The 144,179-nt window shown below is 39.0% G+C and overlaps 3 protein-coding genes across 7 annotated transcripts in view; 1 reads left to right on the top strand and 2 right to left on the bottom strand.

Moving 5' to 3' along the window:
* The first annotated feature begins 25,429 nt into the window (after positions 1-25,429).
* On the top strand, positions 25,430-93,032 carry CSTF3 (cleavage stimulation factor subunit 3). The gene is made up of 21 exons (XM_047747410.1): positions 25,430-25,626; positions 40,092-40,193; positions 40,316-40,411; positions 74,744-74,776; positions 75,167-75,264; positions 76,980-77,046; positions 77,129-77,163; positions 77,255-77,381; positions 78,529-78,606; positions 79,370-79,532; positions 81,968-82,077; positions 82,446-82,562; positions 82,820-82,894; positions 85,054-85,197; positions 85,546-85,648; positions 87,405-87,474; positions 88,886-89,081; positions 90,745-90,898; positions 91,571-91,665; positions 91,810-91,870; positions 92,297-93,032. The coding sequence occupies exons 1-21, from the start codon at positions 25,600-25,602 to the stop codon at positions 92,497-92,499; spliced, it is 2,154 nt and encodes a 717-aa protein (XP_047603366.1). The 5' UTR covers positions 25,430-25,599; the 3' UTR covers positions 92,500-93,032.
* Positions 93,033-95,902: 2,870 nt separating this feature from the next.
* TCP11L1 (t-complex 11 like 1) lies at positions 95,903-133,558 on the bottom strand. Of its 5 annotated transcripts, XM_047747415.1 has the most exons (11): positions 133,421-133,550; positions 131,549-131,645; positions 130,197-130,384; positions 119,836-119,968; positions 118,432-118,552; positions 117,137-117,357; positions 111,757-111,893; positions 108,906-109,102; positions 105,287-105,468; positions 103,514-103,686; positions 95,903-100,160 (listed from the first exon to the last, which is right to left on the bottom strand). In XM_047747415.1, exons 3-11 carry the CDS (start codon positions 130,357-130,359, stop codon positions 99,958-99,960), a joined length of 1,530 nt encoding a protein of 509 aa, XP_047603371.1. In that variant the 5' UTR covers positions 130,360-130,384; positions 131,549-131,645; positions 133,421-133,550; the 3' UTR covers positions 95,903-99,957. The 5 variants fall into 5 exon arrangements, with proteins under 5 accessions (XP_047603371.1, XP_047603367.1, XP_047603370.1 ...); XM_047747411.1 differs by lacking the exon at positions 131,549-131,645 and having other exon boundaries at positions 133,421-133,558; XM_047747414.1 differs by lacking the exons at positions 131,549-131,645; positions 133,421-133,550 and adding an exon at positions 132,728-132,897.
* Positions 133,559-138,970: 5,412 nt separating this feature from the next.
* The window catches only part of DEPDC7 (DEP domain containing 7), a 17,064-nt gene continuing 11,855 nt past the window's right edge, over positions 138,971-144,179 (bottom strand). The window contains exons 3-9 of the mRNA XM_047693470.1: positions 143,780-143,907; positions 142,756-142,945; positions 141,194-141,405; positions 140,312-140,454; positions 139,792-139,917; positions 139,600-139,678; positions 138,971-139,294 (exon numbers count right to left, since the gene is read on the bottom strand). Of these exons, the coding sequence (XP_047549426.1) occupies positions 139,101-139,294; positions 139,600-139,678; positions 139,792-139,917; positions 140,312-140,454; positions 141,194-141,405; positions 142,756-142,945; positions 143,780-143,907 (1,072 nt within the window). The 3' untranslated portion in view covers positions 138,971-139,100. The remainder of the gene's footprint in view (positions 139,295-139,599; positions 139,679-139,791; positions 139,918-140,311; positions 140,455-141,193; positions 141,406-142,755; positions 142,946-143,779; positions 143,908-144,179) is intronic.

Here is a 144,179-nt window from a genome sequence, read left to right as displayed (position 1 = left end):
AAATCTTTTTAATTTTGATGAAGTCCAATGCATCAATATTTTCCTCTATGGATTAAATATGCTTTGGGCATCGTACCTAAAAGTTCTTTGCCTGATCCAAAGCAAAAGAAATTCTCCTTTGTTTTTTTCAAAAAGTTTTATAGTTTTATTTAGAAGTCTGTGACCCATTCTGAGTTAATTTTGTGTAAGGTGTAAGGTATAGGTTGAAATTTAGTTTTCTGCACACAGAAGTCCAATTGTTCTAATACCATGTGCCGAAAAGTCTATCCTTTCTCCATCGATTTACCTTTGGTCAAAAATTGTATGAATTTATTTCTGGACCCTGTTTTGTTCCATTTGTTAGTATCAGACTGTCTTAATAAGTCTTAAAAATAGGTACTGTAAGACTTTCACCTTTGTTTTTCTTTTTCCATATAAATTTCAGAATTATCTCATCAATATCCTAAAAAATCTACTTATATTTTGATTATAATTGTCTTGAAACTATAGATCAATTTGGGGGTAGTTGACAGCTTCATACTTAATATGTCTAACACTGTCAGTGAGCTTTCTGCTATCACTCCCATAGTTGCGTTTTCGTTCTTTCTCTATTTTTTTTTTTAAATTTGACAGAAAGAGCACAAGCAGGGGGAGCAGCAGGCAGAGGGAGAAGCAGGTTCCCTGCTGAGCAAGGAGCCCAATGTGGAACTTGATTCCACGACCCTGGGATCATGACCTGAGCCAAAGGCGGATGCTTAACTAACTGTGCCACTCAGGTGCCCTAAGGGATTTCTTTTTAAGATTTTACTTTATTGGAGAAAATGTATTGGTATTGGTATTTCATGAACTCATACTTAATTCATGATCGAGTATCTTACTAAAAAACCCCACACTTTGGCTTGTTGTTGAGTGATACTACAGCAATCGTTATTAACCCAATTTTCACACAACTGAAGTTCAACAATAGTGTAAGAGATATGGCTTGTCCTTTCTGATATGCAGATAGGACTGAATTACTTTACCAATACTTACATGACTAAGGTAGCCAAAGGAGAGATAATCACCACCTTTTTTTTTTCTGCTACTATTGATTGCTGTGTTTCAAACAAGTGATTTTTTTTCCCATAGGGTATGAGTGGTTTTTTTTTTTTACCTTATTTATTATTTATTTCTTTAAATTAATCTCTATACTCAACATGGGGCTTGAATTCATGACCCCAAACTCACAACCCCGAGAGCAAGAGTCATGTGCTCTACCTACTGAGCCAGACAGGTGCCCCTCAAACAAATGATTATGGTGTAAAACTAGAATGTTCTGATTTTTAATCTTTTAAAACCCTTTGTTTTCCTCATCTTATTAAGACTCGATTGGCAATGAAAGCAAAAATAAACAAAGGGGACCACATCAAACTAAAAAGCTTTTACCCAGCAATGGAAACCATCAGCAAATTGAAAAGGCACCCTACAGAATGAGAAAAGATATTTGAAAATGATATATCTGATAAGGGGTTAATATCCAAAATATATAAAGAACTCATACAACTCAATGGCCAAAAACAAACCATCTGATTTTAAAATGGGCAAAATAGATAAACAAAATAAAATGGGGAGAGGATCCGAACAGACATTTTTCCAAAAAAGGCATACAGATGGCCAATAGGTACATGAAAAGGTGTCAAACATCACTCATTATTAGGAAAATACAAATCAAAACCACAATATTATCACCTCACAATTGTTAAAATGGTTATTATCAAAAAGACAAGGGGCGCCTGGATGGCCCAGTGGGTTAAAGCCTCTGCCTTCAGCTTAGGTCATGATCTCAGGGCCCTGGGATCGTGCTTCCTCCTCTCTCTCTCTCTGCCTGCATCTCTGCCTACTTGTGATCTCTGTCTGTCAAATAAATAAATAAATAAAATCTTTAAAAAAAAAGAGACAAGAAATAATAAGTTTTGGCAAGGATGTGGAGAAAAGGGAAGCTTTGTACATTATCGGTGGAAATGTCAATTAGTATAGCTACACTATGGAAAACAGTATGGAGGGTCCAAAAAGATAAAAAAAATGGAACTACCATATGATCCAGCAATTCCACTTCTTTATTTGAAGCAAACAAAAACACTAATTTGAAAAGATATCTGCAACCCCATGTACATTGTGGCATTATTTACAATAGCCAAGACATGAAAACAACCTAAGTGTCCAATGATGGATGAATAGATAAAGAAGATGTGATATATGTAAATATAAAAAAATAGAATATATAAATGTATATATGTAAATGTAATATATAAATGTTTTATATAAATATGTTATAGTATATAAATATGGCTAAATTTTATACATATATAAAATATATTATATATAACATATATTATGTATAATACAAAATATAAAATATATAACACAAAATATAGATTATATAATATATATATGTATATTATTTACTTATAAAATTCAGCCATAAAAAAGAAGGAAATCCCACCATTTGTGACAACATGAATGGACCGTGATGGCATATACTAAATGAAATAAGTCAGACACAGAGAGACAAATGCCATATCTCAAGGGTTAGAAGTACAAACATCCAATTATAAAATTTAAAAAGTAATGCTCTATCTGTACATTGACACACAATGAAACACACTTGGGAAATCCCATCATATTAAAATGGGATTGTACACTGTTGGTGGGAATGTAAATCGGTACAGTCACTATGGAAAAGAGTATGGAGGTTCCAAAAAAATTAGAAGTGGAACTACCATATGATGCAACAATTCCACTTCTGGGTATTGTGCAGAATTATATATATATATATATGTATATATATACATATATATATATAAAATATTTATATTTATAGTTTATATATAAATATATAGAAACATTTATATCTTTTGTTGTGCAGAATCCATTGTTCATCTAGATCATTTAGGAATTGTTTGTGCATATATAGGCAGTGCCTTTCTATACAACTACTAAGTGTCTGGATGAAAATGATTAACTATTAATCTATTGTCAGTTGGAAAGAATTTTAAACTATTTCTTCAGTTACAGTGGTGGAGTTGCACGAATTATTTTATTCTCTTAACAGGCCCCCTTTTGGACCAAGAAGAGACATTGTCAAGCAGTTGGCTAGGGCTATGGGCACATGCTATGATTAAGGGCACTAGGAAAGACAAATGAACCACATTGGGATTAAAACCATGATCTCATGGACAAGGAGTTCCAACTAACCAGCACAGAGATAATAAATATATACTTCTTGGAACTTTGCTCTTTTTCACAAGTGTTTTCTCTGTAGTCACTGAAGTATGGAGACATTTTATTCTCTCTAAACTTCCAGCAGAACTCTCCGTGCCAGGGATAGCACATTCCATCCTTCTGTGTACTATTACCAGTAAACAATGAAATGACCATCATAGAGTTGAAAGTATGTGTTGCCTCATAAAAGGAATTTAGAAGAGTCCTTGGATGAAAGGCAGAGTATAGTGGTAGTATTGTATTATTGTGCAGAATATTATTTCACCAAAGATTATGAGGCATACATATTTTACTGAGAGTCTTTTGTGGGCCAAATTCATGTCCTGAAAACATGACATTTTAGATAACGTAAATTTATGGAGATTGTGGATTTTTCTCCCAGATAATGAATACATCTTTTATACAATTTTCAGGATTGAGGATAATAATGAAACTATGGAAGTTCTAAAATATTCTTTACTTTTATGCAATATCAAATTGTTTTCAGAGTTGGTAAAATCTCTTTTTAAAAATTATTTCCATTTCAAATGAATTGTTTCGTGAACAAGCTCCCATAAAAGGTGAGGAAACTGAATAAGAAGGGGAAACAGGGGGCCCCTGGGTGGCTCAGTTTGTTGAGTGGCTACCTTCGGCTCAGGTCATGATCCTGGAGTCCCAGGATTGAGTCCTCAGGGCTCCCTGCTCGGCAGGGAGTCTGCTTCTCCCTCTGACCCTTCTCATGTTCTTTCTCTCAAGTAAATAAATAAAATCTTTAACTGGAAAAAAAGGGGTGGGGGACAGGACACGAATAGATAATTTCCCAAAATGTGGTTGGGTCACACTCTAGGTTACAAAGAACAGAAGTTCGTTCAGTCTTAAGGGAAAAGGGTACTGTAAGGGTGTGTATGGTTTAAAATTATAAGTCATTTCATAACCTTGACAGTTCAAGGACTGGTTACACCAGAGTCCACATGGTCTTTCTTTCTCTCCTGGTGTCTCTCTTCGTCCTCCAACCTTTCAAGTAGGCTGCCTGTGATTGGATTACTTAATTCCTCAGTGGAGAGTCTATCTACAGGGTAGATTCTGACTTAGGTGCCCATCCCTGACAAAAGTGTTCAGCTTCTCTTAAAAGGCAATTGGAGGGGTGCCTGGGTGGCTCAGTTCCTTGAGTGTTTTCTTCTGTTCAGGTCATGATCCCTGGGGTGGGGGTGGGCAGGGAGGATTCCAGGGTCCTCCCACTGCCTGCCTTCTCCCTGGTTGTGCTTTCCCTCTCGGTCAAATGAATAAATAAAATCTTTTTTTAAAAAAGGCATTAGAGAGTGGGCGCCTGGGTGGCTCAGTGGGTTAAGCCTCTGCCTTCGGCTCAGGTCATGATCTCAGGGTTCTGGGATCGAGTCCCACATCGGGCTCTCTGCTTGGCAGGGAGCCTGTTTCCTCCTCTCTCTTTCTGCCTGCCTCTCTGCCTACTTGTGATCTCGCTCTGTCAAATAAATAAAATCTTTAAAAAAAAGGCATTAGAGAGAGTATGAAGTCTATGCCATATTAGTTAGTATCAGCCCCCACTTTTTTCTTGAAGATTTTTATTTTTAAGTAATCTCTACACCCATCGTGGGACTAGAACCCACAACCCCAAGATCAAGAGTCTCAGGTTCTACCCACTGAGCCAGCCAGGAGCTCTTTGACCCCACATTTTTTTTTTTTTTAAGATTTTGTTTATTTATTTGACAGACAGAGATCACAAGTAGGCAGAGAGGCAGGCAGACAGAGAGAAAGGGAAGCAGGCTCCCTGCTGTGCAGAGAGCCCAATGTGGGGCTCAATCCCAGGACCCTGAGATCATGACCTGAGCCGAAGGCAGAGGCTTTCACCCACGAGCCACCCAGGCACCCTGACCCCACATTTTTAAAAAACAGAAAAATAGCCTTTCACAGAAATCAAAACTGTATATATCAAATGTTTTCTACAATGGGAAAAATGTGTGCATATGATTAAATACAAAAAGGGACAATGTGAAATAAAAACTGTTTTTCAAAGTGGGGAGATTATAATTGGTTTTTTCCCCCCTTCTCGGTTTTTCCAACATTGTAGTTCTAGTTCTTGACTAACTTAGGAAAGTTTTTTCAATATTTAGAACAATGAATATAATTTAACAATGCTCAGATGGTTTTTAACTGATTATCTTTCTCTCTTTTTTTCTTTTCCTTTTCAAATCACTTTAAATGCCAACACTAGAGTCAGACTAAATTTAGGAAATGTGTAAGAGCTGTGTTTAATTAACAATTCAAGATGAGTCAATAGTATTTCCTGTCTTTTTCATCATGTACATAGAGAATTCATTACCTGGAAGTATTATTGATACTTTAAAAAATAAAATCTCAGGGGCGCCTGGGTGGCTCAGTGGGTTAAGCCTCTGCCTTCGGCTCAGGTCATGATCTCAGGAGCCTGGGATCGAGCCCCACATCAGGCTCTCTGCTCAGCAGGGAGCCTGCTTCCCCTTCTCTCTCTGCCTGCCTCTCTGCCTGCTTGTGATCTCTCTCTGTCAAATAAATGAATAAAATCTTAAAAAAAAAAAAAATAAAATAAAATCTCTTATATTTGTGCCCTTCTCACACAAACCTTTAAACTCTTTGTCCGGGGTGCCTGGGTGGCTCAGTGGGTTAAGCCGCTGCCTTTGGCTCAGGTCATGATCTCAGGGTCCTGGGATCGAATCCCACATCGGGCTCTCTGCTTAGCGGGGAGCCTGTTTCCCTGTCTCTGCCTACTTGTGATCTCTCTGTCAAATAAATAAATAAAGTCTTTAAAAAAACAAAAAACAAAACTATTTGCCCGTCCCTCTGCCTAGCTGTGGTCATGCTCCTTTTTTTATAAAATACATCAAAACCTCAAAAGCAGACTGAAACATTAGAAAAACAAAGCTGTGGGTGTGAGGAGGTAGAGTGCGCTTAATATATTTAGAGCAAGTAGTTGAACTGTATCAGGTATAACAAACACTTTTAGGACAATTTTGACTGACGAGAGTTTAAAATTTGTAGTAATGACAGAAATCTCTAAAGAATTTTTTTTTAAGATTTTATTTATTTATTTGACAGAGAGAGAGAAAGAGAGACAGGAAGAGAGGGAACACAAGCAGGGAGAGTGGTAGACAGAGAAGCTGGCTTCCTACTGAGCAGGGAGCCCAGTGTGGGGCTCAATGTGGAGGCTCGATACCAGGACTCAGGATCATGACCTGAGCCGAAGGCAGATGTCTAATGAGCCACCCAGGCGCCCCTCTAAAGAATTTTTTAAAACCCGATTACTTGGCTAAAAGAGCTTTTGCTTTGTTATCAGTGCTTAATTGATTTTTTCAGATCCCAAAGGACCAATATTAACTTTCATACCCAACAGATACATTTCTAAGTGTTTAGGATGATGGATCAAGTGGAATATATATTTACCAAAGAGTCTAATTACAATGTCTGCTCAGCAATTTAAGAATTGCCATTTATGTTCCTGATAAAATTCCAAAGTAAGTTATAAGAAATTAGTTCCATAATTGTATGGTAAGTATACTTGGCCTGCATTCTAGAATTTTGATTAATATTTCTAACTGATTTGCAATAAGAAAGTAACATTCTTACCAAGTAAGTTTAATCAAGTGGAAATTGTATTTGTCTGCCACCTGGGGGATTCATGGAAACACTGCAAGTGGAAAAATTCATAGTAGTAAAATATGACAATATATGTTTTAATAACATTTGTCTTATGAATGATCTTGGCTGATATGTGTTATGTTTACATATATAAATAATGTATAATATATATATACAACGTAGATACACATATGTATACATGTATATATACATGTATACATATGTGTATCTATCTATATATATACACACCAAATGTTTTATATATATATTTGATATATATACCAAATGTTGTATATGTGTGTATGTGTGTGTATATACACATGCATACATATATATTTAAACACACATATATACACGTACATATATGTAATTTTGGCCAATGAGGCAAAATCGAGATTGAATATATATGTATTTTGGATGTAAAGTGATGAAATGTTTCCAAAAGAAAAGAGTAATATGCTTTGTCAAATATTGCTGGTAGATCAAATAAGACTGATCACAGATTTAGGTAATTGGGAGTTCAGAGGTGACCAGAAAAAGCTGTTTCGGGATGTTTTATGATTTTTATTGTTATCATGAGTATATTTTATCATTTATAATATTTTTCTAATCCATTACTGATGGAGTATAGGGAACTCTTAATTTCTGTAAATTGATCTTCTATTTGACCACCTTACTGGATTTTGTTGTTATTTTTAATACTTTATCAATTGACTTACTTGTATTTTCTAGGTAGAAAAATCATACTGTTTGAAAATATTGACAGATCTGTCTCACTTTTCAACATTCATACTTCATTTGGCATTAACTGGGACCTCCAGTGCAGCCTTAAGCAGAAGTGAAAGTGACCATTGCTGTAATTTAAAATGATCTGTTATAGATTTCTGGGAAATAATCTTTATCAAATAGGGAAGTTTCCTTCTGTTCCTAGTTTTTAGAGATTCCCTTTTCTTTTTTCTTTTCTCTCTCTTTTTTTTTCCACTTAAAAAAAGATTTTATTATTTATTTGTCAGAGAGGGGGAGAGAGAGAGACAAGCAAGGGGGGCAGCAGACAGGGAGAAGCAGGCTCCCCACTGAGCAGAGAGCCTGATGCAGGACTCTATCCCAAGACCCTGGGATCATGATCTGAAAGGAAGGCAGACGCTTAACTGACTGAGCCACCCAGACGCCCCCCTTTTCTAACTGCTTTATGAACATCACAATATATAATTAGCATCTTGCCATAAAATAAGGTAAATCTCGGGGCACCTGGGTGGCTCAGTGGGTTGAAGCCTCTGCCTTCTGTTCGGGTCATGGTCTCAGGGTCCTGGAATCAAGCCCCTCATCGGGCTCTCTGCTCAGTGGGGAGCCTGCTTCCTCCTGTCTTTGCATTTAGTTAGAAGCTGGTCATAGTGGGCCCACAAGAGACATGTAACACAGAAAGGATGACAACAATGGTACATGGAGAACATGCAAGTTTAGGAAGCAGGTGCATCTTCCTATTAACTTCAGGGAAAACATCAGGATTCAAGGCATAAGGCAAAACACAACATGTCGGTCACAGTGAGGAGGGTCAGTGCTAACTGCCTGCAGACTATGACTGAACTACTTTTCCGTCAGCTTTTCCATCAGTTGTCTCACCTCCTCCCCAAACCTTTCCATATTCTCTTCTCTCATCCTTGCCGGCGACTTTCCAAGTCTCTGAATCATGTCCCACCTAAACTACAGGATGGGTTGCCTACTCGGAACTGCCTACAATTAACTCTAGGCACACACTATTTACCAGCCTCCCAAGGGAGGGCCAAGGACTCTCCTTTATTAGCAACTTGCTCCTGTTCATCCTTTTTTCCATTTTCCTGGCTGGCAGTTTCCATGTTGATATATTTCTACGGCTTGTTCATCTTTAGATGCCATTGCTCCCACACCTATCCTTGCAGAGTCCCGCTTGGAATTCTGGCTAAGAGTGTTTAGCGGTGACACTTAGCCCCACATACCTGCTCCCCTCCCTCTCTCCTCCTACTCTTTGGAGCCATCCCTGGCCCCCACACCTTCTGAGACTTCCCTGTTCTTAAATCCTTAATGGTTGTGGAATTTTATCAAATACTTTTTAATAAATATCAAATAATTTTCTTTTTGGTGATTTTGAAAATATAGTCATTAACAGATTACCTAATGTTAATCTATCCTTATGCCCATATCTAACTATCCTGCATTTGTATTTTCTTTTAAGCTCAGTGCTGTTTTCAACTTGCTAATTTGGACTTCTGATTCTTCCAGTTTTGTTCATGAATAAAATTGGCTTTAGAATTTGTTAGGAAGGGCCAAGCTTGCACAATCTGAGTATCAGAATTATTTTCAGCTCTAAAATGTTGTTAGGAGCCAATGAAAAGAATGAACTAAATAAATTCTAAAAAAATGTTGAATAGGAGAGAGTCTAAGATAGTGGAAGAGTAGGAGACCTTAATTTTGTCTGGTTCCAGGGACTCTGCTAGATAGCTATCAAGCCATTCTGAACACCAGCAAACTCAACCAGAGATCGAAGAAAAGCATAGCTGCAGCTCTATGAACAGAAAAGCGACCACTTTCTGTAAGGTAGGAGGTGCAGAGAAGTGAATCCAAGGCAATATTTGGGAAGATAGGCTGTGCGGGGAGGGATCCTCTGTCAGCCAGCTCCCACCAAGTGACAGAGCATCAGAGCACAAAATCAGAACTTTTAGAAGTCTGCTCCGGTGAGGGATATCCCAAACTGAAAGCTGCTCAGGTGGCAAAGTGGGGAAGAATCTTAGGTGGGCTGTGTGGTCTCAGGACCCTTGGGGTCACAGGAAGACTGGGGATGCCTGAGCTGGCAGAGCTCCCAGGTATTGGAGCAGGGAAGCTGGCTGCAAAGAGTGAGCCAGAGGAGTGGGCTGTCAGCTCGGGGTGCCATAAACCATGATCCCCAGCACCACCCAGGGACCCAACAAGTTGCAGATCTGGGGCGACTCCTCTTCCTCCCCCAGGAGGAGTGGCAGGGGAGCACACCACAGGAGTCTGCTGGGTTTGGAGACTTCAGAGGGGGCCATGTGCCAGAGATAGAAAGGCTTGGTCACAGGCCCAGTGAGCACACAGTGCAGCCAAAGACTGGCTGGAGACTGGCCAGAGACAAGGGAGACAGGACCGATTGACTGTTTTTCTCTGAAGGCACACTGAGGAGTGGTGCCCTGCTCTCTAGTCTCTGGGGCCAGAGATTGGGAGGCCGCCATTTCCATTCTCATCCACTAGAGTTGTGTGGAGAGCCTTCAGGGACCAAAAGCTACAGAGAGCAAACCTGAGCAGATTACTTAGCCAGGCCCCTGGCAAGGGTGATGCAATTCCGCCTTAGGCAAAGACATTTGAGAATCAAGGCAACAGGACCCTCCCCCAGAAGACCAACAAGAACATCCAGCCAAGGCTAAGTTTACTGATCAATAAGAACTACAAAACTCCAGCGCTAGGAGAATACAGCACATAGAATTCATGGCTTTCTTCCCCGTGATTCTTTAATCTTTCAACTTTAACTTTTAAAACTTTCTTTATTTTTTAAAAATTTTTCTTCTTTCCTTTCTTGACCAATTTCTTATCTTATCAATTTCTTTTTTAGAATCTTGAATTTTAATTTCTTTAATTTTCATTTTTACAGTCATATTCTATCCCTTCATTGTATTTATTTTTATATATACATGAATTTTTCTTTCTTTAAAATTTTGGCATACAGTTTCTTCCAACAGTTCAAAATGCACCCCAAATCTAGTATATGGCTCTGTTCTATTCACTCGCCTGGTCCCATTCATCCCTCCCCAACCCCCCAGTTTCATGTCTCTTCTGATTTGTTTAGTGTATGTTTCTCGGGGGTTGTTGTTATCCTTTTAGTATTTTGTTCTCTTGTTCACCTATTCTTCTCTGGAAAGAATGACAAGATGGAAAAACTTACCTCAAAAAAGAGGACAGGAGGCAGTACTGACTGCCAGGGACCTGATCAATATGGACGTTAGTAAGGTGTCAGAAATAGAGTTCAGAATAATAATTATAAAGATACTAGCTGAGCTTGAAAAAAGCATAGAAGACACTAGAGAATCCCTTTCTGGAGAAATAAAAGAACTAAACTCTAACCAAGTCAAAATTGAAAAGACTACTAATGAGCTGCAATAAAAAATGGAGGCTCTAACTGCCAGGATAAATGAAGCAGAAGAGAGAATTAGTGATTAAGAAGACCAAATGATAGAGAAAGAAGCTGAGAAAAAGAGAGATAAACAACTACTGGATCACAAGGGGAGAATCTGAGAGATAAGTGATACCATAAAATGAAACAATATTAGAATAATTGGGATCCCAGAGTAAGAAGAAAAGAGGTTGGGGGCAGAAGGTATATTGGAGCAAATTATAATGGAGAACTCCCTAATTTGGGGAAAGAAACAGACATCAAAATCCAGGAAGCACAGAGAACCCCCCTCAAAATCCATAAAAATAGGTCAATACCCAGACATCTAATAGTAAAACTTAACAAATCTCAGAGACAAAGAGAAAATTCTGAAAGCAGTTCAAGATAAGAGGTCTGTAACCTACAATGGTAGAAACATTAGATCATCAGCAGACCTATCCACAGAGACCTGGCAGGCAAGAAAGGACTGGAATGATATAGTCAAGGTACTAAATTAGAAGAATATGCAGCCAGGAATACTTTACCCAGCGAGGCTGTCATTGAAAATAGAAGGCAGGATAAAAAGCTTCCAGGACAAACAGAAACTAAAAGAATTTGTGATCACCAAACCAGCCTAAGAAGCAATATTCAAACAGGTCCCTAAGCAAAGGGAAAGCCCCAAAGTAACTAGACCAGAAAGGAACAGAGACAATATACAGTAACAGTAACCTTACAGGCAATACAATGGCCCTAAATTCATATATTTCAGTAGTTACCCTGAATGTAAATGGGCTAAATGTCCCAATTAAAAGACACAGGGTATAAGATCAGATAAAAAAAAAAAAAAAAGCAGGACCCATCGATATGCTGTCTGCAAGAGACTCATTTTAGACCTAAAGACACCTCCAGATTTAAAATTAGGGGGTGGAAAACAATTTACCATGCTAATGGACATCAAAAGAAAGTTGGGTGGCAATCTTTATATCACATAAATTAGATTTTAAGCCAAAGACAATAATAAGAGATGAGGAAGGACATTATATCATACTTAAAGAGTCTATCCAACAAGAAGATCTAACAACTGTAAATATTTATGCTCCTAACATGAGAACAGCCAATTAATAACAAAATCAAAGAAATGCATTGGCAATAATACAATAATAGTAGGGGACTTTAACACCCACCTCACTGCAATGGACAGATCATCTGAACAAAAGATCAACAAGGAAATAAGGGCTTTGAATGACACACTGGGCCAGATGGACAGCACAGATATATTTAGAACATTCCATCCCAAAACAAGAATACACATTCTTCTCAAGTGTACATGGGACATTCTCCAGAATAGATCACATCCTGAGTCACAAATCAGGTCTCAACTGGTACCAAAAGATTGGGCTCATTCCCTGCATATTTTTAGACCACTGTGCTTTGATACTGGAACTCAGTCATAAGAAGAAAGTTGAGGGGCGCCTGAGTGGCTCAGTGGGTTAAGCCGCTGCCTTCGGCTCAGGTCATGATCTCAGGGTCCTGGGATCGAGTCCCGCATCGGGCTCTCTGCTCAGCAAGAAGCCTGCTTCCCTCTCTCTCTCTGCCTGCCTCTCCGTCTACTTGTGATCTCTCTCTGTCAAATAAATAAATAAAATCTTTAAAAAAAAAATAAGAAGAAAGTTGAAAGAACTCAAATACATGGAGGCTAAAGAGCATCCTACTAAAGAATGAATGGGTCAACCAGGAAATTAAGGAAGGATTTAAAAAGTTTATGGAAACAAATGAAAACGAAAACACAACTGTTCAAAATCCTTGGGATGTAGCAAAGATGGTCCTAAGAGGGAAGTATATAGCACTCCAAGTCTTTCTCAAGAAATAAGAAAGGTCTCAAATACACAACCTAACCCTACACCTAAAGGAGCTGGAGAAAGAACAGCAAAGAAAGCCTAAACCCAGCTGGAGAAGAGAGATAATAAAGATTAGGGCAGAAATCAATGAAATAGAAACCAAAACATTAGAACAGATCAATGAAACTAGGAGTTTGTTCTTTGAAAGAATTAATAAGATTGATAAACCCCTGGCCAGACTTATCAAAAAGAAAAGAGAAAGGACCCACATAAATAAAATCATGAATGAAAGAGGAGAGATCACAACCAATATCAAAGAAATACAATTATAAGAACATATTATGAGCAACTATAAGCCAACAAATTAGACAATCTGGAAGAAATGGATGCATTCTTAGAGACGTATAAACTACCAAAACTGAACCAGAAAGAAATAGAAAACCTGAATAGGACTTAACTAGCAAGGAAATTGAAGCAGTCATCAAAGATCTCCCAACAAACAAGGGCCCAGGGCCAGATGGCTTTCCAGGGGAATTCTACCAAACATTTAAAGAAGAAATAATACTTATTCTGAAACTCTTCCAAAAAATAGAAATGGAAAGAAAACTACCAAACTCTTTTTATGAGGCCAGCATTACCTTGATCCCAAAACCAGAAAAAGATGCCACCAAAAAGGAGAATTACAGCCCGATATCCCTGATGAACATGGATGCAAAAGTTCTCACCAAAATACTAGTCAATAAGATCTAACAGTACATTAAAAGGGTTATTCACCACGACCAAGTGGGATTTATTCCTGGACTGCAAGGTTGGTTAAACATCTGCAAATCAATCAATTTGATACAATACATTAATAAAAGAAAGGACAAGAACCATGTGATACTCTCAATAGATGCTGAAAAAGCATTTGACAAAGTACAGCATCTCCTTTCTTGATCAAAACTCTTCATAATGTAAGCATAAAGGGTACTTACCTCAATACCATCAAAGCCATCTATGAAAAACCCACAGCAAGTATCATTCTCAATGGGAAAAAACTGAGAGATTTCCCCTAAGGTCAGGAACACGGCAGGATGTCCACTATCACCACTGTTGTTCAACATAATACTAGAAGTCCTACCCTCAGCAATCAGACAACAAAAAGAAATAAAAGGCATCTGAATCGGCAAAGAAGTCAAGCTCTCATCTTTGCTGATATGATTTATGGGGAAAACCCAAAAGACTCCACTCCAAAACTGCTAGAACTCATGCAGGGATTCAGTAAAATAGGATAAAACAGGATATAAAAACCAGTGCACAGAAATAAGTTGCCTTTCTGAACACCAACAATGAAACAGAAGAAAGGGAAATTAAAGAGTTGATCCTATTTACAAATGCACCCGAAACCATAAGATACCTAGGAATAAACCTAACGAAAGAGGCAAAGGATCTGTACTCAGAAACTATAGAACTCTTATGAAAGAAATTGAGGAAGATGCAAAGAGATGGAAAAACATTCCATGCTAATGGATTGGAAGAATATTGTTAAAATGTCTATGCTACCTAGAGCAATCTACACATTCAATGTAATCCCTATCAAAATATCATCAACTTTTTTCACAGAACCAGAACAAATAATCCTAAAATTTGTATGGAACCAAGGAAGACCCTGAAGGTACTATGTCTTGCTATATGGGAGTGTGTAGAACTTTCGAGAGTGTAGAACTTTCGAGATATCCACAAGATTAAAATATATCATAATAATATTTGTCAGCTGTCACTCTCATTCTCTCATGTGTACAGGAGAATTTTCCAGAGGCTTCATGGCATGGGAACATATTGGATACAGAAGAAATATAAGAATCCAGCTGTTTCTTTTTTTTTTTTTTTAATTTATTTATTTGACAGAGAGATCACAGGTAGGCAGAGAGGCAGGCAGAGAGAGAGGAGGAAGCAGGCTCCCTGCCGAGCAGAGAGCCCGATGCAGGGCTTGATCCCAGGACTCTGAGATCATGACCTGAGCCGAAGGCAGCGGCTTAACCCACTGAGCCACCCAGGTGCCCCAATCCAGCTGTTTCTATTAGACCAGATATTAAAGAGATTTGTAAAATGCCACTGTTCTAATTGTTTTTTGTTTGAGGAAATACAGTTGCTTTGTATAAACATATGTTATATATGTTAACTTGCAATATTACCATTATTTTAAATTTATTTAATAAATAAATATTTTAACATTTTCTCAGTTTTAATTTCTGTATAGTTCCCAACAATGTTTTTGAGTTTACAATGATCTGAATAGGCATTTTCCACAAAGAAGACATCCAGATGCTAACAGACAAATAAAAAGATGTTCAACATCACTCAGCATCCAGGAAATACAATTCAAAACCACGATGAGATACCACCTCACACCTGTCAGAATGGCTAATATTAACAACACAAGAAACAACAGATGTTGGCAAGGATGCAGAGAAAGGGGAACTCTCTGGCACTATTGGTGGGAATGCAAACTGGTGTGGCCACTCTGGAGTACAGTTTGGAGGTTCCTCAAAAAGTTAAAAATAGAGCTACCTTATGATCCAGCAATTGCACTATTAGGTATTTACCCAAAGGTTACAAAAGTGAGGTTTGAAGGGGTACATGCACCCTGATATTTGTAGCAGCATTATCAACAATAGTCAAACCATGAAGAGACCTCAACTGTCCATTGACTAATGAGACAGATGAATGGCTAAAGATGTAGTGTATGTATACATGATGGAATGTTACTTCTCCACCAACAGAAATGAAATCTTGCCATTTGTAAAGTCATGGATAGAACAGAGTGTATTACACCAAGTGAATTAAGTCAGTCAGAGAAAGACAAATACCATAAGATCTTGCTCATATGTGGAATTTAAGAAAACAGATCAACATATGGGAAGCAGGAAAAGGAAAAAAGGAGAGAGGGAAACAACCATTAAAAGAGTCTTAATGATAGACAACAAACTGAGGGTTGATGGAGGGAGGTAGAGGGGGAGATGGGCTAGATGTGTGATGAGTATTAAAGAGCACACTTGTGATGAGCTCTGGATGTTGTATGTAAGTGATGAACCACCGAATTCCACTTCAGAAACCAATATTACACTGTATGTCAACTAAAATTTAAATTAAAAGAGTTTATAATGATCTTGAGACCAAAAAGTCTGAGGACCTCTGCTATAAAGAAACCTTAGACTTCCTTCATTAATGTGATTGATGGTAGCAATATTGTTATTAATATTTGGAAATGTTCTCCTTATCTTTCTCAAAGATTTTAGTTCCTGTCTTTGTGGTTTCTCCCATCAGCACTACTTTTCATTCTTGTTAATTTCAGTTTACACAGTAGACAAACTGTCCAACACCCACATTGTTCAATTTCTTGATTTCACCTCCACTGGTCTTGTCCTTCAACCTACCTCATCTGCTCTCTTCTATGGTCATAACCTTGATTTTGTCACTATCAGTAAGTACAGATCCTCTGTGATGTCATTTTTCTACATTCCATTCTCTAATCTCTCCCTCCTATCTTTCCAGCTTATTCCTTCTAGAGATCTTTAATGCCACCATAGGTCCTCAAATCTTTGGTGTCCTCATTTCTCCTCCTTACCCAGTTTCAACTCCATCGTCAGTCATTACAAGTACTCCCATACAGTTTGACTCATGTTTCTCCCTTTTGTTTCTTTATGTTCATTTGACAAAACCACACCTCTGATTAAATGCAGCTGTCTTCCCCTAACCTACATATGTATTTGATTTGTGTGGCTGAACTGTGGCTGGAGCAAAACACAAAAGCTGGCTGGTCCATTTTAAATTCTTGACCAGACAGCTTAGATTTGCCCTATAGGTTGCCAGGCAATCTTACTATATGGCCCTAGTCAAGCCACCCTCACTCCTCCCATGTTACCTTTTCATGCCTTCTCCTTTCTTCTGAACCTCCAAATCCTCACTTCTAAAACCTATTCTCAGCTGGTGATCATGCTTCCTACTTCACCAGAAAATGGAAGTAATTGCAAGGGAACTTCCCAAGACTCTCACCAACACACCTAACCATGTCTCAACAACCGCACTCACATACTCAACTTTTCCATCTGTTGAGTTATTTATGCTTCTTCTATCTCAAGACAGTCCTTCCATGCACAGTATTCAAATTCCCTTCACCTCTCTTACCCCCACAACGCTCCCTTTTATCTCTTAGGTTTACTTGCTACTGTATCAGTCCCACCACTATACAATTTTGCTGTTAACTCTCCCACTATAACAAAAGATAAATATTACTCTTGGTATAAACTTCCAGTTATAAGATAAACAGCAGGGAAGTAATGTACAGCATGGCAACTACAGTTAACAATACTATATTGTATATTTGAAAGTTGCTAAGAGCAAATTTTAAAAGTTCTCATTGCAAGAAAAAAATTTGTAATTTTGTGTGTTGATGGATGTTAACTAGGCTTATCGTGGTAATCATTTCACAATATAATACACGTAGCCATCATTATGTCATATGTCTAAAACTAATAGAATGTAATATGTGAATTATATCTCAGTATATTTTTTAAAAAAGAAGCATCTGAAAGAAATATCCTTTTGGAGGGGCTTTAAAAGAAGGGGAAGTGGTTACTAATGGAATGGCAGTGAGGATAAAGAAAATGAAGTGGATAGAAGTAGTCTCTCGTGGGGAGGCAGCCTGATGAGACAGCTGACAGAAATTGACTTTTTAAAAAATTCTTATGGGTTCTTTTCTTCACAAGGCAGATTGTACAAACAAAGCAAGATACAGAGCATGGACCCTTTTCCCCCCAGTAAATTCTGTCTACTTACTAAAAGCTATCCATAGTAAACAAACAAAACAAAGGAAAATTTCTTTCTCGACTGATTGTTCTAGTAGCTACTGTTCTCCCTTCCCTTTCCTTGCTTTATTTTGCAGGAAAATCCCTTCAAAGGCTGCTCAATGATTCTTCTCTTCTGTCTTTCTTAACCTACTTCATCAGGTACTTGCCCCCATAACTCTTTCAAAACTGTTGTGGCCAAGGTCATCAATAATCTCTATATTGCTAAGTCCAGTGGAGAATTCCCAATCTTCATTTTACTTGACTTAGCACCTGGTTCATGGTTGACTACTTCCTTTTTTTTTTTTTTTTTAAGATTTTATTTATTTGACAGACAGAGATTACAAGCAGGCAGAGAGGCAGGCAGAGAGAGAGGAAGGGAAGCAGGCTCCCTGCAGAGCAGAGAGCCTGATGCGGAGCTCAATCCCAGGACCCTGGGATCTGACCCAGCTGAAGTCAGAGGCTTTAACCCTCTGAGCCACCCAGGTGTCCCTTTAACCTGCTTTCTAAGTAGGCTCAGTAAATAAGGGAAAACTCTTCATAAGAATGCTAGTAAATATGTAAAACTAATCATATAATTAGAAAATGATAATAAATAACCTTAAATTAGCAAGTCATAAATTATCAGTTAGTGTAAGAACCATGAGGTGAATAATTGATGAAGAACCTGACATGTATGTGGTTCCAAAGAATTACTTTCTAGTTGTAAGAAGACTGTGATAGAATCAGACTGTCTCCACCTAATCCAGTATAAAGGTTTATGTTATTTAACAGATTTAACCACACCTGCAACGGGAAACTCATGGGATAACTTCATGAGGAAGCAAGGACACAAATGCATAGGTGGAACATGCATTCTAGAAGACAACTAACTGAGGCATCTGGGTGGATGAGTCAGTTGAGCATCCAGCTCTTGGTTTCAGCTCAGATCATGACCTCAGTGTCCTGGGATTGAGCCTGGCATTGAGCTCCATGCTCAGTGGGAAGTCTACTTGAGGATTCTCTCTCTCTCTCCCTTGCTCACAATTGCGCATGCTCTCTTTTAAATAAATAAATAAATCTTAAAAAAAAAAAAAAGACAACTAACTGGCTTAGTCTCTTCAACAAATCAGTATTGTGATAAAAGGAACTGCCCTGGGGCGCCTGGGTGGCTCAGTGGGTTAAGCCGCTGCCTTCGGCTCAGGTCATGATCTCAGGGTCCTGGGATCGAGTCCCGCATCGGGCTCTCTGCTCGGCAGGGAGCCTGCTTCCCTCTCTCTCTCTCTGCCTGCCTCTCTGTCTACTTGTGATCTCTCTCTGTCAAATAAATAAATAAAATCTTTAAAAAAATAAAAAAATAAAAGGAACTGCCCTAAACTAAGAGATATAAGAAACAGAAAAACTATACATAACGTGTTGTCCTAAATAGGCTCTTGTTTTAGGTAAACCAAATGTGAAGAAGGTTTTGGGACAATTAGAAAATCTGAATATGTACTAGATATTAGATGACATCAAGGAATTATTAATTTAATTAGATGTGGTAGTACTATGTTGGCTAGATAGGAAAATTTCCTTAATTTTTGAAAGATGCAAAACAGAGCATTGAGGGTAAAATATCATATCGCCACTAATTTATTTAAGACTACTCCTTCATTAAAAATTACTTTTTGAAAATGGAATTTGTATCTGGGACAAGATAAGATTGGACTCATGCTGCCTAATGTACACCAGAATAAACTCCAAATGGATCATAAATCCAAATGTAGGGTTGCCAATTAAGATACAGAGTTGCCTACATTTGCTCCTTGGTACAGACTTTACAAAAAATTGTTGTTTATATGAAATTCAAATTTAACTGATTGTGCTGTATTTTTATTTGCCAATTCTAGCAACATATCTCAGTGGAAAGAATAAAATCATAGGAATATTATAACCATGAATGAATTTATTACCTGGGAATGGAGAAAGCCCTTCTATCTTAGTCCCCAAATCCAGGACAACAGGATTGATGAATTCCAATACATAACAATTAAACTGATTTTTTTGCATAACAAAAAAAACAAAAACCAACAAACAAAAACCCCCACCCAACCTCCTGTCACCCCACCAAAAAAAATCCTTAAAAGTACAATTAAAAGAAAAACAAGAAATGAAGATGAAATATTTGCAACCTATATAACACTCAAAGAGTGAACCTCTATAACATAGAGAGCACTTATTTGTTTTTTTAAAGATTTTCTTTTTTTTTTAAGTTTTTTTTTTTTGTTAAGATTTTATTTATTTATTTGTCAGAGAGAGAAGAGCGAAAGTGAGCACAGGCAGACAGAGTGGCAGGCAGAGGCAGAGGGAGAAGCAGTCTCCCTGCCAAGCAAGGAGCCTGATGTGGGACTCGATCCCAGGATACCAGGATCATGACCAGAGCTGAAGGCAGCTGCTTAACCAACTGAGCCACCCAGGTGCCCCCAGAGAGCACTTTAAAAAACCAAGACAATGAAGACCAAAAATATAGAGAAAAAAGGGAAAAACATGAACAGACAGTTCTGAGTAAGAGGAAATGACCCTCACACATATGAAAAGATTATAGTCTCACTTGTTAAGAAAAAAAAAAAAAAGGAATGCGAATAAAACTGTACTGAGTAGCACTTCTTACTGATCAGATTGGCTAAAGTCCAAATTTGCAACACACTGTTGAAGGAGCTATGGGAGAAATAATACAGGGACCTGGGGAGTGCAAAATGGCACAATTCCCGTGGAAGGGAGTTTGGTAAGATCTAATAAAATTAGATGTCTATTTATACCCTTTGACTTAGCAATCTCGTTTTAGGAATGTACCCCCTAAGATACATATCCAGAAATATTAAAAAAAAAAAAAAAACATATGCACAAGATTATTTGCTGAAGCATTATTTGTAGAGCAAAAGAATGGGAACAACACAGATTTCTATCAATAAGGTTGGGTAAAGTTTATGGTAATCCACACAATGGAGTACTATTCAAATGTTAAATAAACAAAAAAGAATGATGAAAATCTTTACTGGTAAAGTAGGGAGTGAGCTCCACAACACACTAAGTAAAAAAAAGCAAGTGTATACTTGGAGACCTTTTGTGTAAGAAAAAAGGCAAAATATATACCTGCTTATGTTTGCAATAAGAAACACTGGAAACTAATAAAAATGATTATCTATAGAGAATGGGAATGGGATTGGGTGGGTAGAGGGTCTAGAGACTGAAGTGAAACTCCTCTGAAAATAACTCTTTACATAGTTTTGATTCTTGAACCATGTGATGGGGTTTTTATACTTAAAAATAAAATTACAGATAGAAAGATCAAACATTAAAATTGAAACCAAATGAAACAGTTGAACCTAACTGTATGTCAAATTGCTCACAAAAACTCAGAGAGACAAGAATTATTTCAAGTGACTTTTGTACTAGGCACCTTTGACTGAACATTCTTAATATGACATAATGTAAGGACAAAAAGAATTTTAAAGAAGACTTAAACATCACTCAGAAAATGTATTGATATTGACATTTTAGTATTTGTATTTTAAACTAGAAACTTAATTTTTTGTTTTTTAGTGATCAACAATTTTATATATTACTCAGTGCTCATCAAGATAAGTATACTCTTAATCCCCTTCACCTATTTCATCCATCCCGCCACCCACCTCCCCTCTTGTAACCATGTGTTTGTTCTCTATAATTAAGAGTTGATTCGTTTTCTTTCCTAAATTCCACATATAAGTGAAATCATATGGTATTTGTTTTTCTCTACTGATTTATTTTGCTTAGCATTATGCTCTCTAGATCCATCCATGTTGTTGCAAATGGCCAGGTTTTTGTTCTTTTTTATGGTTGAATACTATTCCATTGTGTGTGTGTGTGTGTGTGTGTGTGTGTGTGTGTACCACATCTTCTTTATCCATTCATCTATTGATGAACACTTCAGCTGCTTCCATAATTTGGCCATTGTAAATAATACTGCAATAAACATGAGGGTGTATATATCCTTTAGAATTAGTGTTTTCATAAATACCCAATAGTGGAATTACTAGATCATATCATAATTCTATTTTGAAATTTTTGAGGACCCTCCATACCATTTTCACAGGTGACTAGTTCAGTTTGCATTTCTACCAACAGTGCCTGAGGGTTCCTTTTTCTTTACATCCTTAACAACACTTGTTGTTTCCTGTGTTCTTGATTTTAGCCATTCTGACAGGTCTGAGGTGATATCTCATTGCAATTTTGATTTCATTTCCTTGATGATAAGGGATGTTGAGCATCTTTTTGTGTGTCTGTTGGACATCTCTGTCTTCTTTGGAGAATTGCCTGTTCATGTCTTCTGCCCATTTTTAAATTGGATTATTTGGTTTTTTGGTGTTGAGTTATATAAGTTCTGTATATATTTTGGATACTAACCCTTTATCAGGAGGTTGTCTTTTAGTTTTATTGATAGTTTCCTTTGCTGTGCAGAAGCTTTTTATTTTGATGTAATCTAAAAACTTTTTAATATATTTTGTAAGGACCAAGAATAAGAGAAATGAGATATAAATGTAGAATCAACACAGAAAAATTAAATTTGAATTGGAAATCAATAAATGAACTCATAATTTAAAAAATACATTTACTATCTCTGAACTCTGAAAAGGCCTAGAAACAATGGCACCCAGGAGCAAAGAACATCTATGGCCCACATTTTGTTTCTATTACCATTTCCAAAATAAAGGAACCAATGTACCTTGGAAAAATAACTGAGTCTAGGTCTGTGACAGGGAGGGTACAATTCTGTAACACGGAAGTGAGTCTAAGATATTTTGTGCCAGTAAGCCAGGAAGTTTTCCAAAACTAATGGCAACATGTCAAAAAGACATGGGATCCAGTTACCCAGTATAAAGGGACTAGTACTGGTGCCAAAAGAATAATGATTACAATTGATTGAAATAACTTAAGTTTTAAAAAACTCATAAATCCACAATAATACTCAAAGAGAAAAATCCAGAAAAAAAATTCATTTTCTACTACTTGAAGGAGGTATTAAATCAAAACCTTTGCTTTGAAAATTTGTCATTAAAGGGAAAATATTAAGCAATTACCCAATTTTTACATATTAATGAGGAAGAGTTCTTTTTCACAGAACTTTCTATTAATGTAGAAGGAATAATAGAATAAAAAAATTTTATTTAATCACCAAGTATTTCACTATTAATTCAAGAAAGATTTATTAGTAGATGACCAAACCATGGTGAAAATTTGTTGGGGAACAGGAAATTAGCAGGTACCAACACCTTACTCTGCAATTCCCTGCTCCTTAACTACAAAGGGTGAAATGTACCTAAAGGAGACAACTGATAGTCACCACCTAAATAAGTGATCAAACTTAGCACCAAATTAGTAGTTTGATGTATCTCCTGACATAATACAAAATGAAGTACATAGCTATACCTGTGACGTAGTCTTGACAAAAAAAAAAATTTTAAGATTTTCTTTATTTATTAGAAAGAGAGCACAGAGGAGAGTGAGAAGGAGAAGCAGACTCCCTGCTGAGCAGGGAGCCTGATATGGGACTTGAGGTGGGGCTGGATCCCAGAACGCCTAGATCATGGGGCTGGATCCCAGGACCCTGAGATCATGACCAGAGCCAAAGCAGCCACTTAACTGACTTACCCACCCATGTGCCCCTTCTTGCCAGAATGTTTAACCTGAATCTTATCATTCCTTTAGGGCATACTTTGGGATATATCCAGAATATGGGACATTCCTAGAGAAAACCAGTCAGGTCTCATAAAAAGCTCAAAAATAAAGAGATGAGAAGACTATTTCTAGGATAAAAGCAACTGAAGAAATATAACTACTAAATGCAATGCTTGAAACTTTATTGGATCCTGATTTGTAAAAAAAAAAAAAAAAAACCCTCCAAAAAGACATTTTTGGGATACTTGGGAAAATTTGGCTATAAACTGAATAGTAAATAATGTTAGGAAATAATTATTAATTTTCTTAGGTGTGATAATGATATTGTAGTTAAGAACGAGAATGTCTGGGGCGCCTGGGTGGCTCAGTGGGTTAAGCCTCTGCCTTTGGCTCAGGTCATGATCTCAGGGTCCTGGGATCGAGCCCCACATCGGGCTCTCTGCTCAGCAGGGAGCCTGCTTCCTCCCCTCTCTCTGCCTGCCTCTCTGCCTACTTGTGGTCTCTGTCAAATAAATAAATAAAATCTTAAAAAAAAAAAAAGGAGAATGTCTCAATCTCAGAAAACATAAACTGACTTATTTTTGGATGAAGTGTCATGATATTTGTATTTGCTTTCAAATTATTTTGCAAAAAGCGTACTATACACGTAAATACATACACATAAAGCAAACGTCAAAATGTTAGTCACTGGATCAAGGTGTTGGGGATATAGGCATTCATCGGATTATTCTTTGAACTTTTATCTCTTTGAAGTTTTTCATAAAAATATTAGGAAAAAAAAGCATTTGAGTCCAACTTTGAAGAATAGAACATAAATGCTATTCTTTTGTGTGTTTGTGAATATTATTCTTAAAGATGTATTCTTGCAGTAATCAATCATAGACAAACTCAGAAAACAGATAAAAAGGAAAATTATGTGACACCCAATCTGGAGATAACTGCTTTTCATCTTTAAATATTTTAAGGTAGTGTGTGTGTGTGTGTGTGTGTGTGTGTGTGTGTGTCTCCTATATAATGTGTACTCTTTTTGCATTCTTTTCCAGGTAACAATATCATGGATTATCTGTAATATATTTAATGTCCTCTATTGTTGGGAGGTGCAAAAACTATTTACATCTTTTGTGTTAACATACATCTATTATTCTTCATGTGTCTGATTACTTGGAAGGGTAAGAATTCAGGCTGTGGAAAGGGTGGTAGAAATACATAAGCAGAAGCAAGGAGACAGAAAAGAATAAGGTATGGGAAAAGTTTAGGTTTACTTTGGCATGTAGGCCACTATCCGAGAGGAGAATGAAAGCAGACACAGTATGACGAACTTTCACTGGAAACTAGTTTGAGAAGAGACCTGTTCTCACTTAATCTTGGGCTATGCCACACACGCTCTGAGCGCTTTTACGTGCACACCTTCTTTAAATTGCGGGTACTACTGTTATTCCTATATATTGGCAAAGAAACTGCAGCACGGGCAAAGTTAAATTGCCCACGGTTACCGATCAAGTGAGAGACGTAGCGAGGATTCGAACGAATGGAGTCTGGCTTCAGAGTCTGACTGCCTTTACCTCCACTTTGCATACGAAGAATCATGGTGAGATGCTGAGCTTAAAACCCAGGATTTACAGACGTTAAAACCTTAGACACAATAGGAGGTAGTGGCAGTACATATTAATATGAGCTCGATCTGTCCCTCTTATCCCTAAGAAGCATAGAAAGCATTAGCTTATACCATAGAAAACCTCGATATATTCCCTATCCCCAAAATATAAAAGGCATTTAAACTTAGCATTGTCCTAAGACGGCCAGTTTGCCTGAACTAAACTGATTGGCAGTCAGGCTTCAACAGCAAAAAACCAGGTTCCACAGCTTGATAATTAAACTCCAAAAGGCGCGCGAGCCTCCAGGCTAAACAGTTTCCCGCCTCCCAGCCGGTTAGAGCCAGCTCAGCAACAGCTCCCCTAGTCCAGGGTCGTGACGTCAGCACAGGCTTTGGGCCCGCTTCTGGATTCTCTCTGCATCTGCGCGGCCGAGTAACTGGCGAGTTGCGAGCTTAGCTCCGCCCACTGCCCCGGAAGTTAATGCAGAAGCCACACCTCTCTCCTCATCCGGCTGGGGCGCAGCCATTTTAATTCATATCTGAGTGGGCGGTGGCGTTTCGTGTTGGCGGTCTGGCTCCGCTGGGCAGGGGGTAACTTTACTGGTTTGGGGTGGTTTTTAGTTTAATTTCTCTTTTCTAGCTTCGCATCGCGGGCCAGTTCTCCCTTTCTAGTCAACTGAGGCCATGTCAGGAGACGGCGCCCCGGAGCAGGTGAGGAAAGAGAGTGGTGGGGCCTCGTGGCGACCTCTTCTCTTCTAGTCTGTGTTCGTCCGAGTACTCCAGCCATGTTCGCCTGAGGAAGGAATCGGGGTCTAATGGACCCGGGGAACCGGGTATAGGACAACGTGGGAATGGGGAACAAGGGCTGACTGAGATCTGAAGTTATTTTTTGGCTTCTCTGCCGTAGGCGTTAATACGAACAAATATTTAACCTAGACAATAACCAGGAAGCTGCTTCGTCCTGTTTAGTTAGGCTCGTGGGACTGCTCCTGTGAGATACCTTCCTTTGATACCATTTTGATACTGGGGTAGTTAGGAATTGATTACTTTAACGTGTAGTCGCTGTTTTCGAAAAACTTGACAGTGTTTCCTCTGCCACCTCTCCGATATACCACGAAATAGGTTACCACTTTGAGAAATAATCGGAGATGAAACTCATTTGGAGAAATAGTCTCTTGCCAGTGCGAATGAAGAAGGAAGCAGTGTAGAAGAGCATGGTTTTGCCGAGATTCAGGAATTGGGTGGCTTGCTTCTGCTTCCTTCTTTTTCTCTTTATTCTGTACGCAGTTCATTTTCGTTTTTAAAGCGACACAAATATTGCAGAATTTGATAAATCGGAAATGAGAAATTGGTTTTGGCCACTGTAAATAAAAGCGTCTGCTTTAGTACTGGGTGTAAGTGACTTATAAATACTGTAAAAATCCTATATTTAGTAAAGTGATTTGTTTCTTTTGCACTTTGTTCAGAATTTGGGTAAATACTACCTTTTAGTTTGAAAGAGGAAACTGATACCTTATGAGAGATGTCATTCCATTTGTTTTTTCGATTTAAGTCCTGCTATGTTTAGGTAAATAGTTTTTAAAATGGAGGCTAGCTAGACCTGCAGAGCCTCAATTTCCTGAAATTTCCCGTTGCTGTGGTAACGAACTACACTTAGGTTTTTGTTTTTTAAATTCCCAGCTTAGAAGGTAGAGGCTGTTTTGGAGGTTGACAGAGATGAGGCAAAGTTGGAGTTCCTCTTGAATGGTCTGGGTGGCTGTAAATGTCATTATGTCGCGAAGGCTTGCTAAATTAAATTTTGTGTTTGCTTGTTGACTGATTTCAGTACTGAAATCCCGTTTACATTTTACATGCTGTCACAATGCCCAAAAATGCAAAGTCTCAAGTCTCAAAATTATTTTATCAAATCTGTTTATGTATACCTACCGTTTTTCTGAGATGGGCTCATATTTTGTCACTTGAAAGCTGAGGAGTAGTGATGTCCTAAGATTTTATTGAAAGTTTCCAGAACTTGTTAATTCTTAAATTTATCTAAAATTATAAAGACACTGAAATGTCATGACCTTGAATATTTCAGAACTGTGGTGGTTTAAATGGGAGAGATGGTGGTGAAAATTTACAGGAAGAGAAATTAACCTAAAAGTTTTATCGTGCAAAGTTTAGTACATAGAGAAAAGTTGGAAGTGCAATGAATGCTAGCAATACAGTTCTTCACCTAGCATCAGCAGTTGTTAACCGTTTTTCCCGTCTCTGCTTACATACTTACTTGAAAGTAAGTTGACACATATTTCAGCCCCTTAAATTTCATCATTCTTTTATATAAGGACATTGATGCAGTTATATAACCATACCGTTTTCTCACCTAAGAAAATTAATAGTAATAATGTATCATTTCTGGATCCCAGTTTCTGTTCACATTTCCCCAGTTATCCCCAAAATAGGATTCATTGGATTTTCTTTCTTTTTTCTTTATTTTCTTTTGCTTTATTAGAATCTAATTTGGGTTTACATGCATCATTTTGTTGTATCTCTTGAACAGTCCTCCCACCCCCCTTTTTTCCCGGGGATATTGTTTTGTCTGAAGAATCCTGGACAGTTCTCTAGTAAAAATTTCTCATTTTCTGAGTTGATTTGATTTTTGTGTGTGTGGTATCATTTAACTTGTCCCTTTATCTTTTGTTATTTCCTGAAAACTTTGTGGTTGCTTAGGTCTAAACTGATAGCTCTGATAATATTTGGCTTAAATATTTTTGGGTAGAATGGTGTAATGTTACATCAAAAGGCACTTCATGCCAAGTGGTTAGGTTGTTCCACTATTAGTGATGGTTAAGTTTGATTATTTGGGTAGGATGATGACTCTGGGTTTCTTTATTGTGAAGGATTATGATTTTGTGTTCCTCAATAACCTTTTAACTAGTTATTTGTCAATTAATAATTCTTGAATAAATCAGTTATTACATTGGAGTTGGTGAATGGTGGTGTTCTAATTCTACTCGGTCTTTCTGACTGGCTCGTATTTTTCTGTAAAGAATTTTTTTCTTTCTCTTTTTTAAAAGATTTTATTTATTTTGGATAGAGAGGATTATTTTTCCTTTGGCAATTAGTATTCTGTAGGTTGATGATGTGTTCCTCAATAACCTTTTAACTAACTGGTGACTGTTTAGAGGAAAGAGCACCTAAAATGAGCTGAAATGATAGACAAAAAGAAACTAAATACAACTGAAGAATCATTTAAAAAAAAATCAAAGCCACTCTGAATGGGGTGTTCGCTTTGGAAAGATGACAAAGGATGTTATGGACAAAATATGGCAAGATAGTTGTAGATTTCTTTTAGCCTCATAACATTGAAGCTCAAAAAAAAAATTGGGTTGAACAAACCTGCTGGTATCTTTGTTATTCAAAAATATAGATGGTCATTACTTTCTTGGTACCGAATCTATATATTTGTGCCCTCTGAAACGGGGAAATGATTGTAAACAAGCAGGATGGCTTGCTAAGATTTATTGTAGTCTTTTTTTTTTTTTTTTTTTTTAACCTCTTGTGAGGAAGTTCCATTTTTGCATAGAGAGCTATTTAATTTACCTTGGCATTTTTCATTAGTATTTTTTATTACTGTTTTTGTCAGTTTGGTGATGACAAAACTATGTGCTTGTAGGTTCCTCTCTACTCCCTAATGAAAACACATCTGGTTCGTGTGTGGAATTATGGCTATATTTCTGTTTTGTGTGTGTGTCTCTGGATATATTATCTGTATATACATACACACATACGTTAGTGCTTGGTTCAGCTTTTGATCGTGTTCTTTTTTAGCTCCATTTTACCTTGTGCAGTACCCCTACAGCATTTAGCTGTTGTCTGGAGTTCCTCCACTGGGTTTGCACAGTGAGTTGAAAGGACTGCCTAATTTATTCATCCTTGCATCTAGGAATCTAGGAAATTCTGTTTTGATACTTAAAGGTGTTCAGTAACTTAATGGATGAATTTTGCATTTAGGCTGTATGAGATACATTAGAAATTCCCATAGAATTTAATTTTGGGAAGACAGGTGCATAAATAAGAAAAAAATAATTTGGGCATAAGAGTGGGGTTTTTTTTTTTTTAAGTTTTGTTAGATAAGAAGAGGGAGAATAGTGTGTTCAGCCAGGCCAATTTATATGAACCTTTAAATCCCTAAAATTGTTTCTGCAGTCATCTTTTAGAAATAAGACTTCATTTTTAAAACAACTTATAACCGACCTAGGATTAGGAAGGCCTATATTGTAAACAAAATGATCCTCACTTTGGAAAATTTGCATAACCTGAAGAAGCATAATTACCAGTAGTTCTTAATGAGGGGAACTTGGGGCCATAAATCATTGTTGTCTTTTGGTGAAAGATAAGTTTGGGATAGTGTGGAAAATAATGAAAAATGTTCCCTGCTATACACTTAAGTAAGATGAAAGATGAACGCATACAGTGTTGAAACAAAAAACCTGGTTTAAGGTTTTGTTGGGTAACCGTTACTACTTACTAGCAGTTAAAAGACAATGGTATTATCAAAACAGGTTTTTAAAAAATATTTTATTTATTTGAGAAAGAGAGTGCGTAAGAGAGAGCATGAGAGGGGAGAAGGTCAGAGGGAGAAGCAGACTCCCTGCGGAGCTGGGAGCTGGATATGGGACACGATCCCAGGATCCCATGACTTGAGCCGAAGGCAGTCGCTTAACTGACTGAGCCACCCAAGTGCCTATCAAAAACAGTTTTAAACGCAAAGTGGAGGGGTCCTTGGGTGGCTCAGTTGGTTAAGTGTCTGCCTTCAGCTCAGTTCACGATCTCCAGGTCCTGGAATCGAGCACCATGTTAGGCTCCCAGCTTGATGAGGAGTCTGCTTCTCCCTCTGCCTTTCCCCGTGCTTGTGCTGCCTCTCTCTTTCTCTCTCAAATGAATAAATAAAATCTTTTTTTTTTTTTTTTTAAGATTTTATTTATTTACTTGACAGATCACAAGTAGGCAGAGAGGCGAGGAGGAAGCAGGCTCCCGCAGAGCAGAGAACCTGATGTGGAGCTTGATCCCAGGACCCTGGGATCATGACCTGAGCCGAAGGCTTTAAACCACTGAGCCACCCAGGGTCCCCTGAATAAATAAAATCTTTAAAAAAAAAAAAAAAAAAACCAAAGTGGATTGGGTGGGGGTGTTAAGGGAGAGGGCCAGATATATATATATTAGATGATGTATTATTTGGGCCCAATTAGTTTTATCAATTTTTAACAATCTTTCTGTAATAGCCTTTCCTACTTTTCCTCCTCCTGTTGTGATACTCGGTATAACAGTTTGGGGCAGCCAAAATTGAGTTCATCTTTTTTGTTAATATTTCAACCATGTAGAATACTCTAGTTGGCAATAGTTGTTCCTAAGAGAGACTGATCTGTGTTTATGCAAGCATTGGTTTTCCTTGGAAGTACAGTAGAAAGGTGCTGTGTTAAGAGAGATGGCATTCCTTCAGCATTAAGAATGTAGGAATTTCAGGAAAACAGCTTACATCCCAGATAGACTTTCCAGAATTGCAAAATCTGTGTTGAGGTCTTTGTACCTATTAAGTGGATAATTCCCCAAAACCCTTCATAATTGTAAGCTTTTCTGCCATTGTCTCTAAATCTTTTCTCTGTAGATAAAGACCTGCCTGTGAATTTGAGTCTTTTGGTTTTGTTTTGCTGGGCAGTTGGTAATGGAGTGAGAATTGATGTAAATATGGATTTGAGTTAGCAGATTTTTAGATTAATGGATAGTTTATAATCAGTAAATACTGAATAAAGCCGGAGGACAAAACTGTGTCCTAACTGATGATTTGCTAATGTTTTATTTAGTTTATTTAGTGAATTAATATCTTGGCTACTTTTGGTCTAAAGCCATTTTTTGAATTCTAAAGATTCAGATTTTTATTTGTAGTTGCAGCTGTTTGTTTCCTAGGGAATTAATAAGCAGATTTAATAAGCACATATGATAAGTATTATTATTTGGGCCAATAATCTTTAGCGTGTTTTTTCTTGAGTCTTGAATTGTTTACATGTTTAGTAGATTTTTAGTCTCTGGAAGGGCTGAAGGGATGGTATGCAGAATACATAATCAGATTCATTTACCCAAAAAAAAAAAAAAAAATCTGGTAGAGTTCTGTTGCACTGGTAAAGGAACACACATAGGACTAAACTGGCATTCAGTCCTGATGTCACCGGTCACGTAAACTGCTTTATTCTCTAGGCATACAAATCGTCTCCGTTACTACTTGCAGATAATCTTGCAAAGTGCCACTCTCGTCTATTTTTAATTTTGAATAAAGGTTAACTACCAAGGGAGACTAAAGACTTCACATAGATAGTGTAATTTATGCAGCTTTATTAATGTTTTAGGGAAAACATGGAATGACTTAGGTCTGATGCTACTTTATTTTTAAAGAAACAACTTTTGGAAAATGTATGTAGAGAACAGATTAGTTAGTGTTTGTCCAAATGGAGTCTGTGGGCCCATTGTATCATAATCACTTAAGTGGTTTTTATACAACTATATGTGCGTACATCTTAATTTCAGACTTATTATGACAGATTCTGTAGGTGAGACTTGAGAATCTTCATTTGAAACAAGTACCATGGGTGATTTTTATGTAAAATGTGCAAACCACATAGAGGTTGAAGATATCTGAACCTTAAAAGTTGTTTTTGAATACATTCTTTATAAAATAAGTGGAGGAATAACTGCAGATTATTTGAGGATGGTTAGGCTTTTGATAGTATTTTGTGGTTTTCCTCCCTGTAGTATATTTAGTCAGTCATTACCCTTAATAGTGGGAAATAGTCATTACAAAACCATGTTAGAGACTCATCCTCTAGTTCTGTTCACCCTGGTCAAGAACTATTTATATAGGTTTAAATCTTTTAATTTACCATCTTCTCTATACTTTTGTTTATCCTTTGGATTAAATTTTCACTGATCTTTAATTTAGGTATGACCTCTAGCATCACACCCTCCCCATTTACCACAAAAATAGCTATATTTGGAGGAAAACTACCTTTTTTCTTTTCTGTGAAAGTTGCACTTCCCTGGTGGAGATGGGAAAAATAAATTTGATTATTTTATTCTTTCAATCATTAATCATTTTTGTCATTTTCCCCCCCTCGCACCTGAGTTAACTCACCCCCTAATATTAGTTAAGCTGCCATACAGAAACTGGTATGCAGTTTCAGTAAAGTTTAACTTAGAGTTTTTCGGAGGCTACATGAGCTATCCACAATTATATGAAAAGGCTATTAAAAGTGCTTTTCTGGGCGCCTGGGTGGCTCAGTGGGTTAAAGCCTCTGCCTTCGGCTCAGGTCATGATCCCAGGATCTTGGGATCGAGCCCCACATCGGGCTCTCTGCTCAGCAGGGAGTCTGCTTCCTCCTCTCTCTGTCTGCCTCTCTGCCTACTTGTGATCTTTGTCAAATAAATAAATAAAATCTTTTTAAAAAAAATAAATAAAAGGGCTTTTCCTTTTCCATCTACATACATAGTCATATACTTCATAACCCTAGTTACATAGTCATATTTCATCCGAAACAATATACTGCAGTAGATTAAAAACCGAAGCAGATAATATCTTCTATTCAGCCAGACATTTAAGTGTCACAAAAACATAAAACTGCCGCTGTGTTCACTAATTATTTTTTTGCTTTGGAAAATATTTTTAAATAAAGTTATTTTTAAATGAACTAAAATTTTTTTCTCAAATTTACTGTCTCATATGATAATATTAATAGATACAGCCACATTTTAAAAAATTTTTGTTCGGTTCTTCAGTTTTTAAGACTGTAGAGTGATTCTTTTACAAAAAGTTTGAGAACCATTGAAATTGTGTGTAGTGTATGTGAGGCCCTTGTCAAATTCTGTTTTCTCTGGGCTGGCTTCACGTAACAAACAAAAGATTAATCAAAGAAAGTGAAAAAACCCACCTAATGGGAGGAACTTTTTTTTTTTTTTTTTTTTTAAACTTATTTGACGACAGAGAGAGATCACAAGTAGGCAGAGAGGCAGGTAGAGGGTGGGGGGAACAGGCTCCCTGCTGAGTAGAGAGCCAGAAGCGGGGTTCTATCCCAGGACCTTGAGACCACGACCTGAGCCACTGAGGCGCCCCTGGGAGAAACTTTTTATAAATCTGGTGACAAGGGACTTGTATCTGTAATACAAAAGACTCTTGCAATTCAGCAATGAAAAGATAACCCAATTAAAAATGGGCAAAGAATCTGAAAAGACATTTCTCCAAAGACAAATGGCCTATAAGAACATCAAAAAAATGCTGAACTTCATTAACGATCAGAGAAATGTAAATCAAAACCATTTTATACCCAGTAGGATGATCAGAATCATCAAAAGACAAGTGTTGGTGAAGATCTGAAGAAATTGGAACCCTCTTAACACTGTTGCTCAGAATGTAAAATGGTTCAGTCACTTTGGGAAACAGTCTGGCAGTTCCTCAGTGTTAAAAATAGAATTACCGGGGCGCCTGGGTGGCTCAGTGGGTTAAGGCCTCTGCCTTCAGCTCAGGTCATGATCCCGGGGTCCTGGGATTGAGCCCCTTATCGGGCTCAGCAGGGAACCTCCTTCCCCCTTTCTCTGTCTCTGCCTGCCTCTCTGCCTACTTGTGATCTCTGTCAAATAAATAAAATCTTAAAAAAAAAAAAACTGGGAAACAATCCAAACGACCATCAGTAGTTAAATAAAATGTAGGATTTGTGGGATTATCCGTATAGTGGAATTTTTCTTGACATTAGAGAGGAAAATACTGATACATGATGAAACACAAACCTTGGAAACACGCAAAATAATAAAAGCTAGAAACAATAACATATTGTACGATACCATTTACATGGAATACCTGCACATCTATGGAGACTGAAAGTAGTTTGGTGGTTGCCTAGGGCTAGGGCCTTGGGAAAGGTAATGGCTGTTAGGATGGTTCTTGTCGGATGATAAGATGTTTTTAAAAAATTTACTGTGAATTGTATACTTTAAATAAGTGGCTTGTATATGATTATGCCTTTAAAAAAGCCATTTTTTAAAAAGATTTTTGTTTATTTATTTGACAGACAGATCACAAGTAGGCAGAGAGGCAGGCAGAGAGAGAGATTGGAGGAAGCAGGCTCCCCGCTGAGCAGAGAGCCCGACGTGGGGCTCTATCCCAGGACTCTGGGATCATGACCTGAGCTGAAGGCAGAGGCTTTAACCCATTGAGCCACCCAGGTGCCCCCCAAAAAGCCATTATTAAAAGGAAAATTTTAAAAGGTCAGCGTGTAATGGATTTACCCTTCCTTCATACTTTTAGCCAGTTTTACACTTGTTACTATTTACAGAGAAAAAAATTAGTTGTCATGTTAGCAGTACCCTACTACTAGAAAAACAATTCATAGAACAGATGCTAGAGATAGGTACTAAGTAACATTGTGTCCCTGTACCCAAAAAAGTACATCATCAATTCACAATTTTTCTGGGTTTTGTACCCATTTGAAATAGTGTATATTGGATGTATCTTTGTATACACCATACAGTTGTGTTATTTTTCTAGGTTTTAAAATTATGCAAATCAAAGACATTCCCAGAGTCCAGCTGATACCATTGGTAACGCATGCCTTGGGAACTAGTCCAGCTTTTGTTCTGGTCATTTGATTTGGAGTTCCAACCTACTCCCCATTAACATTCCCTAAAGAATGATAATGGGATGATAGTTTATTCCAAAGACAAAAGCTGGATTTTTGTAGACTTTCTTCTTGAAATAAGTTTTGGGGATGTGTAACCATGGGACAGCTGTTCTTTGGCTATATATACACTAAGCAGAGTTCCGACCTCATTCCATTTCAAATGAGTACTGGAAACTTGTCCTAAATTTTCTTAAACTGATCTATTCATCTGATCCAGCAGTAGATTTAGGAAATAGTAATATAATTCCATTCCTTTTTTTTTTTTTTTTTTTTTTTTTAAAGGATTTATTTATTTATTTATTTGACAGAGAAATCACGAGTAGGCAGAGAGGCAGGCAGAGAGAGACAGGGAAGCAGGCTCCCTGCCAAGCAGAGCGCATTGCGGGCTTTGATCCCAGACCCTGGGATCATGACCCGAGCCGAAGGCAGAGGCAACCCACTAGCCATCTAGGCACCCCTACTATTCCATTCTTTTTTTTTTTTTTTTTTTTTTTTTAAGATTTTATTTATTTATTTGACAGAGATCACAAGTAGGCAGAGAGGCAGGCAGAGAGAGAGAGAGGAGGAAGCAGGCTCCCTGCAGAGCAGAGAGCCTGATGCGGGGCTCTATCCCAGGACCCTGGGATCATGACCTGAGCCGAAGGCAGAGGCTTTAACCCACTGAGCCACCCAGGCGCCCCCTACTATTCCATTCTTTATGGAGGTCCAGTCCCCTTGTGAAATACTGGAAAACTGCTCAGATATCCTTTGCCCTATAGAAATATGCCCAGGCAAGAGAGCAAAAGTGTTAATTAACGTTGTTGGCTACCCAACTGGTTCATGATGATAAATGACTTTTTGTTGTAGGAATTAAATGTGGCCATAACTACCAGAGTATATTCTGGGCCATTTGGTTTGCTTTCTTGTTAATTAATGCACTTGATTATCTATGTAGTTCGTTTTACGAACATTTAACTACATCCTTGCTAGAGGAAAATAATTTAGGAGTGTAACAGATTTTAAAAAGAGCTGAGCCATGGTTCTTTCAGATTCTAACTGGATTTGGGGTAGAATTATGTAATTTAATTATATTTCTGATTATGAAATGGGGTTATTATTTAACGAGTGATTAATGTGTTGTTTTAACATCTGCTCTCCAGCATCCTTTGCCTGGGTTCGTAGGTCCATTATAATCCCATCCCCCAGGTGTCTGGTTAGAATTTTAGGGGTTCTGTGAAGTTGGATGGAGGAAAATATTTTTACTAATCTTTAACTGAAATTGAAACTTTCCGTCTATTATGAAGGTAGGCAAGAAACCACACTGGCAGTGTTAGCAATAACTAACTAGACATAAATACTCCAAATATTATTGTCTTCATCACTAGACTCATTAGATCCTGTTATTTAACATGTTAAGTATCTATTACTGTGTAAAGTTTTGTTTAAAAATATTTCAGTAATTATATTTCAATATAATTGGTTTCCTTTGAAGTCTCTCACAGTTCATTTTGTGTATTTAAGAACAGTATTCTGAGAGGGGTACCTGGCTGGCCCCATCAAGAGCATGTGACTCTTGATCTTGGGATTGTGAGTTCAAGCCCAACATTGGATGTAGAGCCTACTTTAAAAAAAAAAAAAAGAAAGAAAGAAAAAGAAGATTTTTCTGAGAAAGAGCCCATAGGCTTCAGTAGACTATTGGAAAGTTCTGAGGCAAACAAAAAGGGTTAGGAAGCCCTTGGAGAGCTGTGGTTTTCACCTGAGGTTGCACATTAGAACCATCTAGGGAGTTTAAAAATGTTTATAGTGATAAAAAAGTAAAAGTAGTGATGGTACACCTTGTTCCTAGAGATTCTCATTTAATTGATTACATAGTGGGGCTTGAGCATCTTTAAAATCCCCTTAGCCCCAGGCGATTGTAAAGTGCTGCCAGGGTTGACAGTCACTAAAGGAGTGGCATATTTAGCAAGGAGACATTTATACTTCTTGCTGTGATTTTGCTGGTTGAATATTAGACACTATCTTTTGAGTTTTCTCTCTTCTTTTACAGATTGTGGTATACGTTACCTAATTTGGTAGGTTAATTTTCACCAGGTGGATCTTGAGTGTATAAGACCTCACATCAAACTGCTTTGAAACACTAGTTGTTAGCATTGATTAACTAAAGCAATTCAAGGATAGCTTAGCTCTTTTTTAGGTCCTGATTTAAAGTTCCTGTATCACACTTCTTATTTTATCATTAACATTTCATACTTGGTATCTTATGAACTAAGATCCTGGTTTTATTTTAAAATATTTTCTTAAGTTTGTTTTTTTAAGAAGTAAACTATTTGAAAGGAGAATACTTTATTTTGTTGTATCCCATAGTGTCCCTTCAAGAATGTGTGGCACATACTAGGCACTGATCAAATATTTCTTGGGTGAATAAAAATTAAAACAGTAGAAGAGTATATACATTGTAAAGGGAGTGTTTCCATGAGTCTGCCTCTGTCTCTTCCCAGCTCATCTCCCTTTTTTTTTTTTTTTTACACCCACTATTACGGAGATAGTTCCATGTTGCTATCTATAGACCTTCCCTGCTCTGTTCTTTTTCGTGATTACGAATTCCTCAATTTATTTAGTCTGTTCTTTTATATGTGATTATTTTAATTATTTTTAGTTTTATGCAACAGCAAACAGCCGAGTAGTAGTTCTTCAGTATACACCTTTGTGCATGTGTACAGTGGAAGTTGCCAAAGGTGGAATTCAGGGTCAACGTTCATGTTAAATTTTGATCACATTACTGTTTGCCCCTGCCAACAGTGTGAGAATGTCTTGCCAGTGTAATGTTGATTATAAAACACTTTGGATCTCTGTCTTATGGCTTACATTTCTATTTCTTTTTCTGTGAACTCTTCCAGTACCTTGCCCATTTTGTGAGTTGCTGATCTTTTATTGACTGTACATGAATAAATTTAGTACTCTGCCAAATATGTTGGCTATTTTTTAGGTTTGTCTTTTGACTTTGATAATTTTTCATGCACAATTTAAACCGAATTAAGTGTACTCTCTTCAAAGGCTTCTGGAAAACCTTAGATATCCACTTCAGTATGTTTTCCTCTAGTTCTTTTTTGTTATTAGTGTTTAAATCTCTGACCCATGTGAAATTTACTTCGGTAGAAGGGGTTAAATAGGAATTCAACCTTATTTTGATAAAGTTGACTGTAGTTATTCTGATAGATGGTTATACAGTTATTCTAACCCTGTGCTTTGAATAAGCCACTATTCTGTTTTGAAATATCACCTTTATTTGTTCATTTTCCATATATCATTCTCTTTTTCAACTGTCGTGAACCAGTGATTCATGAACCATTACCACACCATTTTGCCATGTTATTTTGTGTTTTAATGTGTGGTTGGGACCAATAGTCCTCCTTTATTAAACTTTTCCAGTTTTAGTTTCTTGAGCTAACCTACTTACAGAGCTCTTATATATTAGTAAAATACGAGTTTCATACAAAATTACCTTTTTTTAAAAAGATTTATTTATTTGTCTGACAGAGATCACAAGTAGGTGGAGAGGCAGGCAGAGAGAGGGGAGGAAGCAGGCTCCCTGCTGAGCAGAGCACCCGATTCGATCCCAAGACCCTGGGATCATGACCTGAGCCGAAGGCAGAGGCTTTAACCCACTGAGCCACCCAGGCACCCCTACATTGGTCTTTTAAAACGTGTTTTTCTCTCTAAATAAAATGTATACTTATCAGTGGTAGACACTAATTTATTCCAAAGAAGAGTGTACTACTTCCAGGTATATTTTTTTCCCTAAACCCACGACTAAAATTTCTTCCCATCTGGGGTTTTGACATTATTTTTCTTTTTAGGATTTTTTTATTTATTGATTTGATAGAGACAGTGAGAGAGGGAACACAGCAGGGGGAGTGGGACAGGGAGAAGCAGGCTTCCCGCTGGGCAGGGAGCCTGAGGCGTGGGGCTTCATCCCGGACCGGCCCCCGCAGGATCATGACCTGAGGGAAAGGCAGACATGTTAACGACTGGGCCACCCAGGTGCCCCTTGACATTATGTTTCTATGAGTTGTTAATTGCCACTGAAAAAAATAAAGCTGTTAGGGGCAGTGTTTCCCTCTCTGTCTCCTCTTAAATATTATTCTGTATTGCCATATAGATTTCAAGAAGTCCTGTAAAAAGACAAAACACAACTTTAAAAATTAACATTTATCTGACTTAGTTGAATATCACTTTTTTTTTTCCTGGCACATAGTGGTATTCTTTTTTTTTTTTTTTTTTTTAAGATTTTATTTATTTATTTGACAGAGAGACAGACAGAGTGAACACGAGCAAGGAAGTGGGGGAGGGAGAAGCAGGCTTCCCACTGAGCAGGGAGCCCTGTGGGGGAGCTCAATCTCAGGACCCTGGGATCATGACCTAAGCTGAAGACAGATGCTTAATGACTGAGCCACCCAGGTGGTATTCTGAACAACAATTTGAGTAGTACTTATATTTTTGCTTCAGGTGCTGGCTATTTTAGGCATTACTCTTTTTTTAGATTATATTTTTATAATAAAAATGAAACTGTCACCCACATGTGACCACTAAACATTTTAGTACGAAATATAATACTGCAAATTCCTTTTTAATAGTTTTAATGATGCTGTATGTACAATTTGTGAATCATGTTTTGAAAACCTTTACATCAAAATACAATTTCCATGTCATTTCATGCTTTTTCTTTTGTGGCTCAGGATGAATGCTCTATAGCAGTGTTTCTCAAAATTGGTCCAGGAACCTGGGAGGTTCCTAAGACTTTCAGAGGATCTGTGAGTTCATAGTTTCATAATTTTAGATAATTATTTCTGCCCTTTCACTCTTAATCTCTTATGAGAGTACAGTGGAATTTTTACATGATGTGATATCGCAGCAGATTGAATGCAGAAGCAGACAGAAAAACCCAGCTACCTACCTTTAAAAAAATCAGACACTAAACAGATTTGCAAATATATAAAATAGGATATCTCACTGAATTTTTAAATTTATTTTGCATAAAAGCATTATGTTAACATGTAAATAATTTTTTATTGTACAAGGATAAATATTTAACATTTTTGTCAGTTTTAATTTCTGATGTAGTAAGTATTGAAGTAATATTAGTAAATATTGAAGTAATCACATAGACAAAGTATGCTCTTCGGCATACTTAGTAATTTTTAAGAGTATAAAGGGGGTCCTGAGACCACAGTGTTTGAGAATGGCTGCTTTATGTTTATGTAAAAGATGGGTTTGCTTAAATTTAATAATGGCTTTAAAAGTACATGATCACTGAATTTTGTTTTTATGCAGGTGACTTATGATAGCATAGTATATATAGATTGTAGAAAATGCAGGCCTCTTTTGTAAAAGGACATTTTTATGCTTTGTACTGGGGACTGATAACTGTGCTTGGATTAAATTAGGCATGAAACTTTTAAAACCGTAACATCAGTTCCTTATTTTTCTTTCCTCCAGGCAGCTGAGTATGTCCCAGAGAAGGTGAAGAAAGCGGAAAAGAAATTAGAAGAGAATCCATATGACCTTGACGCTTGGAGCATTCTCATTCGAGAGGCACAGGTTTAGTGATATAGGATTACATTTCCTTCTCTATGGGTCCAATCACACTACTTGGTTCTGCAGTAAATAATATTTTCATAATCTTAACATTGTAAATGCTGTTTATTGGTTTTCAATTTTAGAATCAACCTATAGACAAAGCACGGAAGACTTATGAACGCCTTGTTGCCCAGTTCCCCAGTTCTGGCAGATTCTGGAAACTATACATTGAAGCAGAGGTTAATATTTTATTTTATTTTTTCTTATATAGCATCTGATGGGAATTGCAGCATACACTAGAGTGATAGAAAACAAGTTAGGAACATAGATGGCACAACTAGGACAAGGAGGATTTAAATGTCTCTTGCCTTTATTTTGTAAAATAGGTTTGAAGGAGTAATTAAAATGAATTTTTGAATTTTGGGTCTTTACAAGCTGATGATTGTTGCATTTTGCAGTTGCAACAACATTAAAACAGTTTCAATGGTATTGGAGTGCTTTAGCCTTTTATTTACTTGTCATGTGTCAATTTATTGCCTCCTGTGTCATTTATTTAGAACTCATTTCTTTTTATTCCTACTTACAAACTAATATGAATGGTATTATGAGAAAATACAGAAATATTAACTTAGTTTCGTAGGGTATATTGAGTGGTGAAATGAAACATGTTAGGTGAAAAATTATCTCAGGTTTTTGTGAAAATGCATGGTTTATCAATAAATGTAAGCATTTTGGTAATTTGAAGATAAGGTTTTTTAATAGGATAAAGTTTACATTATTCAGGAATAAGCTAATGTGATTCAAATACGTTTAATAATAATTTACCCATTGATACTTCTTTCTTTTTCTTGCTTTCTAACTGTGTTAAAATTTTACATCAGGCATGTTTATTTTAAAGAGTAAGGCCCTCATTCTTGATTATGATTAGAAGGGAAATGTTCATTTTTGACAACTGGAATTAGCAGTCAAGATGATAATAAAGTGTTAATGTATTGATACCAGGGGCACCAAGTAATCATCTTTCAGGTTATAATTTATTGGGATGGAAGGGGTGAGATGGGAGTGGTATCCACATTACAGTGAAAATTCTATCCATTTCTCTTTATAACTTATACTATGAAGTATTCTTATTTTGAATGTTAATTTTGTAATCTAAATTCTCAACATTATCAAATACACTGCAGCCTCATAACATTTTTCCATAATGACTAAAATTTGGTAATATATGGGTCTGTTTTGGACCTATTCAGAGCGCGTTAGTCACCAGTAGTACTAAACAGACTTCGCAACACAGTGCCACCTGTGATGTGCTTATCATAATGGACCCAACCAACACCCAGTTTAAACTGAGGCTACAGTGTACTTACTCTATTTGTGCTGTAGTTTATAGTGTATTACTTTGGAAGTGGGAGGGAATTACTGGACAATAGCAGGAACATTGTGTGTGTGTGTGTGTGTGTGTGTGTGTGTGTGTGTGTGTGTTAAATTTGTGTGTGTGTGGTTCTGTGTGTGGTGTGTGTGTTTGTATGTGTGAGAGATTGTACCTTACATGGAGTTTGGTTGTGGTTTTGGCCCAAGACCATATCCTTAAGGTTTCATCACTTATCCTTTGGGACCATTTCTTTCCTTAATATATTTAATCATCAGAGTAGACTGGCGTGGAATTCACCAGGTGAGTGAGTAGGCCTGTCTGAAGTATGCTGAACCCAGTGCTGCTTTGTAATACTCATTAAAGCAAGGAACTTGGATCACCTGTACTTGGTCTGCATTCCAGTTTGATTTCACAAACACATTAGTTTATATGCAAACTCATCAGAAATGAACATAATTGATACATAATAGTTTTTGTATAATGAAACAGTACTTCCTTTAGTTTTAGAAATTTCTCAAATGTTCAGGTATTTATTCATGTATTTTATTATAGCATACGTTAAACTGAAATAGGCAGTTAGATACTCCATTTTGTGAGTATGAACACAGTATGTTTCTCCCATTTCCTAGCTAAAATACCAACTGCATTCTAAAAAATAATCCCAAGACCAGATATTATTTCAGGGGGCTGAAAATTGTCTGCATAACAAGCTCATTCCATTTACTGTTTCAGAGGTGCTAGCAGTTGCCCAATTTATTTAATTGGTAATATTTGCAGTTATTTCACACACATATACACAAATATGAATGTATGTATAAAACATCTTTTGAGAAAAATGGTGAAGAATATATATTAATGTGTGTTTTGTAAAGTTGACATTTTTGGTTTAGGAATTAAAATGTTAAATTGCTGATTCATAAATGCATATCCTGAGCTGTGTTTTTCTCTTTCCTGATTTGCTCTTTATTTTTTTATTTTCACATTTTGTACTTTGTTTAGCCTGTAAGAGGCTAAAATTTTCTTTGGTCATAACACCCATTGTGGCCTTTAATGTTTCTGGAGACACATGACCTATTTATAAAACAGTAAAATCTGAAGTAATAAGAAATGTTTTCACATTAAAGGTAATACTAACAGCGTTTACATAACATCTTTGTATGCACTCTCAAGAAAATAAAGTTTTTTTAATACATTTGTTGTTAACTCGGTACTTCGTGGCGGGAAAAATATGTTTCATTTATTTATGGTCAGCCAAACCACTGCATATGAGTCCTAATACATTTAGTTCTTTTCAAATGAAAATACATACATCACTGATAACAAGAGATAATTTTGCTTCTGCAAAGAAATTTATAAATCTTCAGAACAAAGTAGCAAAAAGTGGTTTTTTTGGGTTTTTTGCTTTTAAATTTGAAACCTCAGCATCAGTTGCAAATGAGAGTATAATATAAATAATTTTTAGTGAAGAAGCTAATGACACTCATCTGGTATTTTTCATATTTGCCAGTGTATCAGCTTTTCTCTTCAGTGGCATCTGCAGTACCTAGCTACTTGTGTAAAATTAAAAGGATAGCTCATTACCTACTTTTAGTTTTTTTGCTAAAGCATAGAAATTGTTGGAGATAAAATTCTCTGTTGTCTAATGAAAGGACATTTAGGACCAACATCTATGTACTTATTATAATTACATAAATTCAGAATTAGGCCAGATTACTTTTGTGTTTCATATGTTAATTGTATAGAAACATCAGATATAAGTGGAATACCCAGTCAGAGCATCAATGCTTTTTGGAGTAGTCAGAAGGGTTACTAAATTTCACAAAATTGAGAACATTTATGGTTTTGCCATATTCTTTTTGAAGTTCTTTTTTCCCCTTGTGGTTTCTGTAGCTTTTCATGTAGCTAGGTAATCAGTGTGACTACATGTAAGATACAATATTTTACTGGTAGAAGTAATTTGTTTTGAATTGGGCCACATTCATAAGAAATTTTCCTACAAAAGGGTGATGATTTTTATTCGTAGCTGGAGGAGAAATGAAGAAGGTAATGCTGTTGGTAATAGCAACAATGTATTTTGCTATCTGTGAAAGCTGTAATCCTTTAATAAAAGTATGTAGAGAATTGATTGCTTTTTATTTAAAAGATTTTAAAAACTGAATCCTTATAAAATGGGTTGTAAAGTATACCTTTCAGTTTTTCAAAATAACCTTTCTACTTGGGAAAAAATGACTCTTAAAAATACCTTTCCTCTTGGAAAATGGAAGTGAACTCAGCATGGAACATGAGTGACCTAAATTGAAATAAACTTCTCCACTGTCAATACTGTTTTAATTCCTCTAAGTAGCAGTTCAAACTACTGTTATAATGTTTTGTATATCCTGAGCAATGTGATTTTTTAAATGCAGATAAAATTATTGCATTATCATATAGGTTATAATTTCTTTTCTATACTTGAGCTTGCAATCTCTTTTTAAAAACCTGTACTCTTTTCTTATAGATCTGCTCTTTTCCTGTTTGTAATAAATGTTGGTCCATGTCTGTGTGATTATTCAGATTGTACTCTAAACCACAACGTGATCTTTAACCTTTAGTTTCTCAAATGCATGTATAAATGTAGTGTAGGGGTGTAAAAAAAAAAAAACAGGAATGATTTGCAAACACAGAACTGAGTAATCATATATCCGAAAGTGCTTTGACTAATTACATACTGTTTTTAAAACAAAGAAGATATTTGTGTGTTTACTATTAAAAGTAGCAAACTTTTATTTTGGGTTTTATTGAACTACCTCGTCCATATTCCCTTCCATTATTGTAGCATAGATGTTTAGGTTTCTCACTGATACTAACTTGATCTATACATTTTTCTTTTCCCCTTGAGGCCTTTTCTCTTTACCCAGGCAATGTATAATAAAACTACTTTGCCGAAAGATATAGTTAATTTAGAAAATATTTCTTTTCTTAAAAATCTTCACTTTCTATTCTTTATCTTCTAGATAGTTTAGTGTCTTATGTGAAATGTAGTGATTTATTTTCAAGCAAAACCTTGTACTAATCAACCTAATTGGTTATATATTTCTATTTCTCCACTTCATAAAGCAAAATTATAATCTTTGCAGTCACTGATAAACATTGAAAATGCAGTGCTCCATCTTTTTTCCTCTGGAAAAGACTCAAATTTTTAGCCCAACTTCTTTATATTCTACTTCATTTTGTGTAATAAGATTTATGGTATATTCTGAAAATGTGGAAGAGGCATCTCTAACCAGATTTTAATAAAAAGCACACATACTCTAAAATTTATGGAACAAAAAGGGCTATTTGGTCAATGCAGTTGTAGTTTCCCTGTGGATAATGCTCTAGCCTAAATTTCTTGGGCATTTGTGGAATAACAATACTTAATGTATAATACCTAATAGTGTTATTTTTTTTTCAAGTGTGGGGCATCATACAAGATCTTAGGGGACTATTTTGGTATATGACCCACTTCCCCATAATTAAAATTATGCTGCATCATGGCATCCATGAATAAACACATAAGCCCTTTCTAATATTATAGAGTAAAATCTCCATAATTGGAAATACAACTAATCCAAACAGAAAAGCCTTTTGAGGGTGCTCTGCATTTTTGGTTCTAACTTGAAACCAGGTGGCAATTAATTGACTTTCTCTTAAAAAACAAGCAAAAAGACCTCTTGAAGTCAAAGGCTCAAATATTTTCTAATGGGTTCATTGTTTTTGTTTGTTTAGTTTGTGCTTTCAACTTGCAAACAGCTCTTCCTTTTTGAGTGAGTCTGGTTCAAGGCACTTCCAAGAACTGAAGATTTCTAAAATATACTGGTGATGTCTATTAAAAAGCTGTATTTTGAAATGTGGACAAGAATGCATGTATTTGCTTGTAAATAATTAACTTTTTTAACTTTAATTTTTATTACTAAACAGTTGTGCTCTTAGCAACTTTGGAACAGAAAACAGTTGGTTGATGTAATGGCATAAATTGAAGTCTGTATAAATTTTCCCCCCACATACTCCGAATCCACAGCAATTTCAACAAAACTGTGAATATTTGCTTTGAATACAACTTGTTGAGAAACTAAACGACTTTTCTAAGGCTCAGGGAAGCATAACCTGGGGTAAGTTTTACCAACTTGTATGCTAGGAGACCCATGTGACCCCCTCACCCCACAAGGAAAAATTTTCAGTTTGGTAATACTAAGTGATCTAAATCAAAACAAAAATCTAATGTCAAAGACAGGATTGAAATGTAGTTTTGAAATAATGCTTTGAAATGTATTAAGGCCAATAGAATGGTCCCAAAGCTTTTTTTAAGCTTTCTAATAACTTTTATTTATGTGATATAATGTGTTCAATTATGACCTTTTTTTTTAATACAAAATTTTAGTTTTAGCATATACAGATATTATTATTAGTGTTTACATGTGTCTATATGGGGAATAGTCTTTTTTTCTCTTCCAGTTGTGTGGAGACATAATTGGCACATAATACTGCATAAGTTTAAGGTATGCAACATAAAGATTCAGTACATACATATATTGTAAAATGATACCCACAATATTAATACCCATCACCGCACATCATACCAAGGGAAAGAATCTGGTAATGAGAACATTTTCTGTAACTTTTTCATGTTGAATTTTAAGAAAAAAAGAGTATTGACCCTTTTGCGATTACGATTTTCTTGAAAATTTTTTTTATTCAACAAACTGAATATGCAAGTATTGGATATTTAAACCCCAAGAGGACATTAAGTTTAAATCCATAATTCATAGCTGGAAGATAAGATGAATTAGTTTAGCCAACTCATATGTGAGTGAAATCAAGATATTACTCCTTAGAAGAAAAGTTTAGAAACTACAGTGCTATAGGATCACTTGGGAAACTTTTAAACCCTGAAGGTTTGGCAATTAGCATACCATTAATGCTGACTCAGTCTCCACAGGATGGGCAGGTGGAAACTCAGGTGTTCTGGCATCTAGTTTGGGAAATTGAGGCTTAAAAAGGCAATAATTGAATCTTACTGCTGTGAGCGTGTTTCATACCTCACAGAATACTACCTGTATTTGAATTATAATGTGATTCATTAGTCTCCTGGCTTGCTCTCTTGACTATACTGTGATCGATCACTCAATATATAATCAATCTAGAAGTAATCTTAGAAGTGTCTGTTGTGTACTTGGTAGTATTCCCGACAGTATGGTGACTATTTTTTTAGATCTGCAGGCAGGGTTGTGGTTGTTTATTAATGAACTTCGACAGTTTTATAGTTGCTGACTTTATTTGTGTGTTTGAAACCCAATTTTCTAACTCTGTAAACCTGTTGATTAAAACAGTATAATCATCGAAGTAAGAAACTCTTGAATCCCATTGTTCAGGGGGGACCACTTTAGCTGGAGAGTATGGCTTAAAATCACTGCAGATGTTTTTTTTGTTTTTTTGGTTTTTTTTTTATAAGTAACCCTTAACCCTTGAGAGTCTTTAAACAAGAACACCACCACATCTTACTATTTTCAGATTATTAGCCAATATCCATGCATTTAATTAGTACGTGACTCTTTATATATACTACTCACTCATTCTTTGGGGGGGTTGGAAAATGGAGTGTTCCAACAAAGAACTGGTCATTATTTCTAGCTATTTTTGTAGTAAGGTTTCTGAATTTTTCACCACACAGAGGAGTGTATTGTTTCTTAACCATTTTTGTTTCCTTATTTAAAAAAGATTTTTTCCCTCAGTGGCTTTTAGTAGCTTTTAAATCAAATAAGACTTTTTTAAAAATAGTAATTTTATTCTTTCCAGTCTATAGCTGTCCTTAGGAGAGTTGGCTCTTTTCATCTTAAAATTGAGAATTTTTGCATCAATGGTACTTGTAGAAGAGCTGAAGTAATACCTAAATTTCATTAAACTTTAATGTCAAAATCTCATTACCTTAACAAACTATCTCATGAAAGTGTTAGACACTCAGGGAGCTTAAAAGTATTGGAGTAAGATTGTCAACAAAAAAACGTTTCCTGTACTATCTATACATTTATTTTAACTACTTCTACCATTTTTTAAACTATTTAACTCATTTAATAAGTGATTTCTTGGGGTTTTGTCGTTCTCTTAATTAGGATACGTTAGGTGAGGATATGCATAAACATCACTATTTAGATTATCATTTAGAGTGGAAGATTCAAATTGCATGCCAGTCACTGGGGATTTCGTGATTTAATCAGCTTTATTATGGGTTGAATATAAGAGCTTTGCTTTTATCGGTTGTAAACTGCCATTTTGCTTTTTTAACTTGTTTTTTGAAAATAAAGTTAGAGGAGAGTTTAAGGACAATACAAGAACTCTTACACATACTTTGCCCTGATTGGCCAGTTTTTAACATTTGACATGCTTTATCAATCCTGTTTTCCCCTGAACCATAGGAGGTTGGGTTGCATACATCACAACCTTTAACACTTTAGTGTATTTTCTTTTCTCTCTTTTTTTTTAAGAGGCAGGGAGGGGCAGACAGAGAGGGAGAGAAAGAATCTCAAGGAGGCTCCATGCTGGGCCTGACATGACCTGAGCCAAAATCAAGAATTGGTTGCTTAACCCACCCAGGTGCCCCATTTTGGTGTATTTTCTAATAACAGATCTTCTCATATATAAACATTTAAAAATTCTGGAACCCTATCATTAATCAAACTTTAATCTATAGTCCATGTTCTACTTTTATTATTGTTCTAATCATGCCCTTTATAGCAATTTCCTAGTAAGATTAGCATCTTCAAAGTTACTATATATAATTGTCATACCTCTTTAGTCTCTTTTGATGTTGAACTGTTCTTCAACTTTAGCTTTGGTGTTTCCTCATCAGATTCAGGTTATATACATTATAGCTGAGAAGCTGTAAATAATTGTGTGTCCTCACTATCTCATCCAGAGGCACATGATGTTTTTACTGGTGATGTCCGTGCTGACCATTTTCTCTATTGCATAGTCACTATTTCTCCTTTTGTCATTAATAAAATAATGGGGATATACTACGACTATAAAACTCCTGTTTCTCATTCAGCAACCACCCACTTCATTTTGAAATTTTAATCAATTTAATCAAATTTAATAAAAAAATTTGTGAGGAATCATTGATGTTCTTCTGACAGATTACCTAGTTTTTGTGTGTGTGTGTGTGTATTGTTGAGTGTAAGTAGGTACTCTATTCAATAGACTCAAACTTCGAGTTTATTTGAGAACTATTGGAGAGTACCAGCTTTGCTTTACTTGCTTCCACATTTTTTTTTTTTAAATAGTAACTGGTTTTAGTTTTTAAAGATTTTGTTATTTGAGAAAGAGAGACATGAGCTGGGAGAGGGAGAAACAGGCTTCCTGCTAAGCAGGGAGCCTGACCCTGAGCTGAAGGCAGATGCTTAAACAAGGCTCCCCTCCACGTTTTTTTCTTTTAAACAGTAGTTAGTGAGTTAGAAAAATGATGATTTACAGGATTTCAGTGGTTTATGATTGTAGCAAGTTTTCCAAATCTCCTATCTCATACTCTATCAGTAATGCCTTTAAATTCTGTCATAAATCACATGGGGAAGATAACATTTGCTCCTCAACTCATAGGTTTATAAAAACTTAACTAGTTTTATGAGAATCACTAGGCCACAGAAAATTAGTATCTTACTGATTTATTAGCTAAATGGCAAGTTCTTTCAAATTTTATATATATATATATATATATATTTTTTTTTTTTTTTTTAAATCATCAGGTCTTTGGCTTTAAAATAGGTTAGGAAGTGAGTTTAAAAAGTCTAGAAAAGAAAAGTTATCTAGATAAGTATTTCATTGTGTTTGCAAATGCTATATTTTTAAAGTACTTACTTAAATAATTTCTTTGCTGCTTGAGGCACAAATTTGAAAGCTAACACTTTAAAGGAAATAATTTCTCTATTAGCAACTAAAGATTGCTTAAACCATAGAAGTGGTATTTTCCTAAAAGCTGGCTGTTTGATTGTAAATTTGAATTGGTGAGTTCACAGAATAGTAAGATTTATATTTAAAGAACATACATTCCAAGTCAAAAGAACTTACAAGTATAGGTGTCTGCAACACAGTCCTTTAAATTGTGGGGGTGGTTATTTGCTTTGTGTCTCAACTGCAGTAATACATTTATTGCTGATTATCTGTTACTGCAACAGTGGCATTGTCAATTTTTGGTAGTGCAGAAAAGATGTTTGAAGAATTGGTCGTTTCTTGAAAGAAATGTGGGAGATTTGTAGGTTATAAAGGGTAGTATGGAGAAATAGAAATGGCACAGAATTTGAAATCCGGTGACCTAGGATTTTGTACTTAAGCTCTTCCATTGTTTATTTATAAGAAGGTTCAGGTTATTTATTTATTTATTTATTTTGAAAGATTTTATTTATTTATTTGACAGACAGATCACAAGTACGCTGAGAAGCAGGCAGAGAGCCGGATGCGGGCTCAATCCCAGGACCCTGGGATCATGATCTGAGCTGAAGGCAGAGGCTTTAACCCACTGAGCCATCCAGATGCCCGAGGTTACTTATTTTTAAGTAGGTATATTCCATGCCCAATGTGGGACTCAACCCCATGACTCAAAGATCAAGAGTTGACGGAACCAGCTGGGTATCCTCCCCTTTTCAGATTCTTATTATGAAAATTCTAAAATAGAAAAACTGAAAGAATAACATGAATATTAAATACCTATAGACCTTCTACCTTGACTGGATGTTATGTTTGGGCATACAGGCTTTATCTTTCTCTGTTTATATAAAAAATATTTTACTGCATAACCACAATACCATTATCATACTGAAAAAGAACAGTAGTGTTCTAATACAAGTTAATATGCAGCTCATGCTTACATTTTTCAGCTGTCCCAGGTTTTGTTTTTTCTAAAATTCCCTGTTTCTGTGATAAGATTATTTGAATTTTCCCCTTACAGTGTTCCAATTTTTAAACTTTCTTTTTTTTTCTTAAGGGAGAACATGCATGTTAACAGGGGGTGGGGAAACGGAGGGAGAGAGTGAGTCTCAAGCAGTCTCCGTGGTTATTGTGGAGTCAACGCGGGCTTGTACTCACAACCCTTGAGATCATGACCTGATCTGAAACCAAGAGTCTGTTGCTTAACCGACTGAGCCACCCAGCTGCCCTGATAATGGTCCTTTTTCTCCTGTGCTTTGTGTTTAAGTTAAATTTACCACACAGTTTTTTCATTTCTCAGTTTCATCTCTTCCCTATCTGAATAGGAAAAACTAATGTGAATTCAAGTATTCGTTCCAATAATCTATATAAAAATGGAAAAGTCCCATTAACTCTTCTAGACAAAAGTTGTCTTTAGAAATGTAATGTTAGTAAGGTGGGAGTTTTTTATATTTTTACCAAGAGGCAACTTATTTTCTAAATTTAAATACATTTGCAATAACTTAAAGTTTTTGTGGTTCTTACCTAAAATATGCATGGAATTGAACTGGAGTTCTTAAATGTAAGCAAATGTTTTTTCATTTATATTTTTGTTGTAGATCTGCAAAACTACTTTTATGGAAAAAAATCTGTGGACATTACCTAATGAAGATATTTTTGGAGGTGAAAGATTTTTCTAGAACAGATTTTTAGAAATAAAGATTTCAAGTTACATTTTAAAAATTCATAGTTGATTTTTAGTTGTATCTTACTATAGTGATTTTTCCTTTATTCTGATTACTGGCCTCAATGGTAATAGCCCAAATTTATTGTTCTTTTAATATATTCTGGCATTGTGTTTAGTACTTTATATGGGATATTTGATTAACCACAGTTTACCTTTTGAGGTATGTGTGTATTACCCCTCCTTTTTTTTTTCAGATGACCAGCTTTTCTGAGATTTAGATTATTTAAACAACTTTGTTAGCATCAACAAAACTCATGTTTAAAGTGGGAAAGATGTTTATAGTCAAGTGTTCTAATTCTTGGGTTTGAGCATCTAGTTCTTTGAAAAATAGATTATGTTAGCCACTCAACAACCACATACATTTGTTAAAAGTGTTTTAGAAGTTGGCATGGTATAGTAACTTCCATGCAGCTTCATCTTACGGTTTGTAACATATTCTAAAATTCTACTTTGTTACTCTATGTATTTTTACCTTTCACAGTTTTAAAAAAGTTTAACCTTAGGTATTTTGATATAATTTCAGATAACAAAGGAATTCTGAACACTAACAGAAATCTTACTAATTCTGGACTTTTAATTTGTAAGGACATGGTCTTTAAAACTATATTCAACATTAATATGAGAATAGTACTTTTTACTTTCTACTTAATGAGCAGTGAGTTTTATTAGGATGGAATTTTCTTAAATCAAGACCAGAATTTAGGATTTAGTGAAGAATATTAGCCTTTGAATATCTGCTTACTATACAGTTAACCTTTTCTTTCCATAGAAGTGTGGAAGTCTTGCTAAAATAAGTCTTTCTGGTAGGATAGACTATTTGTGTGTGTGTGGGTGGGTTTTTTTGGAGGGGAAATCTTTAAAGTACTTGAAGTTATGGGGGAAAAAACCTCATGAAAAATTGAAGTCAGAGGGGCACAAAAGTTACGAAACTTTTCCTTTTTAACTTTCTTTTTAAAAAGGTTTTATTTGACAGAGACAGAGGGAACACAAGCAGGGGGAGTAAGAGAGGGAGAAGCAGGCTTCCTGGTGAGCAGGGAGCCGGATGCGGGGCTCAATCCCAGGACCCTGGGATCTTGACCAGAGCCCAAGGCAGATGCTTAATGACTGAGCCACCCAGGGACTCCGAAAATCTTCTGTAGTTAATGGGAAAGTCATAGTTACTGAAACTGGGCCAATATTTCCAGTTATTGGTAACTTATAGTTTATCAGACTTAGAAGGTTAAATATTTTTGAGTATATCTCCAGTCTGTGTCACTGAATACTGTAATATCTTGTTTTTCATCTTCCTAATACTGCTCAATTGATCCTAAATAAATCTATGAAATGTAAAAGTTCAAATTATTTGACTATAAAATAATTTTGCAGTTTTAAATTTCTCATAATTGAAGAACGGTAGAAATTCACTTCAGTGTATACAGTGGTGTTTATTCTAATCCTTTCTAAATAGGGAGAAAAGTATAACTGTAGCTTAACTTCTAGGAAAGGATGTGCAGATTAAAATATGCAGAATTTTATTAGCAAACCCTTTGGCAAGTATTTTTATATGTGGGTTCTTTAAAAGTACCCTGAATCAGTGGATGTTTACTTGAATGAAGACTTAACAGATGTCTGTTGATGTATTTGCCTGGGTTATATTCATAAAAATTTCCCAAAGTCTTAGACTCTTTTTCTGTAGTACAATTGACTATTGAATTTACAGATTCTCAGAAAGTCACTGGGCATATTTTCATATGTTTTTATTTGGCTATCGACAAAATACATGAAAATATGTTATTTGAGGTCCTGCTTTCACTTCATATATCAGGAGAAGATGGGGGAATTAACTTTCAAGTTAATTCTAGCATAAATGGATGCTAGACACCAAGATGCTATGAACATCTCAGTGAACAAGTTTATAGTTTGTTGTAGAGAAACATGGCTGATAGGTGCTATGATAGAGAAAACAATATGGGAGTTTGGTCCAGGAAATGTAGAACAGCAAGATTTCTAAACAGGCCTGAAATTTGTGAATCCCTGCAAAGGGAACCACTAGTGCTAAGGCCTCAACAGAGGCAAGAAAAAAAGAACATTGCTTTATTTGAGCAGTTGAAACAGCTTGATAGTTGGTAAGCTGAATTTCACTTCTAGTCCTTCCCACTATTTCAAACAGATGACCAGATAGATGACTTATGACTATTACTTGAAGTATTTCTTAGTTACAAAAACATACAAGCTCTATAGGTAATAATTGCACCCAAGCTGTTAGAAAATAGAACTGGAGGAAAAAGCCTGAATATCTAAAACTTTAATGGCTAAAATAGTAAGGTGAATGTAATTTTGCTCTAGGAAAACAGCAAGTTGAGAGAACATAATTCTGGGTTCTTGTTTTAAGTCATGCCTACATAAATTTAGATGTTAACTGAGTGGAAGTTTCCTTTTCACTTTTCAAAGAAAGATACACGTTGGTTAGAAATCCTCTTTTGGTTTCATTAATTTTTACTTGGCGTTTCAGACTTAAGAGAATTTAAGAAGCTATGAGACCTTTTATTCCCTGAAATAGTCTTCAGATAGTTTGAGGAAAATGTAACAATTGGCCAAAAGTTCTTTTGGAGGGAGAAAAAAACCTTTTCAAAGGTAGACACTAGTTATTTTTTTTTTACAGGTAGATAAAATCTCAGTGGTTGCTTTTTTTTTTTTTTTTTTTTTTTTAAGATTTTATTTGTTTGACAGACGGAGATCACAAGTAGGCAGAGAAGCAGGCAGAGAGAGGAGGAAGCAGGCTCACTGCTGAGCAGAGAACCCGATGCGGGGCTTGATCCCAGGACCCTGGGATCATGACCTGAGCCAAAGGCAGAGGCTTTAACCCACTGAGCCACCCAGGCGCCCCTGAGCGCTTGCTTTAAACAATTTGGTTCCTAGAAAAGTTTTCACCATAAGTAAAAATGTTTTTACTAAATGCCAGTCCTAGGATGCCACATAACAGTGTCTAGCTTATTCAGTAACATGGAGTTTCTAGATTGACTTACGCACAGGAAAAAAGATTGCTCATTCGTTTTATGAACTCTATTAATGAAAGAAACTTGAGACTTTACTACCTCAGTTTGGTTAAACATGGAGTTTAATGTGCAAGTGTGCACTAAAAGGGACAGTTGAACCAAAGGGACATTTAACCAAGATTTTTAAATGCCACTTACACTTACTGAAACTTATTTTAGAAAAACCCTGGAACTCATATCCTGATGTCCTGTGAATATTTTTGGAATACATAGACTGGCTAAAATTAAGAAAAAAGCACAACAGCTGGTTTCCAAACATATTTTTGGTAAAGCTGTGCCAGTTTCTAAGTTTTCAAATTTTCGTAAAGTCCAAAAATTATTAGGGTGGGATACTATACTATACTATATACTATATACTATACTACTTATAGCAGTATGTTAAGTTAATAAGGAGGGAAGCATTAATAATTATATTGATGTGATAATGATCTATATATATTTTTAAAGATATTATTTATTTATTAGAGAGCGAGAGAGGGAACACAAGTACAGGAAGTGGGAGAGGGAGAAGCAGGCTTCCCGCTAAGCAGGGAGCCCGATGTGGGGCTCGATCCTAGGACCCTGGGATCATGACCCAAGCCAAAGGCAGCTGCTTAACGACTGAGCCACCCAGGTGCCCCATTTTAGAATGGTATTACATGAAATAGTGTTTTTATAACTGTAAGAGTAATTGAGGATTATACTACAACTTTGATCACTGAATTAGTGAGTTCTGGTTCTTGATTGGGTTTGGCTGCTTTCTGGAACCTTCAAAACCATTAAAATAACCAAGGTTCTCTTCCAAGTGGAATTTGGTATAGCAATAACAAAATTCGTACATTTTAACTGAGTTCATATCTGTAAATTTTGTTTAAACATCAGTTATTAGTCAAATGCAGATAGGTTGATTAGTTTTTAATTAGTCTATATGAGGGATAAATACTGGGATACCAGATTCAGTATAAAATTTTGTGCTTGATAACTGTATGGTAGATAATTCACGTAGTAAAGTCTCTTGATCAGTCACACTGGCCTCCTTAAATGTTCTAGACATATTCCCACCTCCAGGCTTTTCTTTACAAATTAGTTCTGTTGTCTGCTCTAAAGATATAGCTGCTTAAGTAAATCTTTTGCTTTCTTCAAATCTGCAAGAAAAAGTGTTATCTTCACTGAGAGATCGGCCAAGGCTACTGAATGAAAACTTGCCGCCCCATTCCCAACTCATCAAAACTCAAATCTTTCCTCTTATTTTTTTCACCTATAATACTTACTGTGTTTATAATTTCTCTTTTGTACTCTGTTAGGTTTCGGGAACTGAGAATGATACTTGACATACAGTGGTACTTTGTTGGATGAAAAATTGCAGTGGGAAGTAAAATTGAGATTATATTGTTTTACAACTTGAATTTCAATTTTTTTAAAGATTTTATTTATCAGAGTGAGCACAAGTTTTGGGGGAAGGAGTAGAGAGAGAGGGAGAAGCAGACTCTTCTGAGCATGGAGCCCAGTGTGGGCCCGATCCCAGGAATCCAGGATCATGACCTGAGCTGAAGGCAGATACTTTAACCAACTGAAGCACCCAGGTGCCCCTTGAATTTTAATTTCTAAGAATCAGAGTATGGTACCAATTTATGACAAAATGTATTCTTTTTTATAAAACATCTAATAGCTTTTCTGTTAACAGGTTAAAAAAGGTGTTCTTATAGTTTATCTGAGAATGCAAAGGAAATGTTTTTGTCTGATAGCCTGAGATGATTAGGTATCATAGATTAAGCTTTATTGCTACTTAGAATTATCTTGATGTATGACACAAAAGTGTTTTTAAAGAATTACTCAATTTAAAGGGTATTACTAATTGACCTACCATTTTGAAGTAACTTAAAAAAATTGCTTGTGGTTCTGAAATAGTTGCAGATAAAACTTTAAAACTTGGTATAAAATAAATTCCTGGCAAGTTATAATAAAGTTTTGGCAGTATTATATTGGAGTGAAATTTCTGAGACATTTGTATGTGTATCTATAAGATTAAAACTTGAGTTTTCACATGTTGATTTATGAGATTTCACAGGTGGTTTTGTCAAATTAGTAAAGCATAGACATTCTAACTCCCCGCCTTCTTTCACAACTTTGACTAATATATATGTACACAATGCCAGCATCTGATTGATGGGTGGGAATTCTTTTTGCAAAAACTAAAATACTATATTAAAATATTAAATATTGAAATACATAAAGGCCTTTTTAATCCATAAACAACTTTATATAGATTTATTTTTAAAGACAAATAAATATAAAAGATTACCCTAACTTTCATCTTAAAAAAAAAAAAAGAAGCTGTAGAATTCTGTGTTAAATACTAGTTATCATTTTACTTTTTGTTCTTGTGATTTTCACCCAAGCTTCACTTACTTGGGCATAGCAAACATTAAACTCAAATTGCTGGATTCATGAAGTGTTTCAGAGAACTGAATTACACTTACTTGGGAATTCTGTAATATATGGTTTGTTTAATTCTATATATATTTTTTAAACTTTGGGATTCAGTGTTTTCGTGAACATTGGATTTTAAAGTGTTAAGTTACTTTTCAAGATAGTTTGTACTTTTTTTCCCCCAAGTTTTTTGAAAGCTAGATAGTATGAAACATATTGAAGATTTGGGTAGTATGGTGAACTTTGTTACTCAGATCAACTCTCACTGAAAGCAACTAAGACTGCTGGACTGAATTTGATAAAAGCCTGATGGAAGAACTGATAGTAAGGATTTGCCATGCCAAAACTAATTGCAAAACAAACACAGAAAAACAAAAATAGGAACACTGGAAGATAAGCAGAATACCTCAGTTGTTTTTATCCTGAGAGTCTTTGCCACACTGGGAGAACACAAGCTGCAACTATTAATGCTTCCAAGGGCTCAGGCAACAAAAATCGGAGCCCAAGGCTGCTCAAGATATTCTTCCCCTTTAAAACTGTGTAGGTAATACTCAGGATGACAGTGAGCCAGAAAAAACTGTGCTATCAGCCTAAGTTGAGGAGACGGAGGACATTTACTGTGATCCTGACCAGAGTGGAATGGGGGAAGTCCTGATACGATAGAGCAGAGTTGGCCTTTGAATGGATTTGTGGTTAAAATAAACAGCACTTGGGTGGTTCAAAAACAAAACAAAACACCATTAATGTAGGTTGGACTCAGTCTGAGTTTAGGCTCTTAATAAACCAGGAAGTTTACTCAAACCCTTTCTGGAAGAATGTACTTTCATTACAAAAGCCATAAAAAAAAAAAAAACTCCACAAATATTTTTCCAAGGAGAAGGGTTTCAATTATTAAAAACAGCATGTAAGGAAACCACATACAGCAGAAAAAGATCAGCAAAGACTTCAGTTAAGGTTGAATTGAGTTAAAACAGATTAGGCATACTGAAGAGAGACTTGAAAAAATCCAGATTAGAGCTTAAGAAACCATGAGATAGAAAATATGAAAGAGATTAAGAGCCACAAAGCATAGAGTGAAAATGTGTCTAATCGAAGTTTCAGATGTAGAAGAGAGATTGGCAGAAGCACAATTTGAAGAGCTAAATACTAATTTTCCAGAGTTCAGGATGCTCAATGGATCCCAAATAATATTAAAAAAAAAAGAAAAAATTTCCACATAGATACCTGAAAATGCAACCATAGAAAACAAGACCAGAAAAATCACAGCAACAGCTATCTACAAAAAGACAAATGAGCAAAGGATTGGCAGGTTGATCAACAACTTCCCAACAGCAGCAATGGAAGCCAGAAGATATTTGAATTGGCACTTCAATTTGCTGAGAGAAAGTAGTGTCAAAGCTCTATATCCAGAAAAAAAATCTTTATGGAGATGAAAGAAATTCTAGGCAAGATTAATAAAACAACATCAGCATTGTCAAAGATACATACTTTTGGACATTTCCAATTATATAGAGAGTTTCCTCAAGCTTAAAAAAATACATGATAGGGCGCCTGGGTGGCTCAGTGGGTTAAGCTGCTGCCTTCTGCTCAGGTCATGATATCAGGGTCCTGGGATCGAGTCCCGCATCGGGCTCTCTGCTCAGCAGGGAGCCTGCTTCCCTCTCTCTCTCTCTCTCTCTCTCTACCTGCCTCTCCGTCTACTTGTGATCTCTCTCTCTCAAATAAATTTAAAAAAAAAAACATGATAAGGAATTTTAAGTAAGTATCCATGAGGTTACCCTGAATATTTGTTTTCTTAATAAGTTTTCTCCCCCAAATTCATTCTGTTGTAATGAAAGTTCTCTTGAGTGGGCCTTTATTAGAATTGTAGTTAGTATTTATTTTTAGTTTCATTTAAAAAGAAAGCAATTATGAATTTTATGTTTATTTATCATATAAATTTGGTAAATCTTATTTGATTGCTTTAGTGCCAAAGCTTATAAAGTTTGTGTAGAACAGTGTGAGTGTTGACTTTCAGTCATATTTTTATCCATTTGTAATCATTTCAATAGTAGTTAAATATTATTAATACCTGATAAAACACTCTAAATAATCTTGAATTATACCAGTATTTTATTTCATTAGTTAATACCATTTTTATGTTTGAAAATTATGAGTTAAATTTTTATGGTAATACTTCTGTACTTTATCAGTTTGTGATAGATTTCTTTTTAAAATGCTTAAATTCTAATAAGTATTTGGAAGTTGAAAAAGTAATTCTTTGTCTTAAAATATATTGTTAGTTAAATAGTTAAACAGTATTATACATCTAATTTCTGCCTGGCTGGCTCAGTTGGTAGAGCATCCAACTCATGTTCTCAGGGTCATGAGTTCAAGCCCCATGTTGGGTGAAGGGCTTTACTTAATTAAAAAAAATGAGTGAAATAGGGAGACTAATTTCCGTGTGCATAATACATATCCCATGTCTTGTACATTTTTAGAGTATTTGGAGGGTTTGTTTAGGGTTTTAAAGTACATATATTTTGTAAAAATATGGTTCAAAAATCCAAGTTACTAACGAGGCCTACAGTGAAAGGTTTTTCACCTGCCTGTCCTTGAGCCACCCATCTTCTCAGTGAAATATGTTCAGCCTATGTTTTTCTCTTGTACTTTTACATGAATAATTGCCTTTTATGTTTTGCACTTGCTTTTTTTTTTAATTATTTAAAATGAATTTTAAAAGTAATTTTTTTTAACAAGTGCTTTTTTTGCTTAACCCATCTTCTACTGAGGGATATTTAGGTTTTTCCCAGACTTGTTGTAATATGAACATTACTGCATTGAACGTTGAACATCTTTTTTTTTTTTTTTAAGATTTTATTTATTTGACAGAGAGATCACAAGTAGGCAGTGAAGCAGGCAGAGGGAGAGGGGGAAGCAGGCTCTCTGCTGAGCAGAGATCCCGATGTGGGGCTCGATCCCAGGACCCTGAGATCATGACCTGAGCCGAAGGCAGAGGCTTTAACCCACTGAGCCACCCAGGCACCCCCGTTGAATGTCTTTCTATATGTCATTTCCATTTGTGTGAATATTTTGTAGATAAGTTTCTAGATGAGGAGTTGCTGGATCAAAGAGTGTGGGATTTTTTTGAATTTTCTATATCCAAATTCCCTTTCGCAGAGGTGGTAGCAATTTAAAATCCCATTGATAATCCTTGGAAAACTTCACTTCCTCACATCCTCTTAATGCAATATATTACTATACTTTAAAACTTTCGCCAGTATTTATAGGTAAATAATCTCTGTGTGGTTAATTTGCATTTCTCTTAGGAATGAGATTGAGCATGTTTGCATGTTTAAAGACTTTGGATTTCTTTTTCTGAGCCCTGATATGATACCCTTACCACATTTTTCTGTTTTGCTTTTTCTTATTTGCAAAAACATTATATATTAGGGGAGTTAAGGGATTCTTCACAATTTGCTATTTAAAAGTTGAAGTAATTTTGACATAAAAGTTAAATAGTATATTCTCTTGATTGCTTATGTTTTTCTCAGGGACAAATTGGAAGAAATGATAAATGTGCTCTGAGATGAAAAGCCAATATTTTTCTTTGTTATTTTGGTGTTCTTGACTTGCTCTCAATACTTTTCTTTCAAATACATGTTTTGTGCTTAGCTTTTCATTTAGTTGATCAACCCTGTAATTTCCCATTTAAATCTTATGTTTACAAGTTATTTTTCTCACGTCTTGAGCTCTCTGTGTTCTTGCAATATTAGAAAGACGTGAGAAAACTCAAATACCCGAATGTAATGATAATAGTTTTAAATAGATTTTTTATTTTGTTTTAATTGATTAATTTATTTGACGCAGAGAGAGCGAACATACAAGTAGGCAGAATACCAGCTAGGGAGTTGAGAAAGGAGTCCGACGAGGGGTTCCATCCCAGGATCCTGAGATCATGACCTGAGCCCAAGGCAGATACTTAATGACTGAGCTACCCAGGTGCCCCTTTAAGATTTTGTAAGGATATACTTCTTTTGCTAGTTACTTGCTTTTTTCCCCTAAATTGATGTGACTATAAAATATTTGTGAAGAACAGTCTTGATTCACAGTATAAATTTTCTTGAGCTATTAATTAAAAAGCCTCAAAACCATGAAGGCACTTTTAAGAATTATGGAAATCACTTTGAAGTGAATTTTATATTACATAGATTATATTTGTACTATTTAATGTAAAACTTTTTACTTGTTGATTTATTTAATATTAAACATTTTTAAATTAGTTTTCCCAATTGTTGAGTTAACTAAACACTTATAAAGTCTGGGTTTTCAAATGTAGCAGTTTGGAAGTCCATCTCTACATTATTTTATGCCTTGTCTGTGTGCATTTTGTTGGATGAGGGCATGGGGGTGGGGCAGGAATGGTCCTGTCCCAGGCTTCTGTCCTCCCTTATATTTAGGTAGTGGTTAGAAAAGGGCTGTCAGCTCAGCTTCTTAGAGACTCTGAGTAGTAGGAAACTTATTTTCCTATTACTTCTTATGTGTCACAAACTTTGATAATCTGACAGCTGCACTAACCTGTCACGTAAAGCCCAGACAAAAATAGACCTGTGTTAGAATCCGCTGGGAAAAATGACCATCTGTTTATTAGATGACAGGAGCCTCCAGACTTCATTTATGAGCTAAAATATTATCTTGATCCAGAGCTTCCTATTCAGCTTTTTTCCCCCTTCAGCTTTCTTTACATTTAAGTGAGCACAGGGGGGGTCTATTTTGTATAACAAGAATGCCACTATAATCCTTCTTTCTTGTCCCCTGAAACCTTAATGGCAGCGTTCCATGTAGAACTTGAGCTTAATTCTTTACTTTTGGTGGTATCACTTTGGGAAATGTCCTCACAAACATGTATTTGGAGGAGATAAAATATAAAATATAAGCCAGACATTTCAAACTATATAAATTGCAGAAAAATAGGGCATACTTCTCTTAAGCCTTTATAGGCCTGCTTTGAGAAAGTCACTTAGGAACTTATGAAGTAAGGAAAAAAGTTTTAAAATTTAAGTACCTATTAGGTTATTTTATAAACATTTTGGAGATAATAAATACTTAAAATTTTAAAGTAGGACTTAACTCATAAAAATAGAACCAGAATTTGAATTTAGGAACATATCCATCATAGAAGATGATGATTCAGGTCTCAATCTTATTTCTTTATAATTGGTTAGTTATGTCTACTTATTTAAACCTCACGTCAGAGCCCCAATTTCTCATCTTTCAGGTGGTTATTTGAAGCAGTGTTACATTGGAAATAAAAGTGGTTGAATCCTCTGCCTTGGCTCGGGTCATGACCTCAGGGTTCTGGGATCGAGTCCCGCGTCGGGCTCTCTGCTCAGCGGGGAGCCTGCTTCCTCCTCCTCTCTCTCTCTGCCTGCCTCTCTGCCTACTTGTGATCTGTCAAAAAAAAAAAAAAAATCTAAAAAAAAAAAGAGAGCGAGAATAAATGAAAAAATTGATTTGGGTATTTGCATGGAATTGTCTAAGCCATGTGAAAAATCTACTTTCAAAATCCATATTAGCATTTTGGTCAGTCCTTAATCTATTTTATAAAATTGTTATTCTAAATTGACTGACAGCATAATATTCTTTCTAAACCATTTTATGGAGGTTGGGTTTTTCAGATCAAGTTTTTTTTTTTTTTTTTAGATTTTTATTTATTTATTTGACAGACAGAGATCACAAGTAGGCAGAAAGGCAGGCGCAGAGAGAGGAGGAAGCAGGCTCCCCGCTGAGCAGAGAGCCTGACGCGGGGCTCTATCCCAGGACCCTGGGATCATGACCTGAGCCGAAGGCGGAGGCTTTAACCCACTGAGCCACCCAGGCACCCCTTTCAGATCAAGTTTTAACAAGAATTATAGAACTCATAGCTTTTTATAAAAGTTACACATTACATTTTTACAGTTCCATAGATATTTAAGTTAGTGTAATATTAATTCCACAAGTAACTTCAATTTAGCAACTGTTTATTGAATGTTCTATGTTGGGAACTATTCTAGGTGCTGCAAAATAAACTGGTGAAAGTCAGTGCCTTTGTGGGATTTTTTTAATGATGACTCATTTTCATATGAGCCAATGGAATACTGAAAAAATACAGTTCTTATAGCAGGCTTTCGAATACAGTTGTCACAAAAGCTAAATATGTAGGTGAATAAAAATTTTGGAGTGAAATGGTTCAATTTTAAAGGTCAAGCATAATGAAGTGGCATCAAATAAATGGAAGTTAAGAGGAAAGAGATGAGAGGAATAGTGAATTTGTCATTATTTAAAAGGGAAAATAAAACATTTTTCTTTTTTAAAAGGGTAACACATGTTTGTTACAGAAAAGCTAGAAAAGTTTAAAGGGAAAAAATCGTATTGCTACTACCTTACTCCACTGTTGGCTTCTCTATGTGTACCTATGTGTAAAATCTTAAGACTTTTTATAACTTAGATTTTCTACATGTGTTACTTATACCAAATTGCTTTTAAGCCAAAGTAGTCCATTCTAGATAATGTTATGTAACCAGTCCTTTACTGTTGTACATTATATCGTTTTCCGTTTTTTTGCTCTATAAGAAACTTAACAAATACGATTTTACCTTTACACATTTATTACAATTTCTTCAGATTGACTATTTAGATTGCTATTTCACTATCAATAGTTGCTGCCATGATCTTTCAAATGAGCCAGGTAAGGGCCTTTTAAATTGCTTCCAAATTTTAGTAATAATGGCCACTGTATAGTTTGCCCAGGAATAGAGAGGAAAAGATTAGATAAATGTACAAATTTGGTGGAAAAGATGATTGGGAGATTATTTGGTTAGCATATATTTAAATGCAGTATAGAATTAGGTCATTTTAATAACTATGCATGTAGGATTGAGAAAGCTAGAGTTGAGTCATACAAATGTTGATTTGGGCTTTTTTTTTTTTAATGAGAAGGATATGAAGGGCAGAGCTGCAGAATTTAATTATAATTTCTGATCTAAAATTAAAAGTATTTGAATAGAAGCACTGATTTAAAAAATATAATATTTTAGACTGAGGCATGCAGTGTAAGTTTTGTAGAAATGGGATTTTTTTCTACGTTCATGAATCTGTTGATAAGGAAATTGAAGAGTAGGCAAGTTGCTCCAAAACTAGAGAAATGTAATCCACTAAATTTATTCCACTTTTTTATGGAAGAGTAATCTTGTTTTCCAGAAATGATTTTAAGAAAGTCCAGATGATGCATTACCCATGATACTACATATCTAGTATCAATGTTATACTTGATTTAGCAATATAAAAGCATATATAAAATGAATGGGAAAATGGAAATGAATGGAAAAAATTATGTCATTGAAAATTGGCAAGCAAAATGGTATACTGTTATGAATTTATCAAAATGGGAAGGAAATTGATTAGTGAAACTAGAATGATTCACAGTAGAGGACTATGGCTTTTGTCCCATGATAATTATTAATTCTTTAAATAGCAATTCTCAATTTGTGAAATTTCATATGTAGTGAGAAATATATTAAGAGAAGAAAGAATTGTAAAGAGTTTTAAGTAAAAAGAGTTTTAAGTAAATGGTTTTCCACTTTTTTTTTTTTTTCCCACTTTTAGAGGCACCTGACTTGGTCAGAAGAGTATGTGACCTGCTCTTGGGTCCTGAATTTGAGCCCCATGTTGGGTGTAGAAATTATTGGAAAAAAAAAATTCCATTCCACATGTTTTTTAAAAAATTGTATAACTATACTCATGGAAGATTAACTCAGCAAATAAGTGGAGTAAGATACTTTCTAAGGTGATACATAAAGTTCTTGTAATAATGCTAGAGAAATTATATTACTGAATAGTATTTTTAAGTTAGCCTGGAGGGGTATTCATTTTATTAAGAGTACAATTCATAAAAGTTGAAAACTAAGCATAGAAAACAGTATATAAATAGATTGGAAAGAAACAGACGTTTGAGGGAAGAAAATCAGTATTTCTGCTTAAGCATTACTCAGGGTGCATATTTTGGAATCGATACTGTTTTTGCGATCAGTAGCTTATAAAATTGGTTTATTGACATTCCTACTAGCTGAAAGATCTCAAACGATTGTACGTATTTCTCATTCTCAGTTTTAATGTACTGGGGTTTTGTGGGGGAAGGGTTAGAGCGAGAGTGAGTGGGGGAGGAACCAAGGGAGGGGACCGAGAGACAGAGACAGAGAATCTCAAGCAGGCTCCACACCCAGCATGGAGCGCAGGGCTCCGTCTCACAACCCTGAGATCATAACCTGAGCAGAAATCAAGAGTGGATGCTCAATTGCCTAAGCCACCCAGGTGCCCCTAATATAAGAATTTCTGTCCCACAAGGCAGATTTGAGAAAATGATGGAGAGGTGGCATAATGGTGCTAGAGTAGCAAAACCAATTGAGCCCGTTGATAATAAGTTATTTTTGATGCTTAAGACCAAATTACTTTTCTCAAAAAGTAAAATATCCTGCTCTATTTTCCTTACTCAAAATTTGAAGGATATTCTTTCAAAAATAATGTTTGGCATAATGTTGACAAAATATTTTTTCCCGGGAGCAAAGATTTTATAGACATTAAGTAAAAACAGGCTGTGTCTATAGATGTCAAGTGAGGATTGTTGACAAATGCCCTGTATTTGGGGCAAAATCAAATTGAGTTGAAGGGTGCCTGGGTGGCTCAGTGGGTTAAAGCCTCTGCCTTCAGCTCAGGTCATGATCCCAGGGTCCTGGGATTGAGCCCCTCATCAGGCTCTCTGCTCTGCGGGAAGCCTACTTTCTTCTCTCTCTCTGCCTCTCTGCCTGCTTGTGATCTCTGTCTGTCAAATAAATAAATAAAATCTTAAAAAAAAAATTTAGTTGAAAGTTTTAGCTTTGGTAGTTTTGGTTGAAGTCAATTTTGCCTGATTTACCTATCACTTATTCAACTTTTTTAGCTTTGTAGGCCTGGCTGAGAATTTCAGAGCATTTAAAAATGAATCTAAAATAGAGATGTTTATAACCAGAGAAAAATACCAGTACATTACTCAGAAGAATTCACTGCCCCAAATCAACTATGATTTTCTCTCCAACTCTTTACTGCAGTAAAATTGTGTTATAGAAAATGGGTTATGGAAATATGTAACTGAAACAACTCTGAATTCTCCCAGTGATAACAGTGTTGTATGCATTTCTCCTTAGCTTATGTTTCTTGCACTCTAGAGTTAGGGGTGGTGGTGAGGAGGATAAGTAGATGGGTAAACATACCAAATGTGTGTGTATTTTTTAAATTCCACTTTTAAACTAGAATATTGACAATATTTCTATTTAGTATTATAAATCTATATCATTGCTTTTGAATTTTATGTATATATGTATACCCCATTCCATTGTTTAGACAAAGCATAATTTAGTCATTCTGCCTTTGGTCATTTAAGGTTCCAAATTTGTGTCTTAGAAGCAGTCTTTTCAGTGAACACCCTCTTACATAGATCTTGCTAAAGAGCAATATAGAGCATAGTCGTTAAGCTCTCAGTTGTGCAGTCATGGGCAATTACTGAACCTTCTCAGTTTTCTCATCTTTAAGTAATAAAAATAGTACTTTATTTACTTGAGTGGTGTTTTAGGATTAAATGAGTTAATATGTCTATATACTCTTGCTAGATTAGTGCTTAACATACACTAAATATTTAATAAATGCTGCTAGTGTTAGCAGTATTTTGTATTGATTTCAACTTCCAACAAGTTTAATTCTTTCAACTTTTAATTTTAAATTTGTAATAGATAAGCTATAAATTTTATTACCACATCCACTGATCTTTTTTACTCCCACATTCCTTTTGACCTGTGGCATATCCTACCGTTCACCAGTTCCCTTTCTTACAATGTTAACTACTTAGATGGGATTTTGTCCTTTTTCTCTTATGTACTCGTTAGGCTTCTGTTCTTTTTCTCTGCTTTAGGGAATATACCTAATGTCTTAGGCATTATACACTCTGGTATATATATGTATGTTCTTTTAAAACAAATGACTAGAATACAGATTCCTTATCCCCAGTCTAATTTGAAAACAAATACCTTATCTCCTGACTAAGTTGTTTCTAGTCAGGTACCTTTGTATGGGCATCTCATATTAAATCTAATAAAAAGTAAACTTTACAACACCTACCATAACATTTTTTATTTTTATTCTCATGAAAAAATACTTCTGTTGCTCTTCCCTCTATATTACTGGTTTTCTCTTCCTATTTCCCCTCCCCCAAATTCAGGCTACTTAAGGATGACAGCAACAGCCTCTTAGCTATTATTCTGTCAGCGAGTGCCTGCTGGCTTCATCCCATAGCATTAACGCTACCACAGTCTTCCTCACCTGCACCTCCCACCCTACTACTGATGAGCCATTGTTTATGTTCCTTATTGGTGACATCCAATTTTTTGTGCATCAGATTTAAACTCTGCTTAGGCCCTTTGTAGTGGACCTCTACTACAGTTAGCCATGCTGCTTTCCTAGTACATGTTCTTTCTCCTGTGGATGTCTTCACTGTTCCACAGAAAATTCCACAAACTCGTGTCAATGATTTATACAAACCTTTTTTCTCATTAATGGCCTGGATTTCGCCTGCTTAGTGAAACTTTCCTTGCTAACTCCAATTTGCATAGAACTCATTTTCCTCTGAATTTTATAGGACATGGAACCTATACAAAATAATTTAAAGTTAGTCCTCTGTTCTTTCCAGTAATTACTTTTATGTGTCCAAGTAGATTATAAGCTCCTTAATAGAGCTCAGTTTCCTGTTCTCATATCCACTTCATAAATTCTATGCACACACTGGATACTCTTTTTTTTTTTTTTTTTAATTTATTTACTTGAGAGAGAACATGCGCATGAGCAGGTGAGGGGAGAGGGAGAAGCAGGCTCCCAGCTGATCAGGGAGCCTGACAGAGGCAGGGTCAGAACCCAGGACTCTGGGATCATCACCTGAGTTGAAGGCTGATGCTTAGCCAACTGAGCCACCCAGGTGCCCTGAGGATACGTTTTAGTTAGTTCAGAAAAGTGGAAGGTCAATTAATACTTAATTCGGTTAGTATGAAGTATTGAAATGAATGTAAACTTAATCTAGAACTGAAGATAATCATATTTTTGCTTAGCATATTTCTTTTAAAGATTTTATTCATTTATTTGACAGAGCACACACAGCAGAGCTGCAGACAGAGGGAGAGGGAGAAGCAGGCCTGGATGCAGGGCTTGATCCCAAAACTCCGGCATCATGACCTGAGCCGAAGGCAGACACTTGACTGAGCAACCCGGGTGCCCCTGCTTAGCACATTTTAATTTCAATCCTAATGAGACTATAACAGTGGTCTATACTTTCCACTCATGTTTAACATATTTCTGCAACATATTTTAAGTGCTTGGAGAACTGAAATTTATGGGACATAAACAGGTTTATCTAAATCTGTATATGTGTATGTTGGCATACATTTGTAACTACATTTAATAGAAAAGTTATGTTATAGAAATAGTACCCTATAATATAGGAAACAATAGGAAGTATAGATGAACAAAACTTTAAAACTACCTAGTTTCTTTATTTACCTGGCTCCTTCACTAAAATAGAACTTCACGGGTTACAAAACTTAATCTACCACTCTCTCCAGTGCTAGAAAAGAGCCTGCCTCATAGACATGCCATTATTTTTTAAATAAAAATGAATTTATTTGAACACAGTCCTTCGCTGATATTGGGACTGGGTGGTGGAAAGGAGAATATTTTGCAGCTAATCCAACAACTTGAAAACTGTTGGTCTATCTTAAAGTGTCATCCTTCAGTATTTCCCACATTCCTTAAAAACTACTTATATTCTGTAATCTTCCAAGACTTTTTCTCAGGATATAAGATTAGAGAGCAGTGAGAAAGAGTAAAGGATTGGAAGATAGGGTTTATAATTAGGATGCCATTTGCTTTCAACTTTCAGGTTTAGAGCCCCAAACTTTGGATAATTAAGACAAGCATGATGAGGCAAATTCTGTAGCTCAAACTCAGTTTATATTGTCTTAAATTCCACAAAAGTACATGTGCTTTACTTTGAAAAAGATGTGGGGAACAAATTAGGAATGCAGGTTTATAATTAATTCATTTATTCATCCTTTATTATAAGCAACTGCTATGAAAATTCACTTGAGATGAGGCCTACCCCTGCCTCTGCTGGGTAGCCCAGTTGTGTCTTAACACAAGCACTGGGGCGCTGGGCTGGCTCAGTTGGTAGAACATGAGACTCCTGATTTCAGGTTGTAATTTTGAGACCCATGTTGGGTGTAGAGAAAAGTAAAATCTTAAAAAAAACAAACCATAAGCACTGACTTTTCTTAATTGGTTACTATGTAAAAACCTAAAAAAAGTATGTAAAGATTTCCTTTTAGATTGTTTTGCTTATTCATAGTTACCCTGTTATTTGGGTTTATTTGTTAGATATGTTTTTGAACCATTTAAAATTAATTTTATAATTATTATTATAATTGACAATTTTGCAAATAATGTTTTTTTAAATATTCTGATGTTATGGGATCTCTTTTCTTTTCCCAAGGTATTAAAAAAAAAATTTTATTCGGCGAAATAGGTCAAAATGCTGTTGATATATACGGGTTTATTTGATAAGAAAAATGTTAGTTTTATAGGCATTTACACCAAACTTTTTTATAAAATGTTCAGTGAAATATGAAAAATTTTCCAACATCAGCCAGAAAAAACTAATTTAATTTTGAACAGCTAAATATTGGAGGTCCTTTAGATTTCCATATAAAAATGTTCCAGGTAAGGGCATAGTTAATCTAACCGTTAAAAATGAATGTTACCACAGTTAGTCAAAGGTTTATTAAACTTTTTTTCACTTCTGACCCAGTTTATATTTTACAAAATTAAATAATCTGCTGTAAGTCATCATTGTGTCCAGTAATTACCCAGAGGATAGTTTTAGTTCCAAAAGACAACATTCAATGAATGCTTGGGAAATAACTGTGGAAATTAAGAAATGACTGGAAATGGAAAGTGTTCAAAAGTGTTAGAGATAGATCTGTGTTTATTCACTGTTACACTTGTTTTACCCTGCCCCAAATAACCAGTAACCCCAATAACCCCAAATTCAATTAAATTTAAAGTTTAATTAATCTTGATAGTATTCCACTTATCTCTCTCCCCCCTTTATAAAATAAAAATGACTCCTAGGAAGTTGACACCTAGAAAATTTTTACTCCTGGGACACCTGGGTGGCTCAGTTGGTTAAGTGTCTGCCTTTGGCTGGGGTCATGTTCTGAAGGTCCTGGGATGGAATCCCACATGAGGCTCTTTGCTCAGTGGGGAGCCTGCTTCTCCCTCTGCCTGCCACTTTCCCTGCCTTTGTGCGCTCTCTTGTCTCTGACAAACAAATAAATAAAATCTTTTAAAAAAAAATTTTTACTCGTGTCCCTCCACAGCATCTTTTCATGTATTGGTAAAATTCAAATGATTTATCAAAAAAAGCAATACTGTAATTATATGATAAACAGTAGGTATGTCAGAGGAATATGGATTAGAAATTATCTTTAATTTTTTCTTATAATAATGTTTTAAATTATAAAAATAATATAACCACATTAGAAATTTTGAAAAAAATCATCATTTCATCACACTGACACATAAGTTATTCATATTTTGGCATAAATCCATGCACTGTAAAACATCTTTGCATTAAGCTAACTTGGGATTCCTGTTAAAAAACATAAGTCCACACTTCTTTTTTTTTTTTAAGAATATTTATTCATTTGAGAGAGCGAGAGCACAAGCCAGGGAGGAGGATCAGAGAGAGCGGGAGAAGCAGATTCCCCATTGGACAGGGAGCCCAATGGGGGGCCTAGATTCCAGGACCCCGGGATCATGACCTGAGTAGAAAGCCTACAACCAACTGAGCCACCCAGGCCCCAGAAGTTCACACTACTCAGGTGATTGCATATTAAAGTTTGAGAGTTGGAGACAAAAGAAAGGTAATTTTTTAAGAGCCCCTGTTAGTTTCATTTTAAAATTACATAAAGTTACTTTTATTATTTATTTTTAAGTAAACTTTACCCCCCAATGTGGGGCTCAGACTCATGACTCCAAGATCAAGAGTTCCATGCTCTACCAACTGAGCCAGCCAGGTGCCCCCATAACATTACTTTTAATAGATAGGAGCAAGTTCTAGTGAGCTTTGTAAAATTATGTGTATGTATATAATGGGCTTATTAAATGGAGGCATTTTCCATTAGTTAATGACAGATGCAAGAGTCTCTGGTGTAAAATTTAAGGCAGTATCTAGAATTTACATTATTTTCTTTTTTCTTTCATTATTTTAAAAATTTAAACCAAGATTATGTTATGAGGTAGATTCCTGTACAAGCCTATATAACTGCTAAATATTAAGAATATTTAACTTCTAGGTAAGATGTTTTTGTGCAAATACTAGTTAGTAACGCCTAGGATAATAATGTTTTAGAGAACAAAAATGGACTAGTAAGCAGGTTGTTCACATGTTCTTGTGCTGGTTTTTCACCAATGTGGAATTTTTTACCAAAATGGAATTTGAATATGATCTGCAGCATAAGCTTTGCTTTTCTCTCAAATGGGGTCAATTATAACAACATTGCTTTTTTGGTTATTTGGTTTATATAGCTCTATTTAAAGAATATGTAATGGAAAGTTTATACCCCTTTAGATCACAGTTTTGTTAATTGGTATGATTTATACATCTGGAATATCTAGATGCTTTCTTTTCAATCCTTGGAAAGTGTTCATAGAACATGTTCTTATCATTCCTGTTTTATAAGTGGGAACACTGATGCTGTGAGAAATTCAGTATTTGATACAAGGTGATGAAATTCTTTTCATTTTTGTCACACTGCTTTACCAAAGCAGGTTGATACTTTTAAAATTTGAATGTTTAATAAGTAAGATTATAGCTGCTATGTATTAACATTATAGCCATCAGTATAGGCTCTAGAGAGGGGCTGTTGAATATTTATTGGTTGAATTAATAAATGATAATGAATGACCAGGTATTCAAGACCAGAGAATTCTACAGTTTTTCTACAAACATATATTGAATGTAATACCAAATGAAACAATAAATAATGAATCCAAGATAGAGGACCAATTCATGTAGGAAAAAAAAAAAAAACCCAGCAGATTTTTTGGTTTATATTTCTTACACAAAAATAGATTTTTTTAACTTAAGTGCATAAATGAAATCATATATGTACAGTCTCTTTTTTCTTGTCTCTGTTCTTCTTTCTACCTTTAGAACTGCCTGCTATAACTATTACCAATTTTGTGTGTATACCATATTATCTCCACGCTCATAAAATCATCTACAAACGTAGATATGTACAAGTAGATTTATTTTTTATCATTGTTTTGTAAAAATGAATTCTACATGCATATTTTAATCATTTTTCATTCTATAAAGTCACAGGGAAACTCTCCCAAGTTACCTGTTACATATAGCTTTAATTCATTTTATATGGATATATAATAGTCCATGATATGGATGCACCATAATTTATTAAACCATTTCCCTACTGTTGGACATTTACTTTGTTAACTGTTTCTGCTGCTGCGAAGTTAGCAGTAAATAACTGTGTACAACACCATTGTATCCTGCATGCTTTTGTTTCTGTGGGGTGGATCTGAGAACATAATGGCTAGGTCAAAAAGTATACTTTTTTATTTGAATAGCTTTTGGCAAAGGCTTTTCATAAAGGTTATAACAATTCATATTTTCTTGAGCAGTGGATGAACTCCCTTTCCTCATACCACTTCAGTAGTGTTAATACCCTTTTTAAGCTTTTACCATACTGATTGGTATAAAGTGATATCTATTATTTTGTTTTTCCCATTTTGGAAGTTTGTATGTATTGCCACATTATTTTTAACCATTTGCATTTTCTCTTCTGGGAATTGCCTATTCATATTCTTTGCCAGTTTTCTCTATAAGTGTTGGTTGTCCTGGCCAATTGTGAGAACTGTATATAATTTGTCATCTGCATTTGGGAAACTGATCACTTGAACTTAACTTCGCTCCCACTTTCAACTCCGCCTGTTCACCTCTACTGAGTCAAGCAGGGGAATGCAAGGAAACCTCAGGTTTTATGGCAGCCTCAAAGAAGATGGCTGGTGGAGAACTTAAGGCAAAAAGTAAGAAACTGACCCATGAAATTATTTGGAATGCCTCAACTGCCTTTCTACCCCCAGAGGGATGTTGACATCAGCGTGGCTCCAAGAAACTGAAAAGGAGGAAAACCAGCAGGCTGAATCCTCCTACTCTTGAGCAAAGATTTCTTTTCGGTTCTATGCCCAAGGACTGTGAACAGCCTGTTTGCTGTCTACACCTGCTACATAGCTGTCATGGTAGAGAAAGAGTCAGCTACCCAGGTCTGCCAACACTGAGCTTCAGTGAATAGAAAAAACAGCTACACCTCTAAGGATCCAGCAATAAGAAAGGAGTGTTAACTGAAACTGTTGGGACAGGCCCCTAACAAAGCAGAGGAGTGACAATAACTTCAACAAAATACTATGAACACAGCAATATTGAAAGCGTAGTATTAAAAAAAACCAAAACCCCACTATTTTTGAACTACTATAGCAATAAGTCAAATGGAAGAAAACGGTAACATGGAGACCTAAATTATTGGCCTGGAAAATATAGTGGAAGAAATAGTTTTAAATCTGGACCAAAATTCAAAGACAGGGTAAAAATAATAGATTTTGAGAATAGAACAATGAGATCTAGTGCGTATAAAAGGAGTTCTAAAAGGGAAAAAAAAATGGAAAAAAGGCAGTAATTTTTTTTTTTAATTCTTGAGCTGAAAGATACCTGTTTCTGTAACTTGAAAGGGCATGCTGAATTCCAGGCAGAATTTATGCTAATAAAATAATAAATGGCAACTACTATGTCCTCACTTTGCCAGGCAGCGTTCTAATGGCTTCACAATAACTCAGAGTCCTTAATAATGGCCTTGCAAAATAGGCACTATCATCCCCATTATTCAGATAAGGAAAAAAAGGTTAAGTGGATAGTCAGTGTAAACCCACGAGGTCTGACTCCAAAGCCTGAGTGAACTGGCTCAAAGTGCAAAACTTAGGCATATTCTCTTAAAATTTATGAACTCTGAAGATCAAGAGGAAATCTTACAAGTTCTGAAGAGAAAGAGCAAGTCGCCAGCAAAAGAAAAAAAGTAAAATTTTCATCTGCATCACCTTAAGGCATGAAAGAGAAAAGGACCACAAACCAAGATGTCTCAAACCAATCAAATTACCCACCTGCCATCTGATGAAAATACTCAGAAAGGGATACCTAATAATATTTAACCTTGGTCTTTGCACATGTTACTCCTCCTACCTGGAATAACTCCCTTTCTTTACTAGACTAACCCCTCATCCTTAACATCTTCCATCTTTTCCAGGACATTTTTTGCACGTCCCCAAGTCTAAGTTTTATACTCCCCCTAAGGGTACCCATAAGCATCCCGTATTTCCCCCATTTTGGCACTACTTTTCTCCATAAAATTCTAAGTCCTCTGAGGACACAGACAGACACTATGCATGTTTTGTTCACTGTGGTAGCCACAGTTCCTTCCACAGTGCCTAGAATATAGTAGGTTGACTGGGTGACTAAAATGTAATTATAGTCAAAGTTAGCAAATCTTTTTGCTCCCATACTCAGATTGTTCTAGCTATTCAAGGAAAATAAAGCTGTAAGTAAAGTTTGTCTTTAGTAGATATATGAGGCTTTATTCAAGGATGCCTTGTATATATTTCTGTATCTACCTTGTGACTATAATTTTACAAAATCTGAAATAAAATTTCAACAAATAATTGTATGAAAAGCTGTGTAGACTCAGTTTATATAAGGCATATTTATAATGCATAATTATCCATGTCCTGCTCAAATTCTCTTATTTGTTATTTTGTAAAGCAGAATTAGTTGGAAAGTGTAGGGATGAAGTTGCAAGATTAGTCAAACTCTGGCATGGTGTTTTAATACTCTAGAAACAATAATGTTAATTCTGTATTTTTCTCTATTTCTCTTTAGATAAAAGCTAAAAATTATGACAAGGTTGAAAAGGTGAGTCCTCATAAACATATTTTCAATTTTATGCCGAAGTGTAATTTAGGACTTAACACACATAGGCAAATAAAGTAAAATCATAACAATTGTTGAATCTAGGTAGTGATTATATAGGACTTCACTGTACTTATTCAACTTTTTTTGTATGCTTGAAAATGTTCATAATAAAAATTTTGGAAAAGAAAATATACTCCACTGGCAAAAGTCATCAGAATGATTTTGATTATCTAAACTGAAAATAAGAGGGATTTGTTAAATTTGCCATTTTTCTCTAAGAAGATAAATTCATGAAAAGAGCTGAATTTATTTTTTTAATATTCCATTTTGCCCATGTACATGTGGAATTTTTTAACAGTGGATTCTGATAATATTTTCTTATATTTATAGCTATTCCAGAGATGCCTTATGAAGGTTTTGCACATTGATTTATGGAAGTGTTATCTTTCATATGTTCGAGAAACCAAGGGTAAACTGCCAAGTTACAAGTAAGTTAAAAAAAGGTCTTAAGAAAACAAGTCCTCTCCAGGCACACAGTCAGTCCCACCTTCTCTTAATTCTGGAGCGACTTCAGAAATTCAGGGTTCTCTGAGAAGTCAGTAAAACTTGGAACAAGTGCTTCAAAGAAAGTCTCATCCTGGAGAATTGAATCACCTAAGCCCTTCTATTTCAAAACACTACATTTGCAACATCAAGTCACTTTGTTGGTGGGCTTGTTATCAAACTCCACAGAAAGCATCTTACTACTTGTCATAGCACTGCTCTTGGCGGCTTACTGTGCAGTGCGCTGCCTACATATTCAAAGTGACTTTGACAGCTCTCTTGTAGCGTAACTCCCCATGATGACTCACACCCACCTATCCATCCTCACGAAAACTCAGTAATGGACTTTCTCAAATAGCTCATCTTCTGTATAACAAACAGGCAAGTTATTTCTGTAACTAGAATTCTATATTTCCTTTTCCTCATTATCTCTTATTATCTTATATTGAAGAGGAAGTTCTTTCTTCCTAAATTTTACTTCAGAGCTAATACATCTTCAGACATAACTTACCTCCTTAATCAGAGAACCAGATATTTCCGCATTTGAATCTGCTACATGCAAGATTAGGCAGTTTAAAGGATATAAGGTTAAGTGAAACGTGGGCTTTATCTTTGATAAGCTCACAAACAGTAGGCAAAAGAAAGTACATAAATTGGGGCGCCTGGGTGGCTCAGTGGGTTAAAGCCTCTGCCTTCGGCTCAGGTCATGATCTCAGGGTCCTGGGATCGAGCCCCGCATCGGGCTCTCTGCTCAGTGGAGAGCCTGCTTCCTCCTCTCTCTCTGCCTGCCTCTCTGCTTACTTGTGATCTCTCTCTGTCAAATAAATAAAAATCTTTAAAAAAAAAAAAAAGTACATAAATTAATGACATCGACAGACTAAACATAAAAGAACTGCTTTCTTTATGTACTTGTAAAGATATCTTTATATTTTTGCTTATACAGAGGTCCAAATGCTGTTTTGATCATATGATCAGAAGTTATAATTTTTTTTAAAGTTTTTATTTTTAAGTCATCTCTACATCCAACATGGGTCTCAAACTCACAACCCCAAGATCAAGAGTCAATACTCTACCAACTGAGCCAGCCAGTCGGTGTTAGATATATTTTTTAGTTGTAGATAAATTTTAGACTTAGTTTTAGTTGTAGATATATTTTAGTAACAAATACTTGTTTTTTAAAAAACATGTCTTTCTGGGTGCCTGGCTGGCTCAGTCAGTAGAGCATATGACTCTTGATCTTAGGTTTATAAGTTTAAAACCCATGATGGGTGTAGAGATCACTTAAATATAAAATCTTTAAGACGGTGGCTTGCTGGCTCAGTTGGTAGAGCATGTGACTTTTTTTTTTAAGATTTTATTTATTTGGCAGAGAGAGAGAGAGACAGTGAGAGGGGGAATACAAGCAGCAGGAGTGGGAGAGGGAGAAGCAGGCTTCCTGCTGAACAGGGAGTCTGATGTGGGACTGGATCCCAGGATCCTGGGATCATGACCTGAGCCGAAGGCAAATGCTTAAGGACTAAGCCACCCAGAAGCCCAGAGCATGTGACTTTTGATCTTGGGGTCATGAGTTCAAGCTCCACGTTGGATGTAGAGATTGTTTAAAAATAAAATCTTAAAAAAATAATAAAATCTTAAACATGTCTTTCACATTTTTTTTCAGAGAAAAAATGGCTCAAGCATATGACTTTGCACTAGATAAAATTGGAATGGAAATTATGTCTTATCAGGTAGAGTTAAGTTATTTCCATATTTACACTTAATATATTGAAAATATCAAGAAAGATACTGACATTTTACTTTATTTCTTAGATTTGGGTGGATTACATCAATTTCCTAAAAGGCGTGTAAGTATTTTTATAGGTTTTTTTTTTCCTTCCATATGAGCAGTTGCTTTAGCTACACTATAATTGTTGGCATTTTTTTATCCAATGCCAGGGAAGCTGTTGGGTCTTATGCAGAAAATCAGAGAATAACAGCTGTCCGAAGAGTTTATCAACGAGGTTGTGTTAATCCAATGATCAACATTGAACAACTCTGGAGAGACTATAACAAGTATGAAGAGGTAAATTAGCCAGAGTAGTTCATTATTATAACTAAGCCATTTTTAATTTTTATGTACTTGGATTTACGGATTCTAGCCTCTCTAGTATAAGGTACCTGGATATTGGTACTACACAGGTCTGTTTTTATATTGATTGTAATCAGAGAACTACTCCTAATGTTTTTGTAAGGTTTTGAGAGTCTTCTAATATTACTGAATTATTTTTCAGAGAATACCCTGGGAGAAATTATAATTCTTGCAAAACCACTTATATTCAATGCTAAACCATATCCACACAGTCATACATACACATTGTCATTCATCGTTTATGAAATGGGACCTTATTAGAATTGTTTCCAGTAGGCATGTTTAGTTGCATTGCAAGTCTTTGATGTAGTTACAGTGCTGTGATTTATCGGCTTGCCGTGGAGCTGCAGTCCAAGATCTTTGTCTCACTGGCATATTTTTAACTAGCTGAGCTAATCAGCTTATATATAGGAACATACATGCCAAATAAGCTGTATCATTACAAGTTTCTCTTATATCTATTGTGATGAGGAAGAACTATGTAGGGTGTTGAAACTGTTCTCTTGGGGTGCCTATGTGGCTCAGTCCTTTGGGCATCTGTCTTCATTCAGCTCAGGTCATGATCGTAGGGTTCTGGGATTGAATCCCGAATCAGCACTCCCTGCTCAGTGAGCAGTCTACTTCTCCCTCTCCCTCTGCTCCTCCCCCTCACACATGTTCTCTCTCTTCTCTCTCTCTCTCTTCTCTCTCAAATGAATAAGTAAAATCTTAAAAAAAAAAAGAAGTTACACAGACCTAGTTAGAAAAGGGATTTTAAAGCAAAGTGCTGACTATTCAATCTGATGAATCTGTATAGCATTTTTTTATTAATAGAATTTTATATCAAATAATAGACCCTTTCCAAATCATTCCTTATCTTTAGAAATTCCTGACGCATGGAGACTTACTACACCCTCCTAACAGATATAAGCAGATCCTCCTTGATCTCTGAAGCATGTAATGTGATTAACCTTTATTTTATTACAAAATGTTTCAAAATATAGTTTAAAATGATTTAGTAAATGCACAAATTAACTGTATTGTACTAATTTTAAAACATACTTGATTTTAAAATAATACACATTTCTCTTTGTTTTCGTAGGGTATCAATATTCATTTAGCTAAAAAAATGATTGAAGATCGGAGTCGAGATTACATGAATGCTAGACGTGTAGCAAAGGTATGGAATTCCAACAGATCACTTCTTTTAATGAGTATGTTGTTTATACAAGAGCTTTCCCTGCTTAATGTTCCTCTTGGCATTTTCAATTACTAGCAGTCTTAACTAATGACAATTTCATCATATGAGCAGATATATTTGAAATGAAATGCCTCTTTACACACATGTTAAAGGATAAAAATAGAACAAATCACATTTGGAAGAAACTTTTTAAAATACTTGACCAGGACATGGAGACAAGGTTCTACCTGCGATTGACGAAGAGTTCTATGCTTTCCTCCTATCTGCTCATAAATACTTGAATACTGTACTACTTTGTGGTCTCATAGCTCTTAGGACCAGATTTTTGTCTTTTGTGCATACCTTCCCATTCATTGACACTATTAAGAGGCAGGGAAGATAGCCTAGTAATACAAACTATCGAAATTTTAAAAGACAGTTTCTCCAAAGATGGCAGTAGTGATGCCACCAGATCATCAGTCATGTTGATCTGTCAGCTCCTCTGTCCTGGAGAGTGACCTCCTAGATCACCTGTAGAAAGGGCCCAGAGGTGTTCTGTTCACTCAGGCCTGGGGACCTGTTCTTGGGTATGTCATCCTCTGTTACCTTTCTCTCTGTTCTTTAGTAGTTTTTAGATTATATTAACAAAGGTATTTGGGGAAAATAGGCATTTTGAACAAAGTATTCCAAACTGATCAACTCCATTCCATATATCTTAGTTGTTCTGAGGCTCACCACAGAATTCTAAATGCTTGTTATCTAGGAATATGAGACAGTAATGAAAGGTTTGGACCGCAACGCTCCCTCAGTGCCTCCTCAGAATACTCCCCAAGAAGCCCAGCAGGTGGATATGTGGAAGAAATACATACAGTGGGAAAAGAGCAACCCTCTTCGTACAGAAGATCAGACGCTTATCACAAAAAGAGGTAACAGGATTAACCCTCCTGGGACTCCAATTACATATATGTTCAGCCACTTGATATTATCCCATAGGCTATTTTTTGCCTCCAGTCTTTTTTTTCTCTTATGTTCTTCAGATTCAATAAGTTCTATAGATCCTACTCCATCCATGTTCACTGACCTTTGTTTTATCATATCCAATCTGCTGTTAGACCCATCCAGTGAAGTCTTCATTTCAGATATTATACTTTTCAGTTCTATATATTTCCATTCTAGAAATTTTGGAGAGTGCATGAGTGGCTCAGTCGGTTAAGCATCCAACCTTGATCTCAGCTCAGGTCTTAATCTCAGGGTCATGAGTTCAAAACCCCATTGGGCTCCACACCCAACATGGTGTCTACTTAAAAAAATATATTGCAGGGACGCCTGGGTGGCTCAGTGGTTTAAAGCCTCTGCCTTCGGCTCAGGTCATGATCTCAGGGTCCTGGGATCGAGCCCCACGTCGGGCTCTCTGCTCAGCGGGGAGCCTGCTTCCCTTCCTCTCTCTTTCTCTGCCTGCCTCTCTGCCTACTTGTAATCTCTGTCAAATAAATTTTAAAAAATCTTAAAAAAAAATAAAAATATATATTGCAGTTTTTTATAGTTTCTTTTTTATAGTTTCCATTTCTCTGTTGAGATTCTGTGTTTATTAACACCTTTTTCTTTTTATCCTTGAACATATTTATAAAAGTAGTTCTGAAGTTCTAGATGTCTGCCATCATGGAATTGGTTCCTTTATCTTTTGACTGTGGGTCACATCTTCCTATTTTTGTCAGAGTCTAGATGTTTAAAATTTTTCTTTTGGACATTATATAGATGTACAAATGATAAATTGTAAGACTGGGTTCTCTCATCTTCCTCTGAAAAATACTGAGTTTTATTTTAGCAGGGAGTTAAATTACTGACAGATCACCTAGACCTTGTTAGGATGGATCTATTTTAGTTTTGCCTTTAATTTTATGGTAAATCTCTTTGTCCTGGGACAAAGTCTTTACTCCTTAAACGGAGTGGGAAGTTCAAGGTGTTTGCCCGGAACCTCTAACTTGATGGGACTCAAATTCTAAACTTGATCTCCATTATAGTGGGCAGCTGCTAAGAAACCTATTCAGCTCTTTTAGCCTTCCAGCTTTGCTTTCCACTTGAGCTCTTTGTATTCTTCTGTGTGTAAGTATATTTTAGAGGCCAACTAAAGATTTGAGGGCATTTATGCTCAGATGTTCAGGCACCATTCTCTGTGGCTCTCTCTTTGCTGGGGATTTTCCCCCTTAACTTTCTACCTATTCTCATAGCTCAGAATGCCACGTTACTTCCCTCAAGCCAGTAAGACTTCAGTATTTGACTTGAGATCTAGCTATCCCTGTACACACAGTAATGTGTCCCTGAGGGGAAAAGTCATATTAAATATGGATCTTACCCTGTGTGGTTCTGATTTTTTAAGGGTTCAATGTTTTTTTGTTTCTGTCTTGGCCAAAAGTTTCTTTTGATCAATCTCCCATGCTTTGTAATAGTTTTGGGGGTTTTTTTTGTTTTTTTTTTGTTTTTGTAAATAAAAAAACCAAAATATGGTTTATGATTTTTATTTTCAGGAGAGTTAGTCTGATAGAAACAACTCTGCTACTATCAGAACTAGAATTTGGAACTTTAAGCAACTCCTCAGTCTTATTCTTATCTGTAAGCCTTTGCAGATAATTTCCTTTGTCTACACTATGTCCCCTATTCCTTTCTGAGCTCCACTTACTCTCTGATCTGACCAGATTCTTTCCCTTCCTCAGGTTTTGCTTTAGATGTCAGTTCCTTCGGGAAGCCTTTCTTGAGTCCCTAAACTATGCAGAGTTCTGTTGCTGCAGGTTCAAGAGTACACTGTACTTTTCCTCATTAATAGTTATTATATTTTATAATTGTCTTCATGATATCTTCCCAACTCAGGACAGACTCCTTGAGTATAGGAAGACTTTTTTTTTTTTTTTTAAGATTTTATTTATTTGTTTGACAGAGAGAGAGCACAGCAGGGGGAGCAGCAGCCAGAGGGAGAGGAAGAAGCAGGCTCATCCAGCAGGGAGCCCAATACAGGGCTCCATCCCAGGACTCTGGGATCATGACCTGAGCCGAAGGCAGATGCCCACTGATTGAGCCACCCAGGCACCCCTGGGTGCCTGGTATAAGAAGTCTTTGTCACTGATACATTCAGTACCTCTCACATTCCCTAGCATACAGTTTGTGCTCAATAAGTACTAATTTGATAAATGATGGATGAATGGATGGGGCTTAGGTAGATAATGGTGCCAGAAATCATTACAGCTTTTATTTCTAATTATTCTAATAATCGAGGGCTGTTTTAGCCTACTAAGTTAGTAATGATGCCTGTACTGATAGTTTCTTAAATAATATTTTTTTAATTAAATGTTGTGAATGTCTTCCCTAGTTATGTTTGCTTATGAACAGTGCCTGCTTGTACTTGGCCATCACCCTGATATTTGGTATGAAGCTGCCCAGTATCTTGAGCAGTCAAGTAAACTGCTTGCAGAAAAGGGGGTACGTATTCCTTTCCCCCTCTTTGGCCTTTTCATAGTTTTAATAGAGCAATAATTTGCTAAAAATACAACACTGAATTTTGGTAATGAAGTATAGGTATTGAAAATGTTAACCTTACAATATAAAGCTTAGTGACATTGTTATATGTGGCTACCTTAGTCAGAATTAAAATATAGGAACTGTTTTTAATCTATTAAAATGAGCCATTTAGAATACTTGAATGATTCTTCTGTGTGTTAAGAAGTCTTTGGAATTTTTTTAGAATCCAGAAGTGCATATGTATCCATATGTATATATGTGAGTGTCTGTTTCATTCTCTTTCAGCTCTATGAAAATTATTGAAGAGTGAACTTTTTTTTTTCTCCTAGGATATGAATAATGCCAAATTATTTAGTGATGAAGCTGCTAATATATATGAAAGAGCTATAAGCACTTTATTAAAGAAGAATATGCTTCTTTATTTTGCATATGCAGATTATGAAGAGGTCAGTAACAATATTTAGAACTTTCTTAAAATTGGATTTTTTACTGCAGGACTAAATTTTTTTCTGATTGCTTCTTTGCCAGGTATATTGCTTTTGGTAGAGATGATGCAAAATGAACAGTTATTAGTCCTCAGCTCATTACATATTTATGTTCAAAGCAGGTGCCATTGTGGGGTACAGCCTCTAAATTCCTCAGAGCTCGAATCCGGCTTGTTTATGACTGTCTACTTATATCCACTTCTTCTCTACCACCCTAGAGTCGCATGAAGTATGAGAAAGTTCACAGTATATATAACAGACTTCTGGCAATTGAGGATATTGACCCAACCTTGGTGAGTAACATTATGTCTCTTTACCACCTTTGCAGGCAGCTTTAACAAAAAATTTTACTTTACATACATTAAAACTCACTGGTTTTTTGGTATAGTTCCATGAATCTAGACCAGTAACATTGAGTCATGGGACCACCATCACAATTAAGATACAAAACACTTATATCACCTCACAGAAATTCCCTCAAGTGACCCCTTTATAGTCAATTACTGATCTCTTCTTTCTTTCTTATTTTCTTTATTTTTAAAGATTTTATTTATTTATTTGACAGAGAGAGAGAGAGAGAGACAGAGATCACAAGTAGGCAGAGAGGCAGGCAGAGAGAGAGGGAAGCAGGCTCCCCACTGAGCAGAGAGCGCAATGCAGGGCTCTATCCTAGAATCCTGACATCATGACCTGAGCCGAAGGCAGAAGAAGCTTAACCCACTGAGCCACTCTTACGTAGACTGCACACCCAGTGTGGGTCTTGGACTCAAAGCCCTGAGAGCAAGAGTCACATGCTTTACCAACTGAGCCAGCTAAGCACCCCCTCAGGTTTTTTTTTTAATGCAGCCGTATGAAGCAGTGGTGCTTTCTCTTAATACCTTCCTCGTGATTATGGTTGAAAGCCATTTATGCCACATAATTGTTGCCTAATAAATATTTCTTTTTAAATAAATGGAAACAAGAGAAGCCAACATTCTGGGAAGAAATTAGACAGGAACTCACTATATCCTGAATTCTGCTCCATAATAGTGGTTTTCAAAGCCCTGAGTTTCTGTAAGAATGCAATGAAGCTCTTTGATCCAGAGGGCAAGGGCACCGGTGGGTGTGCGCAGCTCTAGAGCCTCTTCCTGAAGTCAGATCTGTTCTGCTTTTTGGTTTATTTGTATTGGGATTCCACTGTTTTGATTGCTTGCATTTATTCATCATTTTAAAATTCATTTAGCGGGGGCGCCTGGGTGGCTCAGTGGGTTAAAGCCTCTGCCTTCAGCTCAGGTCATGATCCCGGGGTTCTGGTATCGAGCTTTGCATAGGGCTCTCCGCTTGGCAGGGAGTCTGCTCCCCGCCCCCGGCCCCCTGTCTACTTGTGATCCCTGTCTCAAATAAATAAATAAAATATTTTTTAAAAAATTCATTTAGGGGAGTCTGGTTGGCTCAGTCATTGCCTGCCTGCCTTTGACTCAGTCATGATCCCAGGGTCCTGGGCTCAAGCCCCGCATCGGGCTCCCTACACAGTGGGAAACCTGCTTCTCCCTCTTCCACTCCCTCTGCCTGTATTCTCTCTCTCGCTGTGTCTCTCTCTGCCAAATAAATAAATAAAATTAAAATTAATAAATAAAATTCGTTTAGTGAACTGTTCTGTGCACTAGAACTTTTCTGTTCTAGTTCTGAACTAGATTCCAGAAGTACAATGACAAATTAGAGAAAATCCCTCTCCTTAAGGAACTCATAGTTCATTCATCCATACATACATCTATCATCCATACATCTATCAAAACTGGGTAACATAGTTTGACATGAAAACTGCGCAAATCAGGACTCTACTCTTAGTCCAGAAACATTTGCTCATTGAACAAATATTATATATTTATCATGTATTGTGCACTCTCTGGTGCTTAGTATAAAATGACTCATTAATAATTTATCAGTAAAGTTACATTATATGGTCTTTGGAAAAATAGTGGGCTTTTAAAGCAATAAACCAAGAAAATGTAAAGTTAAACATATACTATTAAACATGCTTGTATTAGATTAAATCTTGAGTTTTAGGTGTTGGCATTTATTAATGGAATGTTTTCTAATGGTTTTACTTTTATTACCTCCTTATAATTTAATTGCATACTCAGGAATTAGATAGTAGTGATGATTATACAACTTCATGCATATACTAAAAACCATTGTGCACTCTAAAGGGTGAATTTTGTGGTATGTGAATTATGTATCAATTTTTAAAAATTTATTTCCATTAAAAAATTTAACTTGCATGCATCTCTAATACCAGAAAAAAATTGCTTGTGGACTTAAAGAGAGCACTATTATAAGCTTACTTTCTGATATCTTGGGTATTCAATAAAGGAAACATACTAGTATAAGAATAACGTGAGACTGTTTTGGATGCTACAGGGATCACATTCTGCCTAATCTGTAGAAAAGAAATTCCTTTTTTTTTGCATAGGTATATATCCAATATATGAAATTTGCAAGAAGAGCAGAAGGTATCAAATCTGGAAGAATGATATTTAAAAAAGCAAGAGAAGATACCAGAACCCGCCACCACGTCTATGTTACTGCAGCACTCATGGAGTATTACTGTAGTAAGGTAAGTGATGAAATAAAATAGAAAGGTAAAATAGTTTCTTTCATCTGAGATACATTTTAAAAAAAAAGGTAGTCTTAGTTTCTGTCCTTAAGTTTTAATTGCTCTGTATCGTAAAGGAAGTCTAAGTGTATCTGTAAAATTATATGGAGCATCATCCAAACCCCCACTGTCTGCTAACTGATGACTTATTAAACACCTTGGCTTGGAACGCAGCAGTTTTTACTTAATATGATTTTAATTCCCATCTTAATACTTTATGTAACTGGCTTAGGTGTCATAGTTTTAATATTGTTTTGAGTATCTTGTCTGACATTTCATAGAAATCAGTACATTCCTTTATACTTCCAGGACAAATCTGTTGCCTTTAAGATTTTTGAGCTGGGTCTAAAGAAATATGGAGACATTCCAGAATATGTCTTGGCCTATATTGATTATCTTTCCCACCTGAATGGTAAGTCAGTTTTAGATCTATAATGGTTATGTAATTAATACTAAACCCTCAATATCATTCTCTGAAAATATGTTGCTGGGTTTCTTTTTTCTTAAATATATTATAATTCTGTCATCACAATGGAACCAGGCACTTAATAGGCACTCAGGAAATATTTGTGGCCTAACAGCCATAAATTTGTATTTGAGTAATGGTAGATGCTTTTGACTCTGCAGAATGGTCTTTAATACCTCATCAGTGAAGTCCCATCACTAGTAGGATAAAGCCACAAATTCAGACTTGGGAAAAAGAGTTGTTCATGCTCATCTCTTGTTTCCTGGGTCAGGGGTGGAGGAACAGACAACAAATATTTAGCCACCAAAACTCAAAGATGCCCAAGTAGTAAAGTGAAATGCTTGGAGGCTATTAGAGAAGAGATTTCAAAAAGAAACATTATGTTTATTACCATCTTTATTTCTCTACCCTGTTATAACATTAAGATCCAACCTTATACCCGGCACAGGGCTGAGGGATTCATATAATGAATACATATGTAGGTCTCATTTAGTCTAGTTACCCACAGTCCAGTACATGTAATTTCTTGACTAGAAATGATCTGGCATAAAAGTTGGTTTAAGAAAGAAATGTACAGGGGCTCCTGGGTGGCTCAGTGGGTTAAAGCCTCTGCTTTCGGCTCGGGTCATGATCCCGAGGTCCTGGGATCAAGCCCCACATCGGGCTCTCTGCTCAGCGGGGAGCCTGCTTTCCTTCCTCTCTCTCTGCCTGCCTCTCTGCCTACTTGTGATCTCTGTCTGTCAAATAAATAAAAAAAAAAAAATAAAAAAAAAAAGAAATGTATAATTATGTGCCATTTAAATGAGTTAGATATTACCGCTATCTATCAATGCTTTGATATTTTTAAAATATATAGCATTCTTTATACCTATATAGTAAAAAAGAATAAAACTTAAAAACAATTTGGTATTTTAGCTGAGTGATTTTATACTCTGGAAAAGGACTTTAACTCCAAAAAATGAGACAGTGGAGCATTTAATTAAAAAGAAATTTTCTCTTATAGAATTGTTCATTGGCTGCCTGGGTGACTCAGTAGGCTAAGCATCTTCCTTTGGCTCAGGTCATGATCTCAGAGTCCTGGTACTGAGTCCCCCATTGGGCTACCTGCTCAGGGGAGTCTCCTTCTTCCTCTGTTCCTCACTCTACTCATACTCTCTCTTTTTCTCTCACAAATAAATAAAATCTTAAAAAAAAAAAGATAAAAGGCAAGTGGGATACCTCACACAGATACCAGTTATAAATCGTCTGTCATAAATGCAGTACATATAGGAGGGCCATACTACAGGTAAAAAAAAGACCTGGCTTCTAGTTCTAGCTGTTACTCAGTAACAGTAAGCCAGATCAACTCAATAGTTTTTTTAAGATTTTATTTGTCAGAGCATGCTCATAAGCATGGGGAGCGGGAGGCAGAGGGAGGCAGAGGCACAGGTTCCCCACTGCGCAAGGAGCCTGATGCAGGACGGGATCCCAGGACCCTGGGATCATGACCTGAGCCAAAGGCAGCCACTTAATGGACTGAGACACCCAGGCATCTCCAACTCAATTGTTTTGAACCCCAGGTTAATTCATCTACAAAAACTGGGGAAATAGTTACCTTTTTGCAGAGGATTTTGTGAGAATTAAACGAGATGAAGCATGTGTAAATACACTGTTGATTGTAAAATGTAATTTTTCAATGTTTAAAATCTTTTTTGTATCCTAGAGGACAATAATACCCGAGTTTTGTTTGAACGAGTCTTAACCTCTGGAAGCCTTCCTCCTGAGAAGTCTGGGTAAGCTGTTCGGAAAACTTGTTGGTCGGGTTCTGATGGCAGTTTTAATACTTGAATTGTGATCTGTGGATGAATGTTTGTTTAGAAGTTTCAGAAGAAATTTCCCTTCTCTCTTGAAGCTTAATTTACAAATACCTGCCTGTTTTGTTTTTAAAGATTTTATTTATTTATTGGACAGACAGAGATCACAAGTAGGCAGAGAGGCAGGCAGAGAGAGAGGAGGAAGCAGGCTCCCCGCTGAGCAGAGAGCCCCACGCGGGGCTCGATCCCAGAACCCTGGAATCATGACCCGAGCCAAAGGCAGAGGCTTTAACCCACTGAGCCTCCCAGGCGCCCCACAAATACCTGCCTGTTTAAGATATTTTTTAAGTGTTTATATACTGAGTAGAACTGAGAGAGGTGTTGGCCATTTATTATTAAATATTTTAATATTCTTCCTAGTTTAGTATGCCCTAGAAATTGATATAAACAAATAAAGTTTCTGAAAATTTTACCATGGGGCAAAAAATCTTACATATTGAAAGTTTGTTTGATATATTGCATCCCTGGTTTATGCTTTTGACTGTCCATTTTATCAAACAGGAATATGGTATAGTGGTACAGTGGAAATAATAAGGCTTTGGAGTCTTGGGTTCAAATTCCAGCTCAGCCGATGACCCCCTAGATACATTTCATAACCTTTCCAAACCTTAGCTCATCAAATAATAATGTCTGCCAACACGGGCTTTTTATAGTAGTCCCGCTCCTGGTATGTAGTAGGCTTCCGTGTGTTACTTGAGTACAAACGTGTTTAATGACATTTGAGTCTCAGAAAATTAATTCTGGCTGTCAACAACAGTTCTGAGGTACAAATATGTCCCAAATAATGCATGTTAATGAGAAAACAAAAGGAAGCATGTTAGATTTTAGAATATACTTTTATTCATACATTGAGTGAAGACTGTATTCCACATAATAATTCATGCCACTAAACAAAATGGTGAAGCCACATTACTCAGGAAAAATTGGAAGTCTGTATATGTTCCTTTTTCAGCTCTTCCACCAAGATTTTACCCTCTTTAAGGTAAATGTGTCTCTTAGCACAAGGGGATAGGAAGATGTGCTAAATAAATCTAAAAAAAAAAGTTTAAACACACAAATGTGCAGGATGAAGTGTTATCTATAACTTACTTTCAAGTAATTAAGCAAAAGCAAGGTGAAACCAATATGGCAAAATATTAACAATGATTAAATCTAGGTAATGATGATGGTCTATAGATATTTGTTATACTGTCCTTAAGTTTGGAAATCTTAATTAAAAAAAGAGCTTTTTCTAATTAAAAAAAGGGATGAGGGAACTTCAGGCTTTTTTTGTGAATGGACTCCCTATTCCAAACCTAGAATAATTAAGTACTGATTGTATTTATTACAGAGAAATCTGGGCCCGATTTCTAGCTTTTGAAAGTAACATTGGTGATCTAGCTAGCATACTCAAAGTGGAGAAAAGACGGTTTACAGCATTCAAAGAAGAGTATGAAGGCAAAGAAACAGCTTTACTGGTGGATAGATATAAGTTCATGGACTTATATCCTTGCTCGGCAAGTGAACTAAAAGCACTTGGTTATAAGGTATGTACTTGGGATCAAGAGATATGTAGTAGCCCTACTTGCCCCATGTTTTAGAATAGTTTATGGATACAATCCATTTAAAGCAAATTCTGAACTAGAAATTAGTTTTAGAATAGATTTTCAGGGGCGCCTGGGTGGCTCAGTGGGTTAAAGCCTCTGCCTTCAGCTCAGGTCATGGTCCCAGAGTCCTGGGATTGAGCCCCATATCGGGCTCTCTACTCCGTGGGGAGCCTGCTTCTTCCTTTCTCTCTCTCTGCCTGCCTCTCTGCCTACTTGTGATCTTTGTCTGTCAAATAAATCAATAAAATCTTAAAAAAAAAAAAAAAGAATAGATTTTCAGAAAATGGGGGAAAAGTTCAGGGCTTTTCCTTGAGTTTATGAAACGTTAAGTATCAAAAGTACTGAACAAAATAATAGAGTGAGGTTTAACAATTTCAGCCTTCCCCTGAAATCGCCAGTGCCCTGTATCTTTTGTCTGCTGGGCACATGAAGGTATTGTGGAAGGAAGAAAAAATGTCATTTTAGGTATTGTTTTTTCTAATAGTTCTTAAAATTGACGAACGTGTTTGGACAGATCTTAAACCAAATGTAGCTTCTGTAGGTATAATGAAGAAACCTCACAGCTTGTTAAAAGTCCATAAAGTTCCCGAGGGGATTTTTGTATTTTAACATAGTACGTCAGAGAGTTCTTGGGGAAATTAGCTTATCTGGGAATGGAACTCATCTATATAGACAACAGAATCATAAGAAATCTGACCCCTGAACCTGTTCAGGCTAAGATTAATGTTTATGCAGCTCCAGAAATAACCCTTGCTGAGAAAAACATTGTTCTATTGTTTCTTGATTTTTCCTGTGTCATGAAAACAAAGACCAAGATGGAAGTCCAAAGGGAAGCTATAGCCACAGATCCTAGATTTGGGTCCCTTTAAGCCAACCAGCATTAGGATACTCTTGACCATCATTCTCCGCAGGAATCTCTTCTGGCCTGTGTCTTGCTGGTTTGGTGTGTGAACAGATTTAAATGGGGAAAATGACCCATAATTGAAGCTTCAGACTTTTTCATTGGTGGAAGCCCTAGTTCTGTGCCAGTCCCAGCTTCCTATTCTATAATACTCTGACTGCTCAGGGATCAGGAAATTTAGCTTCTAGTTTAACTTCTCAATGAAAAGCAAAAGACCTGTAGGATCACCTATTAGCAAGAACTATTTCAACTTTGCCAAGATGAAAATGGAAATTAATGAAAATAGAGCTCTATTTCCAAGTTGAACTACTTCTTAAATATGAATTCTCCATCTTCTATTTCTATTTCAACTCTTTTTATTTGGGGGGAGAATTAAATATATTCCCATGTGTATAAAATGTGAGTGGGAAGAGAAAAAAAGCCATCCGCAATGGGCCTACTTATTGAGATTTGCCACCATGAGGTGGCATATGAGCAGATTCTGAGAAAGTGAGATGTTCTTCTCCCTCTGTGATGGCAAAAGGGGCTCTGGACAGGCTGACTGACACCAGTGCCTACAGCAGAGGAACTTCTGTTCCCTCTCAGTTCTCTTCCTGTGGTTTGAACCCAGTTATTCTCAGTGTATCCTCAAGATTGTAGAGTTGCACAATTATATTCAAGTCCCTTTTTCAGGTTTAGGATTCTTCTGTTCTGCATTTTCAGGATGTCTCCCGTGCTAAGCTAGCAGCTATCATTCCAGACCCAGTGGTAGCTCCTTCTATAGTGCCTGTTCTGAAAGATGAAGTGGATAGAAAACCAGAATACCCTAAACCAGACACTCAGCAGATGATTCCATTTCAGCCACGACATTTAGCACGTAAGCCATGACTTTTAGACCCAGTACTGAGACCTCTGTGTGTTGGTTCAGATCCAGAGGTGGGGGGGACTGATGTGACCTTTCCATTGCAGGTTAATTATTAGACTCAGGGTCACTATGATAAGTGACTTGGCTATAATCTTTGCCGCAAACTGAGTTAAGAATGTCCTTAAAAACAAAAATACCCTCAATGATTCAGATTCCAGCAACCAGTTTGGGCAGAAATGCTGCTCCCTACGAATTACCCGTACAACTGGACACTCACTCCAGCGATGCTGTCTGGTATTACTTACACTTACTAATGGGTAGTAGCGCCTTTCGATCCTATTTGAACAAGGCCCTTATGATTAAACATGTGTTGAGTAACCGACTTTAAACAGGATTGCCGCACACATGACTTACGAGGCTTAGAAATTGGTCTTTGACAAAAACTGACTGACGTCCCACCCCTGGATTGTTTACTTTTCTGCCTCCCGGCGGCTGTGGGGGTGAGAGGGCGCTCTCTCCTCCACTTTAGCTGGTCAAACATGTGAAGCACGAAAGGCAATTTAAAATGTTAAGAACAAAGCAACACAGACCTAGAACTCTCTATATAGATTACTTCTGATTTATTTTAGCCCTGTGTAGAAATTCTTCCATCCTGTGTGATTCCCCCTTCTCCTTGTGTCACAGCACCCGGCTTGCACCCTGTTCCTGGGGGCGTTTTCCCAGTGCCGCCTGCGGCCGTCGTTCTAATGAAACTTCTCCCTCCTCCCATCTGCTTCCAGGTTTGTTTACTATTATTTTCTTGATAATACTTGCTCTGTGGGTTATAATACTTGTGTGCTTTTTCTTGTCTTGCGGAAAATGTAAAGTCGTGTGATTTTAACTTGTCAATTATTGGGGATTAAAATTTATTTGTGTCAAAATAGGGTCCTTTTGTACAAGTGGATGAACTGATGGAAATTTTCCGAAGATGCAAGATACCAAATAGTAAGTGGTGAAGGCTCCGCTTTAGGGCCGGATTTACTCTGTCTTCTAGGCAGGAGATCGTTATTCTTTGCCCCTGAAGTTTCCAAATCCAGCTAGCCATCTTGCTGTACCCTGAAGCCTCAGAGCTATCAAACCCTCTTTGGTACAGAGAGGCTCCTTCACTCATCCTGTGAGGAGTAAGACATCACAAAAGCGGGTCTTTTCTATTCATGGGAACACGCACTAGGACACTGGGCTTCTGAAAGTCCTTGTAAGAGCCGCTTTTGTCTTTTCCTCTAATTATGTAGCATCACTACTGCCCTCCCTTGCTCTGCCAGTAGCAGGTTCTGAAACCAACCGCAAATGTGTCAGGTGGCGCCTGCAGAGTCTCTCCCCAGAGCGGACTCTGCAGCGCCCCCAACAGGCCTTTCCGTGTGGTTTGCGCAGCCGTCGAGGAAGCCGTGCGGATCATTACGGGCGGCGCCCCGGAGCTGGCGGTGGAGGGGAACGGCCCGGTGGAGAGCAACGCCGTACTCACCAAAGCGGTCAAGAGGCCCAACGAAGATTCCGACGACGATGAAGAAAAGGGAGCCGTCGTTCCCCCCGTTCATGACATCTACAGAGCACGGCAGCAGAAGCGAATTCGGTGAGGCGGGCTCCAACCAATCTCTGGAAGAAAACTCCAGGATTCCGTTTTTGCCTCTTAAGTCGTATGTTTAAAAGAGACAATGCTTTGTTACAAGGTTCTTGGAGACAGTGCTTTGTTACAAGGCTCTTGGAAACAAAGTTGTATTGTCATTGGTGCCTCTATCATATGGTTCTTGAGAAAAAAACCAACCAACCTGTGTGAATTTTAGAATATGGAACAGATCTGTGCTCTAAGCAAAACTAGGTTTTCAAAAATGTGAGAACAGCACAAAATGGCAGAATCACATTTTGTTCCCTCTTCAAGGGTGTCTTGTATGTGCCGCTTGAAGATTTGTGAGTTTTCAACAGTTTTATTTTAAAAACTGGATGGCTTATGATTGTAAAGCATTTTATCACATTTTCTGAAAACAGTTCTGTTTGCTTATGTAGAGTCCTGCCTTATTGTTTGTTTTTATTTATGGCAGAATGTATGGAACCGGTTTTGTAGTTTAAAATTTTAAAACAATCCTTTAAAAAAATAAAAGGATCTCAAAAATGTCATGCCTCCTGTTGCTTCCATTCAGAATTTATTTAAAATGCTACTTATTCAGCCAATACCTTTTAAAAATAAATGCCAATACAAAGAAAAGTTCATCTTGTATTTACTCTATGTACACTTACCTACTTGTCCTCTCCTGGCCTCAGTGCTAACTGTAAACAAAGAGATCTGATTTTAAGAGACAAATTAAACATTTTAGAAATCCTCAAATAAAAATAAAAAGAAATCCTCAAATATGAATGTTCTTTCCCCCAGTCTGAGGCAGATATATTACCTTTCATGTCTCTTAAAAGCAATGTGTGGGAATTCCTTTCAACCACCCACTGTCTTGTTCTCACAAATGTATTTCAGAAGGTACTCCATGCTTAAGAACATGTTCTTCAGGAGCTACACGCAGATAGCATTAAATTCTAAGTCCCAAGAATTCGGTTTCATGCTTTGTTAGCAACATTACCTCCTCTTGACTCATTTCTAGAAAAACTATTAGACACAGAACTAGTTGAGCCTAAGGGCTGTGATTCAGAATAAAAGCTAAAAGGAAGGGGGGAAAAAAGGAAAAGTATTACACTTATAAAGAAACTTACAAATTGGGTATGCAATTGAGAATTTGAATTCAAAAGTGATTAAACACATTTTAAAATCAGCTTCAATTACTTCTACACAACTCTTGCTTTTAATGGAAAAGACGTTATCTTGAATCTTTTTCTTGCATAAGCTTATATGTAGCCAGGTAATACATAATTCAAAGCATGTGTCTCCTGTATTTTTCCTATTAAGGCTAAAATTTTATCCTATAAACAAAGTCAGCTGGCTCTAATTCAGATTGTATTATCCTCTCAAGTATTGCTTTTAAGCTGTGTAGCTTCTTCTTAATATGGTTGTCATCAAAACAATCTGAAAGGCACAAGTAGTACCACATAACTTCCCAGGAGTTAAAATACAGAGGTGCAGACTCTCCTGAAGTGCTATCTTTGGGTCGTGTTTCTGGGTTTTCTTTGTTTTGTTTCTAATTATTATTAACATATAATGTATCATTTCTTTCGGGGCAGAGGCCTGATTCATCAGTCTTACACAATTCACAGCGCTCACCATAGCACATACCCTCCCCAGTGTCCATCGCCCAGCTACTTTGGGCGGCATTTTAAAGACAAATTGCTTCAAATGCCTGTAATGTCTGCATGAACGACAAAACAAAGCTCTGTGAATGCATGAAAAATGGTTTTTTTAGCATCGTAATAAAGAGAAAACACATGCGCGCCAACCTTGATGAAAAGTGCCACTGAGCAGCCATTGGGGCATTATAATTGTTCCTACTCCATTTATTTCTAAGATGTTTTTTCCCCTGAATGTTGTTTGATCTATAAACACAAAAAGGATTATTTGTTAGGAGAAACCATTTTCTAATGTTCTGCTATACATATATGAATGTTTAGATTTTAACATGATTCTGCATATTTGATCACTCCCTTTGTAGACACAGTTGATCAAGCAGCATGGTGTTAGAAATCTGCACTTACTTTTGGAACTCTAACGTGCGGATGCTCGTACAGCCAGTCCCACTCGTCCGGGAACTCTCCTGTGTCCATAGTGCGAGACCCAGAAATTTCCAAAAGATAGCCATATTTTTTTCTTCTTATAAAAGCAAAAGCAAGGACATTTTCTAGATAATTCTAGAACCCAGTAAAATGAAGAGACTCTAAGTCCTTCCTGAACAAAATCAGTCAAACCCTAGCCGCTAGCACTGAATTTCACATGAGAGGTTTTATCTGTGTTGCCACTCCTAATAAAGTAAAAGGTAGTAGCTACTAAGTAAATGTAAAACTCAACAACCAAATTTGTACCATTAGAAAAGAATGAAAAGATACGCTTTGTCAGCATATTAACCTATACCAATAATTATAAATTTGGTAATTTTATAACCCTCTACTGGCCTGTGCTTAGCATGTAAAACCAAGAGTTCATTTACACAACAGTAAAAGCATAGTTACCATGTTCATAAATTTTTTACAATATTTCAGTTCCCAAAGCAAACTTCCTTAATGTCGGTAGTCCTCTTACCTGACACTCAGCAAGTGAAGTTCTACTTACTATATTTTTAAGTGAAGTTCTATTTAATAAAAATTTCAGAAGTCCTGACAGGTCATTTATACAAAGTAACAAAACTCCAGTACCATGTTCCTGATCTAAGTAAAATCTTACATATTCAACAAAAGGGTCAGCTTACCAAGCTTTGGGAATAAAACAATTCATCCATTTTCTAAATTTTCCTCCCTGAACCCTGACCAGAGTTCTGCTTTGAGCACGAGGAAGACAGTACTTCAGAAAGCGGAGGCGGCAGGAATGAAAACAATGGAAATGAAGGCGCTTCTTCAGTTCTGGGGTTGCTCTTTAAGTCAGAAGTTACTCTTAAACCATTCTTGGTGTTTAGTTCAGAAAAAAATGTAAAAATGGTGAAGTGTGGCTAGTGCTACTAACATCAGACCCATCTGATTTCAAACCTAAACCAGGCCTACACATGAGTCCTAGTTCTTAGGTTCTGAAGGTAATAGAAACAGAAACCCCCAGCGGGGCTGGGAACAACTACATCCTGCCTGTTTAGGCACTTACTTTCCAGGGCTCTAGCTCTTTTGGAAGGGATCAGTGAGCATTTGACAAATTAAAAGAGCTTATTGTGCTTACAGACTATCTCCTCCTCCACCCCATGAAGTTGTCTTGAGCACTATGAACGAAATAGTTCTAGAATACAAAATCCAATATTAAGACACAATTGCAAACATCATTGTGGCTCTTTATTTAGATTATGTTTTCAATGAGATAAATGCCTTTAAATAGGAGTTTCATAGCCAATCATCTGCCATCCTTCATTTGTTCACTCATGCAATTGTTTAGTTCAAATAATACAGAGGTGAGAGTGCGGAGGAATCGGTGGGTGGCGATGGAAGTAGGGAGAGGAGCAGCGGGAAGACCAGCTTTAGTACAGAAGAGATGACGGAAGAAAAGCACAAATCCCAGGACAGGAGGAAACCCTTCTGTCCAGCCTGCAAAATGCACTCACTGAAGGGAAGCGAGGCACAGACAGAGGTACACCTACGCGGAGAGGGTTATATGCTCTCCTCGGTTGTTAACAAGGCAATTCATAGTCCCCTCCCTGTACAAAGCATTCTAATATCCATTCTCAAATGTAATCCTCACAGGAAGTGTGAGTGAGTCGTTTCCCCGTTTTACACATGAAAATACAGGAGCCCGAGGGACAATGACTGGCCCAATATCACACAACTAGTAAGAAGGCAACAGAGGAGGGACTCCAACCCAGACGGTCCCCTCAATCAGGAGCTTTGTGCACGATCCTACTGCAGTGTACTTAATCACTCCCCTGAGACACATCACAGAATGTCAGGACTGGAAAGCGTTTAATGATCAAGTCTATTCCTTTCGTTTTACATGTGCTAGAAATAGGTCCTGATTTGCTCTAAGTTAGTATGTAACAGAAATGGGGTCAGAATCTGGTTTCCTGGCAGCTCCCAGTCTTTGCACTCTACCACCCGGCCTCAAAATGAAAATTAATGCAAACGTTCTACACAGAAACCAGAGCATGCCAAAAATCCCTGGACATCAAAGAGCAAATACCTCTTTCCTTTGTAACTCAGCAGGAAAGGTGGTCCACCAACACCTCTTGATTCCTGGGAATTGTGCTGTTTTAGAGAAATGAACATAAGCACCTCCCCCAAAACAGAACTGCTAAATAACCCATCAATCGTCAGCCAGTATCTGCACGTTATAAGCCTGCTGTGTCAGACTTATTCATAACTTTTCTTCCGAGAAAAAAGCTCTTACACACCTGTTTACTGTGTTCTATCAGTAAGATATCCTTAGCTGAAGTATACTTTCAGTCAGGATATAGGGTTACATAAACAATCGCGTTGTACAGCTTGCTTTAAATGTAATGAGATTTTCAGGGGTGCCTGGGTGGCTCAGTGGGTTAAGCCTCTGCCTTCAGCTCAGGTCATGATCTCAGGGTCCTGGGATCTAGCCCTGCGTCGGGCTCTCTGCTCAGCAGGGAGCCTGCTTCCCCACCCCACACCCTGCCTGCCTCTCTATTTGTGATCTCTGTCAAATAAAATAAATAAATAAATCTTTAAAAAAATAAATAAAATAAATGTGATGAGATTTTCAAAAAACACCTAGGCTGAGAATCCATCCACCGAACCAAGAGCTGACAAAGTAGCAGTTACTGTTCTAGACGTTCATGCATCCGTGAGACCATCAGATCAATTGAACACAGTTGCGATGATGGACCGAACTCTCAAGGTGCTTGGTTCTATCCACAGTAAAACACTACCGCCAAATAAACCCAGCACTTTCCTAAAACACGCTTGTTTCCACAAACCTGTTAGGTAGAAAATCACGTCAAATCCAATCAGAGTGCATTATATAGAACCAGTTCAATTCTAAAAGATGATTTCTGCTCCAAAGGATACGTATCTTGGAGGGAGAGCTGGGGGGATGGGGGGCATGGATTACAAGGAGATGCTCAACAAACATTTCCTGAGGGACCAAATGAAGTTTCCTGGCCCTTAGTGATAATCCTATGAGATTCCAGGAAGTAGCTCACTTATCTTCAAAGAACAACAAAATTCAATATGAATATTGTGATTGTGAACTTTGCCTCCCTCATTCTTGGCTTTGCCACCTGGAGAACTCTGCCAGTAGACACTGAGGTAGGGGTGGGGGGTGCGGGGAGAGGAGAGTCTGTGCAGGTTCCTGTAAAATATGCATCAAGATTTCAAATGGTACAAACTTAACTCTGTGAATTTAGGAACCCATGGTGGGGGGCGGGAAATCTGGTAGAAAGCGAACCCTTAGAAAAGGCAGCAAAAAAAAGAACTTTAAAGATTTAGGAAGAATGACTACAGGAAGTGGTCATCCACCCCTTCACTCAAGGATGAAGGGTAAAGCTCCTCCCCTTCATCCTTGACTGAGGCAGGACAAGACCCCATACACTCAGAGGCTGAGGCAGGCAAGAGAGTGAAAGAGGGCTGGCGGGGAGGGCAGCGACAGGCTGGAGGCTCAGTCAGTAGAGCATGTGACTCCTAAACCCTGGGTCGGGAGTTCAAGCCCCGTGTTGGGCATGGAGCCTACTTAAAGCGCGCTCAGGCTTCTCAGCCTGGGAGATGGGGGGCCCCCATGACCAACAAGCACGGCTGCCACAGAGCAACCTCAGCTCCAGAAACAATTCCAGAAGCGACCTCATTTGAAGACACACTATAAAAGATGTGATTTTGTCCTTTTAAACCTCTACTTATTGAACTTCTATTCACTTCCAATGAAACAAGGGAAGATTTGTCTTTGAGTATAAACTTTATAGGACTTCTGACCACATAACGCAGCATACTTTTCTGACTGCAAGTAGAAAACACTATTAGAACATAGTCTGTAGCACAGATTTGGAGAAATCACAGTCCCCCCACCCCAGCACAAGCGTACCGTCTCCTGAAGCTCGGTACCACTCGATAGTCACAGAGCGAACGTTCCTCTGGCGGGAGGCCAACACGCCTGCCTCCGGCCCCACCGCAGCCCCCACCACTTTGAGGGATTCCCTGCATTATTTTTCCTTGTGCTGTTCCTGGACTTGGAGTTCACACCCAACTTCATGGCTCTGCTTCTGATAGAGTGTCCCTGTCTAAAACACGCACGTACACACACTCACACACACCTTTTACTTTTTATTCTAACAGAGTGGGTCATCTGTGAGAGCCCAGCCACCCTTTCAGCCACAAGATAGGTATGTCAGGAATTCCAATCACTGAAGTTCCTCAAAAAATACTGCTCCCAAACCAGGGATTTTCTAGGACTTCCTTTATCCCAGAAATAAGTGAGCTTACACTATACTGTTTTATCTGAAAACACTTTAAATCTATTTCTGAAATTCAAATCCAATCAATACATCTGTGTATTGTATCAGTGAATTTTTCAGTAAAAACTCCAGTGTCTTTTAAATTACACCAACATATATATGGTTTAAAAAAATATTTCCTCCTTAACTTTCAAAGCTTAAAAGTCAAAGAATTTCCTTTCTCTAGATCCCAGAAGTCATAACTGCTATCATCCAGGCTCAGAAATAATTCTGTATAAAAGAATAAGTTTTTAAAAATCAATTAACTCCCCTCTAGAACAAAAGGGTTCTGGAGCTCTGGCTAGGCCAGGCAGGGAGAAAGCAATCAAAGGGGTACAGGGAGGCAATAAGCCTTGGTATAGCCCTTCCAAGACAAAACAGCTGGGGGGGGGGGGGTGCTGGGGAGAGCGAGGGTTGGTGCCAGGCAGGGGGGAAGAGTGAGGGTCGGTGCCAGGCATGGGGGGGAAGAGTGAGGGTCGGTGCCAGGCAGGGGGGAAGAGTGAGGGTTGGTGCCAGGCAGCGGGGGGAAAGAGTGAGGGTCAGTGCCAGGAAGGGGGGAAGAGTGAGGGTCGGTGCCAGGCAGGGGGCAAAGTCTCAACACGGTCATGGCTTGGTCTCTCATTCTCAGTGGCTGGTAGATCCTCTTGGGTGTCTGAAAGGAAAACTACCCAGATGGTGGAAGAGAGGCCCCAGCCCCCCAGGAAAGACAAGGCAGCTGTAATCAGGACAGAGTCGGGTGCAGACACGCAGCTGTCAACCGTTTAAGAGCGGAGTGCCCCCTCAAACGTAAGAGAACAAGAAGCTTCTTGATTTGTAAACTTGCACTCATAAATACAAACCTTCAAACTGGAATTCAGGGCCTTTTTCAACAACCCTTTTCAACAGTGATACACAGTATTCTTCCCTTTGGAATCAGGGCTCTTACACAGAAATGTACTAAATAGCCATTTTCCAAAGCAACACGAGAGTCGAGAATAGGTATTCTGTATCGAGAGGCTAATACCGCCGCCGCCGGAGAGCGCAGGTGCGTCAGGATCGCACAAGGATCTTACTGAGGATGGCGTCGTAGTAGGGACTGAAGACCATCTTGTTATAGTTGACCAGGCGGACAAATTTAATAGCAACTTCCTCCAGCTCTTTCTGAACTGGACCCAATCCCCCAGGTACCGTGGGCAGTGGCTTCTGATGACCCGAGGCAAGGTAGCTTTCTAAGAAGATCAGGATTCGGGAATCTGTGACAGAAAACAAGGCAGCTGGTTGCTTCTGGTTCAGGGTGACTTTGCAACTTCTGATTATGCTTCAGTGTTTAGCTTAGACATCCCTTTTCCGGGGAAGTCCTCCCTGCCCACCCCGTGGACCAGGTGTGGACACAGCATGTGCACTTCCAACACTCAGCCCCTTTAGAACATTTCCCTTCCTGCTCTAGACCGTTAGGTAGAAGCACGCCCCCCCCACCATCCCACACCCCCACACCCCACAGCACAAAGCCTGGCAGGAGACCTGGCCCCAGAAGAAGCTCAAAATCCATTCGGAAAGGAAGAATGAAAAGGAGACTGCAGTGTTGACAGGCTGAGGAGAAAGACACCCGGAGACCACCATGAGCCACTGCTGAAGAGCACATAAGAAATGGGGCGGGGAGGGCGCCTGGATGGCTCAGTGGATTAAAGCCTCTGCCTTCGGCTCAGGTCATGATCCCAGGGTCCTGGGATCGAGCCCCGCATCGGGCTCTCTGCTCCGCGGGGAGCCTGCTTCTCCCTCTCTCTCTGCCTGCCTCTGCCTACTTGTGGTCTCTGTCTGTCAAATAAATAAATAAAATCTTTATTAAAAAAAAAAAAAAGAAATGGGGCGGGGGGAGGAGGGGGGAGGTAAAGCAGGAATTACAAGTTCAAAAATGAAAAGAGGAAAAAAAGAAGATTCCAGCATCATGGGTCTGTGAGCTTTTCCCACCAAGCCCACATGTAAGCGGCGTGAACTTCCCTCTGTAACGCCTCCAGGGGCAGGCCACGGAGCTGCGTGCATCTGCGAACTTGTACTACTTTGAGGAACGACACAGGCCGATGCTTTGTAAGCCCCTCCTCTCCGGGCCGCTTCTGCACTGTCCTCCTCAGCCGAGAGCGCACCAAGCCACACTTCTCGCAGATTTTCTCAGAAAAGCAACAGGGGCGTCTATATTCATCGAGTTCTTTCAAACCGCACGCCCTCCACTTGCCCTGCCAGACCCTCCCTGGTGCACATGGCCTTCGCCCTTCGGACCCCAGTACACAGTGACAGAGCAGCTGCAGACCGGATGGGTCCCCTCACCCCTGTCCCCAAGTTAGTTTGATTTTCTAAGGTTCTCAGAGCTCGAAGCCTCACGCAGAACTGGAGATGCTCACAGCATCCCTACTCCAGGACTGGTTTTTAGCCCCAGGTCTGCGATCTGCTGTTACTCAAGCCCAGCACGGCAGGACAGGGAGCCGCGGGTTAGCCTGCGCGCTGCTCACCGCCTTCCGTCCTCTCTACCGAGGTCACTAACGCTAATCCTGACGGTCCTTCTCTCTGCAAGAGGCTCCTCCTGAGTGACCCACAGATGACACTGGGAGCAATGTAGGGCTGGGGTGAAGTAATTTGGAAAAAACTGTCGATCCCTGGAACTTTTTCCGTAAAATATTACTTAAGGATAGAAAGGAAGTCACCGAGTTAGAAGGAGACTCAAGTCACTGGTTCAGCCTCTGTCCAACCTGAAATCAGTAACAGCGGATCATTCAGCTTTACCTTGAAGCCTGCTAACCACTCGCTGTTGCTCTGCTGCACGCCAATTCACTTTCATAAAGTAGCTAAAGAATGACTTCAAATTTAAGTTATACTAAGGAGAAATAGTTCTTAAAATTAGATGAAAAAAATGGTTTAGAGATTTATTTGAGATGTTTTAGAGATTTATTTGAGAGAGCGAGTGAGCAAGTGCAAGGGTGGGGAAGGCAGAGGGAGAGGACAGACAGCATCTCAAGCAGTCTTCCATGCTGGGTGCGGGGCCCAACTCGGGGCTTGATCCCACAACCCTGAGATCATGACCTGAGCGCGGAAGAGTCTGACACTTAACAGACTGAGCCACCCAGGCACCCCTGGATGAAAAAATTTTTTTTTAATTTTTAAGTAATCTCTCTACCCAATGTGGGGCTTGAACTCACAACCCCAAGATCAAGAGTCACGTGCTCTGAGCCAGCCAGGCGCCCCCAAATTAGGAACACTGTATTCTTTGATCAACCAGTGAACAGAATTTTCCCTAGTGCTATGGCTGGGATGAGGAAGAGTAACCAGCCAGCACAGAAAGCTATTTACCAGCAGCTCCTCTCTAGCGAGTACTTGCGAGGGGCTGGGTTATTCTGGTAAGTGCTTTATGCACCTAATGCCCTGTGGTCCTCCCAGCACCCGCACAGAGCTGTCGGTATCACGTCTTTTAGAGATGAGGAGCCTCAGGCATCGGGTCACCCATTCGGGCCACAGTGCCAGTGCTCTTGAGGAAAAGCCCTGCTCGCCTCCCCCTCTCACGGCACATCCCGAGCACATCCGAGCACGTCACGGCAGCGCACCGAGGGCAGGGACTTCCCCCACCCAGCGACACTCTGCAACAGCAGCAGAGTGTCCCACTGTTGTACTCCGTTCTGACACTAGTGGAGGGAGTGTCACAGCCCAGAGGCCAGGGGCTCAGTCCCAGGAGGCTACACCCCGCCCCCATTTCAGAAGCTAACCAACCGCAAGCAGCAGGTCCCCAGGAACCCCCCAGCTACAAACTGGAGGGTCCCATGACCTCCTCCCCTTCAGATATTGATTATTGGCTAGAACAGCTCACAGCACTCAGCGAAACATCCTGTTTACTCGCTTACTACACAATAAAGGATTCGGATACACATGACAACCAGAACAAAAAACACAGAGTCCTGAGGGCAGGCGCTTTTGTGGAGGTGGGGGTACACCGCCCTCCCATTATGTGCAGAACCCAGACGCTCCCCGAACCCTGTACTTCTGAGATGTTTATGGCAGCTTCATCATGGGCATTTCCAGAGCTTTTCTCCTCTCTTGGAGGGGGGTGGAGGAGGCTGAAAATTCCAGGCTTCTAATCCTGGCTTGGTCTTTCAGAGCCCACGCAGAGTTGCCTCATTAAAACAAAAGATACTCCTATCACCCAGGAAATTCCAAAGGATTTAAGAGTTCTATGTCAGGATCCAGGTCAAAGACCAGTCTTAGAACAAAAGATGCTCTTAGTGCTCTTATCACTTAGGAAACTACAAGAATTTCAGGAGCTCTGAGCTAGGAAGGGGGCGGGGGTGTGCAGAGACCAATACTTCTATTTTTTGTTACCTCACTGTGCTGGAGCAGGGCTCTGAACAAAGCCTGTGATTCCAAAGTCAGAGCCCTCAGAACAATGACAGCAGCCCCGTCACTTGTCCAGAACTCTGGGTTGCCCTCGCCGTGGTGAAAACTCACTCTCTCCTCACTCATCAGCACTCATAAGCTACCAAAACCTTCTAGGTTTCTTCAGAGGGGCCGGTCCGCCAGTGTCTCCAAGGGCACATCCCTGCTGCCCATCTTCCCCCCACAAACGTACCCATGATCCTGCGGATGGGGTCGTCAGGACTGGCGACAGCCTGGATCTGGCCCTTGAGCACGGCCTCCTTTTCCGTGGTGAAGGGGGTGAGCCCGCACAGGGCCAGGCAGCTGCTCACCTCCAGGCAGACCTTCTCCCCAATGGTAGTCAGGGCGTCCTTCAGATGAAAGGAGCTTGAGTACAGAAGAGAAGGGAGAAGGCAGGGAGGAAAGGGCCAGTAAGCAAAGTGCACATCCACCCAGCTCAGGCAAACTAAGAGCCCGAGCCCTGGTAAGAGTCATGATCTGAGTCAGTGCATGGACTGTCATGTTCAAAGAGAAAGTCTAGGACTCTCTTCCCTGCCCTCAGCCTTCCAGGCTGCGGACACCTGACTCAGGAGTCCCTGTCTCTCTCTACTAGAAAGAACACTGGGAAGGGAAGGGCTCAGACTATACCAGCGCTAACAACCCCAAACCCAACTCCTTGCTAGCATCTGTGTGATAAAACAATCCTGACACTGCCTTACGAGTACCCTGAATCCCGCCGGGGTAACACGCAAGAACCCAGAATCAGGGAGCTGTGGGACAGAACGGGAAGAGAAACTTTTCATTAGATATCCTTCTGGCCCTTTTGATTTGTGAAATATGGGAAGGTATTAACTACTTTAAAAGAATTAATAACACTGAAATCCCAAAGTTAAAAAAATAAGCACCTTGATTTTCCAGAGCCCTTGGGCTCTCCTGGAGTATCTGTGGGGAGTCCTCCTGCTGGTGGGTTTCCTGTGAGGCCTTTGTTCTGGGCCTAAACCCTCTGTACACCAGGAGTCATGGGCACAAATGAGTGAGCCCGGGGACTCACTGCTGGTACCAACTCTGAGGGTACCAACCCAAAAGCCAGTGTGGACACCGCAGGGCTGGACCCCCGTATGGAAGCCCCACACAGGGACCCTCATCGGAAGCTCTAAACAGTAGAGAACCAGGTCTGCTGGGGGGCGGGGAGGGACGGACGATGTGGGGGACAGACCTCAGTGACGTGCCAGGGCCTCAGCTCAGCAAACCCCTCCCGGCCTCAGCCGGCCTGTGCACGCACCCTTGACCACACCCAGCGCGGGCAAGCTCTGTGCGAACTCAGCAGGAAAAGGCCTCCGTTTTGTATGGATGAGAACATGTGGGGACATCCTCCTCAAGGAATCCTCTGAACTGGGCCTGGCAGAGGCAGTATTTACTTCGAACCAGTAAAACATATCCTGCGGGCCATGAACCACATGGACCTGATGGGCCGTCTAGGCGGGAGCAGAAATTGCTTGTGGCCTGGCAACTTGGGAGGACGCCGCCCGCTTCTTAGAGGACCTTTCCCAGGGCTGTGCCACCCAAACTCTTAGGGAGCTGTGAGAGCAATTCAGTGGGTAGCAAGCAGTATTTTTGTTTTTAATGTTATAAGAATTTGTACTAAGCATGGTTCGGGTTAAGTTTCACTTTGTGAAGTTTTTACTCCGGTTACAGGTGCACTTGAAGCGTGTACTAGGTCACAGCAGAAAATGAATTTCTTCCTGTGGGTCTTGGTCCTAAACATGTGAAAGCCACCCTCCTAGAGCCTCGCGGACCCCAGAATCGACGCTAACGCTGTTCCTAGGAACCCGAATCAGTTCTGCTGGGGGGAAAAAAAGAGAGCAAGGTTTCCTCTCCGGTCCTAGAGGGCAGCCCCGGGAACCCCCCCACCCCAGCACCGGGAGACCCCGCCACCGTCTGCTCTCTGCCACCGCTGCCTCCTAGCCGTCCCACAGGGGCCACTTACGGCAGATGTGTATCTGTTAGCAGAATCTTCACGATCACCTTGAGTTTCTCAGCAAAGTCGGCCTGGCTGGAGATTCCTGGGGCTGCCATGCTGAATGTGACCAGCAACACAGCTCCCAGGATGGTGAGGTGCTCCAGCTGCAGCTGGAGCTCTTGGAAGCGAGCCTGGTCCATCAAAACGGTCTGTAAGGGATGCGACAGAAATCATCCCTGAGCGGGAGATGCAAGCCGGCCAGCAGGGGGCGGTGGGGCCATAGCCCCACACGTGCCTCCACAGGTTCCCTCAGAATTTTCCAGTCCTTTGAGAGCTTAAGGGAGTCATCCTTCCCCTCAGAGCCGCTTTCTCCCTAGGAAGGCTGCCCTAGAGCCCACTGAGAACCGGAGGCAGGCCACCACTGAAACGCAGGATAACCTCACGCCAGCTTCTTCAGCGGCCCGAGCCCTGTGCAGACCAGGGCTTCTTGCCTCTCGGGAACCTCCTAAAGATGGAAGGCCATGGATCTAAAGTGGGCTGGCGGGGCCAACACTCAGTAACTAGGAGTTCTATCGTTAGACAGGAAAGAGTAATGAGATACAGGGCTAGGGTGACCACTCACCCCAGTTTGTCCAGGGCCGCCCCAGCTTTAAAACTGGAACTCCCGAGTCCTGTGACCACTCTCCCCGCCAACACCAGTCCAGAGCAAACCAGGCAGCTAGGCACCCCAGCCAGAGCCCCGGAGGGAAGGAGGGGAGAAGCTGCTGGAAGGGAGAGCCTACGTGATTCACCTTGGTGTCCCCCCTCACTATCTAGCACAAAGGAGGCCCCCTCAGAGTCGGCAAGTGAATGAAGAAAACAAAAAAGAAACCGAAAGTAGAAAAAGGAGGAATGACAGAATACAAACCAAAGCCACCCAGAAAGCAGTGAGTGAGTTTCTCCGACTGCATCCCCCGTGGCAGACATCCATGCGTCCTACCAGCTCAAAGCGCCCGGCGTGGGATAAAGGAAAGAACACTGGGAAGGCTGACGAGATATCCCTTCCGATGGGAGTTTCTACAGGTAACCCAAGTAAATGTGAAGGGCCAGTTTTGCTATAAGGAACTGGCACACCAAATCAAGACATTAACAATTTAGGGTCTTAGCCTAGAGTTCTTCTCAAGCATTGAAAACCATCTTTAAGATTCAGGATCCTGGGGGCGCCTGGGTGGCTCAGTGGTTAAAGCCTCTGCCTTCAGCTCAGGTCATGATCTCAGGGTCCTGGGATCGAGTCCCGCATCGGGCTCTCTGCTCAGCAGGGAGCTTGCCTCCTCCTCCTCCTCTCTCTCTCTGCCTGCCTCTCTGCCTACTTGTGATATGTCAAATAAATTTAAAAAAAATCTTTAAAAAAAAAAAAAAGATTCAGGATCCTGGGGGCACCCCGGTAGCTCGGTCATTAAGCATCTGCCTTCCGCTCAGGTCATGATTCCGGGGTCCCCCTGCTCAGCGGGGAGCCTGCGTCTCCCTCTCCAGCTCCCCAGTGCTTGTGTTCCCTCTCTCGCTGTGTCTCTCTCTGTCAAATAAATAAATAAAATTTAAAAATCCTAAAGAGTCAGGATCCTCTGTTAAACAAAGATGCTTCCCCAGACTCAGCCTCTTCCCTGACTTCACCATGTTACACAGCAGCATCCCGGCTTTGTGCAGGACTGGGGTTTAGGGTACAAAACATTTCCAGTGATCAATCCTGAGGGTAGACATTGGTGTCCAACGAAAACACCATCTTCCCCACAGCAGTATTTTAAAAGAAATGTCAGGCTGCGAACTGCCCTCCAGGTGAGAACATGTCACCATTCGGAAAGGGGCGTCCCCTACCCTCTCAATACCACACCTTCTTAAAGCCTCCTTTGGCAAGAAACAGGGAACTCAGAGGCAAGAGTGAAGCCGTGGGCTTACAGTGTCTTCAAAGGAAAAATAAGGAACTTAGAGGAGAAAGATTTAGAGAAGTAGCAGTTTCTGAGGCTAGAGATAAAAACCCCAGGTGTCCTCAAAAATGAGGCAGTCTCCACACCAAACCAGCAGGTTACAGACAAAAATGGGGGAAATCCCTTGTTTATCATCTTCTTAGTAAGAAGTACTTATTGTGAAAAACCTTTATGGTTGGTTGGTTTGTTTTTATCCTGCACATGGAATGGGAAGTAGTATTTTTTACATAAAACTGAAAAGCAACATCACTGTTATGGTTTTAATCAAGTCATGTAAAAACAGGACAGCAGCTCAGCGGCACACACTGGAAGGCCCATGCACCTCTGGGGGATGGGGAAGTGGTACGGCTGCTTGGGGTGCAGGGGGGGGGTAGACAGTTCTCAGGGAAAACTCGGTTCCTCTGAGTGTGAAACTTCAAGTCACCACGTGACCCAGCAATTCTCATCCTAGGTATTCACCCAAGAGTACTGCAAACACATGCCCCCCTGCTAAAATGTGTACACAAACGTTCAGGGCAACACAGTTAACAGTAGCCAAAAAGTGGAAACAACCCAAACGTCTGTCAACTGATGAATGACTCAACAAAATGTGGGACATACGGTGGAGTGTTGTTCGGACTTAAAAAGAAAACGCTGACCCACACCACAACACGGGTGAAGCCTGAAGACAATCCGCTGAATGAAAGAAGCCAGACACAAAAGGACAAACACTGTAGGATTCCATTCATATGAGGCACCTGGAGTCGTCAGACCCAGAGACACGAAGAAGAACGGTGGTTGCCAGGGGCAAGGCGGAGGGAGGCATGAGGTGTGTTTAAAGGTATTTAAAGAGTTTGAGGGACGCCTGGGTGGCTCAGTGGGTTAAGCCTCTGCCTTCGGCTCAGGTCATGATCCCAGCATCCTGCGATCGAGTCCTGAATTGGGCTCTCTGCTCAGCTGGGAGCCTGCTTCCCCCCTCCCCCCCTCTCTCTGCCTGCCTCTCTGTCTACTTGTGATCTCTGTCTGTCTAATAAATAAATAAAGTCTTAAAAAAAAAAAGAGTTTGAATTTGTGAAGACGGGAAAGTTCTGGAAAGGACAGTGGTAATGGTGGCCCAACCATAAGAACGTCCTTTATGCCCTGAACCGTACACATAATAATGGGAAATCTTGGGGCACCTGGCTGGCTCAGTTGGTGGAGTGCACAACCCCTGATCCGGGGGTTGTGAGTACGAGCCCCACGCTGGGTGTAGAGCTTACTTAAAAAACTAAAAAGAAAAAAAAAGATGGTATATTTTGTATTACGCATATTTTACGGTTAAAAAAATACAACTTCCAATCAAAAAATGAAGTACTCATACATATGACATGGATGAACATCATGCTCGGTCTAAGAAGCCAGACACAAAAGGCCGATAGTGCAGGATCCCATTTACATAAAATGTCCAGAAGAGGCAAATCCATAGAGACAGGAAGTAGATTAGTGGTTGCCACTGGGGAGGGGAGTGGGGAAAGGGCACAGGGTCTCTTTTTAGGGTGATGAAAACGCTTTGGTCCTCTAACTGTAAATTGATGAAAACCCACCGAATTGTTCAATTTAAAAGGGGACATTTTCTGGTAAGAGAACTGTATCATCGCAAAACTTATTTTTTCAAAGTTCTGCCGCACAAAAAGAAACGAGCAGTTAGACCGCTCTGCAGCACCTACTTCCGGGAAAGGTCTCCGCAGATGGTCCCATCTCAGAAGCTTCAGGTATGCATAATTCTGGACAGCCACAGGATTTGGCGTGGGGCCATCCCCAGAGCCGGCCGCCCCTCCCCCAGCTGGCAGGGCACTTTTATACTTCTGATTCAGAAGGTCCTCTGCGGCTTCTTCCAGCCACTGGGTGACAAAGTCCAGGGAATCTGTGAAAAACAAGGCCACCCACATTACCATGACACTCAGGAGGGACACTTCTTGGAATGGCTTTAGGGATGATCATCCTGAAGGTGTGGCACAATCATCCTGAAGGTGTGGTATATACAGAGTAATACAGAGTACGGACTTTGGAACCAAACAGAACTCGGTTTAAATCACAGTATTGCCATTACCAGCTAAGGATGATCAGATTTCTCCTACAAAGAGATGGACACCACCACCTGGTAGGTAGTTCCGAGGATTAACAAGATAGTGAATACAAAGCACACAGCCAGGCCTGGCCACCTACAGCCGTCCCGAAAACCATGGCCCTCGCCCCCACCCCAACCACCGCAGGAGACAAGGCAGGGGCTCTGAGGACTCCAGCTCAGGTAGATGCAAAAATTCTTGCCCAGACACAGGAGGAGACACAGGCGAGAGTCTCCCAGTATAAAGTATCCTCCGCATTGAAAATGAGGCCTTTTCCTTGTCTGGATCTGAGTCTCCCATCAAGCTCGTTTGCTTTCAACCTCATGGGAGGGGAGCTGTGCCCCCCCTTGGATGCGGCTTCTGCAGCATCCGGAGCACCGCCGGTAGGATCGCGAGTGTCTTTCATCTGCCCCCCGGTGCTCCCTCCTTTTCTAAGCTGAGAAATGCACCAGGGATTCTGAGGGGGCACAAGAGAAAGACGAGGTTTTTATCCACATGACGGGAGAAGAAAATCCTTCTGACAGCTCCTGGAACATGCAGGAAGCACCTGTGTCAACGCACGAGCGGTGCAGAGGTCCTGGCGGGCAGCCATGCTGTCCTTTTAGCCTTCTGCAGGCGGCACGCTCTGTAGTCCCCCAGCTTGGCCATGTGAAGAGGCAGGGGGCGCCTGACCGGCACAGGGGCCGCAGCAGCAGCTCCTCACTGGGCCCTTGGCTGCTGGCACTGGACTTGCACACTAAGGCTCTTTGGCCTAGAAAACTGGCAGCCTGGATGCCACCTGAGGACAACTCTGGCGAGAAAATCAACCAGGTGGTCAATCCATTCTGGTCAAAAATTTCTCAAAATCGAGGTCCGGGGCACCTGGGTGGCTCAGTGGGTTAAGCCTCTGCCTTCAGCTCAGGTCATGATCCCAGGGTCCTGAGATGGAGCCCTGCATCAGGCTCTCTGCTCAGCAGGGAACCTGCTTCCCCTTCTCTCTCTGCCTGCCTCTCTGCCTACTTGTGACCTCTGTCTGTCAAATAAATAAAAGCTCTTAAAAAAAAAAATCAATAGGGCACCTGGGTGGCTCAGTGCGTTAAGCCTCTGCCTTTGGCCCAGGCCATGGTTTCGGGGTCCTAGGATGGAGCCCTGCATCGGGCTCTCTGCTCAGCAGGGAGCCTGCTTCCCTCTGTCTCTGCCTGCCTCTCTGCCTATTGTGATCTCTCTCTGTCAAATAAATAAATAAAATCTTTAAAAAAAATCGAGGTCCACATCCATAAACTGGAATTAAAAAAATAGTGGCTCACAGCAGGAGGGTTATGCGAGGTAAGGCCCACGCCCCCAACCCACGCCTTGTGTATGTGCCGGGAACAGCAGCCGCTCTTCTCCCAGTACAGTTTCCTCTGCTCGCCTCTGTCCTGACCCCTTCCGGGCCAGCTCGGCCTTCTCTGTCTGCGGCGGGATGAGCACCTGCTCTGGCCAGCAACACAATCTAGCCAGAGACCACCATTTTCTTTCTTAACCACCCCAGTTAGTGACTAAATGGAACTCATAATAAATTGGATCCAGGGGCGCTCAGTTGGGTACGCATCTGCCTTCAGCTCAGGTCATGATCTCGGGGTCCTGGTAATTAAGCCCCATGTCCGGCTCCCTGCTCAGCGGGGAGCCTGCTTCTCGCTCTCTGTTTGCCTCTGCCCCACCCCCCGGCAGTGCTCTCTCTCAAATAAATCTTTTTTTTTTTTTAAGCTTTTATATATTTATTTGACAGTGACAGACAGAGAGCAAGAGTACAAGCAGGGGGAGTGGCAAGCAGAAGGAGAGAGGGATCATCAGGGATCATGACCTGAGCCAAAGGCTGACACTCAACCGACTGAGCCACCCAGGTGACCCTCAAATAAAAAAAAATCTTAAAATAAATAAATAAATTGGATCGAAAGAATGTAATTAACCAGGACTATCAGCTGTCAATGCAGAGAACCCCCCCAAAACCATCCTAGAAATGCAACACAGCTTTGCATGCTATAGTCCTACTGTACTCCTGCAGTCATCTGAGAGGTTTATGAAAATGAGACTTTTTCTGGGTATGAAACCAGAAAGATTTTCTGCATATAGAACGGAGGCAAAGTAAAATTTCTTCCTGTACCTTTGAGAGAGGGGCAAGTGAATTAAACAGTCACAAGAAGTCTGTCATGTTTTAAAAATTAAGGCCAAGCATACGATTTACCCCAAACTGATGTTTTCATTAAAAACCTAATTTAGGACTTCTTGGTTCTTTTAAATTTCTTTTCTTATATTCTACTTCTGTTTCTCATGTTTGTCCATTGTCAAGTCCAAAGTCTGGTACTTTTCGATCTTGAAATCAGAACGCTCCCATACAAAATTTGAGTTTTATTTGGCAAAGAGTATCGTTGTGCAACCAGCTATGGCCCTGAAATGGAGAAAGAGTGCAGGAGCCACAAAGCATCGGACGTACTTGGCTGCTTCTCCAAAAGCTGTTGAAACTTCTTCCTTTCGTATTCCACGGACTGCTGCATGAGATGCGGCCTAATGCTAGTGATGGCAAAGTTTGCCATGTCCACTTTCATAAGGTCCAACACGGAAAAAATTGCCCTGAAAGAAAAGGAAGAAAAGCATTTAGAACTGGGCACGTGTCAAGGAAGCACTGTCTTGGAGGAAAGAAGTCAGCAGATTTGAGAGAGGCTTTTCATCTCAAAAAGGGCAGCAAGTAGATCAAGAAAAACAAATTTAGCGGGGACGCCTGGCTGGCTCAGCCGGTAGAGCATGCGACTTTTGACCCTGGGGTCGTGAATTTGAGCTCCACATGGGGCAAAAAGATTATTTAATAAAAAATAAACATAAAATAAGAAAAATTTAGAAAACACAAAAATTTAAGTAACAGATTAAAAAGACTGTAAGTTTTTAAGCTGCCTTCTGTCCCCACTCCTCCACGGCCTACCTCCAAGCAAACACAGCTCCCTCACTGCCTTTCTAGGCTGGAACTCGCTCCTTGGCACTGGGTCAGCCCTCCTGGAGGCACAGAGGAAGGACAGCCAGGACCCAAGGTCAAGGGCAGACACGGGACCACCCGGTCTTCACTGTTACACAGGCTAATTCACTTTCCCAGAAAAGAAAGTATAAGAACTCTCTCCTCTCCCCCCGCAGGATCTTCGTTTCAGGGCCTGCTTTCTGTTCTAGTTTTGAGGCAGAACTGTGAGCTCGCACTCTGAATGTGCCCGACGAGCAGACCTGACCCGACGCTCAGGACGCCTCGAATCCTGCCTGTCAGGTACCATACCTCTCTCTCCAGAGGCTGGGAGCGGCTAAGGGACCTATTTGCTGAAGGTTGGCTGAGAACCCAAGGTACAGGCTTGGGTGTGGCCCCACATGGAAGGAAGAACAGGGTCAAATGTCCTCTGAGTCGCCCTGATGCCCCCTGGGACTGACCTAACACTGCATGATACAATGACCTTATGTGTGGGTGTTTATTATGGAAAAGACACACAGTCTGAGAACGATTTGTGGCCTTTCCCCTGCCATCCTGTCCACCTCCCAAGTACATGGGACAGCCCCCTTTCTCCAGGGCACATTCTGCCTCTCCTCTGAGCACTCCTTAGCAATTCCCTAAATCAACCTACTGCAGACCAGTGACGGCCGGACACTGCCCACTGGCAGCCACTGTCTGGAGTAGCCCTCGAACGCGTTTGTGCTCCCAACGTGTTTTCAAAGACCTCCATTTCCAGCCTCTCCTGAGAAATGAGAAGATCTGACAACGTGGGCCCACATTCAGCTGCCTCCCTTTCAACAGTGTACGGACTCCCATTTTTGCCGGGCTCCCCGGGCCTTCTCTGTCTCAGTAGGAATTTGAGTTTAGGTTGAGTTTGAGGCAAGTTATTTCCCCAGAGGACTCACTTCCTAGGAACTCCTTACTTGGCCTTATTAGAAGCTCTTTCTGACTATTCTAACATTTAGCACCAGGCCCACTGCTTGAGAGATGTTCACTAAGAGCCTGTTGCATGAATAAACACATCCATTTTTAGTTTTTTAAGATTTTTTTTTTAAATATTTTTATTATTTGAGAGAGAGACGGAGAGGTGGGGAGAGAGAGAGAGAAAACGAGCGGGGTGAGGGGCAGAGGGAAAAGCAGACTCCCCGATAAGCAGGAAGCCAGACAGAGCTTGATCCTGGAACCCCAGGACCATGACCTGAGCCAAAGGCAGACGCCCAACCGAGTCACCCAGGAGCCCCAATAAGATTTTTATTTTTAGGGGTGCCTGGGTGGCTCAGTGGGTTAAGCCTCTGCCTTCAGCTCAGGTCATAATCCCAGGGTCCTGGGATCAAGCCCTACATCGGGCTCCCTGCTTAGCAGTGAGCCTGCTTCCCCCTCTCTCTCTGCCTGCCTCTCTGCCTACTTGTGATCTCTGTCTGTCAAATAAATAAATAAAACCTTTAAAAAAAAAAGATTTTTATTTTTAAGTAATCTCCACACCCAGTGTGGGGCTTGAATTCATGACTCTGAGATTAAGAGTCACACACTCTACGGAATAAACCAGCCAGGTGCCCCTTTTTGGGAGGTGTTTCAATGCTTTCTAAACCCTGAGGTAACTTCACAATGCAGAGCATTTTTATACGAACCAAACACTTATATAAGGATATCAAGAAAGCTGAAAATAAGGGCACCTGGGTGGTTCAGTCGGTTAAGCATCTGCCTTTGGCTCAGGTCATGATCCCAGGGTCCTGGGACTGAGCCCTGCATCCGGCTCCCTGCTCAGCGGGGAGTCTGCTTCTCCTTCTCCCTCTGCTGCTCCCCCTGCTTGTGCTCTCACACCCTAAAGAACTTATAGTTAGGAAATAATCTAAAATATAGAAAAAAGTTTTATGTGCAAGGATAGGATTAAACAGTAATTATATGTACTCTAATTGTCCATCTTCATAGGGTAATAGTTAGCCATATCTATGCAAATAAATATCTTGCAGCCTTTGCAAATACTTATGGGAGTTTTAAGAAATAATCTACATTGGTTTTACAAAAGGAATCCTGTGGTGTTGGAACTGCCCAGGACCTTGAATGCAGTGGTGGATACACAAACTTACACAGGGATAAAATTATATAAAAATTAATATACAGACACAAACGCATTCAAGTAAAACTGGAAATCTGCGTGAGGTCCCTGGATTGTATTCATCTCAACAGTCTAGTTGTGATGCCCTGCAGTTCTGCGGAAAGTTAGCTTCGGGGGACGCTGGATAAAGTGTCCTGTATTATTTCTTACAACTCCACACGAATACACAATTATCTCAATGACACTTTCAATTAAAAAAAAAAAGTGAAATAAGATATGTTTGTCTATTTATCTAAGATTTCATTTATTTATTTGAGAGAGAGAGAGAGAGGCAGCAAGAGAGGGAACACAAGCTGGGGGAGTGGGAGAGGGAGAAGCAGGCTTCCCTCGGAAGAAGGAGCCCAGTTCGGGGCTCGATCCCAGGACTCTGAGATCATGACCTGAGCTGAAGGCAGACACTTGACGACTGAGCCACCCAGGCGCCCCTAATTAGGGTGTAAGGTTTATAGAAAAAGTCAGGCCCGCATGCCCACCAGGAGGACTTCTTAGAGTCAGCTGAACATTTGGGGTCACGAGGTCTGGCATCATCTAGGCACTCAGATGGCCAATAAGGCAGCAGCACGCAGGTTACAGTAACAGCTGAGAGAAGACAGACGTTTGGGGGCTGCCCGGCTAACATATTTATGTATATATTTGTGTTAATAGAGTTTGTAATAATTCTACGGCATGGCTTCTAGTGTCTCCGCTAGGGACATGACCTGTTAAAAAAGCTACTCCCCTAAAGGACTTCCAAAGTGTTGTGTCCCAGTCACTAAGTATAGTTCATTATCATTACTTTGGGTCCAGAGGCAATGTACCAATCAGAGTCACTTTCCCCACAAGTAACACGGCAGGGTAGCATTTTGATGCAGAACACCTTTATCTGTTTACAGGAAAAACAGAGCTAAGCAGTTGGCCAAAAGTCAAATTCTCACGCAGCATCATGTCAATTGTTTGTCAATAATAGTATCAGAAAAATTATATAAATCTGGAGTGTCTCAGTTGGTACAGCATGCAACTCTTGATCTCAGGGTCAGGCATAAAAGCTTTAGGTGTGGAGCCTACTTTAAAAAAAATTATATAGGGGCAACTGGGTGGCTCAGTGGGTTAAAGCCTCTCAGGTCATGATCTCAGGGTCCTGGGATTGAGCCCCGTAAAGGGCTCTCTGCTCAGCGGGGAGCCTGCTTCCTCCTCTCTCTCTGCCTGCCTCTCTGCCTATTTGTGATCTCTGTCAAATAAATAAATTAAAAATCTTTTAAAAAAATTATATAAATTTGATCATGATTATATATATTTAAAAATAAACACCCGAGCATCTGAGAGGCTCAGTTGGTTAAGCGTCTGCCTTCGGCTCAGGTCATGATCCCAGGGTGGTCCTGGGATAGAGTCCCACATCGGGCTCCCTGCTCAGTGGGGAGCATGCTTCTCCCTCTGCCTCTCTCTGTCTCTCTCATGAATAAAATAAACAAACAAACAAAAAAGATCTTTAAAAATAAACATCCAAAAAACCAAAGGAAGTTAATAGGAATTATATGTTAGTTAATAGAATTATATTCATGTTAAATTTCTTCAATATCTTGGTTTTTTGTTTTTAAGATTTTTACTTTTTAAGATTTTATTTATTTGGCACAGAGAGAGCGTGCACACGAGCAGGCCGCTGAGTAGAGAGCCCAATGTGGGGCTCAATCCCAGGACCCTGGGATCCTAACCTGAGCAAAAGGGAGACACTTAACCAACCAAGCCACCAACATGCCCCTTGCTTATGATTTTATTTTTAAGTAATCTCTACACCCAATGTGAGGTTGGAACTCACAACCCGGAGATCAAGAGTCACACGCTCTAGTGACTGAACCAGCAAGATGACCCTCTTTTTTAATTATATAGAAGAATGTCCACATTTTTGGGAAACACCTACTCAAAGGTTTAAGGGTAAAATGTCACAACGTCTGGAGGTACCTGGGTGGCTCAGTTGTTTAAGGCATCTGACTTGATTTCCGCTCAGGTCATGATCTCAGTGTCAAGACTGAGCCCCACAGCAGGCTCCAAGCTATCTCCCTCTCCCTCCCCACCACATTCCCTCTCTTTCAAATATGTAAATATTTAAGACAAACAAAAAACCTGGGAGATCTGTGTAAAGGATACATGAGTATTAACCCCACGGTTTCTTCTCTCTTTTTTTTTTTTTTAAACTTTTTTGTACGTTTGGAATTTTTCAAAATAAAGCGTTGAGGGAGAAAAAAAAAATATCAACATGATTAACAGTGATTTTGCCTCCAGATGGTAAAATTATGATTTTTTTTCTTCTTTCTACTTTTCTATATTTTACAAAATGTTTTTTTTTTTTTAAGATTTTATTTATTTGACAGAGAGAGAGAGAGAGATCACAAGTAGGCAGAGAGACAGGCAGAGAAAGAGGAAGCAGGCTCCCTGCTGAGCAGAGAGGCCCGATGAGGGACTCGATCCCAGAACCCTGAGATCATGACCTGAGCCGAAGGCAGAGGCTTAACCCACTGAGCCACCCAGGCACCCTGTTTTTTAATTTTTTTTAAAATTCACATGTATCTACACTTGAATTCTAAATTTGAAAACAGGCTCTGATTGAGCCCTGTGTCCACGCTCAGCCTGGAGTCTATTTGAGACTCTCTCCCTCTGCCCCTCCCCCCACTCCAAGATGAATAAATCTAAAAAGAAAAGTAAAAGAGAAAAGGCTCTGTATTTTAAGCACACTGAAGGGGATTAACACGATTCCTATACCTGAAAAGGGGCACTATTTCCTTAATGTCCTTTAGTTTCTTGACTTCCTCATCTCGAGCAGGTGCACAAAGGGTCCCCATCATACCAATAATGAATTCTGCCAGCTTGGAAATGTCTAAGGCCCCATTCTCTGCTTCTTGCTTTATCAGATCCAGATCCAAGACTTCTGTTATCTGGTTTCTCAGTCTAGTGTGACCAGGCAGCAAGAAAGATAAGAGAGTCTACAAAAGAGCACAGCTAAGTTAAATCAAAGTTTCTTAGTCAGACATCATTTTTGATTATATGCAAAGGAACTCACAATGACCCAAATAAGGGCTTGTTATTAAGTTGTTACTGTAATACAATTGTTACTGTGATACATATTTTAACCTTTTATTTAATCATGGATAGAAAACATGTTTACAAATCATTTATTTATTTTTAAAATAGGCTCTATGCCCAACATGAGGCTCAAACTCACAAACTTGAGATCAAGAGTTGCATGCTCTACTGACTGAGCCAGCTGGTGCCCTGTTTGCAAATCATTTAGCCTAGTTATTTAAGCTTCCATTTAAGGTTTATGTAGCAGTCCCTCAGATAAAAGATAAACTGTTAAAAGTGAGAAAAAACATAATTAATATGAGCCTCTGAGCCAACATAGATGTCAATTTCCACCGATACATTTCTTTGATACCACTGCTAAAGGTATTTGCAAAAGAATTAACTTCTACATAATGCCTTCTCTATCCCATGGACTGAATCATTTTTTGGCCATTATAAATTGAACACATCCACACCTATTAATTTTTATTTACAAACCACCTATATTGTAAAATAACTTTTGTTTTCTTTAAATAATTCATTCTAAAGATGTGAACCTTCAGGGGCACCTGGTTTGCTCAGTCAGTTAAGTGTCTAAGTCTTGGTTTCAGCTCAGATCATGAATTCAGGGTCATCGGGTTGTGAGATCGAGCCCCATGCTGGGCTCCTTGCTCAGCGCAGAGTCTGCTTGATTCTCCCTCCCTCTGACCCTGCTCCCACATGTGCTCTCTTGCTCTCAATCTTTAAATAGTAAAAAAAATACATACACACAGAAAAATACAACTTCATTTACAAAAGTAAAGCCTTCAAGTTATCATGGCTTGATTCAAATTTTTAAAAACACATTGAGCCAAAAATAGTCTCAATCCACATTTCAGCAAGTACAAGTTTTAACTTATCCTTCAATTCCTTTCGAGTCTTTTGGTGCAGTAACACAGAGAAGCTGACTACTCCAAACACACCAGAAAAGCACCACAATTGGCTCTTTGCCTCACCTCTTTGATCTCCCCAACAAGTTTGATGGCATGGTCATATGTGGGGGGGTCTTCACTTAGCTGGACACTCAAGCAATCCCAAAAAGCTTTATGTACAATCTCCTTCACTCTCTTCTCCAAACTGGAAACAAATGGGAAAAAAAATAAGCAAATAAAATATTTGAGCCTCAAGTCACTTCCAAAAGCACAAATTCTACACGTTGAGGGTGAGAAATTTTAAAAATACTTTGGATGAAGGAAAGATTTCCTGGATATACTTAAGCCAAGCACATACCTTATTTTAAGTTTAGTGATTTATTTCAATAAATAACTCATTGGACAGAATAACTTTCAACTCATTTGACAGATGACATTGGGCCAATTAATAGCATATAACATTGCCATAAGGCTAAAAAGCATATTGAAAAGTTCAGAGCTGTTTTAATTTTCCCGGAAAACAGCAAGTTCCTTAAGATATTTATGATTAAGCAGTTTAAGATAACAACTCGGCATATATATAGGCTGAAGTACTTTATTTCCAGAAAATATCCTATTCCTATGTCATCTTTGTGGTACTTGCTTAATTAGGTACCGAACTCTTACCACTAACATATAACATCTCATTAAAACCAGTATCTGGGGGCACCTGGCTGGCTTGGTCAGTAGAGCATAATCTCAGGGTTTGGAGTTTGAGCCCCATGTAGTATGTAGAGATTACTTACAAATAAAATCTTCAAAAAAAAACAAAGTCTTTATATTGTGAGAGCAAAACAAGTAGTTCTTCATTATTAATGTGAAAAAGTACTATCTTTGCAGAACACAGAAGAAAGGTCTATAAAGTCATAAAAGGCTCATGTGTGTGACACCATAGCTTGGCAACCCAGCAGCCATTCCTCCTCCAATGTTTATCACGACACTTGTACAGTTATAATGGGCAATGATTTTTCTTTCTTACGACAACACATTTTAGAAGGTATACTTTACACTCAAGAGTTTTAGATTCAATATGATGTGTGCCAGGTGCTATGGACATAGAAAATAACGTACAGCCCTTGTCTTTGTAGATTACAATCTGGTGAAGAACACAGTAAACCAACAATTATAGTACAATGTGATAGTTTACAAGAAATGAATGAAACAATTCAATGAAAACACAAGATAGGACAGCTAAGCCCTATAGTAGGGGAAAGCTGACATAAAGGTGTCCACAGATTTCCTAGACCTTTTATTTATGATCAGTGGTCCTGAGATCCATTTCCAAACACTAGTGATTCCAAGCACAGACATATTGAGGGATTTTTTTTAGCAACAACATACAATAGGAAAAAATACATTTGAATAGGCTGACATCAAGCGGAGAAGACCTTTCCAGAACTGGGAAATGGCAGAGTTCCACTAAACAAGGTAACTCAGTAACCGCCTTACCTGTCTTCTGGTAATTCGACTGGTTTAATCCGAAAGTCTCCATTTACTACAATTTCATGGGCTAGAGCCATGTTAGTGACTCCTTTCGCTGTCTCTAGAAGTTCTTCTACTGTCACAAATCGAGGAGGACTAGCTGTAACAAAACCCAGCGTAAGAGATTTGCTTCTCTAGATTAAAATTTCCATTAAAGTGAGGAGAAGGCAGTGGTTCTGGTACCAGCTAATAATTTTGGTTATGCCTCTATTTATGAAAATACTCTGGCAATTTCAAACAATAGAACTTTACCTGTTTCTTTTTTTTTTTTTTTTTAACCTAGAAACCTAAAAACAGAGACTACTTCCAACATTGAAAATAGCTGGTTTTTTACTAATGGCTGGTCAGTGGAAATGATTAAATTAAACTGAGACTTAGGTAAGATTTTTAAGTCACAGACTATCAAATTGTCCAAGAAGCAGAGGGGTGTTTTCTAATCTCTTTGTTTTTAGCCTATCCTAAATTTAAGAAAGGAGACCCCAGATCTAGGATTTCCTCATTTGTTCCCATCATCGGTTTACATTTTGTGCCACCACTAATACTGCGCCAGGAGCGAATTCCCCCAAATTAAAATTCAATCAAGTAGTTTAGCACATCAGGTGCTACTCAAAAAACTAAAGCTACTACCCTGTATGTGATACTAAAAATGTTTTGAAACCATAATTTGAAAAGCACTGACCTAGAAGATAATTAAGAAGGTATATTAATTTTCTGTAATGGGGATAAGACCTAGGCTTAAAATGAGATAAATAATGTCACTGGTTTGCACAGGGTTTAGCAGTTATAAAGATCTTCTTAGGTTACTCAAAAATTATTTGCCTTCCTCTTTTACTTTTTTCTTTTGCTCACCAAAAAAAAGGAACTAAATCTAAGAGCTGGTCATATCCTATCTGGTAAAAATCTTTATTTAGTCACATAAGGGGAAGTTGGGAATACTCAACAAAAAGTCTTTTCAACGTTTCCACAGAATAATAATAAAAATACTAAATAAATAGGTAAATAAATAAATCTTGCTTCATGAATATTAGCAAAATATCCAAAAATCAAAATCCAAAATCCAAAAATCAAAGCCCAGATAAAAATTTTCAATATTATTAAGATGTCAATTTCTCCCAAATTGATCTATTCATAAAATGCAATCCCAGTAAAAACCCCAGCAAGTTTTTTTTTTTTTTTTAAGATTTTATTTATTTATTTGACAGAGAGATCACAAGTAGGCAGAGAGGCAGGCAGAGAGAGAGGAGGAAGCAGGCTCCCCGCCGAGCAGAGAGCCCGACGCGGGGCTCGATCCCAGGACCCTGAGATCATGACCTGAGCCGAAGGCAGCAGCTCAACCCACTGAGCCACCCAGGCGCCCCCCAGCAAGTTTTTTTGTTGAAAAAGCCAAACTCAATCTAAAATTTACATGGAAATGCACAGGACCTACAGAAATGAAAACTATTGTGGAAAAGAATAAAGTTGGAAGATTTACACTAACTGATCTCAAGAGTTACTTTAAAGCTACAACAATCAAGACAGTGTTTTTGGTATGAAGATAGATCTACAGACCCAGTGAAGAGAAGAGAGAACCCAGAAACAGACTGATACACATACACATACATACATATACATGTAATCAATGAGGCAAGACTAGTTTAGCTAAACAGTGCTGGAACACTTGATTCTCAGTATATACAAGAATGACCCTCAACCCTAACCACACATGATAAGTAAAAAGGAACTCAAAATGGACCACAGACCTAAATATAAGAGCTAAAACTATAAAACTCCTAGGAGAAAAGATAGGTGAAATCTTTATCTTGAATTAGGTAAAATTTCTTAGAGTAAGATACAAAAAACTCAATATATTAAGAGAAAAAAATTTTAAAAGAATAAAACTTTTGGGGTGCCTGGGTGGCTCAGTGGTTTAAGCCGCTGCCTTCGGCTCAGGTCATGATCTCAGAGTCCTGGGATCGAGCCCCGCATCGGGCTCCTTGCTCAGTGGGGAGCCTGCTTCTCTCTCTGCCTCTGCCTGCTTCTCTGCCTGCTTGTGCTCTCTCTCTCTCTCTCTGTCAAATAAATAAATAAATAAAATCTTAAAAAAAAAAAAGAATAAAACTTTTATTCTGTGAAAGACTCCTACAAAGAAAATGAAAAGGCATGTCAGGTAGGACAGAATCTATGCAAAACACACATGCGATAAAGGACTTGTATGCAGAATACGGAAAGAACAACACAAAAACAGATGACAACCAGTAAAATATAGGCAAAAGATCTGAAGAGACATTGCTCCAAAGTAGATACACAAGTGGCCAGTAGGCCACAAAGAGCTATTCAACATCATTAATCATCAGTGTGAGATAACAGAAAATATGCACGTTGGTCTCTGTCCCTGGTTCCTGGCAGAAGACTTCTAAAATCCTTCTTACTTCCTACGTGATAAGAACAGGAGGAGCATCTAGTTTTAATACTGGGTTTTCGACCCCCTCACTAACAGCAGACTCCTAAAACTCTTGTTAATTCCGAAGCGATAAGCAGAAGGAACAGGTTTTATTCTTTCGAGGTGACTCTGAATGAGCTCGTGGACAGCTTCTGGATGGGGGCTGGTCACCAGAGAGACCACGCCAGGATCAGAAGGCTGGAATTTTCAGTCCTATTCTCCAGAGAGGTTAGAAGGGCTGGAAATGGAGTTAATAATTAATCAGGCCTATACGAGGAAGCCTCTATAAAGTCCTAATAGCAGGGCGTTCCAAGATCTCCCAGGTTGTCCAACACATCCATACTGGAAAGGGTGATGCTCCCCAACTCCACAGACAGAAGCTCCGGCATGGAGGAAACCCCCAGACTTCACCCTAGGTAGCTCTTCATCTAGCTGCTCATCTGTATTTACCTTAATAAACCGGAGAACCGTGTCGCCCTGAGTTCTGTGAGCCACTCTAGCAAATCAACAGAATCCATGGAGGGGTCGGTGGAATCTCCAAGCTGTAGCCCACTGGTCAGAAGCACAGATGACAACCTAGGCTTGTGACTGGTGGCCAAAGCAGAGAGGCTGGGGGTGGGGGGCAGTATTCCTGTGGAACTAAGCCCTTCACCTGTAAGATCTGATGGTATCTGTGGGTAAACAGTGTCAGAATTCAGTTGCAGTGTAGGACATCCAGCTGGTGTGAAAATTGCTTGGTGGTGGCAGGGGAGGGGAACCCCACACATTTGGTAATATACTCTGTGTGAGTAGTAAAAGAGACACCCAGGAGAAAAACCCAGGAGGAAGGACTGGGTTTTGCCCCACGCAGGTAGAAAACTGTAGGTTTTTCCTTTTAGATTCAGGGAAATGCAATTTAAAACCACACTGAGATACCACTACACACCTACTGGAATGGCCAAAATGAAAGACGCTGATCACACCAAGTCCTGACATAGATGTGGAGCATCTGGAACTCTCTCATACATAAACAATGGGAATGAAAAATGGTACCCCCACTTTAGAAAACTGGTTCTTGGTTTCTTATGAAGTAAAGCATACCCTGACCACATGACCCAGCAAACCCACTCCTAGGTCTTCACCCAAGAAAACTGAAAACATATGGCCACGTGAAGACCTGTACTCAAATGTTAATAGCAGCATTCTTCCTAACAATCACAACCTAGAACTAATCCAAATGTCCATCAACGGCAGAATGGATAAACAGATTGTAACCATACACCAGAATACTACCCTACGATAACAAAGGAATAAACTAATACATGCAAAGACACAAATGAATCCTAAAAGCATCATCTCAAGTTAAAGAGTCAGATACAAAGACTATAAACAGTATGATTCCATTTATTTGAAATCATAAAAAGGGCAACATTATAGTGACAGAAAGCAAGTAAGTGGTTGCCAAAGGCTGGAACTCATTATATGAGGCCAGCATTACCCTGACACCAAAACCAGACACTACAGGAAAAGAAAATTACAGGTCAACATCCCTGATGAACATAGATACAAAGATCCTCGACAAAATATGGCAAACCAAATTCAACAGTACATTAAATGGGTCAAACGCTGTGATCAAATGGTAGGAAAGATTCATTGTCCAGGAACATGGGGATTTGGGGAGGTGATGAAAATGTTCTAGCAGCTCATAATTGTGGCAGCAGTGACACAACTGTAAATACGTTTGTCAAAACTCAAATACATACTTAAAATTCAACTTCATTATATATAAATTATACCTCAATGAAGTCGATTAAAAATTCAAAGGCACTGAGCAGGAATTTGCTGTATGCATACTGATTATTAAATTTATTCAAGCTAGTATTTTCTCTCTCCATTTATCAGAAAATGGAACTTCCACTGTGGCATATCAACAGCAAGCATCAGAAATTATTAAATTCCAGGGGCACCTGGGTGGCTCAGTGGGTTAAGCCCCTGCCTTCGGCTCAGGTCATGATCCCAAGGTCCTGGAATTGAGCCCCACATCGGGCTCTCTGCTCAGCGGGGAGCCTGCTTCCGCCCCCCCCCGCCCTCCCCCCCGCCTATCTCTCTTCCTACTTGTGATCTCTGTCAAATAAAGAAAGATCTTAAAAAAAAAAAAAGATTTTATTTTTCTTAAGTAACCACTACACCCAATGTGGGGCTTAAACCCACAACCCCAAGATCAAGAGCCACACCAACTTAAAGAGACTCAGGATTGTCACCAAGGCTTCCACGTTTTGTTTTAGCCCTGGTTTTGCAAAAATCTTCAAATGTCTGATCTTAAACTTATAAAAAAAAAAAAAAAAAAAACAGAAACACACCCAGTTTTCACAGTAAATTTGCCATTTTTCAACAATTTGGGGCATTTGGGTGATGAGAAATAGACACTGGTCTCATGGTACCTAGTCATGAAACACAATGGACACAGCACATCAGGGAGAAATTCAATTCCCTCTAACCAAGAGTCTTGAATGTGACCTTGAACAAGTCATTTAAACATTTCAGGGCCAGAGGTGCCTGGCTGGCTCAGTCAGTTAAGCATCTGACTGTTGGTTTCCGCTCAGGTTGTGATCCCAGGGTCGTGGGGTCAAGCCCTGCAAGGAGGCCCACACTAGGTAGGGAGACCACTTGGGATTCTGTCTTTCCATCTCCCTCTGCTCCTAAATCTTTAAATCTTCCAGGGCCACTATTTACTAATATGCAAAAAGAAGACAATCGAAGGAATGTTCTATGAAAGAGGAGACTTCCAAATTATAGGTTAGTGTGTTCACAGGGTTTTGGGCATACTTGGGAACAAAACCATTTGTACCAAGTGCTGAGAACATCAGACACCAGTTTACAGGCACTGTCCAACTTAGGGACTACTTAAAATCAAACTTATTAATGAAGGGTACCTGATCAAAAGAGATAAGAGCTACAATTTTAAGATATGATCAGGATACGTTATAGATCTATACCCACAGGAATTGTTCACTGCATACTAATTACAGGGTTGACTGTTTTTTGTTTGCAAATTCTCAAATGGCAAATGTCACCTAAACTACTATAGAGTGAGTGAGGTGAAGCAAGGGTAAAGTTTATCCACAGAACTTAGTGCGCTGTGGATAGAAATCACTTGTTAGGGGTGCCTGGGTGGCTCAGTGGGTTAAAGCCTCTGCCTTCGGCTCAGGTCATGATCCCAGGGTCCTGGGATCGAGCCCTGCATCGGATTCTCTGCTCAGCATGGAGCCTGCTTCCTCCTCTCTCTGCCTGCCTCTCTGCCTACTTGTGATCTCTGTCTGTCAAATAAATAAATAAAATCTTAAAAAAAAAAAAAAAAAAGAAATCGCTTGTTACTTTGTCTTCCTCACTAGAGAGCAAGCTCCATGAGCAAAGAGACTGTGCGGACCTGCTGGCTCACTGCTGGGTTCCTGATACACAGCATGCATTAATAAATACTGACTGAACACGGACACACCATAACTCAAAGTCTAGTCATGAGCTTTAAAAAATGTAAGAGGGGAGGGACCGTGGCTGGCTCAGTTGGAAGAGCCTACAGCTTGATCTTGGGGTTGTGAGTTCGAGCCCCACACTGGGTGTGGAGATTACTGAAATAAACAAACCAAAATGTAAGAATTTAGTACCATCCACTTATCTAAGGATGCCTGGGATACACTAATTAAATTCACAGGGGTGCCTGGCTGGCTCAGTCAGTAGAGCATGTGATTCTCATCTCCAGGTTGTAAATTCGAGCCCCATGTTGGATATAGGGATTACTTAAAAATAAAATCTTTAGGGGCATCTGGTTGGCACAGTCAGTTGAGTGTCTGACTCTTGGTTTCAGCTCAGGTCATGATCTCAGGATTGTGAGATAGAGTCCTGCCTTGGGCTCTATGCTCAGCATGGGGTCTGCCTAAGACTCTCTCCCTCTCCCTCACCCCATCTGTCCCTTGCCCATATGCACTTGTGTGCCTTTTTTCTCTCTCTCCCTCTAAAGATAAATAAATCTTCAAAAAAAAAAATAAGAATAAAATCTTTTTTAAAAATATAAGAACTTAGTATCATCCCTTTATCTAAGGATGCCTGGGATCTACTAATTAAACTCACAAAGACCTGATTTAATAAATCAAAAAGCTAAATGGAAAATATTAACTGGAATAACAATTGATGCTTTTCATCTGAATACAGCATCTTTCACTGGCCAACAGGTGATGAAACACCAGCACAGAAGGTGCTTTGTGAGCAGAGAAGCATATGGAAGTAGAGAATCTCAGAGGGGACATTAAGTTACAGCTGACTGACCCTTCCTCTGAGGAGCTCTGTGTTTAAGGAACACATCATTGTTAGAATCAAATCACCACTTCAGATTAGGGCCAACCAATTCTCACAAGCCAGCCATTTTTTTCTTTTTCAATATTCTCTATCACTACTAAAGGTTCTGCACCCAAATTCCAACATGTGTGGGGGCAAGCAGTTGTCACACACCAGTCAGGGGTCCTACAATTCCATTCAATCCTGACACTATCTACTGCAGGTAGCGTCGGATCCCACAGGTTAGGAGCTGGGTTCTACAAACTGCCCCAGTTCCAAGTCCACAGCGATACCTGTGCTATAAATCAGAGGTTCCAATGACTCCCTCCTCTTGCTCGCTTAATTTGCTACAGCAGCTCACAGAACTGAGAAATGTGTCACTTAGCAGATCCTTGGTTTAGTATAAAAGGCTAGAACTCAGGAGCAGCCAGATGAAGAGATGGGTGGGGCAAGGGGGAGAAGAGCGTCCGTGCTCGGAGCACCCCACTCTCCCAGCACCACCACGTGTTCACCAACCCAGAAGCTCCCCCAACACAGTCCTCTGGGGTTTTTAATAGAGGCTTCATTATACAGGCATGATTGATTCAATCACTGGCCATTGGCAGGGCGCTTGGGTGGCTCAGTCGGTTAAGCGGCCAACTCTTGATTTCAGCTCAGGTCCTGATCTCAGGGTCCTAGGATCAAACCCATGGTCTGGGTCCCTCTTGTCTCCTTGTTTGGTAGGGAATCTGCTGGAGGATTCTCTCTCCACCCCTCCCCCCACATGCCCAGGCTCCCGCTTTCTTCCTCTCTTAAATCTTTAAAAAAAAAAAAATCGCTGGCATTGACAATTGATTTAACTTCCAGCCCCTCTCCCCAGTCTGCAGGTTGTGGGAAGAGACTGAAAGTTTCAACCCTTGGGATGCCTGGGTGGCTCAGTTGGTTAAGACGCTGCCTTGGCTGGGATCATGATCCCAGCCACCTGGGATGGAGCTCCTTGCTCGGCGGGGGACCTGCTTCTCCCTCTGCCTCTGCCTGCCACTCTGCCTGCCTGTGCTTGCTCTCAATCTCTCTGACAAACCAAAAAAAAAACAAACAAAAAAAAAAAACAAAAAAAACAAAAAAAAACTTTAAAATTAAAAAAAGAAAAAAAAAAGTTTCAACCCTCCAATTAATCATATGACTGGGTCCCCCTAGGAACCAGCCCCCATCCTTGGGTGACCTAAATGCTTTCCAGAAGTCACTTCATTAACATAACAAAAGATACCTTTCCTGCGCTCATCACTTAGGAAATTCCAAAGGAGCTCTTTGCCAGGAACTGGCCAAAACACAGAGTTTTCTTATTTTATAATTCACAATATCACAGTTACCAACAGCAATTCTGCCCTTAAAATACTACTCTATTAAAATTTGCAAGGCTAAAGATTATCTTTTTGCTATTTACATTTTAATTTGTAGAATTCCAGAAGTGATTTTACAGTTATTATAAACTCAAATGTCTGCAGTTTCTTTCATATTTTATAAATTCTTATTTCTGCTCTAGGTGATGAGTGAGGCTTCCTGATGTGGTCCCCAGACTATAGGGTCTGAGCTTTACACAGAGGCCCACGGCCCTGTGCCTACCTATTATTATAAGAAGAACAAGGAAGCCAGAACAATATTTTAGGGCACTGATTTTATATATCATTTTGGTATAGACTTCTAAACAAATTTAATGAAATCTTCCATGACTTTCTTCCTAAAAAAATGCATATGCACACAAATGTTGATATACTTTTCTGGCTGTTCCTACGACCCCTAAAAATCTTGGGTCCCAGGATAAGTACTCTTGTCTTAAGGACATAACTATATACAGTCTCAGATAATATAGTCTAATGTTGGCTAGACATTAATTTGGAGTCATGACATTAGACTGAAAGGATGCCAAAGCAAGGCCATCAATCAAAGAATGACTAAAGATTCATACCAATGATCCTCCTTTATCAGAAACTGTAGGTGATAAAACCATCATGTCAGCCATATACATCCCAATTACAGCAATCAGTCCTGGTATCTTTAATCGCAACAGATGACATGCCAGTAGTATTAACAATTAATATTTGTTGAGCATTTACTAGGTGCCAAGCTTATTCTAAACACTTTACATGAATTCATTTAATCTTTACAACTATCCTAAGAGATAAGTGTAATTTCCTCATTTTAAAAATTAGAAAACAGGGGCACCTGGGTGGCTCAGTGGGTTAAGCCTCTGCCTTCTGCTCAGGTCATGATCCCAGGGTCCTGGGATGGAGCCCCGCATCAAGCTCTCTGCTCAGCGGGGAGCCTGCTTCCTCCTCTCTCTCTGCCTACTTGTGATCTCTGTCTGTCAAATAAATAAATAAAATCTTAAAAAAAAAAAAAGAAAGAAAGAAAGAAAAGAGTATTGTGTGGACTAATAAATTACCTGGGAAGGACTTTGATCATTTTAAAAGAAACACACCTAAAACCCCAAAAATGTTCATATTTCTTTCAAATATGAAGAACTACTGATCACCTCCACTTTAAAGAGATAACATCAGCACTGACATTCTTAGACTATGACACTCCCTCTTAAAACTTTCATTTTTGGACTCACTTCAAAAAGCTTAAGTATTCTTAATAAAAGACATGAGTTGGGGGGACTGCTGGGAATACTTGTGGAAATTACCACCTTTTCATCCGTGAGGCCGGCTCCCTGCCAGGGATCTGAAATGACTTCACCGACCATTCAGCAAACTGAATCCCCTCAGCCTCGTGGGAACGAAGCCCCCAGGCAATGAAGTTAGGGTGTGGTGACCTCACTCACATTCAAAACCTATTTTTTTTTTAACCTGCACAAGCACAGTCCTGGCTGGAACATGCCTCAGACTTTTCAGACGCTTTTTTAAATTAAAGCTACAATTTGCACTCCACCCTCTTTCTCAGAGCACTTCAGAGAAAGTGGAATGCCACGGAGACCACAGGAAGACAGGAATATTCCGGACAGGATCCTAAAATTTTAATTTCTCTAGCAATTGAAAATCCACAAGTGGGGGCGCCTGGGTGGCTCCGTAAAGCATCTGTCTTCCAGCTCAGGTCATGATCTATATGGGTCCTGGGATGGGCCCGCAGGGCTCTCTGCTCAGTCTGCTCCTCTCTCTCTCTCTCTTGCTCTTTGCCTCCCCACCGGGCATTTTCTCTAATAAATAAATAAAATTTTTTTAAAAACCAGAAGAAAAGAGGGGTGCCTGGGTGGTTCAGTGGGTTGGGTCGTGGTCTCCGGGTCATGGGATCGAGTCCCTCATCCGGCTCTCTGCTCAGCAGGGAGCCTGCTTCCCCCTCTCTCTCTCTGCCTGCCTCTCTGCCTACTTGTGATCTCTCTGTCAAATAAATAAATAAAATCTTAAAAAAAAAAAAAAAAAAAAAAAACAGAAAAAAAGAAAACCCACAAGTGACTAGGCTTCCGGTTGAGAAACTTGCTATTCTTAAATATTATAACTTACTAGTTATCCGCAATGTTAGATTATTAGAACCCAGGTCAGGGTCACAAGTACAAGGAAGCCTAATCAAAATATCATCTCAAAACATGATAATAGGGTTTCTACCCAAAGGCAAATTTGCTTACAGTGAGGTCTTTGCACTCTTTGGGTGCTGGGAGAGCCCGACTTTACTGTTTTCTGTAGAGCGGCATCAGAACCTTTCACAGCATCTTCAAGGTCTTGCTCAGAATCATTCGATTTTGATTTTCCTGCTTCATTTATATTGGGCTTGTCAGGGTTTTCGGACATTCTCAATTAAGTTTAATTCACTTTCCTAGGAAAGAAAAAAAAAGTGAACGAAATGTTCTGGCTCTGTCACTAGCTAGTAGTGCGACTCTGGGCAAATCATTTATCCTCTTTGGGTTTCAATTTTCTCACCTGTGAAAATGAATGGGCTTGTGAAGCTCTTACCCAGCTATCATATTCTACCTGTGATTAAATAGACAGCTCTAAAATGACGCTTGTGATTTACCAAATTTATGGACCTGTGCCTCAGATACAGAGTGACAAGTCTGAATATTTTTGTCGCACACTCCTAAGTACCATGTCAAAAGAAAACAGGACAGACCTTACATTGTTGGAAGATAATACTACCAAGTGCCCGCTTCTATTTTAATCAAAGAGTGATTCAATTCGTCACTACTTTCATTCCTGAGAGCTGATATGAAAAGTCTTTGGAAACCATGCTTTTAACCTTTGCTTCCATACACTGGGCTGATAAGCCGCTCTCCTGATTCTGTTGTGTGGATGACTAGAGATGACACATAGAAGGTAGAATCTTACAAGGCATGTAAGAATATGCGGGGCAAATATTTTTATTAACTTCTTGTCAGTGAGCAGGAAAAGATCGTAAGGAGGAAGTTGCAAACATCCACAATGTATGGGGTTGGGTGGGGTTTTAATTTTTTAAGTTGCTGGTTAGAACAGCAATAATATTTAGCACATTGGTTTCGGCCAGTTAAAAAAAAAAAAAAGAAAGAAAGAAAAAGGCCTGAAATTGTAACCTCTTTTTACTGTAGAAGTTTTGTCAAGTTTTTCCTTCCTGAGGTTTTTCCCTGGAGTTCTCTCTTCCTAAGGTGTTTCTAATTAAGGGAGAAGACAGAGACAATGTATCTGCATTCACAAAACTGCAAATAATTAGAATTTGTACCATCAGCACTTGGAGATCACAAAACATTTTCATAAACACTAATTAGTCTTTATTATACACCTGGATGGTAATCCAAGGATCAAAAGAAATGTTGACTGCTTCCAAAAGGTCTGGCAGACTCTCTTCTGCACATTAAACAGAGAAGAATCACTTGATATAATTATCTGAAATTTCAGATCCCTCCATTAAATAAAATGAAGTTACTGGAATTGACATTTTCAGGCCTGCATTTTTTCCCCCAGGCCTGTATTATTAATATGAAGGTTGCTTTAATGCAGTTCCCCTTACCTTCTAACATCCCACTCCAGACACCCATCTCCTCTGTCCTAAATCCTATTAGGCTCTGGATATGCTCCAAACCAAAAGATAACATTGCCAGCATATTCTATGAGAAAGGACAAACACACACACTTCTAATTTTATCCTCTTCACATGCTGAGAATGAGCTCAGAAAGGATGAAGTAACTCCTACTGCGCAGTGAGGAGGAAGGCATGCTTTTCTCCAACGCTCAGTTTAGTAAACTAACCCCATCCTTTTAAGATTCAGCTCAAGTCCTACTCCTCCCAGGACACTTCCCAGCAGTGTTTGCACCTTTCCCTGAACTCTTGTTGGGCTAGTTACTGAACATCTGGCATGCATCCTTGCCTTAAATCCAATTCAAAATATACTTATTTAGGGGCCCCTGGGTGGCTCAGTCGTTAAGCATCTGCCTTCGGCTCAGATCATGATGCCAGGGTCCTGGGATCGAGCCCCAAGTCCAGCTGACTCTGGCTCTGTGCTCGGCAGGAAGTCTGGTGCTCCCTCTCCCACTCCCCCTGCTTGTGTTCCCTCTCTTGCTGTGTCTCTGTCAAATAAATAAATAAAATCCTTTTAAAAATTCTGTATCTTAGTCTCTATCTATCTATCTATCTATCTATACTTATTTAAATAGGCCTGGAGAGGGAAACATGCTCACTAGGAAACAGGCTGAAGCTTAAGTCTTGGTGGCATGAAGAAATCACTAAGGGAACACAGCAGACGGAGACAAGAATTCTGCCTGGTGGAAGGCTGGGATAACCTTCCCGAAAAAGGTGACATTTGAGCTGTTCTTTTGAAAAGAGAGGATTTCACCCAATTAAAAAATGACTAGAGTGAGAGAGGAGGTGGAGAGGGAGAGCATTTCACTCAGAGGGCAAATGTGAAGGCACACGAAAATGAGCAGGAGAACTAGTGGCAGGTGATGAAGAGGGAAAGATGGGTTGGGCCGAGCCTGTAAAACTGCTAGTTTTATTTAAAACACACACACACACAAACTCTTCGCCTAGATTTTTAAGTTCTTCGTGCCCAGCACCAACCACATTTCCCAATCCGCTCCATCCGTGTAAGCCTATCTTCCAAACAGAAGCCCGTTAAGTATTTGTTGACAGCTGTGTCATCTCTGTGATGTCAGCGTGTGTGGGAAGGATGGGCGTTGGTCTCAGACGTACCTGGGTTCCAATTTTGGCTCTTTACTAGCTGGGGAACTTCAGTTTCCTCATCTGTAAAATGCAGCTACCTACTTCTTCGATTTGGGGGACGATGAGACGACAGAATGTGCAGAACAGCAGCCGGCACACCACAGGCTTCCCACAAATGGTAGCTGTAATTACTGGGCTACAGGAAGCACCGACTGCTTACAGCGTGCTCATTCATTCAACAATCAACTCCGGCTCCGCCCGAAAAGGGAACCGGGGTAGGAGGCTCCTCGCACTGGCCCGAAAGACCTTCCATCCGAGCTACACGCTCGGCCAGGGCGCCACAAGACACTCCCCAGCAGAAAGGGTCTCTCCGCAAAGGAAAGGCGCTCCGTCCCCCCACGCCGGGACCCGCTCCCTCTGGCCCGCAGTGCCACTCACTCTCGGCGCCCGGATTCCGTTGTAAACAACTGTTCGGGCCGGCGAGGGAGTGGCGGGCCGGCTGCAAGCGATGGAAGAGGGGCGCACTAGGAGCATGGCCTCGAGGGGCGGGACAAAGGCCCCTCTATGCCGCACCCCGCCGCCGCCCCTGCTTCTCCCTTGCCTCCACCCGACAGCACGGGACCCGACCGGCGCGGACGAGGCGAAGAAATGCCTGGGAATGCCACCTGGCGCCTCCCGCGCGGGCCCCGCAGGGCTGCCAGCCTCTGCGTCCCCTTCCCTCACCTGCCACGGAGTTCTCCCTCCTGCCGCTCGGGCGGGGAATGAGACGGCCGCCGGCGCCGCGGCGGAGGCGCGGAGCGATGCGCGGCGAGCACGGGACGCTTCAGCCTCTGCCCTTCCGAGGCTGCATCCCTCGCCGCGCTGCGGGCGGTCCTCCGAGCCAGGCTCGGGTGGGTAGCGGCCAGTGTGGCCGCTCCTCAAGCGTCGGGAAGGAGGAGGGAGCTCTTTAGCCGGGAGGCGCCCGCCCCTCGTAGGGCGACGCCATGTTTTCGTACGGAAAAGCGAGAGGCGCGGTCCGGTGCGGGCTGAGGGGGCTCGGTGGGCGGGGGCTCGAGCCGGGAGGCGCCATGTTTCCGTACGGAGATGCGAGAGGTAGGCTCCGAGTCGGCCGACGGGGCTCAAGCGGGCGGTGGCTCAGAGACAGGTCGTGCCCGCCCCACGCAGGGCGGCGCCATGTTTTCGTACGGAAAGGTGGGCGCCGCCACTGAGAGTGTGAGGCGGGAGAGGAACACGTGGTAGAGCCTGCGCGGAGTCTGTCCAGTGAAAGAAAAAGGCCGCTTATTCGCAACCTCTTTCAAAGCCTTCCCTGCCCGGGTTTTCAAACATCAATATTATCCTCATATTTTGTAGCTGCACGTAGTTTATTATTATGCCTCATTTGGGCTGTTTAAAAAAGAAAGCCATGCCAACCACTTGGATAGCCCAGCCTCACTTTAACGGCACAGATTGATTTTGGTTTGGGGGTCCTCTCATTTATCTAAGTGGTTGCTACACGTTGTCGATAGAGCCAGACTTCAGCCCGAAGAGACGCGAGGCAAGGGGACGGACGGTTCCCATGTGGTTTCAACTCAGAGTAGGTAACATAAACAACAGTGAGCACTTGGTGCATTTTATGAACTGTTTTCTAGGAAAAAAATATCGTGCTAAGACAAGCCCGTTTGGAGCCTCATCTCACTCATCACAGGTAATGGGGGCCGTGATTATCTGGGCACTGGACTGGAGGCTGCTCAAAAAAAAAAAAAAAAAAAAAAAAAACCCACATGCTTTTCTTACCTTCTAGCGGCACAATAGCAAACTACGTGAACAGAGATCGTTTTTGTACCTAGAATTAAAAAATAAAAGCTATGTGATTCTTAACTGTTCATTTGTAAAGATGTTATAAGACTGAGCATAAGTCATGCATGCCTTAATTAAACAAAATGAAGGTAATAATCGAGTCTCTACCTGTAGCCTATAAAACTTGTTAAATTTAAATAACTAGAAAAGCAAGATGATGTGAAATTAGTGCTTTCAAACACTACTAAATAGATAACATGTGGGCAGTTTTTCCTAAAATATTGAAGGCTGAGGACAGCACACCTTCAAGTCATTCACGAACTAGAACATTAGGTATTTTTTCTTAAATACACATGCACGTTAAAGTCCTCAGATGAGGATTCACTTTAGGAGGGAAAAAACCAAACCCCTTAAGATACTCAACTAACTGGAATAAAGATTCATCAAGAAAACATTAAGCTCTCATTGCAGAGTCCAGACTAATATACCATAGGGTCTCTGGACTAGTATTCTCCACTCTGACTACTCCCTAAAACAGTCTGGGGTGTGGGCCTTCTCAAAGGATCCTCTAAAACTCTGCAGGTGATGCCAGGGGAAAACTGTTAAGCTTTCTAGCTGATTCGAATGTGCAGCCCGGCAAGAACCACCTCCCCAGAGATCCACCCTCCCCCCCACCCCCAACCACATCCACACCCCTAGAGAGAGTTCACTACCTTCCTTGAAGGATTAATATAAACAATTTTCACTTGTGCAGGGGATGTTGTTACAATATCAAAACCATTGATTTGACTTGTGATGGTTACTTGTTATCTTTTGATATATTTGGAATTGTTTCCTTTGAATATGAAAAACATTGACACCTTGTTTGATTTTTTTGGCTGCAAGCACTAGAAACTCAAACTACTTCAAAATTAAAGAAGCTCACTGCAAGCCTACTTAGGGTTTGGAAGGAGAACGCCAGCAGCTGTTCAAGAGAGCCAGACTGTTCGATCATCTCCCCTAGACACACAGGATGGTTCCCATCACACCTCTGCTCCTTGCTGCCATCTCCTGCACTCCTCTGAATCACAGACTGGTTTCTCTGTTTTCTTAGTTGTTTCTCCCTCCTACTTTGGATTTTTCTATATAGAATTTCCTTGGCCAAGCTGATTTTTGTGCAAAATCAGTCATTTGCCTATAGGCAAGCTGTCCTTGGATCAGTGCTTAGCCCCAGTCTACCCAGCTAAGGTGATGGCAAGGCTCAGTCACTTAGCCATCAGGTGTCTAAGTGGGGCTGGGTCCCCAGTGGGAGATCATAGAAGAGTGGATGAGGGCACACAGCAAGCAGCTGGCAGTTCTAGTGATACAGGAGGGGTGCCCCCAGCATTCAGGGTAGCACAAGACCCCCACCCTTTAAAACTTTGACCATGCTTGCAGTAAACAGGACAAATTTTTCTTAAAACTTTATTCTATCCTTGCTTAGGAAGTTTGAGGTAAACTGTGATCTTGCTAGAATTTTCCATGAAATGATTGTTAGGATGCCACTGCTTCTAGGAACATGAATATAATCACTAGACAGTTAGTTCTGCTTCCCCTGAAGGAGAAGTGTTAGTTTTGTTTGCCAAATAATCATTCAATTATGTGCCGAGTAAAGGTTGCAAGTCAGAGTGTACACACAGTTGCTCTATATTAATGTATTGTCTCTAGATTATTCTCAACCCTGACTACCTCTTGGACTCTCCAGTGGGGGTGGGGTGGGGTGGGCAGGAGTTCTTTTTTTTTTTTTTTTTTTGACAGAGATCACAAGCAGGCAGAGAGGCAGGCAAAGAGTGAGAGGGGAAGCAGGCTCCCCGCCGAGCAGAGAGCCCAATGTGGGGCTCGATCCCCGGACTCTGGGATCATGACCTGAGCCGAAGGCAGAGGCTTTAACCCACTGAGCCACCCAGGCGCCCCAGATGTTCTAAAAGGATCATCTGAGACTGCAGGGGTGAAGCCAGGGAAGAACTGTTAAGCTTTCCCAGTGATTCGAGTGTGCAGCTGGGCAAGAACCACCTCCCCACTCTGAGTATGGTCTCCCCACACTTTCCGTAGTTTCTGCAAACTTCCTCACACTTAAATCACGAACCATCTTATCCTCTCTTTTTCACATAGGAAAGACAGCTGCTTCCCTTGCCTATAAAAACAAAATGGAAAACAAGAAAACCTGACAGTTATTCCCTGCTTTATTAGGAGGACTGGGACCACAGACACACTGGAGAGTACACAACTTTCTCCCATTGGAAGACTAACAGTATCAGATGTTAAAAAATAAAAGACTGACATGCTAGCATTTTGGCGCATCTAAGTTTTCCCTACTTCTCTTTTAGGGTTTTAAGTAAGCTCTACACCCAACGTGGAGCCCGAATTCAGAGACTGATACCAAGAGTCACACACTCTAAGGTCTGAGCCAGCCAGGTGCCCCTCCCTACATCTCCTTAAAAGTCTAAGTAGAGGGGCGCCTGGGTGGCTCAGTGGGTTAAAGCCTCTGCCTTCGGCTCGGGTCCTGATCCCGGGGTCCTGGGATCGAGACCCATATCGGGCTCTCTGCTTGGCAGGGAGCCTGCTTCCTCCTCTCTCTCTCTGCCTGTCTCCTGCCTACTTGTGATCTGTCAAATAAATAAAAAAAATCTTAAAAAAAAAAAAAAAAAGCCTAAGTAGAGGGTGCCTGGGTGGCTCAGTGGGTTAAAGCCTCTGCCTTCGGCTCAGGTCATGATCCCAGGGTTTTGGGATCAAGCCCCTCATCGGGGAGCCTGCTTCCTGCCTCTCTCTCTGTCTGTCAAATACATAAATAAAATCTTTTTAAAAAGTCTAAGTAGAAAAATTCAGTTTCCTTTTGGTCTTTTGATTATAATAGGGATGGATGGTTTCAAATTATATTGCTTGTCTATTTATGAAATATATCTTGATAGTGCAGTTCCAAAATGATCATAACCTCTAATGAAAAGTTGAAGATTGGGGGGCGCCTGGGTGGCTCAGTGGGTTAAGCCGCTGCCTTCGGCTCGGGTCATGATCTCAGAGTCCTGGGATCGAGCCCCACATCGGGCTCTCTGCTCAGTGGGGAGCCTGCTTCCTCCTCTCTCTCTGCCTGCCTCTCTGCCTGCTTGTGATCTCTCTGTCAAATAAATAAATAAAATCTTTAAAAAAAAAAAAAAAAAGAAAAGAAAAGTTGAAGATTGGGACACCTGGGTGGCTCAGTGGGTTAAAGCCTCTGCCTTCGGCTCAGCTCGTGGTCTTGGTTGGGGTCCTGGGATCGAGCCCTCTGCTCAGCAAGGAGCCTGCTTCCCCCTTTCTCTCTGCCTGCCGCTCTGCCTACTTGTGATCTGTCTCAAATAAATAAACTACTAAAAAAAAAGTTGGAAGATTTTCACCAGTTCACAGTAAGTACAGGATATGAGAAGAACATGATAAAAGATAGCATAGGCTTACATTTAGCAAAATCCAGAATGTGGAGAAACTCAAGAACTGACCAATTTTATTTAATGAGAAAGGCAGAGAGAGAAGAGGAAGAGGAGAAGAAAGGAGGAGTTAAAAGAAGAACATACAAATTAAAAGAGACTTAAGGGCGCGCCTGGGTGGCTCAGTGGGTTAAAGCCTCTGCCTTTGGCTCAGGTCATGATCCCAGGGTCCTGGGATGGAGCCCCGCATCGGGCTCTCTGCTCCGTGGACAGCCTGCTTCTTCCTCTCTGCCTGCCTCTCTGCCTACTTGTGATCTCTGTCAAATAAATAAATAAATAATGTTTAAAAAAAAATAAAAGACTTAAGAAGCACATTAAGCAATTGCAACTTATGGACCTTAATTGGATCCCTATTGGAATAAACTGTCAAAATCCTTTGAGATCAGAAAATGTGACTATTGACTGCATATTTGATGGTACTAAGGAACTGTGGGTTTGTATGTACATAATGAGGATACTGGGGTTATTTTTTAAATGTCCTTATCTTTTAGCCATGCACTCTGAAATTTAATAGATGAAGTGATAGGATGTCTGAAGTCTGCTAGGGTGGGAGCAAGGAATGCGTGGGGATATAGATTAAATGAGACTGGCCATGAGTTGCCACTTGTTGAAACTGGAAAAGGAGTACAAGTTATTTTATTATTCTATTCTCCCCCACTTTTATATATGCTTGAATTTTCCCACAATAAACGTTAAAAGATGTTGAAGTTTTTGAAATCATTAGGACAGTTCAATTTCTGACTTGTCTACTCTTTCTGGTAATTAGCAAATTCACTTTATCATAGCCTGAGTTTCTATCTTGCACCTTTAAGGAGTACCTCTCAAGGTAAAAACCACACTCTTATTAACTTGTAATTACAGACTTCCTTACTATTTAATACTTTGTTAAGTAAACACTGCAATGTCGTCTCATTAAATTCCTATGATGTTCTATAAAGTACTGGGCACAGTACTTACAAATCAGCTCACCTTAAAGAGGTCAATACTTAACAGCAATACACCATCTAATAGTTTCAGACACAGAAGGTTATACAAAACATGTTTTATTAAGTACAATTTCATATTTATAACATTTAAGATTACAAATGTGATTAGATATTTAGGATACATAATTTATTCTTAAAATATATAAGTTATATACAGACATTAAAAACTCAGTCTCCAAAATACTCAATAAAGATGTCTGGATGACACTTATAAAACTGACCTAGCAATTTTTTCTTCTCTTTGGCAGACAATTTTGAATCCTCATCAATAGTCTTTAGTAAATTCATTAGTTCATCCTTGGTTGTCTTCTGTGTATGGTCAGAATAATCACTTTGATCAATTCTCTGGCAATATATGTATCCTTTAAGATTAAAAGTAAAAAGTTCAGTTAATCTATCCTGAGAGTAAAAAAAAAAACAAACAATATTTTTACATTTATATTCTTATTCCCCAGTTTGTAAAATGCATTGAAGATGCTAAACACTGCTGAGTCTCTAACGCTGGTCAACTTACCTTTTTGACATAAGGACACTCTCTGCTAAGTCTGGATAACTCTGAGGAGTTTTAAAGTCTAGTTGAAGTGCAACTACTTACAACAAAACACTTTCAAATAAACACTAGGGATTTACCTTTGGAAGATCATGAAAATTTTATTTCTCAGATTACCTGTGCTTCTATTTGGATCTCTTCCTTTCTGAATGGCCATGAGTTTAACACTAACAATTTTATGTAGAGTTCCTGGAATCTTAACAAAAAAAAAAAAAAGAGAGAGAGAAAAGGGACACAAGAGATTATTCAAATGATTTTAATCCAGTTATCTACTACATAAACTCAATTTAACTACTTTCAGAATTTTACCTTAAAAACATCTTTTTGATGGTCCATTAAAAAGAGTACGAGAAGATCAGTTTTGCCTTTGGATAAATTTTTATTGTCAACAATCGCTTTTGAGAATATCCTTTTCACAACCATTCGGTTGTCACTCTATAAAAATAAAACAAAACATACCCAACAGTGTATATTTAAAAGAATGAGTTTAATAGGGGCACCTGGGTGCCTCAGTGGGTTAAGCCTCTGCCTTCAGCTCAGGTCTTGATCTCAGGGTCCTGGGATTGCATTGGGCTCTGTGCTCAGCAGGGAGCCTGCTTCCCCCCAACCCCCCGCCCCTGCCTACTTGTGATCTCTCTCTCTCTCTCTCTCAAATAAATAAATAAATAAATAAATAAATAAAATGAGTTTAATAGAAGAGGCAATGTTGAATATTAATAGCCACTATTCATTTCAGCATACTTGATGCCAATGTGAAATAATTTGATATGTGAGTCCTGTAAGTATTAAGACTACTTGAATACAATTCATATTTAGACAAAACACTTACTTCTTTCTGTAATTTAAATTCAGAAGGATGTGCTGCAACAGCCATGAAATACAGTAGTCTTCTAAATTCTTCTCTATTTTGGGAGTCCAGAAGCTTTAAGAAGAGCTGAGTGGCTTCTAATGCTATTTCAGTCTTCCCATTCACTTCAGCCAAAAGAAAAAAACTGCTTTTAATTTTGACCAAATATGACTATCAAAGGGAACAAAATTCAAGGTAAAGCTGAAGCAAAACACTAAACTAACTCAAAACTATTTTCAAAAGCAAAACCAAATAAAACGACTAGGAATTATAATAAATGACCAATGCCAACCGTCAAGGCAGACTCCTAAATCCTTATATAATCATTTTAGGATGTTAAATCAAGCTCTTGGCTTTGTAAATAAACCCCCAGGCTGCTTTTCATTAATCCAACACATTTCAAGGGTACACTATGTGTAAAGTAGTGATATATCCAACTCTACCTGAGAAAAATAGAAAGGAGTCTTTGAAACCCCCAATTTGTTTTCAACAAACCATGTGGAAGTTGGGCTCATTGGTAGCGGGGTAGAGTGTCTGCAACTTTGAAGACAATGAAGTAGGGGAAGTGGAGGTGTTGGTAGAGCCTTCTAAAGAAGAGAACTGCCACACTAGACCTATTAAACTTCCAGTGAATGAGGGCAGCTTTCTCCTGTGCCAACCAGAAGTTCCTGCATAACTGGAGAGCTTGCTAAAGCCTCCTTCCAAGTGAGCCCTAGGAGTTTTGGAATAAACATACTTTCCATGGATTAATCCAGATCCATTTTGAGCTTGAAGTAGTGCCATTTTGGTTCATTTGGAGGATAATTAACTTTTTCCTGTTTCCTCCAAAAGACAAATTCCAGTATCCAGTAAGATCTTACTTACCTAAGAGTTCTGCAATGCCATTATGAACATCAGATAAGTGATTTAACAGAGGTTCCCTACTACTGTAATATTTCCCAATGGCATCAAACAGAAGTTCTTTCACTAAGTCTATCCTCTCTGGTTGCTCAGGAAAGTTTCTGCTTATGTCCACCACCATCTGGTCTGGAAGGTACTCTAAGCAGTCAGTTGCCGCAGAGAGCCATTCGTCTTCCCTACGGAGGAGAAGAGATTTAAAAAATTATCTGAATTATTTTAAAAAGCAAAGAATAACAAATATACACACAGTACCTAATGTACTACCTCTTTCAAGTCTGCCATGAGGATAAATTTTCATAGACTTAGATATAGATATGTGTAATTCTTTTTAAAATACAGCTAGATCATGTATCACAGACAAAAAGTTTGGCTTCATAGATCTTCCTTTTTCTTCTTGAAGAGGAAACAGAAGCTATCCACTACAAGACAAACTGAAAAGGATATCAAAATTCAAACTCTACTCTTAAAATGCCACCTGGGTAACCTCAGAAAAGCAGTGCCTTTCAAGAAACAGAATTCTAGAATAACTTCTAGTACTCAACTTGGTAATATGCACTATATATTTATATGTATTTTGTATACGGTTTTAAAAAAGAACAATCATGTGCTCTACCGCTAGGAATCAGGACAACAAATTCTGCCAGCACCCAGAGGCATTACTTCGGGCAGGTCATGTCAGCTTTCTGCACATCAGCTTCACCAAGGTCATTGTTAAGATGCAGTGAGATGATCTCTAAGGTCACTTCTAGCACAATTTCTAACTCTGTATTTAAAATGTAAGGTAATTATAAAATGTTTTCATATGTTGCTTCAGGTTGTAGAAATATGGGGCGCCTGGCTGGCTCAGTCGGTGGCTCATGCACCTCTTGATCTTGGAGTTGTGAGTTCAAGCCCCTTAACAGGTGTAGAGATTACTTAAAAATAAATCTTTAAAAACACTAGATTATAGAAATAGGATTTAAATTATTTCTTTTTTTACAAGAATTATAGGTATGCGGGGCACCTGGGAGGCTCAGTCAGTTAAGTGTTCTAGACTCTTGATTTCAGCTCAGGTCATGATCTCAGGGTCAGGGGACTGAACTCCACCTCTAGCTCCACGCTGAGGGCGGAGCCTGCTTAAGATTCTCTCTAGCTGGGGCGCCTGAGTGGATCAGTGGGTTAAAGCCTCTGCCTTCGGCTCAGATCATGATCCCAGGGTCCTGGGATGGAGCCCCGCACAGGGCTCTCTGCTCAGCGGGGAGCCTGCCTCCCCCCCCCCCCCCGCCACCAACCCCGCCTGCCTCTCTGCCTACTTGTGATCTCTGTCAAATCAATCAATAAATAAATCTAATTTTAAAAATGAATATAAAAAAATGATGAAAATTACATCTGATTTTGTTCTTCAATTTCCCAAGTCCTGATAATTATCAACTAATGCTTATCTGATGCTGTGGACGGAAGAATGCAAAAGATTATCTGAAAACCACCATCTATGACTTCTCCTACAAACACCCTCAAATTATTGAGACAGATGTATTTCCACATACTGAGAGTCACTGTAAGCCTTGAGGATCCCTCGATCCAGATAGTTACTGCTGTTGACCAAGTCAGGTTGCCTCTTAGGCTGAGGAACTTTAGATACAACCTCTTGCTGTTTGAGTAAGGAGTCGAGAAGTGGAAGGTCTACAAGCTGCAGTAGACGTCCAATTGTTTCTTCTTGCCATACTTCATTAATAACTACACAGGAAAAATGACAAAGTAAAAAGTAACAATATTTACTAAATGCTCACCATGTTATTTGCTCAGGCAAGTCTAAGGTATAAATTTGTGGCAAAAGAAAAAAAAAAAGAAGAGAAGAGAAGAGAAAAAGGAAAAAAGAAGAGGAAAAGAAAGTCAATCTTATTTATGAAGTGGTTTCATAAAACAATTCAAGATTTGTTTAAAGTGTAGGAGAACAGACTTTGGACGACAGGAATTCTTTTCATTCTTTTACTGTAAAACCAATATGGCAGAGATAAGAGATCAAGTCATATAACATGTTAATAAGGATTTTGGAAGAAAGAATGATTCATTATTCCATCTGAAAACTGGTCTGAAACTATTGGCTCCAGATTATTCCACTCAGGGTTTCCACAACTGGGATGGGGGAGGGAAGGTGGAAATCGGTCATTAATCTACATTCCATTGCCACAGACAAGGAAGAACATAAGAGTTCTGTTTATGTTTTAATGTGATTTTCAAAATTTTATTTAACCTAATAAAATGTTAGAGAAAGAAATATCTGAGAGCATATTTTAAATAAATAAAAATCTGCACGCAAAACACTGCAGATTTGAACCTCTGCCAGCTGATAGGACAAAAGTCAGTGTTCAAGAGTTGCAACACTGATCTATTTGTTAAAGATAATAGACCTCTGTTAAAACTTAATATAAACAGCTTTAATACACAGTGTACTCTTTCTTTGTGCTCTGAACATTTAAATTCTAATAAAGGCTAAGACTGAAAAGTTTTAAGTAACTTATTTTATCTGAAGTTGGTCTTCTATTTCTTACTTGTATCATCTTTACTTACCTTGGGGAGACAAGGTTGCAGAGATGTTTACAGGAGGGGAGTTAGTAGGCTTTAAACTCAGATTTTCCCACAGATCCTCTAAACTTGCTGATTTGATATCAGATGACTTAAATAATGCACCTGAATACCTAAAATGAATTTATTTTTTAAATTACTGTTTATGATTAAGCCCAGAGAAATACTTTACTATCAGAGAGCTGAGTTTCTACAAAGTTCATGCATTTCAGAGCAAAAACACAACAAATGCAAATTCTAAGAGTAGAATACAAAAATATCCACCTTCTCTCTCAAGCCTAAGTATACATATGCTAAATTTTCCTTTGAATATTCAGATTTAAGTAATTGGATGACTAAAATTTTGATCTCCAATTTTAAAACATAATCTAACTTTAACAGCTTA

The sequence above is a fragment of the Lutra lutra genome, chromosome 10, assembly GCF_902655055.1.
Source record: "Lutra lutra chromosome 10, mLutLut1.2, whole genome shotgun sequence".
NCBI lineage: Eukaryota > Metazoa > Chordata > Mammalia > Carnivora > Mustelidae > Lutra > Lutra lutra.
This window is presented reverse-complemented; position numbering and strand designations above follow the sequence as displayed.

Coding starts and splice junctions, on each gene's coding strand:
- CSTF3 (XM_047747410.1), top strand. CDS start 25,600: ATGTCAGGAGACGGCGCCCCGGAGCAG. Junction 25,627..40,091: donor GAGACGGCGCCCCGGAGCAG/GTGAGGAAAGAG, acceptor TCTTTCCTCCAG/GCAGCTGAGTATGTCCCAGA. Junction 77,382..78,528: donor ACTATAACAAGTATGAAGAG/GTAAATTAGCCA, acceptor TTGTTTTCGTAG/GGTATCAATATTCATTTAGC.
- TCP11L1 (XM_047747411.1), bottom strand. CDS start 130,359: ATGTCCGAAAACCCTGACAAGCCCAATATAAATGAAGCAGGAAAATCA. Junction 119,969..130,196: donor AAGAGTGCAAAGACCTCACT/GTAAGCAAATTT, acceptor GTTTTGTTACAG/CTAGTCCTCCTCGATTTGTG. Junction 105,469..108,905: donor TGCGGAGACCTTTCCCGGAA/GTAGGTGCTGCA, acceptor CATCCCTTACAG/ACCGTTTTGATGGACCAGGC.